Genomic DNA, 140,348 nt, shown 5'->3' with positions numbered 1-140,348 from the left:
CACTCTAAACTCACCCAAGACTAATAGATCCAAGTTCCAGGATCTATTAAATCTCATCCCTTATCTCAGTCAGCAGTTACCACAAATGGAAACCAATATTTATTCCACCTCTCACTACACATTCAATGAGACCCACTGTCATTATTTAAACATTTGTGATCATTAATTGCAATGACATATTGCATATAAAAATACATACAGTAACATGATGACATGACGTTCCTTTATTGACTAGGATAAATCAAAGCAAGTAATCCATTCCTTTCAAAAGTGAAGTCACACAGTGCTCTCCAAGACAGAAAGCACAGAATCAAGGCATATTATTCGTCACAAGAATAATACACATTCTCAAAGGTCTGTATATAAAACACCCTGCATGTCTGCACACTGGAATAAATGCAGGACAAATCCATACTTAACAAGTGAACAGACAAATGTCAGGCCTGTACACACACAGTACACAGAACAATAGGCCAAACGAATAGAAAATAACAAATTCCTCTGCTATTGCAGGCCATATTCAACTTAAATGTACAGAATGCACTTTAACTGAAATAATTTAAAACAAATTCAGAAACATATACCACTGTCGTCATCTGAGGGCACTCTAGGGGCCCTCTCCTTCCTCAGGCAGGCCACATTATGGAGGACAGCACAAGCCACAGTAATATTGCATGCTCTGTCTGGACCGACCCTCAGATGGTGCAGACATTGGAAGCGTTCCTTCAGGAGGCCAAAGGTCATCTCGATCCGAGCCCTTGTCCTGGCATGGGCATTGTTATATGCCTGCTGTGCTCCCTGAGGGTCTGCGTAAGGTGTGAGGCAAAAAGGCTCACAGGCATACCCTCAGTCCCCCAGCAGCACACCAGAGAATTCACCTGTGAATGCAAAATGTCATCAATAGAGGGGCATTCTTGACACAACCTTGATGTTAGAAGTGGCTATTAAGCGACGTCATATGGCTCACCTTGTGACAGGCGCCGATAGACTGCAGAGGACCGAAAGATTCGGGAGTCATGGACTGAGCCAGGCCACTTTGCCATAACATTTCTGATCAGGTAGTCAGCATTGCAGACCATCTGAAATTATATGATGTAGACTATTAAACCAATCAATGCACATCACAAGCAATGTACAGTGTTCATTAATGTCATAAAGTCATGTTCACCTGAACATTAATGCTGTGAAAGGATTTCCTGTTCACAAAATCTCCCTCATGGGCACCTGAGGGGGATTTTATTTATATTATTTATTTATATTATTTTGATATGGGTGCAGTCAAGTGCACCAATGACATTGGGGAAACCTGCAACACAAAGCAATGAGTATCCTACTATGACTGTTAACACCTGTCACACCACTTGTCCTGTAATTTGTAATTTCTCTTACCTGCAATGCTATAAAAATCCAAGTTTGTTTGGGCCCAGTCATGTTTAATCTGAAAATTAATAAATTAAATAAAAAAATTAACAAAGGACAAACACACACATAATGAATGTAACAACAGAGGAGCATGAGGAGCAAATGCACACATGCTCACATCTGCAGTCAGTTTCACTGGCAGTTCCAGCTGTTTCATAATCAGAATACAACTACGTTTTTGGAGATGTTAATAAATAGATTAAATAGATTGTAATTGTGAAAGTTTTCAGTGGAGCTGTGTGCTGCAACTTATCCAGGATTGGTTTCACCTGGCTTGATGAATACGTGTCTACTTATCCTGGCTTGGCGTTTGTGCAACCAATTAAGCCTGAACTCTGTTGTTTTGGATTGGTTGAGCCAGGCTCAATAACTTATCCAGGATGTCTGAATCCTACTTTTGTGCAACAGGCCCCAGGCATAGGAAAAAACAAAATAGAAAATAAACCACTAGCGCTCACTTATGGGCGGGGAAAAATTTTACTAATAAACAGAAAATACTACTAACTGAAAAACCAACACGGTCCTCTAACCTTTAAGGGCAACTGCCTAACAAATACTTAATCAAACCAGAACTGAGATACTTTGATAACTAACAGAAAAATCCCTTCCGTACGTTTATTGTAAGGACAAACAAAAATCTAAACGCAAGCATACATGGAGACTAGTAAGGAGAGCCGGAGATGACAGACTGGAGTGGAGGGCAGGAAAGCTTCTGGATGGCGGAGGTGGATGAAGGTGGACGGGAGCCAGTAGAGGTAGCGGAATAGGTTGTTGAATGGCAGGTGAGATGATACAGCGAGGTGGGTATAAATGAACTTTCACGATTCGACGTCGAGTCATGGTCAGCTGGCTTCTTATATAGTAGACTGCAGTGTGAATGATGAAAGGCCACTCCTCGCGGCAGCTGCAATCATCAGTTGAAATCAGGAACAGGTGTGCCTCCGGCCCGCCAGAATAAGCATGAACAAGGCAACGAATGCTCCACTAGACGGAGTCAGAGGTGGAGGGCATGACAAGGAGTGAGACTGGTGAGGCGAGAGCAGGGAGAATAACCTGGAACAGTAGTTAAATTGGTGATTAATTGGGCTAATGAACTGATAAGGAGCAGGTGAGTCTAGTGTGGCGTGCTCCTGAGCCCAGCCTCAATCTCACGCTCTACCTGATGTCAGAGAGGGAGGAAAGAAAAACACTGCTAGAGAAAACACAACAGCAGAATGATGACATGAACTTTTGAATCTTTTGTATGTCCTTTTTTCTTTTTCCTATGCAAGCACATTGAGTGCTGGCATATTGGTGCATTACAATAAGCATGGAAAACAAGAAGGAAGTAAAAAGTATTGCAATAGTCAAGAAATATAAATACACTCAAAAAATGTCATGTCTCGTCAGATTTGTTAAGTGTTTTTGTTCACGAGCGTCATGTCTTGACTTGCACTTCCTGTTTTATTGTGAAACCTAACTCTCCTCTCGTTTCAGGTCCCTTGACTTCCCAGTGTGTTTCCCGCCTGTCTGATCGTCTTCCCCGCCCTAATTGTATCCACCTGTTCATTGTTACCTCGTGTATATATAGTCCACGTCTCCCTTTGTTCTGTGCCAGATTGTCTCGTGCCATGTCTTTGTACCCAGCCGTGATTTATCCAGCATTCCTTGATCCTTGTCCTCCTGTTTTTGCCTTGTGCCTTTAGTAAGTAATCTTTGTTGAACAGTTTTTCTAGTCTAGATTTTGATTCATTTGTTACTTTGAATTCTTGCCATTTGAGCCCTTTTTGAGTTTTGAAATTTCCTTCTAAATTATCCTTAGCGTCTTTTGTTCATACTTTGTTGCTATATGTTGTATGTGCTGTGTTATTTATCCTGAGCGTCTTTTGTTAATAAATCTATCCTTTATTTTGTAACTTCGCTGATTGTGTCTGAGTCTTGCATTTGAGTCCTGAACCCACGTGCCTCCGGGCCTTGTCAGTACAATCTGGCCTAACATGGACTCAGCAGACTCTAGTCACTTCAGGACAGCCTTAACCGCTCAGGGCAGCCTCCTCCACCAACATGAGGATCAGCTGCGTAGCATACAACAGGGGGTTAAGGATCTCTCAGATAAACAAGGCGAGTTGCAGAGAACCGCCATGGCACAGATAAATTTACTCACCGAGCAATTCCACCGTATGAACATTCATCTCGCATCTCTCTCACTCCGCATCGCCCACCGGCGAGCCCTCCGTCGAACCAGTCGCCATTTCCTCAGTCAGAGACCCTGCCGCAGGAGCTCCACGCCTCGCCGCACCGGAAAAATTCTCTGGAGACTCTGGTGGCTGCAGATCGTTCCTGGTACAATGCGATCTGCACTTCAAGCATTATCCCGGTGCGTATTCCAATGAACAATCTAAAGTGGCGTTCATGATATCGCATCTGACGGGAAGGGCGTCGGCATGGGCCACGGCCGAATGGTCAAGAGATTCCCTGGTGTGTCAAGATGCCAAGACCTTTTCCAAAATGTTATCCAATATCTTTGACCATGAATCTCCAGCTCACGAAGCCTCTCGAGCGCTGCTGCGTCTGAGGCAGAGCGGACTGAGGGTTATTGACTATGCCATAGACTTCCGCAGGCTAGCAGTCGATAGCGGGTGGAACGGTCCCGCATTGAACGACGCTTTCATCAACGGGCTGTCAGAGCCGCTGAAGGACCCGCTGGCGCCTTTGGACCTGCCCCAGGACCTGGAAACCATCATCGCGACGGCCATCCGGATCGACTCCCGGCTATGCGAGCGAGAAAGGGACCGACGGACGGAGAGCGCGCGCCGAGGGGACAGCTGGAGACAGCCTCCGAGGAGCAGGAATCTGCAGCCGGCTCTCCTGCCACCCGTGCCCACAGCTCCACCTCCTGGAACGGAGGAGCCCATGCAACTTGGGCGCACCCGGCTGACGGCGGAGGAGAGGAGCCGGCGCCGCAGAGAGAACGCCTGCTTCTACTGTGGCGAGCAGGGGCACCTGCTAGCGAGCTGCCAGGTAAAAGAGCAGGCTCACCAGCTGAAAGGAGGGCGTTGGTGAGCCAAACGACTGAACAGAATCCTCCTCGAATTCTGACCAAGGTAACATTAAGACTCAATAAGAGACTATGTGAATTAGAGGCTTTGATTGACTCTGGGGCTGACGAGAACTTTTTGGACTGGCAATTAGCCAGGGACTTTCAGGTTGCAGTAAAGAAACTGTCACAACCTATAAATGCCAGCGCCTTAAACGGCACCTTCTTATTTCAGGTGTCACACTGTACCGAACCATGTGAGCTGACCATTGACAATGTCCATCGGGAAACTATCAGTTTCCACCTGTTCGAGTCGGCACAACATTCACTCATATTGGGCTTTCCATGGCTGCGCAAGCATAACCCCCACCTAGACTGGGAAACTGGGAAAATCCTGGGGTGGGGAAGGGGTTGTATGACGAACTATCCGTGTTTATCTGTTCACAGCGTCAACACCCAGAGAGCAGCTGCAGACTCGCTACCTAGTGAGGAGAGAGAGCGATATCCTGACCTGGCCCGGGTCCCGCGGTGCTATTGGGATCTGAAAGAGGTGTTTAATAAAGACAAAGCTACATCTCTACCTTCCCACAGACCCTCCGTCTGCGCCATCGAGCTGCTCGCGGGTGCACCTATTCCCAAGGGGCGACTCTACTCTCTCTCTCTTCCGGAGCGTAAAGCTATGGATGAGTATATCCAAGCCTCACTCAAATCTGGCATCATCCGACCCTCATCCTCTCCTGCGGGAGCTGGTTTCTTTTTTGTGGGCAAAAAAGACGGGTCTCTCAGGCCATGCATTGACTATAGCTCCTTGAACGAAATTACCATCAAGAACCGTTATCCTCTGCCTCTAATGTCATCTGCTTTCGAACTCTTGCAACAGGCCTAGTGGTTCACTAAACTGGACCTCCGCAACGCTTATCACCTGATCCGCATCAGAGAAGGAGACGAGTGGAAAACGGGGTTTAACACCCCCAGTGGACACTACGAATATCTGGTGATGCCCTTCGGACTTACTAATGCCCCGGCTGTCTTCCAAGGGTATGTAAATGACGTATTGAGAGAATACCTTAATGACTTTGTATTTGTATATCTGGATGACATCTTGATATTCTCCCCTGACCTGGATTCCCACCAGCGTCACGTACGCCTAATACTCACCCGATTGCTTGAGCATCACCTATACGTCAAAGCAGAAAAATGTGAATTCCACTCCAACCAAGTGTCATTTTTGGGCTACGTCATTAACAAAAACCAGATCCAGATGGACCCAGAGAAAGTAAGCGCTGTGGCAAACTGGCCGCGCCCTGCCAATAAGAAAAAGCTACGGCAATTTTTGGGGTTCGCGAACTTTTACAGAAAGTTTATTAGAAACTTTAGTTCAGTTGCTGCTCCACTCCATGCTCTCACTTCTGCTAAAACAGCCTTTCAGTGGTCTCCAGGTGCAGATACTGCCTTCCAGCGCCTGAAGACAGCCTTCACGTCCGCTCCAGTTCTCACAGTGCCCGACCCACAACGTCAATTTGTGGTGGAAGTAGACGCTTCCAATGAGGGGGTGGGGGCAGTATTGTCCCAAAGATCCGCCAAGGACAATAAGATCCACCCATGCGCCTACTTATCACGTAAGTTGAACCCTGCAGAAAAAAATTATGATGTGGGCAATAGAGAGCTGTTAGCAGTTAAAACCGCCCTGGAAGAATGGCGGCACTGGCTGGAAGGAGCAGAACAGCCATTCTTAGTATGGACAGATCATAAAAATCTGGAATACTTAAAGACTGCTAAAAGGCTTAACGCCAGACAGGCCCGATGGGCACTGTTTTTTAGTCGGTTTCGGTTCTCTCTGTCGTACAGACCCGGCACTCAGAACACCAAACCTGACGCTCTGTCACGGCTGTATGAACCGGAACCGGCCGCCAAGGAACCGGAAACCATCCTACCACTGAACTGTGTGGTAGGAGGAGTTTCTTGGCAAATAGAAAAGGATGTGCAACAAGCTAACAAGGGTGAGGAAATCCCTGCAGGCTGTCCCAGCGACCGGTTGTTCGTACCGCCTCGGCTGAAGTCGCAGGTTATTCATTGGGCACATACATCCTTGCTTACATGCCATCCGGGGGTTAAGAGAACCAAATTCGTCATCAGACAAAGATTCTGGTGGCCATCTCTCAAACATGATGTATTGGAATATGTCCAAGCTTGTCAGATTTGTTCTAGAAACAAGACCCCTCGTCAGAGCCCGACCGGATTGCTCCAACCTCTCGCCATTCCGCAGAGACCATGGACCCATCTCTCACTGGATTTCGTCACAGGAGTCCCTACCTCCAAAGGTAACGGTGGTGGACAGATTTTCCAAAATGGCACATTTCATTGCATTGCCTAAGTTGCCATCAGCTAAAGACACTGCCATAGTCATGATAAAAGAAATTTTCCGTATTCACGGCTTGCCCAAAGACATTGTCTCCGACCGGGGACCCCAATTCATTTCCAATTTTTGGAAGGAATTCTGTCAAATGCTTGGTGCTACTGTGAGTCTGACGTCCGGTTATCACCCTCAGTCTAATGGCCAGAGTGAGAGACTAAATCAGGAACTAGAGACCTGTCTTCGCTGTCTGGTTTCGCAAAACCAGACTACTTGGAGCGACCACCTAACATGGGTAGAATACACCCACAATACTCTCCCCACAGCAGCCACCGGCATGTCCCCATTTCACTGTGTTTACGGTTATCAACCTCCTCTCTTTGAAGCCAACGAGCAGGAAATAACCGTGCCTTCAGCCCACGCTCTGGTGAGACGTGTCGGCGCATCTGGGCAGCTGCACGCAGCATGCTGAGCAGGAACCAGACGCGGGTGAAGGCAGCTGCGGATCGTCACCGCAGGGTGTCGCCTCAATACACCCAGGGCCAGAAAGTCTGGCTGTCCACCAAGGATCTTCCCCTCCACGTTCACTCCCGGAAATTGGCACCCAGGTTTGTGGGACCATTCCCCATTACCAAAGTTATTAATCCAGTGTGTGTTCGTCTAAAACTCCCCAGGTCCATGAGAGTTCACCCCACCTTTCACGTATCCAAACTCAAACCCGTCCAAGAAAGCACCCTGCTACCTCCCACCGAGCCACCCCCACCTCCGCGCCTGGTAGACGGCGGCCCCGTCTACACGGTGAAGAAGCTCCTCGCCATGCGCCGCCGAGGACGGGGATTTCAATATCTGGTAGATTGGGAGGGTTATGGCCCAGAGGAGAGATCCTGGGTCCCTACAAGTTTTATCATGGACAAGACTCTGATCACTGATTTCAAGCGGCAACATCCTGATGTTCCTGGGCCGTCAGGTGCCGGCCCTAGAGGGGGGGGTACTGTCATGTCTCGTCAGATTTGTTAAGTGTTTTTGTTCACGAGCGTCATGTCTTGACTTGCACTTCCTGTTTTATTGTGAAACCTAACTCTCCTCTCGTTTCAGGTCCCTTGACTTCCCAGTGTGTTTCCCGCCTGTCTGATCGTCTTCCCCGCCCTAATTGTATCCACCTGTTCATTGTTACCTCGTGTATATATAGTCCGCGTCTCCCTTTGTTCTGTGCCAGATTGTCTCGTGCCATGTCTTTGTACCCAGCCGTGATTTATCCAGCATTCCTTGATCCTTGTCCTCCTGTTTTTGCCTTGTGCCTTTAGTAAGTAATCTTTGTTGAACAGTTTTTCTAGTCTAGATTTTGATTCATTTGTTACTTTGAATTCTTGCCATTTGAGCCCTTTTTGAGTTTTGAAATTTCCTTCTAAATTATCCTTAGCGTCTTTTGTTCATACTTTGTTGCCATACGTTGTATGTGCTGTGTTATTTATCCTGAGCGTCTTTTGTTAATAAATCTATCCTTTATTTTGTAACTTCGCTGATTGTGTCTGAGTCTTGCATTTGAGTCCTGAACCCACGTGCCTCCGGGCCTTGTCAAAAAATGTATTCTTTCAACCCCAGTGGATCAAGTTGGCCCAACAAAATTGCTTAATGCTGAAAGAGAGCTGTTTAATCATGTGGAAATTCTTTCCATGATTTAATTAAGGCAATTCTAAGTGTTACATTTGAGTTTGTACTCAAAAAGGTTATCTTTCAACAATGTCTACAGGCTACTTGGTCTAAAAGGTGTAAATATAACACAAGACAAAGAGATGCTGTCATAAACTGTATTTAAATAATATAATACAAACATTTTGAAACTATTTTACACTCAAAAACTGCAAATGAAATGTATCACTTCTTAAAACTGAAAATTCAGCGCTGTTCCCTCTAAATTTGTGGTACTCAACTGGTGGATCGGAAAGTGTGTGGTTAAAATATATATATATATTAAAGGATAACTTTTGTTTTTTACAACCTAGCCGACCGCCGCAGAGTCAGCCGTGTTGTGGCTGGCTGCTCGCAGTGCGCAGCGTTCGGAAATGACATCATCCACATCAGAGGTAGTTGTCTAGAGACACTGGATGTTGATAACATGCCACCACGGGCTCAGAGGGGAATAGCACCAGCATTACAAAATATTGGAATATGAACGAGTTTCGCCGCGGATTATGCGTTATATAGAGGCTGCGCATGGATGCCCCGAGTACTCACATTATAGGGATATACACGCCGCTCCTCTGGGGTTAATTTCTTCAAAACGGCTCCAAATGCCACCAAAGTTGTCTGGCTGTCTAAATGGTTGTATTTAATGCTAGAAATAAGGTCCAGTTTGTAAAAAACAAAAGTTATCCTTTAATTGCTTAAAATATGTAACAGGTTCACATTGTTTTTAATATATTTACAAACACTGATATAAGAAAAATGTCCTTTAATTTTGGTCTATTTTTATTCATATTTGTTTAAAATTTATTTTAATATTTATATTAATTATTTTAATTGTATTTTCCTTACTTTTTATTTAATTTTGGTCAGTTTATTTTTTTTTAACCACACACTGAAATTACCAAAACTGACCAAAATAAATCTGATCTTATCTTAAAAATACCAAAAAAAAAAGCAAATAGTTACTTAAAGAGTACAGAAAAATTTGGAACCTAGTTGAGAACCACTTTGTGTTTTAAATCACAATTACAAAGGATCTGAGTACTTGGTACAGAAGAAAAGCATTACAAAAGTCTTTGCTGATCTAAACTGAAGATGCTGCATGGGAAATTAGGTAATGTACTATTTGTATTCTCAACCCCCTTATAGAACTCAACATCAAATGATGGGAACTGCCCATTAAAATGTCAGATTTAGTGTTGATAAAAATCTACTTTGCAAGTGAACTTAGAACATCTTAACAAAGGAAAACAAAGGGGTTTTCCGCCAGTTGAGCAAACATTCTCAGAACTGTTTTAAGGGCATGAACTTTTGCAGACAGTCTGTTCCCATCAAGCTCTTGGATTATTTTCTGCAGAGCTTCAAACATATATTTTAGCTCTGGGGGGTAACTCAGGTTCAGATTATACACAAAGGCAAGTAAGATGGCCAGTGCAAATGGTACATTCCTCAACTCACTGAGTACCGTCACCCCCTCCAGAATGACTCCTACATCCTCTATGACCAGCATTACATTTCAAAGGTCTTTAAAAGCCTATCACTTACAAATTTTAAAGCTGATAACCCACAAGGAATCCCTATTGAACATTTCTTAAAAAAGGTAAATTAACATACCTTGTATTCTTTCACCAGCTTGTCTGGATCTTCGTTAAGGTAGACACACAGTCCCTTAAGAATGCATTCTCGTCTGGTATCGATCCCATTGTCCTGTAGATAAGAGAATGAAAACATACACATCTGAAACACAATGTAAACAAAGAAGGAGAATGGGTTTTACATGTCTAATGAATGAATTATAATATTTATTATACTGAAAAGTATACTGAAAGCCATTTTTGGCAGAAGTTTTGCTATTTTAAAGGATACCTTCAGGTAGCTTCTTTGTATTTTTGAACCTGGGCTGTATTTAGGGTCGGCCAGCAGTGCAACTTAATGATAGGAACCAAAAACAGAATAATCTGCGCTGTATTCACTAAGTTTTTGTTTTGCCTAAAAGTGAAAATCAGTTTGAACGAGCATGTGCAGGCAATTTCTGTTCGTGTCAAATGTATGCCAATAAAAGTGTTTTGCCACTAACAGGCCCGGATTGTTATAATAATTATTATGGTGACCAGTAGTAATCTGAGTAGTAAAAATATCATTAAATCGCAGCAGCACAGCTGATCAAGCTCCCTCTGTCGCTGAAGTTTACTATCTTCATCCATCTCTTTGTGGATTCTCTGAATATTGTTATCAAATACTTACAATAACAATCTGAGTAATAAAAACAACAAAATGGCGACAGCACCGCTAAGACGCTGAAGCAGCAATACAGAGAGAAAGAGCTGAAAATGGCAGAGAGCCTGATAAGCTGTGCTGCCACAATTTACTGATATTGTTACTACTAAGATTATTGTCACAAGTATTTAACATACAAAAATATATAGCCATGACTTCAGAAATAATCTACAAGTTCCTCTTGGTAGCAACTGCAGCTCCACACATTCACGCCTAACACAGACTCCTAACCCGATACAAACAATAAATAAAAAAGGAACAGATTTGTCTCCATAATGTTGTCAGATACTTATCATAACTATCTGAGCCTATTAGTAGCAAAACAAACACTTTTATTGGCATACATTTGACACAGGCAGAAATTGCCTGCACATCCCCATTCAAACTTGCTTTCGCTTTCAGACCAAAAATAAAAATTGGTGAATACAGTGCTGATCAGCTTGATTTTGGTTCCTATCATTCAGTTGCACTGCCGGCCAAACCTAAATACAACCCAGGTTCAAAAATCCCAAAATTATCCTTTAACCAGATAATGATTGTTATCATTTAAAAACCAACTGAAGATTTCTGGGGGGGAAAAAAAACACCTTAATGCTAAATTCTCCACACAGTTTACAACTCACAACTTTAATAATTAATATGTGTACGTACATGTTTATTGAAAGAAACTGGAACATATCTCTATTCCCTGGTTGAAAAGTTTCTGTTATGTTTACATGGTAATTATACCTGGGTCATGGTTGTCATGATGCCCTTCAGCCTTCTCCCGATTATGCCACCTTTCTTGCTATATGCCTTCATCAGGTCTGCAGACAGAAGATCCAGCTGGGAAAAAAACTTAGACTGCAGATGTAGGGTTGTAACTCTTTTGAATTCTGCACACACCTGTGAATACAAAAAAAAATAAAGAAAAGTTACACAAAACTCAAATTTCACGTAACAGTTCAGTCATGCAAATGCATAATCCATGTATTAGTCCATTAGTTTCCTATTTACAAATACAGAGTGCTGTTGTTGGTCTTCAGCAAATAATCTGTTCAAGGGTCATTTTATTTTGTGTGGTGCATACCGTGTAATCTGTAAGTATTCATTGTATACTAGATACTTGAAGAAAACAGTGGATGTAGCTTCACTTACCTCACACACATTGAAGAGTGCTGGCCACCTTGTTATGAACTCGGCTATCATGGGTGCATCTCTAACTACTTCTTTTCTTCTGTGGGCAAAGGTTTTGTCCATCATCATTGCCACCTTATCCTCATTGTTTGTTTTTTTTTTTTTGTCAGCTCTAGAAGTGCCACTCTTATCACTTCTAGGGTCTCTTCTGTTTCACCTGATGGATAAGCTGGGCAGTAATTCACTTCTGCTTTTTTTGGCTTCTTCACACCATAGGCAGGACTGCATCTGCCACCATGTTTGTTTGTTAGAGCATTCACTGAAACCTCTGGACATCCAAGCCGCCTCAGCTTTGTTCGGTAGTTACCTAGTTTATATTTCAAGCTTGTCTTCCAACCGCCATATCCAGTGACTGAACCTGGCTCTTTCAAACACGGCTGTTATAAGAGCTTCAGCTACTTCCTCAAACTCACAGTCAGATAGGTAGACTTTGTACTGAATGATGGTTTCAGTTAAGCCATCAAGAATGGAAGATTTCAGTTTAGGATCTGGGTTAAATAAAACTCCTGTTTCTTTGAAAGCAGCATTGGCCCTTTCCAGCTGTAGTTCAGCATCATAAGAGAACCGCGGCACCTGGAAGACAATTGGCCATGCAGAGGATCTTAAAGAGGTGGACTCGGGAGAAGACAATATGTCTGTATCACATGAGGTACAAGATGAAAGGGACAAGGAGTCATCTGAAGAGTGGGAGGTTGCAACTGATGAATTGGCCAGGGGGGCAGAGCCACAAGTCAAGGCTGGAGAAGGCATGGCAAATGAATCAAAGATGACCTTGATAGTGCTTTTGTCCTGGACATCAGACACTGAGGTCAAATTGGTGAATTCATTATCAAACTCAGCATCCATGAATTGAAGACGGAACTCCCCCTCTACACCACACTGCCTCTTTATGTGTTGTGCAAGTTCACTGACAGACTCTGGTATCCCATCTGGAAGGATCAATCTCTGGGAATTGTTTTCTCCCAGAATGATTCTGAGCTTCACTGCGGCAGGGACAGCCATTTCACAACTGTGAATGAGGAAAGAGGAGTAAATGTTTGTAAGTAGACCGAGCAGGAGACAAGAAACAATAAATATTCAATTTAAAATTTATACATTTAAAATTGAATCTGAAGATTATCACACCTTATATCCAGGGCTCTCAACATTTTTTAACTAAAAGTCCAGCTCTGGTTGTTCAAACATTCCCGCAGACCACTTTTACAACTTTTATGGGACTTCATTTGAAACATTTGCAAGTTTTTTTTCTGACATCATTTGCAAATCTTGTAACTTCATTTGCAAGTTTTTTTCTGAACATTTGCAAATATTTGTAACATTATTTGCAACATTTGCAGGTCTTTGTAACTTCATTTGCAACAACTGCAAATTTTTATGACTTCATTTGCAAGTTTGTGCAAGTTTTTTTTTGGCATTGTATGTATTTTGCAACTTTTTTTGTTTGACTTACAACATGGGCTTCTTTTCCATTACATTTTTAGCATTTGAAGCATCTGAGGTCCACTACTCGATGGCCTACTGGTGGGCTGCAGACCAGTGTTGAGAATAGCTGCCTTATATGATTATGTATCTTTTTAAAGTCACCTTCTCAGCGATCCAACAAAATAGTCTGCTAAAGGGTAGTCATCAGCCAGTTCATTAAGCTCAATCAAAACAGTTTCTCTGGCTGGACATGGACTCAGCTCAAAGGCTCTGAAGTGTTCCCTGTACCACCCAGAAAGCCTTCTCACCATGAAACACAGTCTCTCCTGTACAACACAAATCTGAAGAATCTCTCCAAAATCAGGCAGTCCACTTGTAGACCCATAAACCACAATCATGCCATTTCTGAACGTTACACCCTTGCTGGACACACACTTAGTAAGGTGAAAATTAGATGTGCCGGGGAACTTCTGGTCAACAGTCTGTGCTATTTTTATTTCAAAACATCCACAGGAACTGTTGAGGCATTTGTGACCTCAAGACCAGTTCTTTCAAACCTGGATGAACTGAGGTGATATGACATCATTAGCTGATGCTTCATGGCTAGCGAGAGGGGCACGTTTTTAAAGCAGTTGGTGTGTCGAATGACCTGCTTAAAAAAACTATGCCTCAAATCGCAGGGTCCAGTGTGCCACAAGGGGACCAAAAGTCCTGATCAGTTGGGGGTAGTGCTCCAAATAATGATGTTTTAGAAGCAGTGTTATATCAGGAAAGAGTTCTTGATATTTGTATCTGTGCTCTGAAATGTTGTCTTCAAGATAAGCAATGGACTCATCTGTGTGTCGGAGCAATCACAAGCTCAACAATGTCTTTTAAGTCCAACAATATTTGCCATGCCATTTCACCATCAGGCAACAAATGCCCAATTATGAATGGGAGTAGTCTTAGTAGGGCCCAATTTTCATAGGCATTCCCACCTATCATTTTTCTTGTTGAAAATGCACGTGGAATCACGTGAGGCTTGTTTGTCCTGTCTCCCCACTTGTAGGGGAAATGCAGGATCAATTTGTTCAGGATTTCAAGATCGAAATAATTCTTTGATATCAGCAGTGACAAACAATGTGCAAGCTCTACTGGCACTATGCCCTCAAACACATCATGCATGACATCCGGAGGAAATCCTGTATGAACACTGAAGTGGGCAAGCATCTTACTGATAACACAATGACTTTTCTCCCCAAAACAGCTTGTGCCATTCGTCTTTTGTCCTGAGACTGAACAACCCTGACTTGACCTCTTTTAATTGGATGTCTGTTTTCGTTCCTGTGCAAAATCGGCAGATATACCCACCAGAAAAGCTCTCCTTAAAACCAACTATGCCGTGAGCACCCAAGTTATCCGCCACAACAGCCTGATTCGTTCCTTTAAGACATCTGCCGAGAAATGGAATGAAAACACCATCTTGCTCCATTGTTTTAACATCTTGGAGAAGAGGATATAAGATCCTGTCATAACCGTACTTGTTCACATCATCAGTTTTACACAGGATTGCCAAATTAATTGACAACAGCGATGAATGTGAGCCTGGAGGCAAATTACCCAAAGTCCAGTAGATTCCGCAAAGTTTATGCTTCCTGCGAGAAGTACCCAGAGGATTGCAAACCTCAAAATCATCCACATACAAACTTACCAAAATTCTCAACTCATTCCCTGACAGAAAACTGTTCTCCTGAAAGTGTGAACCATCTTGAGAAAACTTAAGAAAGTATGTCGCTCATCAGTAGCCCTATTTCTCTGCTGCGTTCTATGGTTTTCAACCACTTTTTCTACAACATCTCTCCTATCTAAGAGCTGCTGCAGACTTCAGTATAGGCACATACTGAAAGCTTCTTTTTTCCTTGGAATCAAGAATGTACTCGATGGGTTCTACCACATTAAAGCTTTCTTTAAAACACTGGTTGCGGAGATGGCATGTGCTAAGGGGACCGCCCTTCCCTATGGCTGTGAGCAAGGGCTGAGATGTGTTGAGAGCACTGGCCAGCTCTGTTATCACAGACTTATCTAATGTGGTATTGTGTTTCTGAAATAGATCTTTTAGAATGTCAGTCGAGAGCGACAATGTAGCAAAACTTAATAAGAAGTGCAGTTCTTTTAAGAATTCTTCAATTTTTTTTTGCCTGGCACATGTGCAAAATTCTCCAACTTGAGCAATGCAGCAGCAAAATTTTGCTTAATTACTTCAGGCAAGTTCTTGTGTCCACTCACATCATGACTTGAACATCCACCGTCTGCTTCAGCAACTCTGTCATCTTGATTTTGTGCATCTTCCTCAGGATCATCATGTGAGTCTTGTGAAACTTGAGTGGTTGTAACTACTCCTGGCTTGAAATCTTTCAATGTGTGTGGGTTGTGTTTTCTGTTCTTGTGAGAGTGAAATGTTCCATAAATGTTTGTTTGAAAACAGCAACCCCCAAACATGCAAGTAACAGTTTCATTACTCTTCAGATGAGTGCCAATGTGTGTAAAATAATCCCTCTCTGTAGGAAGATCACAACAAGCACACAAATGACAACTGAATGTTGATAGTTCCAATAACTACTGAGTATTTTCTTTGGGATGGACTCTACTTAAATGAATGTACAAAGCATTCCATGTCTTAAAAGTACATGGACAGTCGGTGTGTAGGCATGGGTAGCTGTGCCTATGACGGTGCTGTAGTCTAATATGTTTTAGTAGCTTGTATCTACTAGATAAAGATACACTGCATTCCTTACACCTCCACATCCAGAGCAAACTATACTTGCTGCAGCAAGACACAAAAAAACTAGGGAACTAGGGAAATCTGGTTTAGCTGGAATCTTGGAACTGGAATCCCACAGTTAAAAAGTAATAAAAGGAAACATGTCAGAAGACGCCTTTAACCTGTAGTCACTGATGCAGTTGGACTTCAGACAGGTGCAGCTGGACAGAACACTTGCAGGCGGAGAGGGAACACCTTGGCAGTAACCAATAACGGTGATAAATAGAACAGACAGATGAATTAATATCAGTGAATGTAAAACATTATCATTATCAAATTAATCTGCTTGTTGTATATAATTGAGCCATTTTACCAAAACAACAATTATTTTTTGAGTCACCTCTTTTGGGCTCCCAAACGGCACTTCATTTTACTACTTGCTGCAGTGTTATGAGTAAAACAACAGAGTGCCTCAAAAGTTAAAACACACACGTGAAAGCTGAACAACACATAAATTAAACTAACCTCGTTAAGTAACGCAACTTGCTAGTAGCGACGTTACTGTCGGTAACGTCACAGCCATGCGGCGGCAATGGCGGCCGGTATTTTTGACGGAATTAAACATTACATTTGGTTGAACAACAAAACTATCGCAGGACAGTGTCACTTAAGATGATGGCACGTTTATGCATAGCATTCATTTATATTTTGATCCATTTTAACGGCAGATGATAAAGGATTCTTACCTGTCCATGAGCACGCTGACCAGATAAAATCTGCGTTACTTCCTGCAGGTACTCTGTTCCAGCGTGATGATCCCGCCACGTGTTCTCGCGATTTTAGCCATAATATTCCCGGAAACGCCGGAGTACTTGATAGTCTCCTGTTATTTTGACGTGGTTAAATAAAGTAAAAGCTAAGCAGTTCAGTTTCAAGTAAATACTGCAGGATTTATTCACGTTCAATTTTGTAAACATGAAATTGTATTGTATAAAATGTATTTTACACTTAAGTAAGTGTAACAGCCAGCCAATTTCCATTTTTTGAGTGTATGGAATAGAAACACTGACAACAAGAAATGGAAAAAGGGTCTTATAAACAATATCTCTAGGATACAACCCTGATTCCAAAAATGTTCTTATTGCATGAGGTTTTGGTTCTAATGGATTGCAGCCTCCTGCCAGAGTGGAGGGTTGGAAAAGATTTGTGTGAGGGGTGTGAGGGGTAAGAGACTTTTTTTTTTTTTTTTTTTTTGCATGTTTTTGCATGCATTAGGCTCCTCGAGGCATAGAGGTCCTGGGTGATGGTCGATCACAGTAAATAACCTTCTCTGATGGTGGTGTAGAAATGCACCATCATTGACTTTGGCAGGCTGAATTTTCTGCTGTCGAAAGTACATCCTCTGCATACCTTTCTTGTTGAGAGAGCTGATGTTCTTGTTGTAACACAGTAATTTGACAATGCAGGTCAAGATGGGAAATACTGCCACCTGGTGGTACTCTGTAAGTTCGTTTTTCAGTTCAATGAAAACCTTGTGAAACTTCAACAGTTCTAACTCGAAAAACTAGACTTTTATCCAGAGCACAAGTAAAGACTTCTCTTTACAATCTGTACTTTCAATCTGGATACTTGAACCCGTTTTACTAATAATAAATGGAGGACTTTCATTGTGACAAAGGTTTTATTGTGGTAATCATGCCTTTAATTTAAATTTAATTATAATTCCAACTTAACTTCTAACGCTATTTCTGACAGATTAGGAGGATTTCAGAACATTCATATTTTTCTTAGACTCTTTAATAATTCCCTTTTTATGGGGACACAAAATCCATAGAATAAGCAAAAAACATATCTGCAGGCAAGTGCGGCTCAAGTGTGGATTAGCCCTTCCAACCTTGTGTATGTAACTTGTATCATTGGCTTGATACCTTCATACTGGCCAAAAATGGAACTTGAGGACTGCAACCCATACTCCATCGGTGCAATTCTACTAGCCCCTGGTAAAACTATTAAGCTTTTAAATAATAACAACTGCTTTATACATAGCTACAGAATTTTTCATCCGATACAATTGATAGATAGATACTTTCTTCATATCCAAAGAGAAATTTGCAATACATCAAATGCATTCAATCACATCATCAGTGTTGTATCCCAGGGTTATTGTGTTGGTTTCTGCCATTTGGAATGGGTAATGGCGGAGCAGATGGTTTCAGCTATGGTCTTCAGCACCTGGTCATGCTGCCAATGATGGCAGCCATGACCCAGGGCTTTCATGCAGCAGCTGCAGCACAGAGTGCAAGCAGGAGTGCCAATTTTGCCCCAGCAGAAGAATTTTGATGGAGTTGGAAGCACAAAGTAGACTGTCTGGACAAGGAACTTCATACGGTGGGGTTGAGCTCACCATAGCTCGGACTAAGATGTCCAGTGCCTGGTCCCATCATGTCCAAGCTCCCTGTGAGCTTCTTCATCTGCCTGTACAGAGCTATGCCTCCTGGGAAGCCCCAGCCACCTGCAGAGGTAATGGCTGATCTTCCGCTGAAAGGCCTCCACTCCTGACATTGGGATGTTTCACTAGTACACACGTAGGGGCCACATGATCCGTGGGAGCATTGCATGCTGGCAGATCCACACCTTAAACTTGCCAGGAAGGCCAGACTTGTCAACTGTAGCCAGATGGTCTGCCACCTTCCCTTTCCTCAGTACTAAGGACTTTGTTGGTTTGAAGTTCACCCATGCCCCTGAGATGAGTTTCTCCAGACTTCTCAGCAGCCATGTACTGTTGTTGTAACTGCGAGATCGTCTATAAATGCCTGTATCGGTGGCTGGCAGACACAAGATCTGGACATGGGACCTCTGCACTCTGCCTCTGCTGATTTGGCCAGCATGTTCATTGCCAGGGTAAAAGGAAATCTGACCGAGGAAAAGAGGGAAGCGTGGAGGGGTTTGTACTAGGCTAAGGAAGCAGCCCTTTAAATCATCAATATACGGTCTCTCCAGAACAAAGTAGATATACTCCATGCAAAGTGCCTGGTGGAGAGAGCCAACAGGGAGGCCTGTGTCATCACTCTGACTGAGACCTGGCAGGACAACACTGTCCCAGATGACAAGGTAGACCTTGACAACTTCACCATTTTCCCGGGCAGACCGTACAAAGGAGCATTAAGATTCATAGCAAGACCTGTACAAATGTGGAGATCTTGACACTATCTCTTCACCCTTTCCATCTTCCAAGGGAATTTCCCACTGTTTACCCACATGTCTGCAGCTGTGTGTATATTCCACCAAGCCCTAATGTTAATGCTGCTGCTGAGCTAGTGGCCAATACCGGGGAAATGTCCTGAGACCCCGGTGTTTATGACTGGGGATTTCAACAGTTGCAGACTTGACAATGTCATGCCTTCATCCCAACAATATGTGGACATCCCCAACAAGGAGGGGAAAGACACTGGACTGCTTACATCTCCTGTGCCCAGCCACTGCTTGGTTTCTCTGACCGCAATGTTGTCTTCCTTCTTCCACACTACAAAATGGAACTGAAACATCACAAGCCCCAGACCTACAGCATCCACCAGTGGATGGAGGACAGTATTGTGCAGGGCTCACTCGCCTGCACAGACTGGGCAATTTTCTTGGGTGGAAGTCTGAATGACAAGGTCTTAGTCATCATGGACTATATTGATTTCTGCATTTCCAAGTCAATCCTGATTATGTCTTTCAAGAAATATTTAAACTCAAAGCCTTGGATTAACCAACATATCACGCACAGCCTTAGAGAAAATCAGAAAGCCTTTTAATGGCAGGACTGGGTTTCACTCAAAATCATAACACACCAAATCAAAAATGAAGTCCTTCAAGCCAAACTCAACTGCAAAGAACAACTGGAAGTGGAATTCAGCACCATGAGCACAAGACAAGCTTTTCAGAAAGTTAGAACACTCACTGGTCATGATTCACCCAACTAAGCTCCAATAACTGACCCCATCTCTTTTGCTGAGAACCTTAACACCTTTTACACTCGATTTGACTGGACTACTCAGACGAACGTAAGGCAATATTGGAGACCCTCCCCACCCCTGAGTCAACACACTCTGCACTGTGGATGATGTTTACCAGTAGGTGAACTGCTGCATAGCGGGCAAAGGTCCAGGGCCAGGTGGTATCCAGGCACAGGTGCTGAAGGAGTGTGCCACAGAGCTGTCACCTGTCATGCACTCCCTCTTCTGGGAGTCCTACCGGACTGCCTTAGTGCCCACCATTTTGAAAACATCCACTATCATACCAGTACCCAAGAAACTCCGCCCCTCAGAACCAAAACACTACCACCCAGTTGCACTCACCTCAATAATGAAATGCCTGGAGAAGCTAGTTCTCAACATCATCCTTCCAACTGTCAAACCACTCTTGGACCTAAATAGGTTCTCCTACAACGAACGCAGTGGCATGTCTCCTCCATTCCCTCCTTCAACACCTCGAATTACCTGGTAACTTCGCCACACTCCTCCTCATTGACTTCAGCTCAGCATTCAATACCATCCTGCACCACAAGATGATCAGGAAACTCCATCACCTGAATTTCCCAGCACTTCTCATCTACTGGGCACACAGCTTCCTCAGTGGCAGACCACAGTCCATGAGAGTGTGCACAACATCCTCATCCTCCCATCAGCATCAATACTGAGGTTGTTGAAATGGTTGAGAGCTTAAATATCTCAGACTCACCCTGGACAATAAACTGAGTTTTGATGAACACACCACTGACATCCATAAAGGCTGCCAACAAAGACTCTCCTTCATCCGCAAACTCAAAGCACTTTCTGTTGCCCCCACCTTCTGCTGCTACTTTATAAAAGCATAGCTTTAGGGCATTCAATCGTTCGCAACTGGACCTTGTCAGTTTGTCTTAGGAGACGTTTTGCCTCTCATCCGAGCAGGCTTCATCAGTTCGTACGCAACCAGACTAGATAGGACAGCTCTAGTCCAATGCAATGGTGTTAGGTTCAAGTATTTATCCCCTGAGTGAGGCCAACCCCCAAAACCAAGAATGGTATCACTCTATTGTGAGGCAAACGATACCCCCATTAAGGCGGGGTGGGGTGCAACCCTTGGATGTCAACGACAGTCGTTTGCCTCGTTAGTGTCCCATTGATGTCATTGGGAGGCTCCTGGAGCCATGTGTGAATGGCTTTGTTGTTTATCCTCAGGGGCTAAATCTTTGAATCTTTTTGGGAGAGATGAAAGGACAGCATTGTATGTGGGAGATAGGTGGTGTCTCAGACCTCCCCCTCTGTTCAGAGATGGTTTTTCAACCTTGACATAGATGGCTTCTCGTACTCCTCTTTCAAACCATCTGTCTTCTCTGTCCAGAATATGCACATTTTTATCCTCAAAGGAGTGTGCTTTCTCCTTGAGATGCAGGTAAACAGCTGAGTCCAGCCCTGAAGAGTTTGCCCTTCTGTGTTGTGCCATGCGTCTGCTCAGTGGCTGTTTGGTTTCCCCAATATACAAGCCTGTGCATTCCTCACTGCACTGGACTGCATACACCAGATTGTTCCTTTGAGTGTGAGGTGTCCAGTCTTTGGGGTGCACCAGCCTTTGTCTGAGAGTGTTCCCAGGTTTGAAATGTACCGGTATGTTGTGTTTGTTGAAGATTCGCCTGAGTTTCTCCGATACACCAGACACATATGGAAGGACGATGTTATACCGTCTGTCCCTCTTTTCCTCCTCTGTCACCCTGTTCTTTCTGGAAGCAGCTGAACTTTTCACAAAGGACCAGCTGGGGTAACCACAGGTTTTGAGGGCCCCCCTCAGGTGTTTGTGTTCCTTGATGTGATATGATGTGAGTCACACCAGTTAGCCTATGCCTACGATCCACCATGAAAGGCTACAGGACTGACAGGATCCTGGAAAAGGCTCAAAAACAACTGCTGAATGAGAGAGTAAGGCAGGTCAATTTCACCATTGACAGCCTAACAGTGAAATTTGACAACCTACAGCACAAACTTAGGTCATCACTACCTGAGGATGTCTGTAAGAAAGTCATAGAATTCACTTTGAAAGCCCAACTTGCCCAACACAACAAAACTAAAGACGGACAAGCAAAGATGCTGGTGGTGGCTGTATGTTGTTGGATGTATGTCGCTGTAGAGTTTGATGTGTTCTGTCTAGATTGATCTCTTGTTGTGTTCTTGAAGCTGTACAGAGGTGGAAACAATTTTCCTTGCAAAGGACAAATAAATCTAAATCTAATCTTATGGTGATTGCAAATACAACCTGTCTTCAATAAATGACCATTTCATTTCTCCGTCTTAGCTTTAATGTGAAAGAATCAAGGCTGTGTTTGTTTTTGCACTTTATTATTTCAGACATACAGTTTGATATAACAAAGACTGTAGAACATCATCAAACAAGCTGACTGGCAATAATGGGGCTGGACATTTAACTTCAACCTTTACCTAGGCAGTGAAAATCATCTTTAACAAGTGTATTAAAATAACAGCAGTATCATCATTCCAGGCAGCCAGACATGTTTTATCATACAAAATACTGTAATGAATTCAGAATACCAGCATCTAGAGTACACGTTATTGGTATACATTCGCTTTATTGCAAGATTCTGAAAGCAAGCGTATTATTCGTTTCTTTTTTTATCATTTGCATAGTTCAAGCAGTTTATCTATTTTCCCAAAAGTAGCAATGTTTACATGTGAGAGTAAGATATACTGTAACTGAAATCCTGAAATATTACATACACTGACCAATGTAAATAATGTATATATTCTTTTTTTATCATCCACAAATGCTACATCTAGTATCAAATATTGGACACCACCTTTAGGCTGTCATGTCTTAACACATCAGATTCAAATTAATGCAAAAATATCTGTGGTGCTCCTTCAAACAATCCTCAAGAGCAATAAGATAAAAAGAAAGTCTTCTTCATGAAAAATACGAAACATAATTGAGTGTAAAAATTGAATGTGTCAACTTGTCATCAAATATTGATGCACCTAAAAAAATATGTACTCCCTCTTTTGAATTTGTTCCCTTACTTAAAAAAACAATCTTAAAACAAGAAAAAATATAAGTAGTCTCTTAAATTGTTTTTATATATTGAGAGTCGTTTACTAGTTTCCACCTATCATTCCATTTTCTGCAAAATATTGTCTCTGAATCTGTGTATGGACATACAATATCCTTCTACAATGACATGCCACTTGATAATTGAAGTGTCTGTGCAAAAAAATAGAGCTAAAATAACATACATAAACATAACACAGGGGAGGTGTGTGTGTGTGGTCACAGCATTCGAATCTGGAGGAAGTTGTAATTATGGAAAGACATGGCCGGAAATAGAGAAATCCCAAAGATCTTGTGAGAACAAGATATTATTTTGGAAAAAGTTTGAATGCATCCAGAATTTTGATTTTTTTTTTCTTATGAAACACATGATGATGATTTTCAAAGGATGTGTAAAATTTGTAGATAGATGTTTTCAGTTTAGGTTTACAGACACAAATTAAATCCAGTCAAACTGCTGTAAAATACCAGATGATGTTGTCACAACTTCCCATTCAGTCACAGTGACTTAAAGTACAGTGTTTTAAAATTATATATATATATATATATATATATATATATATATATATATATATATATATATATATATATATATATATATATATATGTATGTATATATATACCATACCATAATAATGAGCTGTATTAGATTCATATACTGTATGATATTAATTTCACAATATTTGGTACATTTATGCATTTTGCTATTTTCAAAAAAAAAACTGACTCCACTCATTTAATACATCTATTTGTGACTGTATTGTTTATCTATTCAATATTGGCCATTTCCACTTAAAGCCAGTGTGTTTGGATTTTTTTTTTTTTTTTATTTACACTTTTGGCAGCATAAATCATTAAATTTCCTCCAGATTCAAAGTCCTTTGTAAGTCATGTCATTGATATGTCCATTCATCACAACATATAAAATACACAGACATGTTTCAGACTTATGGCACTGCATCACTGGATGAAATGTTGGTGGGCGTATGTTACATGACAGTATTTTCCAGTATATATAAATTCTCTGAAATGACTGCATCATTAGCTGACTTTTTTTTCTTCTTCTAAGGTCACTTCTATTTTCACTTTCCACATACAGTGTATCATTTCTAAAAGCATATCCAACAACTTTCCAACAGGGGTGGTGTTACCATAACGTAGGAGCTGCACATAGTGGCAGTCTCTATGAATTACATTCATATGCACCTGTTCTGGATTAGAGATTTATACTCACTAGTGGTGTGGAGGCCAGAGTGGTGGATGGCTGTATAGCTTTTTGCCTTCACCACAAGAATCCCAGCTACTCATCCAAGTTTTCCTACTAGCAGTCTGTGCTGACATTCTCATTGTCTAATCAGATGACCACCATCTTTGTCAAAAAAAATGAGAGAGGTTAGGTAGTCTTTGTCAAACGTAACCGCTCTTTAATCACAGTGTAGTTCCCATGAGCAAATGTTGATGATACCGAATTTAGAAATGTTAATTCTACAAGAAAAGCCTTCTGAACTCACATTCACCCTCATGTTTGAGTTATTTCCGTCTCTCCATTTAGGCTCTGTTGACAGATGCTACTGTACATCTGGGGCAGAAGACAGTGTGGCAGCCTGCTGTTTCTTTGAATCAATTATTCTTAAAAATGAAATAAACATCGTATACCTAAGTATGTTATCCACTGCTGGTGTTATGTTATTTATTAAAATTGGGGAAAAACATGTCACTTCTTATCTGACACCTGTGGTTTGAACACTTCAGATTGAAGAGAAGCAAACAGACAGGTAGTCACCACAATAAATGCATCTGTCGAAGTGCCTAACTATCCTCCACCATGCAGAAGACACAACAAATGACCATAATCCAACTAATCAACTTGGATTTCATTTTTCCACCAGATTTTATGACAAAAGTTGAACAAAAACAAATACTGACCCAAAAACATGATGACATTCCAGACCAATGACATTGCAGCATTGACAGTCCATGTAGGCTATGAAGATGCCTCTGTGGAAAAAAATACAGCCTGGGGTGACCCTCACAGACTGCCTTTGAAAACTTATGAACACACAGACTGTATGTGCCAATAAATATGCCAAATGGACCACGTCTGCGTACTCAAACACCCAATCTAGTATGTACATCCATGTTGGAGTAAATCCATGTTGGACTTTACTCTAAGGACTTACAACAACTTGAGTAAAAAACAAACAAACAAACAAAAAAAACCTCAAGTAAATATTTAAGAGAATCCTTTGGTGTTCTCATACCAGTGTTTTATATATGACATACTCTGACTCTGATGTATGACAAAGTGTGGTCCTTTGCAGCCTTTTATGAAGGGCCGTTGTTTCATCTCTTCATTTTTGGTTCTGTCTCACAACAAACTGCATATGAGTGTAACTGATAGTAGACAAAGTTGAAGGATGGGAGTGGTGTTGGGGGATGGAGGTGAAACTGGCATCACAGTGAGTCCATAAGGAGAGTCCTCAACTTTTATTTTTTAATAAAGGATGAGAGGCTTCAATCTTCTTAGTTGTCAAAGTGTCAGCATATGTCAGTGTGGGCAAATACCCTCAGCCTGCAGCTGAGCCCACTTCTGACTGTGCCAAGAGCCATTGGTGGTTTTCCAAGGTTGATATGGAGATCCGATGATAATAAACACTCTCCTTTGGCTTTTAGTGTCCAGAATTATGTTTGAAGGTTTTAGTGAAACTATTTGTCTACTAGTCATCCTCAGTGATGTCCATCTGGCCTCATCCCAAACTCTTTGTCTTGATTTATCTCTGCAGCTCCTGTACTTGTTCATGTTTAGCATGGGCGTCCCATGTGAACTGTGCAACACTGAACATCAGTTCATTGACATTTTGTCATTGTCAGTGTATGACATCTTTCTATCAACATATTTCATCAGTAATTTCTACTTTGCAAATGTGACCTGAGCTAATAATACAGAGATATTACACAATTTGAAGCTGGTAAGATGTCTGGGGCCATATCCACAAAACATTGCAAAGCTAAAAGTAACTCCGAGCTGGCAGAGTTATGGGAAACTTATAAAAAATAAGGTGTGGCAGTACTAACTTAAGGATTCCTAAGTTTTGGTCTCCTAAGTTTTGGTCTAAGAGTCATTCACAAAGCATTTCAACACTAAAAGTGGGTCCTACTACACAGTCAAGAGGACTCCTAAGTCACAAAAACCAACTTTCCGTCAGTAATGTGTGTTTTGTAATCAGGGCTTTGTAAAAACAGAATAATATGAACTTTGAACCCACATTCTGATGTTGTCCATTTAATAGGGATTAAGCTGGCTCACCAACAAATTAAAACAGTCAAGTAACACCAGAGATGTTTTTACAACTATATGTTATTTGGACAGCAGTGAAATACAGTTTGCAGCACTTATGATCAAAGCCTCAGCCATCTGACAGAATTATTCAGCAAACCAAAAATGCACTCTTCAGACCCAAATTTGTGTGACAACTCATTAAGTGTGTATTAAACAATCACCAACTGCAATAGGTAACTTCATGGCTCTTGATTGATTATCCAGGAAAGTCGGTGCAATATATTGTTGTGCTTTTGCTTTTGCTTGTGTGACACTGGGTTACAAAATATCTCTAAATATTTTTTAGGAAATGTATCCACCTATGTACCTATCCATCCATCTCAATTTAATTTGTTGCTAACACACCTGTGTATTAGGCTGATGAATGTCTATATGTCACCAGTCATATACCAATACCAATCACTGTGGATGTAACAAGGAAGTGCACTCATGAAATGTGATGTCATCCCTAGCAAAGGGGGCAACCCTACACCTTCTCCTGACATTCTCCTTGTTCCGTACCAACCGTTGCTCTCACGCAGCTTTGTGAATGGCTCTTCAGAGAAAACTCTTAGGAACTGTTTGTGCCTTTAGGCTCCTAAAAGCCACAAAATCCTTTGTGAATATGGCCCCTGTAGCCTTCCTTTGTCCTACAGGTACACATAGCAGGAGGCTGTTATGAGTCGAATGAATTGGAGTTTGGATGTGAGAGCTTGCAAGATTTTATACCATCCATCCACAACTTTGTGTTTTTCTTGTATCAGTTTTGGTGCTATAGAAAATTTGTCTGGGGCCATCTTCAATATTCTATTTGTCCAGTGATACCTCAGAAAGATGCTCCATCAAACTTTACAGCAGCTAGGGCTTGAGCTACAGAAAAAAAGAGACAAAGACAGTGTAAGAGAGATACAATGATAATTTTAGATTTCTTGCATATCACTGGGTACTGTACGCTGTTTACTATTATGGGAAATAAATGTTTCTAATGTCAGTATTGCTTCTTGAAAACCATAGAAAAAAGCATTGTTTTTTTTTGTTTTTTTTCCTGAAATCCGGCTGTCAGAAATTAACATTTGACAATTTGAAATCAATGTCAATTTCTTCCTGATCAAAGTTTGAGGGTGATATGGATCACTCTGACCAGAAATGGTTAAGAATCTTAAATTTCTAAACATGAGCAGTACTATTCAAAACCTATATCAGTCAAACATAATGTGTCACATTATACACCTTAGCAGATGAAAAGCAGTCCCAGACAGTGAAGTGAGCAGAGGGTCTAAACAGGATAGGTGACACGGGGGACTGGTGGATGTGGTGTGGTGTGGTAAATGGAGACTCACCTTGCATGACTCACACCTTCATGATGTGGGCAGAGTTGGGGAAGTCAGCAGAGGAATGGGGAGGTACCAGGCTAGTCGGGGAGGTGGGGCAACTGGGGACACACTGGGCTGGAATGAAATGGAAGGAAGGTGGGTGGGGTGTAAAAATGGAAAGAAAAACAAGGAGTGAACCATTCAAAGGCAGAAGTACAGTGACGTAAGTAAGTGAAGTGGAGGGACTCCTTTGCATTCAGACACTGTGAAAGGGGTTAGAGCAGTCATTCACTTATCAAGCAACAATCTGAAGGTCAGTGATTCAATCCCTGGTCTCGGCAGTCTACATGTCAAAGATAGATACAGGTTAGGTTGTTGTATTATGCTCAGATATGTATGTATATGTATGATTTTTGCAAAGAATCACAAATTCACTTGAACCTTTTGCTCAAAATTAAGCTGTAATGCTGTGAGTGAAACAAAGTCATTGTGACTTACATAGACTGCATGGTGAATTGATGCATTTATATAGTGCTTTTCTCATTCCATTTCTAGTTCTGACCATGCAAAGAGAGAGACAGATAGATAGATAGATAGATAGATAGATAGATAGATAGATAGATAGATAGAAAGATAGATAGAAAGATAGAAAGATAGATAGAGGACTTTATTGATCTCCAAAGGAAAATTGCAGTGTTGCAGCAGAAATTCACATGTCACAAAACACATCTTACGCTTGCCATGGGGTAGAGGTATTTTGAAAATATATACACGTGCATAAAAAGTACTGTGCTAGATAAAGATTCAAGATTCAAAATTGCCTTTATTGTCAAAATTGCCTTTATTGTCATTGAGCATAACATGTCAACGAAATTTGCATTGCAACCCCTGTGTTAGAAACAAGATAATAAGAAAGGTAATAAAATATAATGAAGATAATAGAATAAAATAAACTAACATCAAGTAAAATTATGCGTAAATGCAATAAAAATATACCAGAAATAAAAATATACTCAGACAATAAAAATATACTAAAACAATAAAAAAAAAATCAACAACAGCTAAAATATACTAAAAGGTATATACAAAAATTTAGGTAAGCATGTGTGTACTTAAATGTTAAATACACAGATGGTGCAGGTGGAGGTGGAGGTGGAGGTGCAAAAGTTCAGTATGCAGTGACTCATAGCCCTCATGGTCTCTCACTCCAGTGAGGGGCTGCTGGGGGTGATAGCTCTGACAGCTCTGGGGAAAAAGCTGTCCCTCAGTCTGTTGGTAGCGGTGCGGATGTTCCTGTACCGCTTTCCAGATGGAAGCAGTACAAACAGTCTGTGGACCGGATGGCTGAGGGCTGTGTGCAGGGTGATGGAGACAGCATCCTCTGTGGACCGATTCCCTCTGTAGGCGAACTGAAGGCTGTCTAGGTCCGAGGGGATGAAGCCTCTGATGTACCTGAGAATAATCCACTAAAAGCACTTCATGATTACCGGGGTCAGAGCAACAGGCCGGTAATCATTCAGGCAGGTGATGGATGCCTTCTTAGGTATCAGTATGATGGTGGAGGACTTAAGGCACTCAGGAACCATAGACAGCTCCAGGAACAGATAAAAAAAGGTCCAGGAACACTCCTGCTAACTGGTCAGCGCATGTCCTCAAAGTCTTGGCTGACACCTTATCCGGTCCTGTAGCTCTGCGGGTGTTGATCCTCCTCAGGGTGGATGTCACCTGGTGCTGCTGCAGGACGAGGGGCTGGTGCTGCTCCTCCAGCCGGGGTAGGTGTGTGACTTCTCTGCTGCCTGATGTGTCGAAGCGAGCAAAAAAGCTGTTTAAGGTGTCAGTCAGGGTGGAGTTGTGGCTGGCGAGCCGGGTGTTAGGCTTAGTCCATCATGGTTCTAATGCCTCTCTACATGTTCTGTGGGTTGTTGTTATTGAAGTGATCTTCAATTTTGTCTTTGTACCGGAGCTTGGCCTGCTTAATTCATTTCTTCAGCTCTGCTCAAGCCCTGCTATAAGCCAGCCTGTCACCAGCTCTGTAGGCAGTATCCAGGGCTTTCAGCAGGGACTGCACTGTGCTGTCCAGCCATGGTTTCTGGTTGGGAAACACAGTGATGGTCTTAACAGGGAGGACAGCATCAGTGCAGAACTCAACATAGGACAATACAGATGATGTATACTCCTCCAGGTCTGCCTCTTCTCTGAACACAGTCCAGTCTGTCAGCTCAAAGCAGTCCTGAAGTGCAGAGAAGGCCTCCTCAGTCCATATCTGTACTGTCCGGTGGTCGGCTTTGTTCTGCAGGCCAGAGGCTTGTAGGCAGGAATGAGTTTCACTGAGATGCGGTCTGACATGCCCAGGTGTGGAGCTGCTACCGCCTTGTAAGCAGCAGGGATGTTGCAGTAAACCTGATCCAAAATGCTACTGTCTCTGGTCAGAAAGTTTATGTATTTGCAAAAATTGGGAAACACCACCTTCAGTTCAACGTGATTAAAGTCCCCCACCACAATCACAGCTGCCTCCGGGTTGTCGTTCATCTGCCCACAGATTAGGCAGTACAGCTCCTCTAATGCTAAATTAGCATTAGCCCACGGTGGGATGATGGCCGCCACAATAACAACAAACGAGAGTTCTCTAACCAGCTTGAACGGTCAGCATTTCACTACCAGGTATTCCAAATCAGGAGAGCAGAACGTGCTGACGGAGCGTGTGGCTGTACACCAGGCATTGTGTACATACAGCGCCAAACCTCTGCCTCTTCTCTTACCTGAAGCTGCAGTCCTGTCCACCCGGAACAGAGAGCGCCCTCCGCTATCTCCACCGTTGCGTCCGGGATGTTGTCGTCCAGCCTGGTCTCTGTGACAACGGTAACACAGCTGTCCATCCGGCGAGAGACTATCCTTAGACGGACCTTGTCGATTTTGTTGGTAAGAGACCTGGCGTTAGTGAGGAAGAGACTGGGGAGAGCCGGTCTGTGAGGGTTAGCATGTAGCCAAGCCGGCTCTCTTGCCACGCTTTTGTTTACGGTGTTTCCTCCATCTCCTTGGCAGCAGTTGGAGGGATGGTGGTGGAATAAAGTCCAGTTTACGGGGTGTGTGGAGTCCGAACTGTAGTCTAGAGTTTAATAGTGTGGACCTGCTGTACTGTGTCAGAGCTTCCAGAAGAGTGGTGAACGTAGAAATGAGTAAAAACAAACAAAAACATATATATATATATATATATATATATATATATATATATATATATATATATATATATATAAAATTAGAATTAAGATCAGATAGAGCTGTCACATTCTAAATTAAAGTTGAATGTGCAGAGTCAGGCCTCATCTCAGAACCTCATCTCCTAGCACAGAGGGGAGTCATTGTAAAGCATTATTGCAGAAATGACTTTCTGTGGCTTTCCCTACTACAGTAGTGTTGAGAAGCCTCCACCTGAAAACACTGCTGTCTGATTAGTTGGTCATGCACGGGATGTGACGTGTTGTCCATTATGTTGAGCTTGTGTGCAACATCCCTCTCTCAACAACCAGCTCTTGGCGCTCCAAAACAGGCCCCAGTTCAGAGCCAGCCTTCTGAATCAGTTTATTCAACTTCTGTGCATCACTGGCCCTGATGCTGGTTCCCCAGCAAGTGGCTGCAAAGAAATTGTGCTTGGAACAACAGAATGGTAAAAGATCCTCAACATCTTGCTGCACCATCAAAGGACCTAAGCTTCCCCAGAAATAGAGGCTGCTTTGCACCTTCCTCTAGACAGCCTTATGGTTTCACTTCCATTCCAGTCTGTTGTGAAGGTGAACTCCCAGGTAATTTGTCGCTCTCCACTATCTCACCTCTTCTCCTTGGATGAGAATGGTGTTGAAATGACCCCTGGTCCCCTTAAGTCAGTCTCTCAAACTGAGGTCTGTCTGCCATGTCGTCAATAATCCAGGAGGTTGTCGAGGTGTCTTCTCATATTTCTCGCAGCAGCATGTTTAAGGCAGTGGAGAAAACATGTTTGACACAGGAGAAATCAAAGAACATCATCCTTGCAGTGCTGCCAGCTTTGTCCATGTGGGAATGGGCTGAAGCAGGTAGATGATGGCATCCTCAACACCAACCTTGGGGCAGTAGGCAAGCTGATGTGGGTCAAGGGAGGAGACCACCTCAGGTCTGAGGTCAAAGACACATACAGTGGAGCTGTATGCATTCGCAAATTGCTGAAAAGTTGTAAGTGTAGCCAAGAGGAAAGTGTAGTTCAAATCTCAAGAAATCGCCATGAAAAAAAAATGGATGTTGTGTTAATAGTCAGGCAGAAACAGAGTTGATATCACACGCCACATCTGCATCAGCTGATGGTGGGATGTAAACAGTAATAACAATGAAGCATGAGCAACTCTCTCTGCAGATAATATGGGTGGTTAACAGTTTGACAAAAATCAGTAGTCATACCCTGGTGGCAGAGGGTACTAGGCAAGGTGCCGCACACTCATCAGGATTGATATTTTATGTACACTCATGAGCAATTTGGGGTTTGGTATCTGCCCAAGGATACTTCGACATGTAGAGTGCAGGGGCCCAGGATTGAACCGACCGTCTAATTAGTGGACAACGGCTGTACCTCCAACGCTAGAGCCACCAATTCAAGTGATAATGTTTATAATCAGTAATGTGAGTGTGAAGCACAGTGATGCTTGTACCAAATGTTGTTAATATACTAATGTTTATCAGTTCTTGTTTACCATATTTATAATCCAAATTTTGTGTGTGCATGAACCATTTGTAAATTTGTACTAACTCACACTACTGCCCAGGGCGATGACAATTTGTGAATAGTTTTGCAGGTATTTGGTCATAAAGCAAAATATTAGAAAAAATGAAATTTAGACCTGATGATGACAATAGATAAAACCTAAGGGTTCCAAATTTTAAATAGCTATTGAGATATTTCACTGGTTATTGTTGTTGCTGAGTGTGAAGATAACATTCAGAAAAGTGTAATGAAGACACTGTATTATATTCAAAAGTGTACATATATCAAGAAAAATCGTTTTTTCAGTTTTCTATACTTTTCATTTCTTTTCTTTCCTTTTCTACACAACTTGGCTCTTATTTTTACACCTGCTTCCAGCGTCAGTCAGCCACCACAGCTGCAGCAAATTTACTAACATCTACCACAGGATAAAAACCCACCACCTCTTCACCAGTCGTCTCAAGATTGTTATACTTACGATCCCGGTAGTCTTAGCCACTTTGCTAATCCTTGTGCTCTATGTTGCTTCTGAGTTTGCTTTGTCTGCATGGCTAAAACTATTTTTTGTGCCTCTGGATCATCTCCTCCGGTCTCAGACCTGACCTGCCCAGCTCTAGTTCACCACCCGAAGAACCTGCTGACTCACTTCATCTACCTGCCCACTCCTCGCCTGCATCAACTTGGACCATCTCTCTTTTGACATTATCCAATTTTTTGTGAAATTATAAATTCCTGTTACCATTCACATATTCATTTGTTAGAGTTCAGCCATTAGTCTATAACAATCTATAACTTATGGCTGAAATCTAGGAACACAGCAAACAACTTTTTTTAGAAATTAGTGTGCTGTGTACATTTTACAAACTCATACCTGCCCTGCAACCACAAAGTTCAGTACCAGAGCTCACTGCTACTATTGTAAGGAGGCAAAACAATCCTCCATGTTTTCAGTGGATTATGTTCACTTTTCTGCTTGGTTAGACCAACTTCTTGGCAGAGGTGCATACACTGAGACCACTCCAAAATCATGCCTAAATGTGCCTCACACAGCTAGGCTACTGTCATTGATTATTTTAAACACCCTCCATTTGCACAAGCATCTAATGGATAATGACATTTTGTGTCTTTCACCATTGGTTACTGGCGGTAACAACAATTGCGGTTTAATAGTAGAGCAAACTCTCCCCAAGCAGCTACTTTGTCAGAAATACAACAGAGTAACTTGTATATCTGTTGGACTAAAGAGATGACACTGAATACCCTGATCTCAGCAAAGGAGTTGGTGAGAAACATGTTGTCATAAGTAACAAGAATACCTTCCAGCACCACACATTTTCTAAAAATAGCTCTATTAGAAATGAATGTGAATGTTTTTTGCCTGTAAAGATATCCTAGCATTACATTCCTTACATTACCTTACATTCTTCGTTTACCAGACCTTGGCAAAATTTTGATTTTAAACAGCACACAAAAACCAGCATTGGACATACGTGCAGAAATGTGAATGACATAGTGTTCCCGGTCAGTATTGTGCCTTCTCCTGTGTTATGTGATCAGAGAGTGCAGTCAGTGGGAGAGGGTAAATGACATGGTCTCGGTGGCATCCATGTGTACAGAGTCCTCACCAGAGAGAAGGCGGCTGCGGCGAGACGCTTCAGCTGCCAGAGCACAGGATATTTCAATCCGCTTTTCCTGCTCCTGCAACTGCTGCTGGGAACTGACTGGAGCACCACCCTCCACAGGGCCGTCCAGGAGAGGAACCATGTTCTGCAAACTAACAGTGGGCATGATGAAAGGCAAAGACATAAGGAAAGGAAAAAGGAAAGGACAGTTTTGTCATTTAGTCATAGTTAATGATTATGCAACATTTGCCAAATCTAAAATGATCTGCAAATAAAGAAATTTTGTATTCTATTTCATTAATGATCTAATTTGGCTAGCAAGTAGTTCTATTGCTAAAATGAGCAGTAATGAAGAAAGAGGATAACCCTTCTTGGTTCTTCTGCAATTTAAAAGTAATGGAACCATTCATTGGAATGGAGGCTTTTGGACTGGCGCAAATAGTTTGAATCAATTTGCAGAAAACTCTTAGCACTTGGTAATGGTATATCCATAATGTTAATAATAATGTTAAATTCCACTTATCATTTATCATCATTTTTTTCATTTTTAGCTGTTACTTACAATCTTAAATCAAAACTTTCAACTACAATTTTTTAAATATATTTTTTAATTACTACTGATATTTATGTTTTGTTTTGTTCTGATTATTTCTGCTATTCAATAGCTCAAAAAATTCAAATAGTCATGTCAATTAATACATATGGTCAAACCAAATTATACATTTTCTGAATCAACTTCAAAAACAAACACAGGGAAAAGAATCACATCACCCTCAACACTGTACACACAGTATACTTTAGAGAAGTCAGTACTTTTTGTTGTAAAGAATAGAGCATGGGCAGCATGGTTTAAAATAAGACCAATAAAGATATAGGTTTCTAATGTTTTGATGTAATGTTAGAAAACTGATGAGTAAAGCTATGTCTGAGTCAAAACCCACTTTGATTTGGCAATGAGGGTTTTGATCCGCTCCACTTTCTTCTGTTTCTCCTTCTGTTCCTCAGGGCTCAGAGGAGCATTATCCTCCACATCCAGGTAGCGCTCTGGGATCAGAACTTTGTCAGGAGCTATCAGCTACAAAAAACACAACGCACATAAATGAACATGGATCCACACACAAATACGGCCTATATGCATGCAAATACACTAATATACTGATATAATATCTTTTTCATAGCATCTAAACAGTGAGCCAGGAAGACTCAAAAAAACGCATTTACATTTGCCAAGTTGAATTTTTGTACACTTATATGTTTTTTGGAGGTTGTAAGTGGTAATATTATTTTTATGTACTTTTTATTACAAAGTATTAAAAAAAAATCAAGTATTGTAATTTACTGCATTTCAAAATGTATCAAAACAAAAGTATCAAAACAAAAGTCAAATGAAAACTGAGGGGATCTGTTGTCTCTTTCCTCTTCCCAGTGTGTTTTGGTGTTTACCCTTCCTTCTGTCTCCTGTCTGTCTCTCTCCTGTCCGTCTTGTCTGAGTGTGCCACACTGGAGGGTAGGCCGACAGGTTGGCCTGGCCTCCTCTCCTCCTGGGCAAAGCTATTTCCTATCAAGCAATCAAGACTCATCTGTGGTGACAGTAGTCAGCATTCATCGAATCGTCAGTTCATCTGTGTGGTAACGACTGAACTCTGAAAATTATCGGTTGGATTTGTTGGATCTGTGCTTGCCTGCTTTTGCTCCTACCTTCCTGACTCTTGTGTTTTTTGTGCCCAGGTGTCTAACTCCCACTCCCTCTGTTGGATTGAAGGATTGGATTGGACACTTCTCTGGCTGTCCTTCCCTGAGATCTCGGAGTGTGGCATTTTGGGTCTTTTAGCTATACCAGAATGTAGCAAAAATGCCCTGATAAACTGTGTCACAATGGAACAGAAGGAGCAAAATCAGCAGCTGTAGCAGAGAAGTTTGTATGGACAGTACCAGACAGCCAGGCAAAATGCACGATGGGTGTTGTGAGAAAATGCCTCAGAGCCATGACCAGAATGACTGAAAGAGGGAATAAGGGAATGATACATCAACTGAATGATCTCACCTCTTTGCTGATGTCCAGGTCATAGTGTTCTGGTTCAACCTGTAAACGTCTCAGGCGGGTGATTTCTTCCCAAGGTGACTCCTGCCCTTGGCCTCGAACTGCTGCCTCCAAGTCTTTGATGTCAATCTCGTGAGCTGTGAGCCGCCTACGAATCTGTCCACACACGCATGCACATACACACACACACACACACACACACACACACAGATATGCACATAAATACAGATACATCAAATCTAATCATCCACAACCACATGGATAAATAATCTGTTCAAAAAAATTGCTCCTTTTCCTACCACCAATTTAGACAGTTCAACCCCCCACTTGTCTCTGCTAACTTTGTCAACCTGCTACCTCTGTGTCACCAGTTTGCATTTTTTTGCAGCTTGTGAATTATTACATGTGGGAGGTTCATACAAGGAATGTAACACACACATATTATCTCTATTTGTATGTTAATAAAAAAAAAATATCTGTATCTATATTTCATATATATGTATGTATAATATTTTTTGAACAGAACATTTTTACTTCCAGGAAATCGCAAGGAAAAACACAAGTCTAACCTGAGTCTAAACAAAAGCTGTGGAACTGGAAAAATCGAAAAAACAAAATCTTAAAATCTCTCTTATCTACTCTGCATGTACTCTCCAAAGAAGAGGTTTCCAAACTTTGCATCAGATCATAAGGTTAATATAGTCCTGGTGTGTTGTCAATCAATCAAGTTTGGTTGGTTTCAAGCGGTTTTTATATTCAAAAATCATCATATATTACCCAGCTGGATGTACTAATGTGAAGATGTATACAGTGTGCACCTTTTTGAATGATATTGACCTGACCTTTGTCTTTAACTGAAAGCCAGAATATAGCCTGAAATGTAAGTAGGTTTTATCGAGGCTTATATTATTTATCAAGTGATTTTTATTATGGCAGTTGTACATACATATCAACTTTCCCTAAAAGTAACAAAATGAATGTTTCATGAACAGTAATTCTACCTTGCAAGTGTTAAATGTGCAAAAAGTTGATCAAAGCTTCCCAGTTCTGTCATCTGAAAGTGGCTGATATGGTATAAACACAGAGGTACATTTTAAACTCTGTGTTTAAATATTGACATTTGTTGACAAGGATCTTTACATGGTTGATCATACCACTTTGTAGGTGGCTGGAGACTGGCCACCTGAGAGGTTTAGACTCCGTCTCTTGTCCCTGACAGAGCTGCTCTGGTTACGGCGGATTCGCTCATTCTGCTCCTCCACGCTCATCTTTGACTTCACCTCTGCAGTAAACACAGCGCTCTTTGGACGTTCCTGTGAAAATATGTGGCATAGAAATACAAGCAAGATTTCAATCCTTAGTGCTACTGGAAATTAGAGGTGCCCTTGACATAGGTGACCATACATACTACTACCATACTACTAGATAGACACTAAATGCAGCTGGACTCTGAGACAAAAAGATTCAAGTCCTATTTCAAAGACAGAGGCTATTTTGTCTCACTTGGCAACAATGCATTTGGGCAAACCAACATGACTTTATTATGAACACTTTCTATACTTTTTCTCTATCATTTCTGTATTAATGTTTAATGCTGTATGTTTTCAGTGCATTATGTAAAGCCCATTGAATTGCAATTGTGTATAAAATGCTGTATGATGTTGGTTAATAGAGTTGCTTTCTTGTCGCTCTGGATCTTCTCTTGAGGTAGCGATTATGTTTAGTACTATTATGTGGTGCTCAAGTGTATCAATGTAATCAAATTATCTTGTAATATAAAGCAAACAAGAATGAATGTAATAGCAATTACCTGATAATTGATTGTTGATAACTGATAAAACACAAGGAGGCACTTCTCGACGTTTTCAAACCACAAATGTGAGAATTGGGACAGAGCTACGGTCCCTGCTCTATCGAAGGGTTCCTCTTTACACTGGGTCTGTGGATGGTTTACTTTCCACACAATGTTTTGTTTGAAGACTTGGGGCTACACATCTGTGTTTGGTGTGTTTTAGATAAAATTTGGATATTATCATTATTTTTTTATTTACATGGAGGTTGACATACCCTAGAGATTCCGTTAGGCACTCTGTCATTACACCGGGAAACTCCAGCAGAGCTGCTGTACAATTCATCTGTGGGGGACTTCGTTCTAGGAGGAACAATGCCAACTGGCAAGGGAGACGAAAATTTAAAATCATGGGAAAGAAAAGGAAGCTGAATTGGTATGGATATACTGTCAGTCTCAACTGATTTAATGATACAATCACATCTCAAAACACTGAATTCTGGACTGGATTATTGGTTTTCTTTCATCTGTAATTTACAAATACCAGTAGAAGAAATGTCATCAGTGTAATCTCATGCTCCATGAGGTTCTATGTACCAAACAAGTGTTATAACATAGAAACTTGGTTTTGGATTGTTGTACCTTTATTCATGGTGGATTGTCTGTCATGCACCTGGTCCTGCACATCATTGATATTGTTCTGTTCTCCAAACTTGGACTGAAAGATGGAGAACTCATTTAGTTTTTCATGTAATCAACATTAAACCTGAAGGTGGCAAAAAATCCCAATACACATCCAAAGATGGTGATTAATGCATTAAATAATGCATTACTATGTGTAGACATGGGGGCATCATGCTACTTTTAAACATGGTATACCTGTAATGACAGAAACAATACAATACTTGCAGACACAGTATCTGTATTGCATTATTGCAGACACACACTGATCACCCCAACATTTTTAACACTGCATTTCACATCAAAATATCTAATTTCAGTGGAAATGAAGTGATCAGTGGATTCACTGATGGAGCAATTGCAAAATTGATTGTAAAATTAGTAAGAGTTCTGAGCAGCACAAAGATAAGCTTTGTGCTGTTTACCAGTTGCCAACCAACTTGACAGTCCTGACTTGAGGAAAAAAGAGAGAACCTGACAATCCAAAATGGACTCTTATTTCTCCTGGTGCTATAAATGGTTTCACAAAAGAGATGCGACATAGTTTGAAACCAGTAATGAGATCGGAGTGTATGGTACAAATATGTTCCCTTGAAATAATTGTGTTCACTCATTGTCCAGTGAGACACTGAGAGGGTGAAAGGTCACTACAAAGCTTCAAGCACCACCTAATTTGGAAGAGTATGTGAATGACTTTCACTGAGGTGCTTCATGGTGTGACCATATATGAACTAGCATGACTATATCACTACCAAGATAGATGCACTGAGAGAGACTGACAGATGATCTGTGGCTGTACAGAACTATCAGAACTCTAGTGCTAACTGTTGCTCATGTTTAGTAAAAAAAAAAAAAAAACAATTAAACAATAAAAACAAAAAACCTCTCTTTGTTACAGCATGTAGCTAACATAAGATAAAATAAAACAAGATAAGATAAGATATGATAAGATAAAACTTTATTAATCGCCATACGGGGAAGTTTTAGTGTTACAGGCAGCAAGCAAAACTTGTCGTTAAGTGTCAGAGGCTTTAAAAAGAGCAAAGGGAAACCAGCCACTTGCAGTAGGAGGTGAAACAGATGGACAGATATGGTGACACAGAAGAATAATCCTTTTGGCAATGGGTGGAGCACTTGAGCAGATTGAGGTTTAGAAGAAAGAAAAAATTGTGGTATTTGGAGGAAGGTGGCTTACAAGGTTAAGAATTATGTTTTTGAAAGATGACATTGGACAACACTTGGGACTAGGTGAAGTGAGGGCAGGACAGGGGCTGAAACACCCAAATACCTTTCTGATGTGAGAATCTTCACCATCAAGGTAACCATCATCGATACCCAAGCTTCGTAGCCAGGCGGTGCTGTCAACGGGCAGGGGGTTGATGGAGGAAGGTAAGGTAGAGTAGGGCTCCAAAGGGTAATACGACTTGGGGAGGGGAGGCCTTGGGGGAACACTTTCCTAAATCACCGTAAGGGCAGTAGGGAGGGATTAAGGAAGGAGAGAAAGGATAGGAGGAAGAGAGAGTGCTGCACATCAGAAGGAGTGACAATAAGCCAGGCAAAGTGAAGCGCAGAAAGGACTCATGGGAATGATTCTGTAGAATGTGGTCTTGATACCATGCTAAGTTAGATGTGAAAATGCCCAGGTGGCCAATGAAATACCTGGCAACTTCTATGGATTCTTAATTCCACACAGTCCATGTCGGGCTCTGTGAAAAAGCCACAACATTTCAGCTATCCTTTCGTAAATCATTTAGTCACATGGAATAGACTTGTGAAGAAGAAAATGATCAGACTTTTAGACTAATTCGACTATGTAACATTTTAACAGCAGTGGAAGTTGGAAGTGGAACTGAAGGGGTAATCTTCATAAACATATCTGTGCATGAAAGCAGAAACTGCAAGCAATGAACAAAATTTTGGTATTGGAAGCATTCTGATGGGGTTTAGGTCGGATGCAGGTAAATAGTCAGTGTGGACCGCAAAAGAGGTGGAATGCATTGGCCGAAATGCACTCTCTGAACCCATCAGCTATTGTTTACGGTGATTATCTTTTAATTAGCTATTTTTAAAATCTGCATTCATGTGCAGAACTCTGATAATAGAGACTAACCGTAAAGTCTCTACTCATCTCAACTTGGTAGACAGACTGTAAACAATAAGATCATGCAAGAGGAGGTCTTGGCCTCGACATTCTTTATTCTTATCCAGATATCCGCTGGCCCCACTGGAAGCCCCAGAAGATCTTTCATAACATGCATGTTTTTGTTTTTGTTTTTTTTTCCATCAATCAACCATCTACTAAGTCATCCCTTAACTTACTGTAACTCTGGCCAAATGTTCTGGCTTCCATCTCTAGACTAATTACATTAAATCCCCAAAATCGTTTTGTGAATCAGAGAGAATGGTGCCAAAAATTGTTGAGTTGAGTTGAGAAAATAGATCAAGGATGCATGCAAATTCTTTTTGTTCCATGGGATCCCTGGAGTGCTGTTAAATAATAAGTCCTGACAACTGAAATGTTAGATAAGGATTAGACTGCAAAGGCAATTAGCAGCACCAATGGCTGAACAAAATGGGGGAAAAAATGTCATGTCATGACCTTTTGAAGGTAAAATATTTGATCTGGGGGAAAATACTGCCCCTGTATTTAGAATTTTACAAATCAGAATAGATGCAATTCAGAATTGTCAGAACCAACTATGGAGTGGTGGATATCCTTTTCTTCAAAGATGGGCCTGCAAGAACATGTGATGATTACTGGGCGAATAAGACTGTGTAACAGCACAGATCACTGGAGCAAAGCCAAGTCCTCCTTGATTGTTAGGGTAAGTAAGGGGCCTAGCACCTTCACCAACATGACATAATGGCAGAGAAGCTAGCTGGCGATGGTGATAAGATTCAGAGCTGGCACTTCTAAAACAAGGTACTGAAGGTGTATTAAGATCTGGGCTGTAGCATAATGATAAAACATCTGTCTGATAGGAGTCTTGGAGAAAAAGGATCTGGGATTCAGGCATAGAAAAGCATTTGTTGCAGGACAGGTATCTGAAGTCATCACTGGAGAAGTGATATGGGTGGGAGTCTGGACAGAGATCTTTTCTGATACCAACCTTGACTTCTTGGCTGCAAAGATTCGAGGTAAACTGACTAACTTCCTGAATGTCAGTGTTGGTTGAGACTGTATCTGAATGCTGATTGGTATATTTACTGTCCTGACGTTGTACTTGGAGAAAACTGATCTGGTCTCCTGCTATGGCTTTGGATGGATTTACAGCTTGGCCAAAGTTATAGTTGGTTCTGTAGTTAATGTCTTGGTCCGTTTCCTCTATCACAGGGTCTAATCTACCCAAGGACTGCCTAAACTCTTGGAAAGCTAGGGAGATCTGAGGAAAGGTGTGTTCATGAGTTTCACACCCATAGTAATTTATATTTTCTGCATGCAGGCTTGTGTCAGGGTCTGTGTAACTTTTGGGTCTATTCCTCGGCTTAGGGTCAGTTTTAAAATGAGGCACTTTATATGAGTTGAGACACGGTTTAGGACTTTTACACACATCAGGGTTGGTTGTAGAGTCTGAGCATGGATCTGTGCCAGGTTTTGGATTGGGGTTGGTCCCCAGCTTGGTGTGTCCGGTGCTTACCTCCGGACATAGCTGTTTGGTAGGGGAGGCCTGGGAGCCGGGCACTGGGGAGAAAGGGCTGAGTGGGCTGGTGAGGCTTACTGAGCTCAGGGGACTGGCTGGACTATTGGTGCTAAAGGAACCTGATGCACCGCTGGTCACTGTGCAAGAGAAAGAGAGGGAGGTGGAGACGATAGGGAAAGAGTCAGTAGAATATACATGATAGAGACAGGTATTTTGTGATTATTTTCCAACTCAAGTGTGTTACCTCTTTGCTTGGCTGTGTCAGTACCTCTGGATGAGTTATTCTTGTGCAGTCCCTCTAACACATCCTGTACTCTCCAAAACTCTTTCTGGATGTGTCTACGAACCAGTTCACTCTGTAAAAAGCCAGGTCAGACAAAATAATATGACAGAGGAAAGAATAACTAATTTCAATAATTTTGATAGGAATAGTCAATATGCAAATTGCTGTGAAGTCTGTGTAATATCTACACAATGAGGATTAACCAGAGATGACCCTATCCACCTAGCACTATAAATAGAAAACAATCTAATAATGTAAATAATATAACAAGCTAGAAACAGCTAGAAATTAAATATTCAAACACATGGCATGTGCCATTATAACAAATAACACATTTTTGATGTTTGTTCATTATTTTGTACATTTATAAGGTGAGGTAATGAGGTACATGCAGCAGAGTCATATTGTACAGTAGGATCTGCTTCTTTAGTATAATTGCTGTACAAACACCTACAGAACGATGACTGCACGACTGAGGTGCATCATCGATTTTGTCTACTGATTCTGCATACATTTCCCACGATATTTCTTCAAAATTTATCCTTGTGAAAGGAAATGTTGTATTTGTGAAAAAGATGTTCTCTTCTTGGCAGCATATGTTGCTCCAAAACCTGTATATATCGTTCACTGTTGGTACCTCCACAGGTATGCAGGTTACCCATGCCATGTGCACTAATGCACGCCCACACCATCACAGATGCTGGGTTTAGAATTGTACACTGAAAACAAGACATGGTCCCTCTCCTCTTTAGCTGGGAAGAGGTGGCGTCTATGACTCCAAAAAGAATTTAAAATTGTCACTCATCAGACCACAGGACAGTTTTCAACTTTGCCTCAGTGCATCTCTGGTCGAGCTTGGGACCAGAGAATATGACAGCGTTGCTGAATCTGGTTTATATATGGTTTCCTCTTTGCATGGAAGACTTTCAACTTGCATTCATGGATGCAGCGACAAACTGTGTTCATGGACAATGACTTTTAGAAGTGTTCCTGCCCATGCAGTGATGTCCACGACAGAATCATGTCTGTTCTCAAGGAAGTGCCATTTTAGGGCTTGAAGGCCACCAACATCCATTATTGGTTTTCGGCCTTGTCCCATGCATTCAGAGATTTCTTCTGAATCATTTAATGACATGATGTGCTGTAGACAATGACTTATAGTCTGTCATGGAGGGGTGAATCTCTCCCCATCAGAAAGATTCAGCCTTTCTAGGATAACCATTATGTTAAAAACCTGTTGTCACTCAACCAAATTAATTGTGAGATCTTCCTCCAGGCGTTTTTTTTAGCATTTTCAATTTTTTTGTTGACACTATCCCAACTTTTTTGAAAGGTGTTGCTGTCATCAAATTCTAAAAATAAATCATGCAAATATGCAAATAAAGGGAAAGGAATTTAACTATCAGTGGTTACTGATAAGTCTGATTATATGTCAGCCTGGGTGTTTTTGTAATTATTATTATTATTATTATTGTTATTTCTAATCATGACATTTTGAAAGCAAATAATAAAGAACTATGTCTTATTTGTAGTTCTTGTATAAATGACTGTCTGCTGGCTTAAAAGTTTCAGGAATAATAAAGGATAAATGGACTGCATTTATATAGCACTTTTCTATTCCCACTGACCATTCAAGTGGTTTACAACACAAGTCAACTATACTAATGTATGCATGTACATACACTAGTAGCAGAGGCTACAATGCAAGATCACACCTGCTCACAAGGAGCAAGAACCATTCATGCACTCTCACACACCAAAAGCACCAACATCGGGAATCTGCAATTTGGATTTCAGAATGTTGCCCAAGGACACTTTGACATGTAGACCCAAAGGGCCAGGGATCAAACCACTGACCACCACACCACTGCAAGGCGCAGTGACAACGTGACCTTTTACCTGCCCTCCTGCATTAAGCTGCTCCCATAGGTCTCCATGAATGGCGCTGGCCTCATCCTCCAATGCCTCAAACTCCATACGAGTGGTGGTTAAAGCCTGAGAGAGGTAAAAATAATGATTAAAAATCTTATTTTGTATTTTTTTTCCATTGCCTTTCTATTGCTATTTTTATTTATGCTACCAAATTACCCGAGCTGGGGATTAATAAAGTTGATCTTATCTTATCTTATTTCATAAAGGTAATCACACTATGAGAATGTTTGTAACATCTGTGGCTTACATACATCATACCTTTCTATTGCCTTTCACTGTGAAAATGAATTGATTAAAAACAGACTAAAAGAAAGAATGAAAGGCTATTTCTATTTCTTTCCAAATCTGACGGGGAAAAATGTCGGACTTTTGCAGGGAATGCTGGATAAAATGACAGAAATGAACCCCTTGCAGAAACTGACACTTTTGCATTGTAATATACATCAGGAAGTGTTGTGTAAGTCAGTGTTAAAAATGAGCCATGTTGCTGATGCTGTAGCTAAAAAAGTTAAGTTCATCAGAGCGAGAACATTAAATCACAGACAGTTTGTTGCACTTTTGGAGAAAAATGGGTAGTATGTAGTACTCCGAGTACTCTGAGTATTTTCTTACTTAACCTATACACCACAGTTTCACATAACCTATTTATATAAATATTCACAGATTATTTTTATTCTACCGATTACCAGTACCAGCTATACAAAAAAATAAAATTTAGTGCATTTTACAATGGGAGAAAGTTGAGCAGAATTAAGTTCTTGTTGGTGCGGCCCTCTGACACAGTTCAGGTTTCTCATGTGGCCCCTTGCAAAAATTAATTGCGCACCCCTGTGTTTAACAAAGATGCTCTACTGCATCTAATGGATGTTTGCTAATAGCAGTTTGGGTAACAACTTTAATTTTCACTCTCATTTTTAATTCCAAAATGGTTTGGATGACATGGTTCAACTTGAGACTTTGAAACTTGTCCAGGCAATTGCGTGGTTGCCCCATTCCGTTGTTGTATTAAATGACACAACAGTACTGTGTGTGTATGTATACACTCTGAAAAAAATTAAAAGACCACTACAAAACTATTAATTTTTATGAATTTACTATTTATAAGTATGTGTTTGAATAAAAAGAACATTTTTTTTTGTTTTATTCTATAACCTACTGACAGTGTTTCTCCCAAATTCCAAATAAAAATCAGAGCATTTATTTTCAGAAAATGACAAATGGCAATAATAACAAAAAAGATGCAGTTTTTTCAGACCTCAAATACTGCAAAGAAAATAAGTTCATTTTCATTTTTCAACACCACAATACTAATATTTAAACTTTAAACTTTATTCTGAAATCAATATTAGGTGGAATAACCCTGATTTTCAATCACAGCCTTCATGTGTCTCGACATGCTTTCCACCAGTCTTTCACATTGCTGTTGGGTGACTTTATGCAACTCCTGGCACAAAAATTCAAGCCGCTCAGCTTTGTTTGATGGCTTATAACAATTCATCTTCCTCTTGATCACATCCCAGAGGTTTTCAATGGGGTTTAGGTCTGGGGATTGGGCTGGCCATAACAGGGTCCTGATCTGGTCGTCTTTCATCCACACCTTGATTGATCTAGCTGTGTGGCATGGAGCATTGTCCTGCTGTTAAAAAACAATTCTCAGAGTTGGGGAACATTTTCAGAGCAGAAGGAAGCAAGTTCGCAAAGACGAATCTCCTCGATTCCAGCCTTGCTTAAGTACCCCCAGATCATCAGCAATCCTACAATAAATTTCACAGTGGGTGCGAGACACTGTGGCTTGTAGGTCTCTCCAGGTCCCCATCTAACCGTTAGATGTCCAGGTGTTGGGCAAAGCTGAAAATTGGACTCACCAGTAGTATGGTTGACTTGTGTTGTAAACCGATTGAATGGTCAGTGGGAATAGAAAAGTGCTATATAAATGCAGTCCATTGATCATTTATTATTCCTGTTTGACTTTAGACCTCAGCTGTAATTTGTATTGGGAAAGTGAAAGGTTGTTTCCAAACAAATATGTGGAAACTTTTTTGGCATGGTCAGTAGTTATTTTTGGATTCCAGTTACTTTTGAGGTACAGCACTGTTTTTGCCATCCAGCTGGTCCTACTGCAAGAGGATCGTGATGACCACAGCAGTGTTTTTTATACTTTTTATACTTTGTATTTATACTTCCTTGTTAAATAAGCTTGAGATGATCACCTAATCAGTACCTTATCAAATAGAATGAGGTTTGCTTGTTTTGGAATTCAACAGACACTAGAATGAAATGGCTGTCATACATGTAAAGATTCTGATTTCAGAAAATTTGCAGTTGTCTCTTAATTTTTTCCAGAGCAGTATGTATGTATCCATTTATATTTATATACCGTTGTCCTGAATATGTTATGTAGTCTCTTACACTAGAGGCCTGGGAGAGTTCCCCTCTGATGTTGATGAGTTGGTTCTGCAGAGTTTCTTTTTTGAACCGCAGCTTTTCCATGGCCAAAGGCTGGTTATGGTACAGTTCCACCTCCTGATGAGTTGCCACCAGTGCTTCCTCTAGGCTGTCCTGGAAACAAGGAACAGTAGGCATGGCAAGCAAGAAAGGAATCATTTATTGCAGGTGAGCATTCCTGCAATTAATCCTAATCTTAAACAACAGGTGAATAATTGCAAATTACCACTTTGTGTCTCAGAACAGCCAAACAAACAAAATAACTTCAAAAAGACAACATAAAAGACAACAACAAAAATATTATACTTCATAACAGCACACGTGTGAAAGAAAATAAATCACCTTGTCCATTCTCAGTCTGTGGACAACAGCCTCGTGGTCTTTCAAAATTTGGCTCTGCTCGCATAGTCGACCCAAGAGTTTCTGTGTCAGACAAGACAATGTATATTCACCACATATGGTTTGTAGAAACCAGGGGAAAACAACTAAAATAAAGAGAGTACAAGAATGTATCTCTGTGAATACATGTCTATAGTACAGGGTACTGGAACTGAACATACTTACATAGTACAGTACCGAAAGCATTATGCAGATGATATTTATCAGTGAAGCCAGAAGAAACCAATCAGTTGAATAAACTCCAAGTGTGTCTTAAGGACATAAAGACCTGGATGACCTGCAACTTTTTGCTACTAAATTCAGAAAAAAACTTACTATAGTACTACTATAGTATTACTTGGCCCTAAACACCTTAGAAACTCAAATGTAGAAACTATTTGATGATATAGCAACTATGAATGACATTGCGCTGGCCTCCAGCACCATTGTAATAAATTTGGGAGTTATCTGCTTTAGATGCTTTTTTACACCTATGTAACATTTTAAAACCAGGGACATTCTGTCTCAAGATGATGCAGAAAAAGTAATTCACACATTTGTTCCTTCCAGGCTGGATAATTGCAGTTCCTTACTGTCAGACTGCCCCAATTCATTGCTAAATACTCTTCAGTTGATGCACAATGCTGTGGCACATGTTCTGACAAAAACGAGGAAAAGAGATCATTATCAATATTTGGCATTCTGCACTGGCTCCTCATGAAGTCCAGAATAGAATGTAAAATCCTTCTACTCACCAACAAAGCATTAAATGGTAAGGCACCATCTTAGAGCTCATTGTACCCTATTACCCCAGCAATAGAACACTGCACTCCCAGTATGCAGTGTTCTATTGCAGTAGAGTGCCGTAAGTCTCTAAAAGCAGAATGGGAGCCAGAGCCTGTAAGAGCTACCAAGCCCCTCTCCTGTGTAACTATCTTCCAGTCATTGTCCGGGAGGGAGACACCCTCTCTACATTTGAGAGTAGGCTTAAAGGCTTTTTGATGAAGTTTACAGTTTGGGCTGGCTCAGGCTTGCCTTAGACCAGCATCTAGTTATGCTCCTATAGGATTAGACTGTTGAGGGACTTCCAGTGACACACAAAGCTTTGCTGTTTTTCTCTCCCTCTCTATCTGTATGCATTCATGTCGTACCAAGGCATGTTACTAAGGTCGCTTCTTCCCAAGAGTCCAGCAGGTCCACATGGAGAGTGACTGAATCTGTGAATGTGGGTTATAGCCGCATCTCCTGCCATGGCCCTGCCTGACATCCACTGCAACTGCAATTACTATTAGTTATACTTGCGTTTTTTATTTTATATATTGTGCTGTATTTTGTACATATACAGTTACTAATGCACATACATGGATATATCATATATATATGATGATGATTGCATCTCTGTCCACACCCCCATCCCTCCCTCTCTTGCATTTTCTCTCTTTCTCTCCCTCTCTCTCTCTCTAACCCAGCTGTTCAAGGCACATGGCCATCCCAGAGACTGGTTCTGCTTGAGGTTTCTGCTTGTTAAAAGGAAGTTTTTCCTCACCACTCTTGCCAAGTGCTTCCTTATGATGGAATTGTTGGGTCTCTGTAGATAAAGAGTATCAGCTCTAAATGGAAAGTGTCCTAAGTTCGTCCACAAACTGGGAAAATCATTCTTTATAGAGCTGGCATTGTGCACAGGGCCATTGTTATGTTCAAACAAGAAGCAGCCAAGCACATGCTGACACAAAGTTTGAGGAACACTGCTGTCAAATGTAATCCTGTAGCATTCTGGTTGGAAACCTAGACAACAGATCTAATTATGTAGGTAGTGGTGTTCACATACTCTCGCAATGTAGGGCATTTGAAGTGTAAATCATCTTGATGTAAGAGTGTATTTGATGTGTGTACGGTGTTAAGTGTCTTACGCTGGTTTCAATCTCATTGAGTTTCAGTGTGGGATGTAACTCTCTGCTGTAGACATCATGGAAAGGAGGCACCTGTGAAACCAATGATTGAACAAATGATCTAAATGACCAACATTAGACACATAGTATAGGCACTAACTGATGAGAAGAGCAAAACGTTTAACTCCGTTAATTATTCTGAGGAATGCAACGCTTCACACATTACACATCCACCATGCAATTTGTCCTCCAAAGACCTGGAATTGAATAGGGACATGATGATGATGATGATGATGAATCATTACAATAGCACCAAGTATTGTGAAATGACAATTGAGCTTAATTACCCCTGAAGAGGGTTCCCAACACAGGTAAACATGACTGTTCACGAAAGAGTAAGAGTTTGGTTTTAGTGGAATGTACTTATATCTGACAGAAAAAGAAATGGTACAATATCTTCTTCATTCTTAACACAACTACTTCTGTCAATTTACATGTACAACAGAGTGCAACACAACAATTACTGTGAGGAGAGACTGTTAAAACTATCCCAATGTGTTAGGTCTGTTAAGCCGTTTGTTTCACGAGTGTCAGGTTTTGTCTCACACCTCCTGTTTTATTGTGAAACCCTGACTCTCCTCTCGTTTCAGAACCCTGGCTTCCTGGTGTGTTTCCCGCCTGTCTGATTGTCTGCCCTGCCCTGATTGTCCCCACCTTTTCCTTGTTACCTCATGTATATATAGTCTGTGGGTGCATCTCATTTCTCAAAATTTCCATGTCCTCGCTCCTCGATCCTCGCTCGAACCGGAAGTACTTCTGGTCTGCCATCTTGCCAGCCGTCCCAAAGCACTCTGAGGAGCGAGGAGAGAGGAACGAGGAGCGAGGAGGGATCTCGGACGAGCCATAAGCGAGGATACATGAGTGCATCCTTCCTGGAAGTCTTTCAACTGAACGGTATGAAGACCCCGCCCCCATAGCTGTCACGTTTGAACGAGGTGGTGGAGATCCTGCAGTGAATGGCTGTAATTAAGATGAGCCTAACTGAATGCTACGTTCTCCAAAGAGCAATAATACAAGAACATGAGGATCCGTCATGTTTCAATCAAGTAAGGGATAATGTATAGTGAGCAGGGACGATAGGAACCTGCTCACTATAATCCCGCTTAGAACTCTGCTCACTACGAAAGCATTCAATATAAAGTGACACAAAATAGTGATTAAAACATATTTTATTGATTTAAAATGCTACTCTTGTCTGTCATCGCTCTCACAGCGCAGCGGCTCTGAAAGTAAACATGTTCGTTGCATAGCAACCGCCTCTCACTGTGCGCAGGCCGGCAGGCAGGATAACTTATTTATTTACAGATAGAGCAGAGAAATCATGTCAAATGTGGAGAAGTGATGGGACATCCCAGACCTGAGAGACGTAGCTGGAGACAGAGTTTGGTTTACCGCTGTTATTTTGTACTGATGCAGCAGCTGATTTCGGCGTTCAGCGTCAGACATTAAAACATCTGGCTCCAGTTTCGTCTCCACTAAGCAGTCTTTTATCTACAACCTGTTCTAACACTAACACATCGGCCTGTCATCACTTGTTCTGCGTGTTATCTGAGTGAAATAATGTGTTTCATAGCTCATAGGTTTCTCTTCACTGATAGCTCTGAAGTCTGTCTCATTAAACAGGGATAGAAGACACAGCGAGGCTGATAAAGTTCAGGTCAGTAAATGACCACCTGTTCACCGGGAAGAGGCGTCCAGCCAAGAATGAACTCATTAATTCTCATGTGCGTTAATAAAAGTGTTTCTTATGTATTTGCTAGTGCTGGAGACTTTTTTTAATAATGTAAATATAAGTATAAAATATAAATATATTGGGTGGTGGGGGCGTGAATATGAAATGCAGCAGATTCAGCTGTGTCGCGTCATCAGAAACAGACGTCGCTTCACGTGACGCTTCAGAGAAAAGGATGTCTCAATTCTCTTAAAACATGTTTCCCTGTTCCTTCTATCCTTGTGTGGTTTCCTTGCATCCTTCCATGCATCCCCGGTGGGAGGGATGAAGACGCAAGGAAAACATGCAAGTGAGGGAAACGTGGATGCAATTGGAATGGGATGTACCCTGTGTCTCACCTTGTCCTGTGCCAGATTGTCTTGTTACCTTGGTGTTTCATGTCAGTCTAGAGTTTCTACCTTGTCAGCCTAGTATTCCTTGAGAGCCAATTTGATTTCCTAGTTTTTGAGAATATCCTAACCTGAGCGTCTTTTGTTTGTTTTGTGAACCGTGTGCCTTTTTGTTCTCTTCTAATGTTTTTGTTATTATGAAACCAGCCTTGAGCCTTTTTTCACCTTGCCTGTTCTGAGTCGTGCATTTGAGTCCAGTATCTCGTGCCTGAGCGCTTGTGTCGGCATGTGTTTGATTCATCATGCCAAGACTACAGAGACATACAGAGAAGAGTGGGATGCAACCAGGAGGAAGCTACAATGGCATGTTATTCACTCTCCTTTCCTTTCCTATGACACCCTCTACGACATAATATGAAGTGTACTAAGGCCCTTAGCTCAAAGAATATGAAATATAGTTTTCACAGCCATTAATTCTGTAGCTTTCTTGTTCAGTTTCTGTGTTGTGTTGTTTCTCTTGTGATATTTAATTATTTGTATTGTATTTATTTACTGCAGAAGAGCAACTTTGTTTTGCCCAGACCAGCACCTGGCTCCAGAGGTCTCTGCAAAGCTCTGTATGGCCTCCAACAAACTCATCCAATCAAATGTTTTAAAATTAAGTTTAGAGATTATTGAGGTTAGGTTTTAGGGTCCATCAATCCCAGGAATGATTTGTATGCAGCCAAGAAGAAAATACTGCCTGAGAAGCTAAGGTCAAGGTAAAGCATTATCCAGTCACTGCTGTACCTCAAGCTTTTAGCATGGATTCACAGTGAGAGTGGATGTGGACCAATGCTGTAATTGTCATGTAGGGTCATGCAAACTTCTTCATCTGCCATAAATATCAAAATATATCACTGCACCAGTGTACACATGGTCTGTATAAGGATATCATGGCCTTTGAGGCCTTTTAAAGGGCACTGACATACCCTAAAATGGACACATTAGTGAACATGTCAGATGTGCAAACAGTTCTGTTAAGTAACACACATTTTCAAATGGACTCTCAAAGACATTAGCAGATGATGAAACTTAAGTCATACAGACCTTCGTGGGTCGTTAAAGCTCAGCAGAAGCAGAAACTTAAGAAGGAATGCTGGAGAAGAATACAACCACAAATTGCTTGACTGTAAGTGACAGTAGGGACCAGGCAGTTGTTAAGTGGTAGGTTTGGTTAGGTACTGAAAATCTGGTCTATTAATGGTCTATACAAGCCTTTGTCCAGGCCTAAGGATGACTAGACCAGTGGTTCTCACATTGGGGTGCTGGCTCCCCCAGGGGAAAAAAGAGTGACTGCAGGTGGGTGTGGAGGAGCAGGGGGAAACTATGGTTTGAAAGTAAGTTGAATGAATATAATTTATTGAGGGAAATTAAACAAGAATTTACTGATGCTGTCATGCTGACCTTTATCTAACTGAAATTCAATTTGGATCGTTTTTTGTTAGTTGCTTCCCCAATCATATCAGCCCCTATTATATTAATAAAAATTGTGGGGTGGGCATGTGAACATTTTTCAGTTTCTGAAGGGGGCATGCCAGAAAAAGCTTAGGACAGCGCTAGACTAGACCAACACTGGCTCAGAACTTGTTGACTAGAACAACATTGGAACTGTTTTAGGATAAGATGAAAATATTTTTTAAAGATAATTTACAGGCAAGCACTTTTTGGAAGTAAGAAACAAAGGAAAGGAAAGGACTGATATTGTAAACACTGGGTGGGAAACACAGTGTATGCAATATGCATTGGCAAATAATACTGCATGTGTGACCTCTTACCTGTTGGTCTAAATAATCCAGGTTGCGCTGGAGCTGAAGATCTAATATGTCCTCCTGAGTCAAGCAACCGCGACACACATGGAAATCACACAAATACACACAGTATAGATCGAGGGCTTTCAGATAAGACAGAAGCAAAGCAAAGCACATCAACTGGTCTCCAAGACAATGATCAACTCAAACACTTTAAAGAGAATTAAATAGACATTTATGTCTCTGCAGTTTTTTAATAAAAGCTGATAATTTCGTTGCTGTTGGGTCTTGTGTGTTTGTGTTGCTAGCTTGTTCCGGGACATCCATGCTTTATTTATTTCTCCCCATATTCTGTTGTATGTAAGGAGATGGTAAACTGTATTTATAAGCGCTTTTCTAGTCCGTCTTCTGACAACCACTCAACAAACTTTTACAACACAAGTCTGCTTTCAGAAGGCCCAGGATCGAACCATTGACCCTCCGATAAGGGGACGACTGCTACACCTCATGAGCCATAGCCGCTGAAGATGTCATAACATCACTTGAATCTTGCTCTCAAGGGAATCCTGTCTTTAGGGTGTACCACCTGAGATCTTATGGTATTTAATGGTTTATTGGTAAATATGGACTCCATATGACTTGACTTAGACTCAGTTTACTACTTCTGAGAATCCCGTTAAGGAGTCCCACTGGGATGCTCCTTGTGGTCCCTATTGATTTAGCAGTGTCCATTCTGGCCTTAAGTTAAAGTTGATTCTCATCCGAATTCCCATCCGTTTTACAGTATCCCAGTCTGTCTATCCTCCTCCCAACTGACAAGGTGCTGTTCTCTTTATAGGCGGCTCCTTGTCACTGATCTTAGTTAGTTAGGTTTTCTGTATACTGTGGTCTTTATGCTCCTGTCAGCCTTTACACGATGTATTGGATGAAGGCGGAGACTTAAGTCATGTCTTGACTACTAAGCAAATTCCGTCCACTGATGAAGACCAGTTAGCAGCTATCGTCTTCCCTACTTTTCGCTGAAGCATTGCAATATTTCTTAGCACATTACTGCCACCAGCTTTCAATCAGTGGATTGTGTATTACAGCACAACGCTCTCATCACTCATCACTTCACGCTAGAGTGAGCAAGGCTATCCTCATGCTGGCCTGAATACTGGTCAGAAACTCCACTGGGTAATGACATTAGGCCACATAATAAATTTGAAAAAATGGAAAGATGCAAAGGTATTTTGTTGCTGTTGTTGTTTTTGGCAAAATTGAACATGCAACATTTTACCATATGCTGTTACATTTCCCTTTTTCATCAATGGCTTCTGCTTCCCTATATTATGGAACTTTATAGGACTGCCTTATATTCCAATGATCATGAGCAAAACCGGTCAAGGCTATGGAAGTTAGTTCTCTTCATCATTAGGCTATGTTTCTCTCATGTGTAATCTCACATACATACATTCATACACATATGTATACAAAAGTGGTTCCAGTGGCGTGATGGGGACAGGTCAGCAGTGAGGAGCAGTGGGAAGAAACGTGGGAGAAAAGGTCCCAGCACTCCAAACAAGAGTGATGTGTACAAGGTTAGGACAGACAGACAGAGACAGATGTGTGGAAGAAACCCCACAGCTGGTTACAGTTGCAAAGCAAAGCTACACAACTGCATTAAGTGCCATAACTGCTGTTGACTGCACCAGAGAACTGTGTGTTTGAGACCATATGTCTTTTCAAGTAGATTGATATGTATTACAGCGTATTAGTGCCACATACCATTTTACTGTGAATGGAAGGGGATACAGGGTAGTTGTAGTGGTATAATCCTTGGTTTAAGGACCTCCTATTGCCAGGGTAGTCATACTGAAAGTAGGAGGGAAGGTAATAAGGAAAGACGAAAGGGAAAAATGGGGGCAAGAATCAAAGAAAGTTGTTAGAGTGGAGTACAGTGGATGGTTATTGTTACAGCATATGAAAACAAAACATCACTCTCTCAATTTTTCTTTCATTCCCACTGACTTTTTGAGAATCTTGGACTACTAAAGGTCAATTACACTCTTCTATATTTATTTTCTGGACATGGTGTGGGAATTAAAAATATATAAAAATATATGTGAAACTGATTTATAGATTAATAAGAAAAGAAAATACACTATATAATGCTACAAACACACACAGTCACACAGACACACACACACAAGTCAATTTACCTTTGGTGAGCTGAGTGATCTCCTCAGGCTGTAGACAGACGGATCAGCATAGATCACATCATCCCTCACCCTCCCTGGAAACCGGTCAAATCGTGCAGATGGTGATCGAGCCGGGGAGGCAAAGTTGGGTGGTACCGGTGAGTAGGGCCCCCCAGATGACGAGGATGGAGACCTGGGAACAGACCTGGAGCGTGGCTGGATGGACAGACGCCTTAAGGATGCTTCCATTCCACCATAGTATTGTTGCCCCCATTGGTCCCTGGGCACTGGGGGTCCATACAGCTGATCTCTCAGTGAGCGACGCTTCTCCTCAACAGTCCACCGTCGGTCATATCCCCCAACAGCAGAGACAGAGCAAATGCTGTCAGGTCGGACCCCTGGCAGGTACAGAGGGTAGTCCTCCACATAATGTGGGCCACCAGGGTAGACATAGTAGTCAGCTGAGACCCCTTGGCTTACCGGGTAGTAATGAGATGGGCTGGAAGGACATGAAAAGATTGACATTATGGCCTTATCAAATGTCATGTCAAGTTAATATATAGGTAGCAATTGAGCACTTTTTTATCAAGTGCAATCTCTTAATGTTGTTAAATAAAGGGCAGGTTAAAATAAAGAATAAAATTACATTTTTGTCCCACTGTATTATAACACATGTCTAATGCTACTGGACCTTGATAAGCTAGTTATTCCACACATGAAAAGGAAATTCATTACATGAACCACTTGATGAGCCAAATATTCCAGTCACATTTTGAAGGTGCTTGAAATAATTTCCTTATTCATATGATGATGTCAGTTATTCCCTTAAATTACTGGTCATGAACTGTGCTGTGCTGCATGTTCAGGTAAATCCTATAATTTTCTTTCAGGAGGCTCTGAATGTCAGCTACGATAAGATGAACTGAAACTATTTGAAATACCAATTATTTAAGCTGTGTTCAGCTTCATAACATCAATGAATCAGTATTTTCGGTGAGCAGACACAACATTCATCTTGTGATTTTTAAGTAGCTCCAGTTTTAAGTCCAGTGTTACTGCACTATTTCCATCCAGCTGGTAATGAGCTGAAATCCAACTGATGACTCTATGTTGTCTGACCTGTAGTGGTTAATATTCCAAAAAATACAGTTTCAGGGATCCCCAACATGCTATTTCCACAATTTACTGTTTGTGCACTTGTCTCATTTTCAACTCAGTATTAGGGGCTTTGCCAATATATTATATAAGTTCTGTACCATAAGGTTCCATTCCAAAAGCAGATTGGTAGTAGTTGTAATCAGTAGTAGTATGGCGTCTTGAAAACTATTATTATTGATGCAGCATAGGTTCTTTTAAATGCATGAAAATGCATTACAGTGAAAACGTATGATACTGCATGGACTATTAGAGCATACTGAGTCCTTACTACAGTTGTTTGCTGTGGTGTGTATAGATGAATATAGGTTATCATAATGTTTATAAGCCCCATCAGTCAACCTTTAGTAGTGAAGAGCATCCATAAGACACTTGAAGTTATACATCATTATAAGTCACATCTATAATGTTTCATGACTGCTGATATAGTGCATCAGAAAGTATTATGTGTGTTTATGAATGCATTAAGTGCGTCATTACAATTCCAGTGAAAACTAAAGTAGAGGCCTGAGTCTGAGGCAGTGGAGGTGCAACATTTTGACAACAACATTTTTTACATGTTGTAGCATTCCTTGAAAATAATGAACAATAATGAATAATAAGGTGGATTTGGGGCATCACCTGCACACACCTCGTGGAATGATCAGTTTTTAAGTTTAAGTTTTTAAGTTTATTTACTTTATTAAGTAGACTGGGACTGGGAAATTGCTTCTCTGCATTTAACCCATCGCTGTAGGAACACACACGCAACATGCAGTGAAACACACACAGGAGCAGTAGGCTGCAATCAAGCGCCCGGGGAGCATATTGGGGGGTTAAGAGCCTTGCTCAAGGGCACATCAGCCGGCTGATGGAGGAGGAGGGAATACTCCACCACACCCAAAATTTTCTGCCGGTCTGGTGGGGGAATTGAGCTGCTTCTCCAACCTCTGGGCCACGGCTGCCCTCGTCACTGTGGCAGTGTAAGGTTATTGTAAATTACTTGTAGTTCAGTAGAACCATCATTGTCTTCACAGTATCCCCAGGACCACTGAAGCATCATCTGATGCTAAGTGCAAAGAGCAACACAGAAGAAGACCTGTAGAGGAAGATGGGTGTTATATTTCTCCAGTGATCTACCTGTTGATGTCCTCCTGGGAAGCCATGCCCCGCCGCTGGTTGACCCACTGCTGCAGCTGGGCCATGGAACTCTTCCTCTGGGCCACCCTCTCTGGGGGTGTCCTGGGCACAAAGCCCCTCCTCAACACCACATTCTCTTGCTGCTCTCTGGGGTTATGCGATGGGCCAGCAACCCCCTCTGGGGGTTCCTGAGGGACACGATGGCCACTGTGACACCTAGATGGAAGGGGTTTGCTATTGCTGTTGTGTGGCATGGTTTTGCAAGGCCCGTAGTTGCCACAACCATTTGGATGGTGATTTGGGTGAGGGATGTAGTCAGGACCAGGTCCCCCCCCTTCATCATTGCCTTCTCCTCGCCTTCCATCATTCTTTGTTCCCTCCTGATCTGAGAGGGGGGTAGAGAGTGGGGGTGTCTCAAGGCTGTTGACCCTGTTGATCTTAGGGGAGGCAGGCAGGTCACTCTTATTTTCATTGTGTGTTTGTGTGTGTGGATGATGTTGTGTGTCATGTGCCTTGGTCACCATGGTGTGGGTGACATCAACTAAGGTGTCCAAGGTTGTTCTGTGAAGGAAAGAGAACAAGTTTTGTTTCAAGAAAGATTACAGAGGCAGAACAATTCCAAGAATCCAAGATAGTAAGTCAATCATCAACACCTAACAATTACTTAAATTGTCATTTTGTGTTACGAAACTAATAAATAAAGAGCTTGTACAGTTTTCTTTTTAACGTTGGAGGTGGATGGCTCTCATGGATGGATCTTTTCCGAACATTAACCAAGTGCTGTCAGTACCTAAACATAACCATAAAAAGTGGAATAATGCTGTAGTCACTATGAGTTGATGACACATTGCAAGACTGCCTGTTTTGCCAGAAAGCAAGAGAATTGTGATGCAAAAAAAATAGTCCACACATTTGTTACTTCCAGGCTTTCTGCCCCCAATACGTTGCTAAAGACTTAGCAATTAACAGCATTTCCTCATTATGTTAATAAATGAAATGTTATTCGGTCATCATTACATTACCCTCAAAAAGTATTTGCTGTTGCTAATTAGGTCTATAGAAATGCCATTTCTAGGAGACAGACTCTCATATTGGACAGGCCCAATCAAATTCAAGACTCAGTTGAATATGATTACCTATGTGTGTGTGTGTACTGGTTGTGCAGTATGGCTGTGTGCATGTGTGTGAACAGCACCTGTGTGTTGGCTGAACATTGACCTCTGAAGCGTCACTCATGGCTCTAATCCACTCTTCCTGCTCCTCATGGCTGTCTGCGCTGAAGTAGTATGTCCTGGTCCCAGCGTGCCCTGCCTGCATGCAAAACACAACAGGACCCTTCAACTCCCTGTCCTCACCCTCACCTTCCTCCTCCTCCTCCAACCACACCTGCAGAAAGAGACAAAACACAGAGAGGCACCACATAAATAATACAGTCTTAGAGAGGTCAATGTTATTATCATATTAACATCCCCATCATGTCCATCAGCAGCAAGTTGATCTCTTTAATAAAGAAGCATGTTATTAAAGATGTCCTGGTAAAATGTAATTATGGTTTATTCCAACTTTTTACATCAGACAGGCTGCAAACAAACCACAGACTGAGACAAACTGAAAGTGAGTAAAAATCTTCACTGTATAAGGAAACTGTGAGGGCTCAAGTGCTGTAAACTGGAAATGGGCCTCTAAACTGTGATGAATGGTGGGGTGTCATGTGCTGTACAGATTGCAGTGTGTCTCAGTGTTTGGTACAGAAATACTGTGGCACAATGGTGTCAAATTGACTTGACTTGAATTTAGGTAATAATTTCACATTTTGCTTCAATTCTCTCTTCCAAATAAGTTTATCTCACCTAGGGGTTCGTTTCTAACGTGTCTGACTGCTCACACTTCCTGACTTCATTGTAGCAATCCCACTGTGTTCCAAGAGCTCAGGAATTAACTTGCTGAGTACAGTTTTTCTGTTACTAATACAACCCCTAATCCCCCAATTTTGGGACACTGTATGAAAATGAAAACGTTTTGTTTTATTTGTTTTACACAATGTCCCAACTTACTTGGAAGACTGGTTGTACAATTAATGGACATAACTAGGAAAACCAGATAAACCATTATTATCCTGCAATAATGTCCATGCACAATCCTCTGGCTGACTGGCTCTTGAGATAAAGTTACATTCTGTTACACTCCCAAATAGCTGGCCTAAATCTTTGAATGTTGTCATGTTTTGAAACTCAAACCAGTTCACAGATGAGTTTTAAAACGTCACAGAGTTGGCATGCAGTCAATAACAGAACAACTTATATATGAATCCTTCAGGTATCCAACTGGCATGCAGACATACAGTGATACAAGACACGCAAAGATGTCATGCATCCTTTATAGATAGGACAGTTAAAATAAAACAAAGGGTATTAAAATATCAACACTCTACCTACTGTGCTTTCTACCACAACAGGAGACAGCAAGGGCCAGCAGACCTCACAGGAATGGACAACGGTGGGAGGGAGAGGAGACAGTTAGGGGGGAAAAGGTTAAGATTTGTGGTGTCAAAGGTCACTGCTCACTGCTGGTTAGTCTGAATATGTATTCCTCAAGGCTGTGATTCACTAAGGAAGAGGAAAGATGGTTGAGAACACCTGGAACCTTTAAACAACAACAACAACAACAACAACAATAATAATAATGAAATAAATGCATCAATTATGTCATCTAATTATGCACTATGTAAGCCAAAAAAAGAAAAAAAAAACTCAAGAGGGCAGCACAAGCAAAGAAGTTGGGCAAAAATGGCACATCACTGACATTTAGTCAGCAATAGCTATGGCTTTTTCTTTAACTGATTCACCAGTCACTTCAGAGTCTTAATGGAACCAAGTGAGGAAAAGCTTTAACAAAGTCTTCACAAAAAGCTTTTACAAAGCCTTAACAAAGCCTTTGATCAAAATGCAAAGTTCAAAAGTAACTATCTAGAACACAGGCTCTCAAAGGACTGCATCTATCAAAATAATATTTATTCAACTAATTAATATTACATCTCTTATGTTTGGGGTGGCACTAAACTGAAGCAGACAAGGCTCAGACAGCTACGTTAGTCCATTTATTTCTGACTCAGACATAATCTACAACTACATTTACACTAAATGTAGAAATTGTTTCCTACAGAAAACCACACACATTCTGTTTCTGCGATTAAGCACCCAATAGCAAATTTTCCAGTGTAATGTTAATGTATGGACTCAGGTGAACTATAAATTACAGACTCTTGCCAGGAGTTGGCAAAGCTGATCGACCGTCAATCTCGGGTTGCACTGGACTGCACCACTGGTGAGTAACATTAGATGCACACATTTTTTAAATTCATTAATTATTTGTAGGCCAGATGGGAGGCTGTGATGAGCTGGATGTGGCCTGCCAGTTGATGATTAGAACTGGGTCTGGAATGACTTGCTGTTTGGCCCAGATGCAGACAGAGGGCCAGACTTTGAGAAGGCTTGATCTAGAACACTACTGCACATGAGCTACAACCTGCTTTATAACATGTTTCCTGAAAACTTGCTTAATGTATGTTTTGTCTGTAAAACCTCTCTCTCCAACTCCGAACATCAGACAAATTTAGTTGGGGAAAAAGCAGGAAGTATCTCAGAATGAAAATACCACGACCTCAAAATAGTACTTCGGTACTTGAGTAAGCGTACATAATCAGGGATGCAGATAACTGGTACACAAGTATGTATGTGCAACAAAAATCAGAAATACATTATGTCAGCTGTTTCAGAGCGTGAGCTTGTTTACATTGTTACAACAAACAGTAAACCTCAGGCTGAGTAAACTGCGTGCTGGCTGAACTGCACAGGCCACGGACTTGTGAAGCTGTGACCAGAATGACTGGACAACAAAGCCCCAGCTGGAGCGGCTGTCGATGTCGGTATGTACAATGGCATTTATTTTATTTTATTTTATTTGCTCCATTGTCAAGCTACAACAGTTTTATTTCTAAACAGGAGCTGCAAAAATTCTGAAGAAGTTGTGTGAAGAGAATTAATTCTCCTTTTTGAAACTTCAACATCAAGTTCAACATCAGATGGTCTGTGTGGAGGCATGAAACACTGTTGAAAATATGAAGACTATTTCCAACCAGTGATCTGCAACATATCTGCACAGAACCTTTTCTCTTTGTGTCAACTTGCTTGACACTGGCAACACATGGAAGACCATATCCAATAGGTTTCAGAACGAAAAGCTGACCACTGGAAAATGCAAAGATGAACTCATGGTAACCATTGGACAGTTCATAAAATGATGCTGAGGGCCACAGGACACACACTACTTCTAATGCTGATCGGGACAAAACAAATAAACTGAGGGGTTTAATTAAGGAGAGTTTAAAATAAGATTTGACTCCCTTAAGTCATTTCATATTTTTTGTGTTTTTGATCCTTGGAATTGATCACAGGAAATGCAAGACCTGTACCATTTGGGCAACACAATGATGTGCATCATTCTTCAGAAATATGAGGCCGCCTTACAATGCAATAGAGACTCCACTGTGAGAGAATGGATGCACTTAAAACACACAGGAAAACACTTGCAGCATCCTCTGTGTATGACATGGTCCAAATAGCAAATATAAGCAACCCAGAGTGTTACTCCAACATCAACAAGGTGGTTAGATTGTATCCTACACTGCCTTTAAGAAGTGCAGCATTAGAAAAACAGATCACATTTCTCAAATATTCATCTGTCAGCCCTGATGCACATTTACCTGTCAGAGATGACCACAGAGGCATCTGACACAAAACCAGCTGTTCAGTTGCAGATGGAGACAGCTATTTAGTGGTTCATTCATTTTCACAAGTGGAACATTAATATTTCATCTCTTGCAGGCCATTTGGAGTCCTAAAACCGCAAAGTATATGATTCATCCTAAAAATTCAAATGCTGTTTCATCCCAGGATATTTATGCAGAAAATAATGAAACAAATATTAATTGTTGTTGTGGTTTGTCGTCTTTTGCAACATAGGTTCTTGCCAATTGTAACACTGTTTATATTTAAAACTGCCATGGGTAGCCTGAGCAAATGCCCTTGCTGCTCTACATGAATACTTTATCACTGTACTGCTCTCTGCTCATGAGAGATCTAATACAATTTGATATGATCTCATTTTATCTAATGTGAATGATTTTAATCTGGAACCAGTCCTGCTCCTGCCTCTACCAGTTCTGCACCGACAACACACTCTTCCCTCCTGTGTATAAAATATGCATCTAATTTTAATCAGATTTTTAACCATATACCCTGATTTCCGTCAAAACAATATAGTGTCAATGGTTTAATAAAACTGATTTGTTTGTAGAATGATGTATTTTGGTGTGTGTCTACATGTGTGTCAGTGGTGAACAATGCTGTCAGTGCAGTGTGTTGACAAATTGATTGTCTATTCAACCTTGGCTGCTGAGCACAGCAGTAGTGACTGAAGACATCTTGTGTTTGTGTATATATATGTGTGTGAGGCTCCACCTCCAGCAATGACGCTAAAATGGCTGAAATGGCTGTATAATAAGAGGCAGCAGTAACCTAGCAACAGAGGCGGGGCTGTGGGAAGAGAGAGAGAGCGAGAGAGAGAGAGGGAGAGAGATAGTATTTGTATAGCTATTTTTGTGAGGACCAATTATGTCAATGATTGTCCTTACAAGGATTGTGTGTGTGTGTATGTGTGTGTGTGTGTGTGTGTGTGCGTGTGTGTGTGTGTGTATGTGTGTGTGTGTGTGTGTGTGTGTGTGTGTGTGTGTGTGTGCAGCCTTCTCCTTCATTGTCCTTCCTTTGTTTATTTTTCAGTTAGTGAGAGGGAAGGATGGATAAGGGAGAAAAGAAACGTGACAGATATCCACTTTACACCTCACACTTCACTTCTTCTGAATCACAAAAATGAACCTGTAATGATCATTTATTATTAGTTAATATCCTTAGGTGAAAAACAAAAACAAAGGAAAGAAGGTCACTGAGAAGGAAGCAGAAAGGAGGTAGGAGGGAAGGTTAGAAACGTTAAACTTAATAGTTCATGATGTGGAGAACTGTCTTTGGCTTCACCACAATCAACATTGGTTACATATAAGGCATATAGTAGCAAATTAGAAGACCTTGGAGTTTAGTAATAGGCAAATAACTGCAGTTCAATAGGCCTATTACAATAAGTGCCAAATTCCACAAACACATTACAGTCATACACTCCACACCACTCCTCAACTCACCCCTCATTGAATTTGTATGACAAAATGTGTTTAATAATTTAATAATTAAAAAAGACAGAAGGAAGAAAAAAAGAAAAACGGGGAGACCAATAGAGCAAGCACAGAAGGATGGAAGGAAGGAGGAAAGGAAAGAAGAGAAAAATTATTGGATACAGAATTAAAGATAGGCAAGTGTAATAAAAATGTCCAGTGAATTAAGTCATCCACCTTTTGCACTGTCCTATCAAATCTTTCCACTGGTTTAAGATCAATTCTCCACTGTCTGATGTCCAGCCCCAGTAACCTGCAAAGATAATGTGAGAATACAAGAATACTTGAGATGAGGAATTAAATGACTGTCACCACTAAAATCTTAAAATCTTGTCACATAGTATTTTTAAATCATGGTGCCACTCAGGCCTCCCTAAATCATAAATCATAATTCATTCAATTCATAATCTCACAATCATTTCTTGTCTGTACCCACTGAGCAGGCAACGTTTATGGGCATCCAAGACAAGCTGATATCACATCAGTCCGTCCAGGCTGTAATCTGGATGTCCACGTGACATCCAGAACTAGTTGAAAATAGACTTTCCAACAGGCCACAATCTGGATGTTGATGTCCAGACATCCAGAATTAGTCAATAAATGACATTGAGAAAATAGTTTGGCCTGGCAAAATTCTGGATGTCTACAGACAACCAGAACTAGACATTCCAACAGGCCACAATCTGTGGAAAACACAGTTGGTATAGAATTCTGACAAGATATCATTTAGACCTCCACTGACAACCAGAATCAGTTGGCAAATAATTAAATAACACTGAGAATTCAGTCAGGCCAACAAAGGGTCCTGGGTCAATTAAACTGTTAGCTGGACAAAAAAACCCCACCTTTTTTATCTTGACATGTTCCATAAAAAAGTGTGAATCAGTTAATGTACTGTCACATTTAGATTTTGCTATTTAAAGCATTTTAGGCTATATTTGTATGAAAAGTACTACACAGTATCAATAAAGTTGAGCTGAATTAACCAATCCTGTTCATGTCACCAGGCTGATAGCCATCCGCTGTGAAAAATAGCTCCAACTTTATGGTGATTGTAACAACGCATTTTGGACTCATGGTAGGTATCACTGCTTTTAATGATATTTTTCCAACCTTTTATAACATGTTAGCAAGCTTTTTAGTCGACCCAACATCCCAGGAGTGTATCAGTTTTTCTCTAGTTCAGTTGCGGATGGATATGACGTCTGCATGAAACAAGGCAGTTTGCAAAGGAGGAAGTCTTGCCACAGAACGACTTGCCCGAGGACTATTTTAAGGCAAAAAGTTAATTTCACATAACTTTTAACACTCGTAGCTGTTTGTAAAACACATGCGAGCTAGATAGACATTTTATGAAGTCTTATTCACTCCAAGCGACTTGGAAAAATAATGGTCGCTTGTATTTTAGGCGCGTACCCCTAATACACACAGACACATAAATAAACACATGCAGCCTACCTGTTAAAAACAACAAAAGACTCAGTCTACCACCAACTTGACGTCACTTTGTGAGACTGAATTTGCACATAACAGACGGGAGCAGTGTGTCCTACGGGGCGCAGTGGTGGCGACCAGTGCTCTCTCAGATTTGTCGTAGCTTTTTATTCTTTTTAGCTCTCTTGAAACAGGTTCTAGTCGTGCCGCACACAAAATGGTTCTTTGTGTTTTGCTATGTGTTTGTGCCTTAAGTCTAAACAGCAGCATTTGTATTTATTTATCTTACATGATTTTTGTGTTTGTTTTTTAGCTGCTGTCATGCAGAGGGACAGTTCAGCAGCAGAGGCCCGGATGAGGACTGCAGCAGCTGACCACCTCAAACATGCTCTGGGGAGGGTGGGAGGTGGTGGATATAAGCAGTAAAGATTTTGTTTGCAGCTGTAAGAGATACAAATATTATATGTGGACAAGACTTTTGGAGTCTATATATATATATATATATATATATATATATATATATATATATATATAAATATATATACCTCTATATAATGTCCAGAAAAGACATCTGTACAATGTTGAGAAAAGACGTATAAAAAACTTTCATTTTGACCCCCCTGAGCACGTCTTCTGGCTGTTCAGAGATCATGTCCTTTTGACGTGTTTTGACAAAAAAAAAAAAAAAAAAAGGTTTTCTGTAACATTGACAGGAGACATAACTGCCAATTTGATGTGTTTGCTACATTGCTACATTCCCCTCTGGTAAAGCAGGTGGCAGTATTTAGAACATTAGCTGTAACATCTAGAGATGAGAAGTCATTCACTCAAATGGCACCTCCAACGAGAAGAAATCTGAGGAGATGGAGTACCTATCAAAAAGGCTGAAACCTCATGTAAGTTTCCACTTTCCACTTTCTGTGGTATGGCCCATTGCTTCTATTCCATACTGGTTGCAGATGTTCCCGTATACTATCCCAGCCACTTGGTTGTGCCTCTCCATGTATGCTGATCCAGCTAGCATCTTACATCCTGTTACTATGTGCTGGACTGTCTAAGGGGCTTCTTTGCACAGTCTGCATCTTGGTTCTGATCTACTCTGGTAGATCCTGGCCTCTATGGCTTGTTCTTGTGCTGCCATGATTAGTGCCTCTGTGCTGTCTGTCAGTCCTGCATTTTCCAGCCACTGGTTGGATTTCTTGATATCAGCTACTTCCTCTATCTGACGGTGGTACATGCCATGTAGGGGCTTGTTCCTCCAGGTTTGCTGCTGCCTGAGATATTCACTTAGCACTATATCCTTCGGGGCTATTTTTTCGATGTATTCTCGGATTTTTGATGTTTCATCCTGCACTGTGGCCTTGATGCTCACTAGCCCTAGGCCTCCCTCTTTCCACTTAGTGTATAGCCTCAGGGTGCTGGACTTGCGGTGGAACCCTCCATGCATGGTGAGGAGCTTTTCTTGTCTTGACTTCTATCTCCTCCTTAGCTTATGATGCCAGCGGGGTATGATACCAGCGGGGTATCTGATGACTGGTATTGCGTACATGTTGATGGCTCGGACCTTATTTTTACCATTCTGCTGACTTTTATGGGCTTGCCTTACTCTCTGGAGGTATTTGGCTGTGGTTGACTTCCTTGTGGCCGCTTCATGATTTCCATTTCCTGTGGGATACCAAGGTACTTGTAGATGTCTTGGATATCACCTATGTTGCCCTCTGGTAGGTCAATCCCCTCAGTCCTGATCATCTTGCCTCTCTTTGAGACCATTTGGCCACACTTGTCCAATCCAAATGACATCCCTATGTCAACACTGTAGATCCTGGTGGTGTGGATCAGTGAGTCTGTTTCTCGCTCGCTTCTGGCGTACAGCTTGATGTCATCCATGTAGAGCAGGTGGCTGATTGTTGCCCCACTACGGAAAGGCCACTCTTCTTGATGATCTGACTGAGGGGGTTCAGGCCAATGCAGAACAGCAGTGGTGATAGCGCATCTCCTTGGTATATGCCGCATTTGATGTTGACTTGGGCAATCAAGTTTGAATTGGCCTCTAGGGTTGTCTTCCACATTTCCATCGAGTTCTGGATGAAGGCCCTTAGGTTCCTGTTGATCTTATACAGCTCCAGACATTCCATTATCCATGTGTGCGGCATTGAGTCGTAGGCTTTCTTATAGTCAATCCAGGCAGTGCACAGGTTGGTCTGGCTAGTCTTACAGTCTCAGGTGACTGTTCTATCAATCAGTAGCTGGTGCTTGGCTCCTCTGGTGTTACTGCCAATTCCTTTCTGTGCATTGCTCATGTATTAAGCCACATGCTTACTCGTTTCTGCCGCAATGATGCCTGACAGGGCCTTCCATGCAGAGACAGGTAATTGGCCGATAGCTGGATGGGATGGGTCCCTTCTGCGGGTCCTTCATGATAAGGACTGTCCTGCCCTGGGTTAGCCACTCTGGGTGGGTCCCGTCCCTCAGCAGCTGGTTCATCTGTGCTGCTAGGCGTTCATGGAGTGCAGTTAGCTTCTTCAGCCAGTACATATGGGTCATATCGGGGCCTGGTGCTGCCCAGCTCTTCGTCTTCGACACTCTTTCTTGGCCATAGAGATGGTTACTGGTCCTTGTTCTGGGAGGTTGCTGTGGTCAGCTCTTAGCTCTACTAACCATTGGGCATTGATGTTGTGTGATGCCTCTCTTCCCCATATGTCTTTCCAGTATTTTTCCACCTTAGCTCTTGGTGGGTCTGACCGGTTGTTGTTTCCCTGCCACTTAGGATACACCTTGGCTGGTTCAGTGGAGAACAGCTTGTGTATTCTCCTGGCCTCTCCCTCCTTGGTGTGTCTCTTCAACCGGGTGGCCAGAGCTGTTAGTCGCTGTTTGGCAGTTTCGAGTGCCTCTGGTATGGAGAATGATTTGTACTTCCTGGATGGCCCTTTATTCACCATGTTGCCTTTCTGCAGTTCTGCTAGCTGGCTAACTTCTCTCCGTGCTGCCTTTATCTTGGCCTGTTTGTTATGTCCTGAGCCCACCTGTACCCAAGCATCTCCATGATTACTGTTGCTATACTGTGTATGAGCTTGTTGGTCTCAGTGATGGTTCCTGTGGGGATTGTCTTCAGAGCAGCATTCACATCCACTAGCAGATCTTCTGAAGGTACTTGGCAACTCAGTATTCGTCGGGGGCTCCAGGTTCCTAGTTGGATAACGATCTTCCTTCTCAGGTCAGCAGCTCTTGTGTTGAGGCTGTTGGTATCTGTTTAGGCTTGGTACCCAATCTCTGGCTGTGGGGGTGATGGTGACATCCCCCTGCTGACCTGTCGTCCTGGCTCATCTCTAGTTGTGATAGTAGATTTCGATTACAAATGTTGGAACACTGGGCTAATAGTTGTTTCTTTGTTGCTTTGATTGTGGGTTTCGAAGTATCCAATGCTCCCACATTCGCTGCATGTATCCCCTCTCTCTGGGATTGCTTGTATAGTATCATTCCAGCAACTCTGTATTTTCTGCCCCCGTCCATTTGTGTTTCATTCCAGTAGCCCATTTCTCATCAGTTTGCCCTGGTTCACTTGCAACTGACGCAGACCTTGTTGACTCTATTATTAGGCAGGTATATCACATGGGGTCTTGCCTAAGGACCCTTACTGGATGATGTTTCCCCGACCGGGATTTGAATCCCCGATCTCCCGTGTCCAAATATATATATATATATATATATATATATATATATATATATATATATATATATATATATATATATATATGAATGCACTGATGATGATGATGCACAGAGTGTCATCTTGAAGTTCTTGCTCCAAATATACAGTGTGAACTAGAGCCCTGCGCGGGACTGTTTTCTTAATCCCACTCCTGCCCGCTCCCGCTGAATTTCTGACCATTACCGCCCGCACCCGCAACATGTGTGTTACACTCCCGCCCGCTCCCGCAACGTGTATATCCACTCCCGCCCGCACCAGCAAAACTCTGAGAATCAATGCCCGCACAATAATAGAAATGAATTGAAATGAATTTCGTTTTCCTGGGCTGCGTGTCTTTGACGCACTGGTAGAGACCTTGTTTTAGCTTTTTTTCGATTTCAGTTTTTGACTCCATCATCTTGTCACAGTGTTTTTTTTTTAGCTGCCCTTTCCCGCCTGCAGCAAAATTCAAACCGCCCGCTCCCACGAGATTTGTGTTGGGTCTCACGGGACCCAATCCCAATGCAGCCCTCTAGAACTTGTGTCAGTGTGTGTGTTTGCATGTGTATGTGTGTGTGTTCATCCAGCCTCCAGGAAATGCTGTCAATACAGCCATTCAGAATGCAGCAGCAGTCACAGTGAAAGCTTCTTTGGCTGTCCTCACACACAGTTTTCACTGTGCAGGCACACCATATGACTCCTACCACAACAACTTCACTGACTGATACATACATGTTGCATATTCAATTTTGCTTTTGGTTGGTCTGTGTTGTTAATCATTTCCTCATTGATAAAAGTGTCATTAGTTAACCTTGAGCTATTGACTTTATATACAATTGCGCAATATCTATAATTTACTCTGAGTGCACCTCTGGACAGGATAACCATTCGGACAGGCAGCAGCAATAGCAAGGCAATAGAAAATAAAAAATACAAACATTCCTGCAGTCTATCACCATCCCCTTGGTCTTGCTGGAGTTAATGTGCAGGTGGTTCAGTCCACACCATTAAAGCTTCTTTAATGACAAAATTCTAATTACTAGAGATAAAATTAATCATCCCCTTCCCTCAACTGATGCCAATATATCTTCAGGAATATTAGAAACAGCTGTTAAACCTGACATCTATTTGTACTACTTTTCTCCCATGGACCATGTACCATTGTCCTTTCAGTCAGGATTTGGAGTGCATCATAGCACAGACAGCACTGGCCAAAATTACAAATGACTTTCTATTATTTCTATCAGACAAAGGCCTTGTCTTGTTAGATCAAAGTTCTGCTTTCAACTCCAATGATCATCACATCCTATTAGAGAGATTGGAACATTAAAGAAACTGTACTAAGATGGTGTAAATCCTACTTATCAGATCATTTCCAGTTTGTACAGGTTAATGATAATCCCTCCATGCATGCCAAAGGCACGGAGCAAACACATGGTTCTGTGCTGCGAGTGATACGAGTCACCCTATATATCCATCCTTTAGGCAGTACTGTCAGGAAACACTCTATAATTTGCTTTGTTATGTAGATGTTGCCCGGTTGAATTCATCAGTGGAGCCAGATCAGTTTACTAATCTTCAAGCAAAGGACATAAATACCTGCATGACCTGCAACTCTCTGCTACAAAATTCGTACATTGTTGAAAGCTGAAGTTGATGTACTTTGCCCCAAAACCTGATCATACACACTCCCTCCCCGAGCAAATAAACATTGCAAATGAAAATGCATTCAGAACTTCCAGGCTGGATTAATGCAATTCCTTACTATCAGGTTGCACTAGTAAGTCGCTAAAGAGACTTACTAAAAACGTTGTAAACATGTTCTGACAAAAATATGAAAAGAGATCATATTTCTCCCATATTAGCCTAACTTCATTGGCTTGTCTGGGACAAGCCAGTAGTTATGCTGCTATCAGCCTAGACTGCCAGGTGACTTCCCATGATACATTGAGCTCATCTCTCCCTCTCCATCTGAACTCATTAATGTCCCATTAATGTATGTTACTAAGTTGGCTTCTTCCGAGGAGTCTTTGTGTTTTTTTAGTCACGAATGTTACCTCTTATTATTGTCATTGCATTTCTCTCTCTTTCTCTCTCTAACCTTAAATCTCTGCCTTGATGGGTTAGAGAGAGAAAGAGAGAGAAATGCACCCAAAGCCTAGTTCTGTTCAAGCTTTTTGCCTGTTTAACACCAAGTGCATGGGAGAATTGTTAGGGTTCTGTACATTAAAGAGTATGGTCTTTGTTTTTGTTGCCATAGAAATAAAACTGAAAATTGAACTGAAATTGAAATAACAAAAACATTGACAGGCTATTTTGTTTTGGTTCATGACAAGTTGTCATAAGAAAGACACCTCAAATAATGTGAACTTTGCATGAAAAATGACATAACTGACTGAATAACACTTAAGGACAACAGTCATAAACATTTTGTCACAACTCCTTCATGATGGTGTCATGTCATTTTTATGCACTCCGCTTCAAGTAAAGTGTTGTTTCTCCTGTTTCGAGTGGAATCATTCAATCAGTGTTGATGCTGAAGGAGAGACTCACATAAAAGATGGAAAAAAGTACCATGCATATGCGTGATGTCGAGCATGTCGCATGAGAAAACAAACAAACAAACGAAAAAAGAGTTTGAATGTTCTCCATGTCTGCATGTTTTCCCCCACAGTCCAAAAATGTAATGTACCTGTGTGGGTTGCCCCTTTGATAGACTGGTAATCAGGCTGGGGTATTTGTCCTGCCTGTCACACAAAACAGGATAACTGGATATAGACTGAATGTTGCATCAGTCAGTGACATTAACATAAGAACGGACAGAAAGCAGCACAAAAGGCCCAAAGGAATAAACACTCTTCTTTTCTTCAGGTGACTACCTGATAGTTCTGTCAAACTGCTTTTAGAAAGGGTGAGGCTAAGCATCACTGCCCATACAGATCACACCCATTAGTGTAACCCTATGATTGTGGCTGTTGAGTCACACATACAAACATGTGCTCCCACCACTACACACACACACACACACACACACACACACACACACACACACACACACACCTAGTGTGCAGTCAATGTCTCCTTTATACAGCCACACCTCTATGGAGTCAGGTACTGAGGCCAAAGGTACAACAGGTTTCAACAGCTCTCTGAGTGAGCTGCTGATTGAAAACAACACTCCTGAAGAGCAAGATCTCTTCCATGCAGGCAAACAACTAAGGTAGCTGGATGACACTGTTTAAATTTTAGCATACATTTTCTATTTGTAAAACAAATCAAGTCAGTGCCACGAATCCTCCAAAGATACAGATCCAGTCAGACTGAGCTAGTTGAAATCATTATGAACTTATATTTATATCTGACTATTCCTTTATATGATGATAGAGTTTGTTGTGTTGGTAGGATTCTTTGCTAGTGGCATGTCAGTTGGTTGATCTCTTGGTCCATACTGACATGTCTGAACAACTACTGGATAGATTGAAATTTGTTGTCGATATGCATTGGTTCCCAGAGGATGAATCACGCCCTGACTTTCTCTGTAGGCCACCAACAGGTCAATTTTTTTGCTTATCTTATGATATGTTTACATCTGCTATATCGGTTGGCACCAAACTGTATTCAGACATATATGATTCATAGATACACAAATACGGCTCAAAGTGCTTTAAAACAAAGAAATCACACACACCAAATATGTTGCAGAAAAAATACAATGAGCATCACAACAGGGACAGATATTAATGGAGAATAATCTGGAGACTAAAAGCCACTTGATAATAATACTTAAAATAAGATATCAATAATAACAATTAAAAAATAAGAATAGGGATGACATGAGATGAAAAAATAAAACCACTCAATAATAGTGATAAAATAAAGTTAAAAATGGAGTATAAAGAATGCATAAAATCAAGTAAATTCTAAAAGAAGTGCAGCAATGCACCAGTGTGAGGCAAAGCACAAACATATCAGGCCTGTATCAGGAAAGTCATAACTCGTTAAAGGCTAAAAAAAAGACCCTTTTTAGTTTTCTTTTAAAAATCTTTCGCGAGCTATCTTCTCACCAAGTGGGAGCATGTATAGTGAGCATAGTAATAGACCAAGGAGGCTACTTTGTGCAACCCCAAAAGACATGTCATGTTTCTCAGACACATGATTTCCAAGACTGATGTGAAACTTTCTCCCTTTGATGTATGTTTTAAACTACTTTAACACACAGTCAGAAAGACCAACCAACTTTTAGGGACAACTGATTAAGATATCAGTCGTATCAAACGCTGCAATATGGTCTAAGAGGACAAGAATTGAGACCTTGTTTTCATTTTTTTTAGCAGTTTAAATACTGTGGTTCTTCTGCCCTCGGTTATTGTAACTACGAAACCTAGACAACGAGCTAAACATCTGAATGGTTCCAGCATTAAAATGACATGTTGTTGTCGTCTTTGTCTTTGTGAAACTGTAACATACAGAACAAGGAAAAATACATAAGTGCTCTTGCGTACGTAACTCATAACTGTGATAAACATCACGCATCACTTATATAGCACACTTTTAGGCTAACGTCTGCTTTAACTTATCAGCTAATGGCTAACAATATTAGCTCACTTTCATACAGCACAAAAACATAGAAAATACGCCACTATAAATGCAAAATAATGCAAAACACAATATAACACTGGCTCGACATGTTTACACATCCCGTGCTGGATTCAGTGTAGCGTCTGGTGTCATTTAGCTGCTATTTACGACCATTGGCCATTAGGAGGCACTGTTATTATACACGATCATAAATACAACCAAAAACAAAAGTAACCCCACAATATTGGCAAAAAGGAAGAATAGAATGTCTTATAAAAGATGTACTGTTTTACTTCTGAACAAGGGGCAGAACAGTGGTATGTTTTAAAATCCGAGTGAAATTCCTCCAGGATGTTATTTTCCTTAAGAAATTTTGTACTGAAACTACTCTTTCCAGTACCTTACTGACGAATGATAGGTTGGATATCGGCCTATAGCTGGTGAGTGCATGACCATCTCGGTTGGTTTTCTTTAGTAAGGGTTTCATAACAGCTGTTTTTTGGGCATCTGAGAAGATGCATGTATGCGGAGATGTATTTAGAATTTTAAGGATGTGACTTGAAACACTGATGAATTTTAAGACTCAGTGACAGTCTTGCAGTAATGTAATACAGTTGAATTTACTCTTGAGGTGATCTGTGTTCACATCAGCAGCAATGCCGGCTCTCATAGACGTTATTTTGTTATTGAAGAACGATGAAGTTCTTCACAGATTGACGCCTATAACTGTGGTCAAGTGGGGGCAGTTTTGAGTAACTGGTCAATCGTGAAGTATAATATTCTGAGGTTCCCAGCATTCTCTATAATAATCTTGGAAAAAGTAATCCTTTCTTGCCAGATGTATTGGTTTGGTATACACAGTGATGGCATCTTTGTATTTATTAGAGTGAACTGTGGGCCTTGTTTTCCTCCATTTTCTTTCAGCTGCTCAACAGATTCTCTGATTCTCATTAACACTGTTATTGTTCAAGTGTCAACTAAATTTCCAAGCTCCCTAGCTTTAGATTCATTTTTTTTGTTGATATAAATATTCAGAGCTCCATTCAGAACTAATGTTACGTATCTAGTGACGTCAAGTGTGATCAGCTATAAGAATTCCTGCATGAACAGCAATGTGTATCTTGATGCTGATAGTTCTGCTTTAGGCTCAAAAGCAAGACAAACACACAAACTATGTAGAAAAACTGGCAGTAATCCCTCCTCCTTTCCTGTTTTGTCTGGCTGATTGATAACAATTATAATTTGGAGTCCAAGCATTGATCAGTGTTGCCACACAAGTGTTGTTGTTTAGGTCAGTGTCAACTAAAGACATTTAATGCTAATTATTTGAAGTTATTAGATTATTAACCAAAAAGGATTTGTTCGTCAATGATCTGGCATTAAAAATAGGTAATTACTGTGGGGATTTTGTGAGAGTAAAGGAAAATGGCTGTGCCTCTACATTAACAAATTTAAGACTGACTTTGACTTTGACTTTGAGAGGTACCAGATTGTTTGGGATTGTGTTTGGCCATGCCACTGGCTGTTAAGGCCTCTTGACCTGATAGACACCTCAGTGATGATGTCTGTGGTTATTGTCATTTAAAAGTTCACCAATTATGTGTGGCAGCTTTCAGTAATTCCTTGATCAGTGATTGTGGTGGAGGCGGGGAGGGGGATGCTGGGTCCTAGGAAAATGTGATGAACAGAGCAAAGAGATGCATTGGATCCCTGACTGGGACAGAGACATTGTCTGAGAATGCCTTTGGTGATATGACGCATGCTTGGTTAGAGTCCCCAATCAGAATGGTGTCTTGCTTATCAGGTGTGGACTAGCATATTTCTTCTGGCCTTCAGTCTAGCAGTGTTTTGGGGGCTTTTTCTTGGGTTTTGGTGAGCCATAATGCTTGTGATGTGATTAGTTTCTTTGGCCTCAACATTGTTCTTATTATCACACCTTTCATTGTTAAGACTCAGTGAGTCAGTACAGGTGGTGGAGTGAGTGCTGGTTCCCTCAATTTCTTGCTGGTTGTACTGGATGCTCATGGCCCTGGTTTTGTGCCAGTAAGAAGTGTGACTAGAGAGGGCTGGTTTGGGAGGCTCAACAGCTGATCCAGTTGTGTCAGAGCACATGCAGGGCAGCATGTCAGCCAAATCTATGCCAGAATGTTCTACAGATGAAGTAATTATAAAAATCTGTCCATTTTTACTACCTTGTGCATAGGCTATTACAGAGTCAGTGAATTGCTCATTCAAGGTGTGCAACTCTCTCAGTCAGTCAGTCACACTCTGTGCAGCTTGCAGATTTTGCCATATTGTCTCCGTCCTGATCCAGTCACAGACACCACTGTTTGGAGGTCAGGCTTGCACAGTACGGAGAAATAATAAAAGTGTCTGCTCTAGAAGAGAGCAGAAAGTACACACATTCATGCACCCCTGACAGTGAATATAATCATATGGCGATGTTCTCATTTTTCTTGTAGTGCCATCATCTGGCCAAAATTGCCATTTATCCAATTTGGTTTATGACCAAATATTTGAAAATTTGATGACTTCTCAAGTCCAAGATGGAACCATGAAAGTGAATACATGAAAGGACATGCTTTAATCAGAGGAGCCAGCTGCCCGGTGAGAAAATAGAAGCATTCATAATCTGTACAAGCGAGAAGAGAACTGTGAGTTTGATGACAAAAGGGATAAACACATCCACGATAGACTGGGCATAGGCATCAAAGACTTGTCTCAAAGTTCCAGCTCACCACAGACTTGACACTAGACACAAGACATCTAACAATCTAAGGAGGTTCCAAAACATGCTAGCCTTCAGTCCAACTCATCGAATGGACTCACAGCACAAGAGGCAATGAGCGCACACGGCTGCACATATAGACATATAGTCTTGAGCCAAGTTCGAGCAATACCACAGAGGATGCAAGAAACCAGAGATCACACAGCCACAGACTGCCAGCTCCAGGTAGCGATGTGGTTTATCCAGTCAGACCGGTTAAAAGAAAGCTGTCAGAGAGAGAAGGCTTGGTGGTCAGGGGTAACCACATTGTGATTCCCACATCTATAAGAACAGATAGTACAACCCAGAGATGAACCCCTGTGTAAAACAGAGAATTTGCTAATTTGCTAATTTTTGGAATCTGGGTTGCAGAAATGATTTATGTTCACCAAGGGTTAGTGAAATGCATAGAGAGAGCCAACTGGTCAGGGTGATGGCTAGGAATTTCACCGGACATAGTAACAAAGGTAATTATTGCAAGGTTTGCAGAGAGAACAGATGCAGACAAACGATAGAGCCACTAATGCCATCTCTCTACCTTCTAGACCATCGCAAAGAGTAGGGATACATCTGTGTGAGTACAAGAAGCAGTCCTCTGTGGTAGTCTCAGACTACTACTGCAGGTACTTAAGAGATTCTACCCCTACCATGCCAAGCAGTTGCCAGATCATGGAAAAGCTAACAGCCACCTTTGCATGGTATGGTGTTTCAGAGGTGCTAGTAAGTGATAACAGGCCTCCGCTAGTTTCAGTGCAGTGAGAAATATGATTTCATTCATGTAACATCTAGCCCTCATTTTGTCAAACAGGAATGGACAGGCTGAGAGGGCCTAGTTGGAGGTAGCAAAACAAATTCTTAGGCTCTGATGATATACAGGGCCATGCCTTCTTCCTCAACCACAGTCAGTCCTACAGAGCTACTGATGGATTGGAAAATTCACAACAACAACTTTACCCACCCTGTCTGAGAACTTTCACCCATTTTAAGACCCAATTTAAGACCTAAACTTTGCAGACAAGGAAGAAATAAGATAAAGCAGATGCAGCCGCCAATCAGATACAAGTGTACCTCTATAACCACAATAATGGAGTGAGGTGTCGACCTTGACTAACCTCACAAGACAGTGTTCTTATGAAACTGTGGGTGATACCAGGTATTGTCCAAGAAGCCAGTTACACTTCTAGATCTTATGTGGTGGACATGGCTCAAAGGGGCTAGTACAGGTAAAACCAACCACATCTCTTGAATGCTCCCACAGTATCAACACACACACCTGTGAAAGGTAAAATGTCACTGCGATGGGAGAGAAAAAGACAAAGAAGAATGGGAGTGTTTTGTTTTGACAATGGTAAAGCAGTTGATTAAATGTCACTGTGACTTTTGGTTTCACGCCACCAAGTCCTGGGTGGAAGTCCTGTGTTTGACACTGCCATGTGTCCTGGCCTCCTCTCTTGACAGACTTTGTCACTCTTTCTACTATGTCACCTGACTTCCTCCTTTGCTGACCACTAGAAGCTAAGCAACCGATAAGGGTGTATTGTTAGGGTGGACTTTCTGCTTGTTTTCTTTTCACTCTTTTGGTCATATTTTGTTTTTCTTTCAGCCAGGACACCACAGCCGATGCTCAGAAATGCTACTGTATGTTATCCAAGCTATGAACACAACTCCTGTTGATTAAAATTTGTAAATGGAGTTACATTACAATTTAGAAAGGAGTACATCTATAAAGAATCAATCTTTTAAAAAGAACAATTTCTGCTGTATGCTATATCAGCAGGTTAAGAGGCTGTGGACTATGCCCCTGCCTCTTTGTTAACAGTGAGACATTTTGAATTGACACATGTAGTAAACAGAAGTAGTTGGACAGGAATAACCAGACAGCTTTGACGGAGGCACGCCGGGACAGGACAACAGAGAGTCATAGTCCCACCTCTATGATGCCTTGAGTTCATCCAGTGAGACAGAACATGAGGAGCCCACCTTGGAAAAAACACACATTCTGCTTCAAATAGCCAGCATACACAGTACGTCTAAATCATTCATGTCAATGCCACTTATCTGTCATTATGTAATGCATGGTTCTAGTATGTGATCTGTCTGTACATTCTGAACCACATACCTAAGTCATGACCAAAAGAATTAAGGCTTGACAAAATACTGAGAGCTGAATACAAGGAGCTTTTTCACTGTCAATTCTTTAGAAAGGACACAAGTGCTCTGTCAAAAAACTGCACTGGCTGTGTCTACAATAGAAACTCTCAGCTACCACCAACATGTGACGCGTTTCCCCTCCAACTCTTGGCTAAGATGACATGGCATGCATCTGATGGCAGCTGAACCTTATCTATCTATCTTATCTTTAACATCTTTAAGCTCACTATTGCAGCACAAACACCTGACATGTTTACATTTAGGGGAGAGTTAAGCCACATACGGATCACAGAGTTTATTGCCTTTGCAGTGGTCTGAATAGAGGTGCAATTCATTATGGGGTGCTGTTTAGAAAACAATACAGAGAGCTCTTTTGCAGCATTGCAATGTGATGTCTAGCAAAGCGCTGCATTGGCCAATCATAGTGTTTTATAATTGTCATCTGTATTTTATACCGGCTTCTATTTTTATTTTTCTCCAATATATTTATAGCTTTACTCCTTATGATGCAGTTACCCTTTTAACTCAGCTGGATTTGGACAAAGCACCTTGGCAACATGTGGAAATGTGTGCAAATATGTTTGATCATCACTAATATGGCAGGATGACTCTGAGTGTTCAGTCAGAAAGTTGTCTCACAGCGAATTTATTTGCTCGGTCTGTCTCTGCAGTTTTCTGTGGAGATCCTTTGTGTGTGTGTGCGTGTGTGTGTGTGTGTGTGTGTGTGTGTGTGTGCATGTGTGTGTGTGTGTGTCTACACATTTGGTACATGCGCTGGACTTTGCACTAGAGCTTGTTCTGGACATGCAGTGAAAGAGTACAACAGAAAGGACTAAATGTTCTGTAAAGTGAAGAAAACTGACAATGACAGTGATCACAGTGAGACAAGGGGCTCAGACAGAGGACAAGATCAAAGAGAGCGATAGACAAAGAGAGCAGGAGAGAGAGTTGTCAGTCTGTGTGTGTGTGTTTCATGCTGATGCTAAAGGAGAAACAACCACTTTATATAAAGCTATACTCAGCAGATCCAGACTCAGCTAACCCACATTACATCCTCATCTATCGTCTTTATTCAGCTCTGTCAGGTGGGTGTGCGTACACTGCTGCTCGAGCTCTGTTTGTCCCCAACTGTCAGCGCTGTTAATGTTGATCTGAGAAAACAGCCTTGATCTTTTTGCAGGAACCGCAATAATACAATTCATACATTTTTTTTCATGTATTCAGTCCTGCCAAAACATGTTTTACGAGTACACTAGTAATAAACTAGTACTAGTACACTAGTAATACTACTGCTTGATGAAGTAGCAGTCCAACTGTGTCTTCAGACTACAAGCATGATGCTCTTTTTTAAGGATATTGCTGCATCAGGATGCACATAAGACAAGATAAAACTTAATTCTGAGATAAACTGTTGAAAAGGTTGGTTAGAAATGCAAATATATAGAGGGAAAATTGCAATTGCAATTGATATTAAAAAAAATATCAATTGTTAAAAAATCTAAATATACACAAAAACAAAATATAAAGGGGCAAGGAGTAACAGTAAGGATCATAAGTTACTCATATCTCACATGACTTCTTGGTCACTTGTATATAAATACGTATGACAAGTAGCATATAGTTATGTACGTACAATATCACACTCAAACAGTGTATATGGTTAATTCAGAATGTTCATTGAGTATGTCCATAATCTCGCATGAAATGTCCCATTGTGAAACATTATGTAACATTTTGTCCTGAAAGGTTGTAATGCTTGCAGTCCATGGAGAGACAGTAATTCAGAGAGATGTCTGGAGTCAGTGCTGCCTTGAACATCACAGATGTGATGCTACTAATTTGATTGTCTGTGAAAGGCAATGAGCAACTGTCAAATTATTGTTGATGCTTGTTTGACCAATTATCTTCCAAAAAAACTGACTTCATTAGAGTTAAAACAATAAGCAAAGCAATCCATGATGTAACTTAAAAACAGCTCATGGTCTGTAATTTCGAAATATTTGGTTTTGAAATAATTGCAAGTGAGGGTGGTTCTGCTTTATGGTTTGGATAAATTAATACAATTATGACATAACTCAATATGAGCAACATAATACAGATCATAATAACATAAAGCAATATCTAATCCAAAAAAAAAGAAACAGTACTATGAATCTGGCTAAATATCAAAACCCGTAATGGTGTCATCCCTAATTCGAGGTTGCCTCCTCAACTAAAAAAAAAAAAAAAAAAATCAATCCTCCATTCTGATGAGACAAGAGACTCCAGGCCCCATGGGTCTCTTTAACAGTCATAAATAACATCATGTGACTCGGCCATAAAGCCAGTCAGCTTCTTTCGACCAACCAGAACCAAACCAACACCCTGATAAGCTGCAGCAATGCAACTAAGGCACAAGTTCAAACATCAGTATATCCTACTTTTGCAGTAAGAAGTCACATTGCACATGGATGGACCTCAAGGGTAAGAGCAATGGTTCCATCAAGCTTCTTTAACACATAGTTCCTTTCCTTTACTGGGATCACCTTTCAAGCACTGCTAGTGAGCTGTTCTTGTCTGGTACTTTTGAAAGGTATTTAATACTGAACAAGTTTGGACAAGACAAGTAATGTAAGAAATCAAATCAAATCATCTATATATATCCGTAACCCTGTATGTGCCTGTCCCCGCATGTTACTGCTTTCACTACCAACACAGCCTTTCCAGCATTTTCCCTGAAATGTCACTAGGTCTAGTGGTGGAAAATTGGTGAGACAGTACCTGAACATCAATACCATTCACACATAACCTGATGCAGAAAATGTCCCTGAATATTTCAGGGATAGACTGCATGTGTTAAATGGGCTTTATAAGAAAGTGCTATCACCCAGGAAACCTGAGGCAAACTGCCTTTCAATACTTCCCATGTGTTCATTTATGTTTTCCTTTGCATGAAATACAATTATGGACAGACCTCTCAGCATGTTCTGTCCCTCCACTAGGATATTACTGACCTTAAAGGCAAACTTGCGAGTGATGTTATCCAAAGGTTCCACTCCTCCAATTTGGAAACTGAGCAGCGGCAAACTGCCTAATACTGTGTCCTCCTTCTCATCTGTGAAGAGGGAAAATTAAAGTATGAATACATCCCAGGAAAATTCAGAAAAACAGAATCACAAACAAATACTGTGTGAGAGAAATCACAGTTTGAGCCACTTCATTCAGCCTGCAGGATAAGGCAGAAAAACAGAAGAGTATTTAGAGTCCAAAGATGAGAATAAGAGCTTCTTGCAGCATATTCTCTGCTCTCACGGTGACAGCTTCCCAGAATAGAAATCCATTATGGTCCGAGGGTCCCTGTGATAAGCAGCTGTGATGGCTCACAGACTCACACCAGGATCAAGCGGTGATAAATAAGAGTACTGCAGAAGGGGAGGCATGAAAATTTCAGGAGTTTAAAAATGGATACACTCTCTCTCTGTGACCTCCTACCTCTTATTTCCTGAACATGGCTCTGCACCAACACTGTCTCTAACACTGACTGAGAGTGTGTTTGTGTTACGTATGGGTGAGTGTGACATAGCAATAAAAAGAGAGAGCGAGAAAGAGAGAGAGAGAGAGAGAGAGAGAGACAGACAGAGAGAGAGAGAGAGAGAGAGCAAATGAGGGCAAAGGAGCAAGGAGCGAGAGGAAGAGTGAGAGAGAGCTGAGGGAGGGGGAAGGGCTTGTGCAATCATACAATACGCTGATCTCTGCTTTGTGTGCGTGATTGCGCGAGATGATAATCAGCCCATGTGACTCAGTGTTGCAGGAATCTCGGCCCACAGCCAACTGTACCTGCTGCTTGTCTGCACCAAGGAGACACACACACACAACACACACACATGCGCGTGCATGCACAAAGGGACAGCAGGTAAATAGACACACTTAAACACTGCCTCTCTCCCATGGATTATTGATGTCTGTATTTATACACAGAAAATGATGATGACACATACCGACAAGAGGGAAGAAAATCAGTTTACAGATGGTTTTGGTGTTATTTCATTATATTCACCCCAATATAATGGAGGTGATTGGCATTTAATTTCTTGTGTATAAGACATGACGGTACCAATTTATTTTAACTGTATAAAGCCTTTATAAGCCGTATATAAACAATTAATAAATGGTTTATAATATGCTATTTTGTTGTTGTAGGTAGATATGAGTGCCTATTTAAGTGTTTATTGATGAATGTCAACTACTACAACTCCCACTGTGAAGCATTTTTAAATGCTGTACCAATAGATAATGACAAAATTACAAAGGTGTGTCAACCATATATATATATATATATACACACACACTGACGAAATCATAGTTGTGAATATTACTTTCCATTTCTGCTAATATCTCTGACTAAATCTTACACTGCGGACCTTTAATGTTCTTAACATATTAAGCCGATAGTGAAGGGACCATGCCCCCTGCTGAAGTTCTTAAAAGAAAACATGGTGAGTCATAGTCAGTTATTTTCATACCTCAGTTGCACTGGAACTTCTAAAACTGGGCTCCACACAGAGAAATTCATATGTTTTCTCCTCAAACAATTCATCATTAAGAGCCTGTTGTGTTATAACAATTTTCGTGCGACACTGAACAACATAAAAGAGCCTCAATAGCTGAAGTCACCTGACAACTTAGACTCAGACTTTACCTCGGTGTTTTAGAATCATCATTAAAAGTGTTGTGTGACAGTGGAATTGGTGAGGCCATTTTATGACTCCTTTGATATGAAAAAATTGATTTATAGGGGCACCTGCATCATATGTGTATATTATTCATACTATAGTGACAAGAACTATCATTTGGTAGAAGAAATTTCTGCGCATCAGCTGACTTGAAGATCAAACAGGTTCTGGAGGGATGACAAGTAGGCACGATCATAGTTAAAAGCTTTGTCTGTCTGTCGGTCCACCACTTTCATTCTCACAGAAATACATCAACACCTATGGGTTGGATTGCTGAGAAATTTGGTATACACATTTATTATTTATTATTGTCCCCATATGATGAATCCTATTTACTTTGATGATCCCCCTTATTCCAAGGTCTGATCAGTGTTTTAGAGGTAGTACATTTGTCATAATAAACCAGTCAAAACAACTGGATGGAAGGGAGGAAGAGTGAGTGAGAGAGATATACAAGACCAGCGGTGTGCTCTAATATTACCATATTTTATAATATATTCACCACTTAAAAATTTAGGTGAATTTATTTCTTTTACCCTTCAAAGATTTTTCTGTCAAACTAGATGTGTACAGGTGTAAGGTAAATGAAATGAGGGGGCTCGAGTGGTCCAGATAAGTTATTGCTAATTTGTGATCTCCAATTATTGCTTTTACCCTTGCATTTTCCTCATCCATCTCTGAGTTTTTAATTGGGCAGAATGGTAATAATCCCTAAGAATAGGGAGAGACATACCACCTCCCACTTCACTGATAATTACATACAGTGTACCGTATTTAATCCTTGACTTCCTTTCATTCTAAATGAATCTGGAAATCTAACTGGGCGGGACTGTTAGAAAATGCAAGTTTATTTTTCCTCATTTCCACAAGGAGACACCAAGTCCTGGTTCATCATACTTGTGGTGGCACCTCCCACTTTATAAACACAGGTCTGGATTAGGGGCAGCTTTGGTTCAAGAGGTAGAGAGGTCCTTTACATATCAGAAGGTCAGTGGCCTCAGCAGTCTACATGTCGAAGTATCCTTGGGCAAGACACTGAAATTTTGAATAACCTTAAACGTAAGTAGCAGTTTATTTCTTATGAAATGGCATTTGGTTAATGGCTAATCTGTGAAATGATATTTTGATGAAACACATGTTTGGTTTGACTCATTATATGTAGAGTATTTATAATACTTTGTTCAATATTTAAGATGATTTAAAGATAAGATATTATGATTTGTTTCTGTGAACTGGACAATTGATTGCAACCCTTGTCCGGTGGTTTATGGCTCCAGTAGAACCTTAAATCATGAACAGGAACTTTAACTGGTAGTGACATAAATAGATACAAAAGAACAGCCTGGGTAAAATGCACATTTTATAGTGTCAACTCAAAATTCAGTAGGCATGCTGAACAACATTCTCTTTAATTTTCTTGTTTACGATTTCATTGTTATTTTATACGAGTCACTCAGACAATTGCAATTTTTTATACTGAGTTTATATCCTGAATGTGGGCATCTGGATTACAGATATATAACAAAACATCATCAGAATACAACAGGATCAGTAAGATGTCCATTTATCTTGATTCTTGCTGTAGGGACAGAATCTAAGGCTTGGTGGTTGTCAGAAAAGTGGTTTTGGTCACGGTCAGTTATATATATATATATATATATATATATATATATATATAACACTGTCATATATATAACAAAACATCATCAGAAGGATATATATATATATATTTTTTTTTTTTTATTTTATTTTATTTATTTTGTTTTTCGAAAAGATTATCAGTTTGTTTTCTTGGCAGATTTGCTGGTGGCACATAGGCGGCGAAAGGAAGCAGACAAAGTGTCTTTATCCTCTAGAGACAAGCAATCATTTAGTCTTTTCTCAGTCAGTATTGTTCTTTTGTCTATACATCACTTTAGCTACCGCTTACTGAAGATCTTGTAATTTAGTAATTGAAGTTGTTGAATTCTACTGCTGATAAATAGCTAATGTAAATAAAAAGACAAATAAAATCAAGTAAAATGTTTATTTGCATATTATTGCATAACTTCATACTGTTTATCATTTATCATTTAGATCAGATTTTAGTCTAGTCAAAGTGAAAAGATATCTGAAATATTAGATTGTACTGAAACAAAGTCATATGAATTAGTATATATTAGATCTGACTCGCAAGGGAGTTTTTAGATAAAAAAAAGCCACTCCAAAATTGAAAAAAAAAAACCCTCTACACAACAGTTCCTTTTTTCTGCAATTAAAGAAAATAACATAAAACAGTAGATCAATACATCCTTCTTGTAGTCCCTAAATTGATAGCGGTAACGTCATATGGATGACATACATCATGGCAACCGTCAAGAAAAGAAAAAGTTATTCTTTCATAATAAATTTTCATTCATAAATCAAGCCAGCAAAAAGGCCTGGATAAGTACAAATTATCGGATGAAGTTAATGCTATTCGGCAGAGTTGAGTGCAGAACAAGCAGCTTTCACAAGACCACATTCTGACAAAGACATGTTATGCAGTCAAGTTCTGTGCTGAGAGAACTAATAGCTAGTAGCTAAAACCTCTTTCAGAAGGCACATTTGTGAAGGAGTGCCTTGTTGCAGAAGCAAAGCTGCTAGCACCAGACAGTAAAATTGTTCCAAAGTGCCAGTTTGTCTCCAAGAACTGTTACAGAGCGGATCGCTGATATAGAACAAGTTATTCCACCAAAGTCTCAACCAGCTTTACAGCTCTCTGCTGCAACCTGAAAGGAATAACATTTTGTATTTTCCCACTGCAAGAACAAACGCCTGCTATGACATCTGAATATGCTGGTGAGTGTGTAAAACTCCCTCAGGTGTTTGGTGAGAGGTTTCAGGACATGGAAAGTAAACAAAGGGATCTGTGAGTAGTCTTTTTAAACTTGAAAAGACTTGGTTCTGCTCAAGACTGACTGACCCAAATTTGGAAACCAGCTGCAAATAGCCTCATCATCACCACCCCCTGACATCAGACACCTTGCCGAAGACAAGCAGTTCCAGCCATTGCACTAGAGGTTAGTGTGATACAATAATTTAGTGTGGCTCTTGAAGGATGTAAGAAAAATTTAAATGGCCCTTGGTAGGTAAAACATTCCCCATCCCTGGTCTAAAACCTAAACTGGGCTTATATGTTTGTCTTACCAGACACCAGTGTGTAAGCACAAGTTGTGCCTTGGAGGTGCAGATACAACCCTGTAAAACACAACTCAAATGTTTGTTTTTTTTTCCTCCCTTTTTGTCAATTTTTTGGCCCTAGGTCCTCGCTGGCATAGCAGTGGCAGTGGTAAATTGCACTGTCACATTGCTCCCTCTCTCTAAGCCTTCTTTTCCTAAAACACAGCTGGGCTGGGCAGAGATGGAGGGGAAGCTGGAACAAAACAACGTGTTCAGAATAAAGAGCGAAACCTCCAGCACAGAAAGGAATTAACCCGAAAAAAAGTAAGAAAAGCATGGGCATTTTAAGTCCAAGTTTTCAATTAGAAATATATCAAGTGATCACAACCTTAACTTGGATTATTTTATGACATGGTTTCAGAGATAGGAGGTCAAAAGAAACAAAGAATAGCCACAGCAACAAAGAAAGGGAAAGAATGCAGCAGTTAATCCAGAAGTGACTGTTTTGTCGGGTGTTCTACTCTTGTCACAACATGTAGATTTATTGCTGGAATCCTGTACAAGGTTATTCAAGGCTGCAATTAGCTCTGAGATAGAGGACTAACAGGACGAACAACAGGTTATTGAGACATGAGCCACACTGGACAGTTAAAAAAAAGTTCCCTGTTGACATTATACCATTGAAATACCTCTGTATTTTCAAAGCCAAGCACATGTATTTTGATACTGAGTTGATGAAATAATTCAATTGATACATTTTCTCTTAGGTTGTGAATTATGTTGATAAAGACACAAGTGATTTAAGATAAAGATGTGACTTTAAAAACCTTTCCATCATTAATCACAACTCTGGTGATGATGTTATTGTTTAAATACATTGCCTAGTGAGCTGGTCATGGAAATGCAATGCAAAATTGCATTTAAACCAATACTATGTCACAATTACAGAAAGTAAAGATCTCATAGTTCTAAACTAGAAATAACATGTTTCACCATAACAATGATATCTGTAAGATTTTAGAATTACAATATACAACATAACATTGTGATTATGACAACATGAAAAAAATAATTTAATAGTAGATAAATCCATAATTATGGCATTGGAATCAAGGGTTTTTTGATAAAATCTCATAATTAGTACATATATGTATCATAACGTTCAAATGTTTGTAATCACTTGCAACAATATTTTCTGTATTTCCCTAACCTTAACCAAGCACTGTCAGTGCCCAAACATAGCCATAAAAAACTTTTTTGTTTGCCTTTGTGGACTACTTGTGTTTGCCTTTTTTTTGGATCATAGTCAAGACAGTGGTTTTTGTTTGAACCTCACTCTGCCTCCTGTGTCTTTCTCTGCACCTGAATCTGAGCTCACCAGGGCTGTTACAGTACAATCTGGCCATGTCAGACTCAGCAGAGAATGATGCCCTCCGTTCTGCTCTCCAGTCTCAAGGGCAGCAGCTGAAGGACCATGAACAAGTTGGGCAGAGATGTTCAAGAGCTTGTTTGTGTTTAACGCTACTTGGCAAGCAAGCTCCGGCTGCCTCTACCCCTTCTGCCCTCCCCTGGCCCCACAGCCACGCCTGATCCCCAGCCTGTCCTTTGCCATGAACCATGTGCACCACCCATTGAAAGGTATGACTGGGATCCTGAAACCTGCCGCTCCTTCCTGACTCTCTGCTCCCTAACATTTGGCCTCCAGCCATCATCATTTCCCACTGATCATTCAAGTCTTGCCTTTATGATCACCAATCTCAGTGGAAGAACACAAGAGTGGGCTACTGCTGAATGGGACAGACAGTCACCAGTATGCCAGTCTGAGGAGACTTTTTCTGCCGCCCTAAGAAGGGTTTTTGGACATTACACCCCTGGTCATGAGGCAGCTCTCTAACCAGGGCAACAGCTGCGTCGCAGAACACGCCATTCATTTTCGGACTCGGCTGACAGCAAAATGGAACACTCAGTCTCTGTCTGACACTTTCCTGCATAACCTTTCTGATGATATTAAGGATCACCTAGCGCTGCTTTAGGGAGGGAAGATGCATCTACTGTGGTCTCAAAGGACATTTCCTGGCAGCATGCCCAGTAAAAGGCCGTGCTCATCAATGAATGGAGGGTTACTGGTGAGCAGAACTTTTTCTACAAGACCCTCCCGTGCACTCACCCAGGCCCATATTTCGCCTCCTGTGGTTTCCTTGGAATTAGCTGCTTTCATGGACTCCGGAGCTGATGAAAACTTCATGGACCAAGGCCTCGCTCACCACCTCCAGCTGCAACTCAAGCCTCTCCCCTCCCCCCCTTGATGGTCGTCTCCTCTGTCATGTGTCTCTCCAAACTCCAGCTCTTGCCCTCCTCATGTCAGGTAATCATTCAGAGACTATTTCTTTTTACATTATTGACTCTCCTGAACTCCCTCTCACTCGTGGTTTTCCATGGCTAACCAAGCACAATCCACATATAGACTGGACTACTGGCACTATCCTGGGCTGGAGTAACCATTGTCATTCATCCCGTCTCCTATCTGCTGATCTCCCCAAGCCTGTTGACCCTTCCTCAGAGTTCTCTGAGCTGTCTGGCGTTCCCTCTGCTTACATGGATTTGAAAGAGGTTTTCAATAGGCTCATGCAACTTCTGTGCCTCCTCACAGACCATATGACTGTGCCATCGACCTTCTCCCTGGGACCTTCCCCCCTAAGGGCTGTCTCTACGTTACTAAGCTCGATCTCAGAAATGCTTACCATCTTGTTCGTATTAGGGAGGGGGATGAGCGGGAGACTGCTTTCAACACCCCTAGTGGCCATTATTAATATCTGGTGATGCCTTTTGACTTACTAACTCCCCAACAGTTTTTCAGTCCCTGGTCAATGATGTTCTTCGTGATATGCTTAACCGCTTTGTCTTTGTCTACTTGGATGATATTCCGATTTTTTTCTAAGAATGAGAATGAGCATGTCCAGCATGTCCAGCAGGTTCTTCAGCGGATGTTGGAGAGCCAGCTTTTTGTCAAGCCGGAATAATGTGAGTTTCACCAGCAGTCAGTCTCTCTCCTGGGGTTCATCGTGTCACCTGGAAGCATCCAAATAGATCCTGCCAAGGTAAGTGCAGTGGTTGCCTGGGCAACACTGCCTGACCGCAAGCAGGTGCAGAGATTCTTGGGGTTTGCTAACTTTTATAGACGCTTTATCAGGAACTACAGCTTCATAGCAGCCCCTTTACATGCCCTCACTTCTCATGGTTCTAAGTTTCAGTGGAACACTTAAGCAGAAGAGGCCTTCAATTCCCTGAAGCACCGGTTCACCTCCTCACCCATCCTCTCCATGCCTGACCCCAAGCTTCAATTCATCATTGAGGTTGATGCCTCAGATGTGGGGGTGGGGGCACTGCTTTCTCAACACTATTTCAACGACAATAAGGTTCACCCATGTGCTTTCTTTTCCAGAAAACTGTCCAAAGTGGAGACACTGGCTAGAAGGGACTGAACAGCCATTCCTAGTATGGACGGACCATAAGAACCTGGAATACATCAGAACAGCCAGGAGGTTGAACTCACGTCAAGCCAGGTGGGCCCTGTTTTTTACCCGATTCAACTTCACCCTGTCTTATCGCCCTGGCTCCAGGAACACCAAACCAGATGCCTTCTCCGCCAGTTTGAAACCGATGACTTTCCTAGGGCCCCCTCTACCATCCTGTCCGCTGCCCTTGTGATTGGAGCACTAACTTGGGACATTGAGAGTGGGGTGGGACGAACACAGGAGGGGGCTAAAGTTCTGGACGGATGTCCTCAGAACCTCCTCTTCATCCCGATTCCGCTTCGTCCACAGGTGCTGTAATGGGCTCATGCCTTCAGGCTGAGCTGCCATCTAGGGGTGAGTCGGACAGTCAGTCTGCTGAAGCAGCGGTTTTGGTGGCCTTCTTTAGTGGGGGATGTGGGGGAATTTGTCTCAGCCTGCACTCTTTGTGCCCAGAATAAGACCTCACGACAGCGATCGCATGAGCTGCTTCATCCTCCCAGTACCCCGACCACCCTAGTCCCACATATCATTGGACTTTGTCACTGGCTTGCCCCCTTCTGAAGGTATGACCGTTATAATCACCATTATTGATCGCTTTTCCAAGATGGCACACTTTGTCCCTTTGGCCAAACTCCCCTCTGCTAAGGAGATGGCAGAGGCCATGTTGTCTCATGTTTTTCGTCTGCATGGCCTGCCACAAGATGTTGTTTAAGATAGAGGGCCTCAGTTTGCCTGGTGGGAGTTCTGCCGACTGATTGGTGCCACAGCCTGCCTCTCCTCTGGTTTTCATCCCCAATCCAATGGTCAGGCAGAACGTTACAATCAGGAACTGGAAACGGCCCTCAGATGCATAGTCTCCCAGAATCTGTCCCAGTGGAGTGAACAGTTGGTCTGGATTGAGTATGCACATAACTCACTTCCCATTTTTGCCACTGGTCTGTCCCCCTTTTACTGTGTTTATGGGTACCAGTCACCACTGTTTCGAAACCAAGAGGGTGAGGTTGCTGTGTGGTCTGCTCAGGCCCTGGTTTGTCGTTGTCATCTCACCTGGAAGAGGGCTCAGGCAGCTCTTCTTCGGGCCTCAGGACGCTACAAGAGGGAAGCTGACAAACAACGTACTCCGGCTCCTTGTTACCGTGTGGGACAGAGTGTTTGGCTTTCCACTCAAGACCTGCCTCTCTGTGTGGAAAGTCGGAAGTTGGCTCCCAGGTTTACTGGCCCCTTCCCCATCTCCAAAATCATTAATCTTGTGGCTGTGCAATTACGTCTTCCCAGAAACATGAAAGTGCATCCAAAGTCAAACCTGTGAAGAAAAGGTCTGCCTTTACTGTGAAGCACCTGCTGGCTGTCCGACGCAGGGGTAGAGGTCACCAATACCTGGCTGATTGGGAGGGATATGGTCCTGAGGAGAGGTCCTTGGTCCCATCTAGGGATATCCTGGATAAGGATCCTGGGGGGGGGGGGGGGTGGTCCAGTCGTGTTTAATTTTTGTAACTCTACCTCTTGTGTCATTTCAGTTTGCTGTGTTTTCCCACCTCTCATCAACCCAACCCCACTTACTCACCTGCCTCTGATTACCCTCCTCCCTTCCCTGTGTGTAAAAACCCCCACCATCTCCACATGTCTCTGCCAGATTGTCTTCGTTCCCAGTGACTTCACCTTGTGGTTTTGCTGCGTTTGGCTCACGGGGTTGGTTGAACTTTCCTTGTTAATGATTTTGAAGAGTTCTGCCTTTTTCCTGTCTGTTTTGTTTGGATGTTTGCCTTTTTTTGGATCATAGTAAAGACAGTGATTTTTGTTTGAACCTCACTCTGCCTCCTGTGTCTTTCTCTGCACCTGAGTCTGAGCTCACCAGGGCCGTTACAGATATCCAGGCTGGAGAACAGAATGAAGTACAAACCTTTGTAGTAGAAGAGACATCTGTCAGTGAGGACGAACCACCTCTTGTTCCACTGCTTCACACCACTGCTGGCCTGTAGGAGAACATGTCGAACACTTTAATCATCACATCATTATCATGAATGTCAGGATCTTTGTCTTGATTATTGTTAGTAGAGCTTAAAAAGCAGGAACAAAACAGAGCTAGAGACAAGAAATATAGCAGCTGCCTGACTAATGGTTAAAATTATAACCCAGCAAAAAAGTGGCAATTACCAATATGAACCACCATATTGTGAACATTTACATTACAAACACTAGCAAAATGTAATATTTGCATTTTGCGACATAAAACAGCAAACTTAACAAACTACTCAGTCCAACACTATGCATGATGGGAAATGTGGGCTATCATTGCAATAATTTTATTTGGATAAGAATTTACATTATTCAGCAAGGCATGGATGCAGGCAGAAACTCTGCATGAAGGAAAGAGCTTTGTTTTTCTCTTCTTCGTCGTCTCTATCTTCTCCCTTTTGCCTCCAACTCTAGGAAAGCCATTTGCTTCCTCCAAGATTAGTTTAGTTGGTGGGTCTCTTGAGGTGGGCATTGGTCTCTTGGGTTTCACCAGCACATTGCTGGTGCTTTCCTGTTGTTTGTATTTATTGTAGTTATTTGTTTAAGGTGCTGTTGCTCTAAAGTCATTGTTGCCATTAAAAAAAGATGAGGCTGGGTATGTGGTTGCTATAGCTTTGTTGAGGTGTATGGTTACGCTGGGGGTTGTGGGAGAGTGAGTGACACAGAATCAGGTAATTACGAACAAGAGGACTCCGACCAGCCAAGAAACCACAAATAAACTGCTCACATTGATCGCTGTCTACCGATGTGCTTTTGGGTTCTACAAGCTCACCCATTATAACGCCACAACAGGCTGAAAAACCACTAGCATCTTTTACTACAGCTACAAGAATCATGAACAGAGAGAATCTGCGGATAATAGCCACTAAAGCACAGTCGAGTACTCAAAACAAAACACGGACTCAGACAATGGGCTTATTTGGTTGCAACTACAGTGAAAAGTGTTTTCTATTCAGCCTTTTATATTTGATACATTAATATTTTGCATTTTGTTACATGTTTAATTGAAAACTTGCACAAGGATTCTAAATAAAAGGAGAAAAATAATCAAATATTAGTAAGGACCTTTTAATTGTTGAGTATGTAATTGAAAATGTAATAGAAATTTGAAAGTTCCATGGCAAACTACTGATTCCTTGAATTTTCTGAAAATGTGCTATATTGTGACATGTAGTCAAATTGCACAGCCCTACTAAGAATTACTATCATGCAACAATTTTTTTTCAGTCTCGGCCTGTGTATCCCCATTGCTACATCAAGTAATTTAGTATTGCACTTCTGTAAAATTGGGGGACTCACAAGAGACAGATACAGAAGAATGTTCAAAATCAAAGCAACAGGGGCCAAGATATCCTCAATTGTAGTCCCTAATTTGGGTCAAGCTTGAAAAACACAGGATCCTTCAATTCCCATAATACAACTTGATAGTATATTTTGTTGCACGTCACAGTGACATCATTAAGCTTCGTTTCTCAGACCTGACAAAGCTTCTCCAGAGCCACAGAAGGCATTATAAGACTCCTAGCTGTGTCCTGTCCAATATGATGAGCGGACTGCTGTAAAACCAATGGAGTTCTTCTTTAATACTAAGAGTAGAGAGAAAAGTTTTACCTGCTTGTACAGCCATCCTTGTTTGGTCACCTCTGCTTTGGGATTCCTTCGCATAGAGTTGGAGCGCTTCCCAAACATTGCTACCTTTCTTGGAGTCCGAGATGTCTGCAAGTCAGAAGAGATATGGAAGAAGAAGAGGAAGAGGGTTAATACATTGGTTGTGGTTGTTAATACAATGTATCAAGTACCAAGCAATTTACACTATAATAGCAAGGTATAGAGGATTGACAGGATCAGTGAATGAGGGTATGTATGTCTCCATCCACAGTGCATGCATAGGTTATAAGTGAACTTTTAGACCAAAACTTTTTTTTTTCTTCAGTTTTCTGAAATTAATGTTTGACAGATGCACAATTTGAAATTTTGTCTAGTATGGGCTAGTTAGTTTGTATATATGTGTTTGTAATTTTATGCAAAACAACTTTTTCCCCAAAAGTTATGGAAACACGTGTGTGTGTGTACGTGCATTTGTGTGCATGCATGTGTGCATGTGTGTGCTCACCCTGGTGTAAGGCTGGGCTTCTGAAGAAAGCTCTGACACCATACTGGCACTTTTAGAGTGAGGAATCTTCTCTGTCGTATTCACCTTCCCATTCATATCCAAATAACAGTAACTAGACAAAACAACAAAAGCATGAACTCGTTAGTTAATTGCACTCCAATCATTTATAGCCTGACAAGAGAAGTGTGTGATTGCCAGAAAATGACTGTTAACTTGTCTGTAGAGACATTCTTCAAAGAAAATGTTTTTCCAACAGTTTGCCCCATTGTGCCCCCATGTTAGAAAAATGCAGTAAAAGTCCTCTCGTGGATGATGTGTGTGTGTGTGTGTGTATATATATATATATATATATATATATATATATATATATATATATATATATATATGGGCATATGTGTGTGTGTGTGTGTGTGTTTATATATATATACACACACAGTGTTTATTATAACACTAGCTATATTTAAGAGATTTCAGTTGTATTTGTTGAATTGGCCACTAAAATACCCATAAAATATCTACAAAGTTAATTTTGCTCTATAAGGAGATTTAGGTCATTGTCCTTACAAAAAACAAGCTTGGCCTAATTCACTGTCAATATCACACCATCATGTTCAATCACAGAAGAAGCCAAATTACTGGTGCAATCATTGTCAGGGGTTGAGTGGTTAAATTGATGGTGATGCAAGAGCCTCAGGACACAGCTCATGAAGAAGGAGCTAACAAGTGAGCAATGGATTGAATAAAGGCCCTTACTGATGCTGGCTGGAGTTACGGCTGCATAAATAAGAACTTGAGATTCAGTCCAAGCACTGTGAAGTATACTTTAGACTGCCCTGATGCCACCAGCTCACACCAGAACCAAAAGGGGAGGCATAGAAAAAAGAAACTTTCTGACAGACAAGTGAAGCATCTCAAAATTCTCAGTCTTAAGAACTGGAGAAAGATCTCACGAGAAGTGTGTGACGAGATCAACACCACAATTCCAAATGTTGCAACAGTATCTTCAAGTACTGTGCGTCGGAAACTGGGAGAAGAAGGACTTGTTGGCAGAATAGCAGCAAAGAAGCCATTACTGAAAGCAAAAATACAGCAAAACGCCTGAAATTTGACACAAGAAAAGGAAAAAGGAAGATGAAGTGTTGTGGACTGATGAGTCCAAGTTTGAACAGCAAGCGAAGCGTGTATGTTTGATGGTGGGAGGGGGAGAGATAAAAAAGTGAGTGTCTCTTAGCAACAGTTAAACAACAAGGGGGTAGCATTATGGTGTGGTGTGCCATTTCAGGCTCAGGAACACGTGACTAAATGAAAATTGATGGCATCATGGTTAAGAAACTATACCAGAACATTCTGGTGAGAATACCATCTGAGAATGGTCTTTAGTGACCCTAAACATTCTTCTAAGTATTGCTAGAAGTGCCTGCAACAAAAGCAATCTGCTGGAACATTGAAAATGATGGAATGCCCCCCTCAAAGCCTGGACCTCAACCCCTTAGAGGTGATAAAAGGAAAGGAGAAGGAAAAGAGGTGCATTTTAAGAAGAGATTTAAAAGTGGTCATGGATGAGGACTGCCTGATGTGCAGTGGCAGTTCATTCCAAATATATATATATATATATATATATATATATATATATATATATATATATATATGTGTGTGTGTGTGTGTGTGTGTGTGTGTGACACGGGAGATTGGGGGTTCGAATCCCTGTCAGGGGAAACATCATCACAGTTGCTAAGGAACCAGGGCAAACTGATGACAAATGGGCTACTGGAACGAAACACAGATGGACGAGGGCAGAAAATTGTGCAGAAAGAGTTGCTGGAATGCTACTGTACAAGAGGGGATACATGCAGCGAAAGTGGGAGCATTGGATACTTCAAAACCCACAATCAAAGCTAACAACAGCTATTAGCACAACTCGAGATTGATGAGATACAACAACAATGCTACGGCAAGGGACGACAGGTCAGCAGGGGGATGTCATCATCACCCCCACAGCCAGAGACTGGGATCCAAGCCCCAGAGATTGGGTACCAAGCCCCAACAGATACCAACAGCCTGAGAACGAAGATCGTGATCCAACTGGAAACCTGGAGCCCCCGACGAATACCGAAGCTGAGTTGCCAAGTACCTTCAGAAGATCAACTAGTGGATGTGAATGCTGCTCTGAAACAAGCCCCACAGGAACCATCACTGAGACCAACAAGTCATGAAGAGGCCACAAGGAAGTCAACATGCCATCAACATGTACGCAATACCAGTCATCAGATACCTTGCTGATATCATAACATGGCCAAAGGAGGAGAGAGAAGCGACAGATATCAAGACTAGAAAGCTCCTCACCATCATCACCCCAAGTCCAGTACCCTGAGGCTATACACTAAGTGGAAAGAGGGAGGCAGAGGGCTAAATTAGATTAGATTAGATTAGATTTTATTGATCTCACAATGGAGAAATTCACTCATACAGGAGCTCTTCAGAAGACACGGGGGGGATTAATGAATGACCTGCGGTATCGCTACAATAGGAAGAACAAGAACAATAGAGGTGCAAATAAAGGTGCAAATAGAAACAAACGGAGCAAGAAATTACAACTGTGAAGGTTTAAGTAGGATGGGATTTGGATGTTTGTAATCAGAGAATAACAGAGGTTGTTGCACATAATAAGTATACATTGGAGTTGTACAGTCTGACAGTGGTGGAAATGAACAACCTGCGGTAGCACTCCTTCCTGCACTGAGGGTGTCTCAATTGGCCACTGAAAGAGCTGCTCAGCTCCTCTACAGTCCAGTGCAGAGGGTGAGAGTTGTGTCCATGATGGCTGTGAGCTTGGCCAACAGCCTCCTCTCACCCACCTCCTCCACACAGTCCAGTGGGCAGCCCAGGACAGAGCTGGCCCTCCTGACCAGCTTGTTCAGTCTCTTCCTGTCCCGCTCTGTGCTGTCCAGGGCCCAGCAGACGACAGCGTATAGGATTACAGAGGCTACCACAGAGTCATAAAAAGTCCTGAGCACACTCTGAAGGACCTCAGTCTCCTCAGGAGGTGGAGGCGACTCTGGCCCCTCTTGTACAGGGCATCAGTGTTGTGGGACCAGTCCAGTTTTTTGTTAAGGTGAACACCCAGGCACTTGAAACTATCCACTGTCTCAATGTCCTCCCCCTGGATGTTGACTGGTGAGTATGGTAGTGTCCTCCTTCTGAAGTCAACCACCATCTCCTTTGTTTTACTGGTGTTCAAACACAGGTGGTTGCGCTCACACCAGTCCACAAAGTCCATAATGACTGACCGGTACTCCAGCTTGTTACCCTCTGACACACAGCCCACAATGGTGGAGTCATCAGAGAACTTCTGAAGATGGCAGCTGTCGGTGTTGTAGGTGAAGTCCAAGGTGTAGATGGTGAAGACGAAAGGTGAGAGGACAATGCCCTGGGGTGCACCCATGCTGCAGACGACCACTTGACTCACAGCTGCACAGTCGCACGTACTGTGGATGGTCAGTGAGGTAGTCGATGGTCCAGGCAGTAAGATGTCCATCCACTCCAGCATCCTCCAGCTTCCCCCTCAGCAGCGCTGGTCTTATGGTGTTGAAAGCTCTGGAGAAGTCAAAGAACATAACCCTCACAGTCCAGCCAGCGGTCTCCAGATGGGTGAGCGCCCGTTGCAGCAGGTAGATGACGCCATCGTCTACCCCGATGTTGGGCCTGTAGGCAAACTGCAGGGTCCAGGGTGGAGGTCACCACGGAGCGGAGGTGGCTGAGGAGGAGCCTCTCCATGGTCTTCATGAGGTGGGAGGTCAGAGCGTGTGCTGTTTTAGGAACAGGGATCAAAGAGGAGGTCTTCCACAGGACGGGGACCTTCTCCAGGCTCAGGTTAAAGAAGTGGCAGAGGAACTCACAGAGCTGGTCCCCACAGCCTGGGGGTGCAGGTGAAGGTGGTCTGGGGAGGGGGGGAATGGCCTCTGGGCTGGAGACGTGTGAAGAGGGGGGAGCAGGAAGGGGAGCAGAGGGGGTGGGGAGAGAATCAAATCGGTTGAAGTAGTTTAATTCATCCACCCAGTGCTGGTCTCCATCATCTGTCCCTCTGGCACTCTGTCCAAATCCAGAGATGTTCTTCAGTCCTCTCCACACGTCTCGCGCATTGTTCTGGGCCAGCTTCTCCTCCAGCTTCTTCCCATAATAATAATAGAAGTCTTCCCCTATTTCGTACACCTCCACGTACAGCAAAGAAGGGTTCTTGAGTTCTTCACATGTGTACGTGGGATGCTTAGAGCTGTGGCTGAATCCAAAAGGGGTCCCCCATTCGGATCCAAAAAATGAACAGCGCCAAAAAAAAAAAAAAGTGAGTTTCCCATGTGCAGAGTTGCATAATGCTTCACCCACTTTAAAGAAAGATAAAGAGAAGTGTCTATTTACAACCAGTGCAACCAGTATGGAATAGAAGTACCCAAATCCCAATGGGGCATACCACAGAAAGTGGCTGAGAACAACAGGGCCAAGATTCTGTGGGACTTCAGCTTCCAGACTGACAAACAGCTCCTGGCTAACCAACCGGACATAGTGGTGGTGGACAAAGAACAGAAGAGGGTGGTAGTAATAGATGTGGTGATTCCAGCTGATGCCGACATCAGGAAGAAGGAACACGAGAAAATTGAGAAGTACCAAGGGTTGAAAAAGCAGCTGGAACGGATGTGGAAGGTCAAGGCGAGCGTGGTCCCTGTGGTAGTGGGGGCACTCGGGGCAGAAACACCCAAACTGGGAGAGTGGCTTCAACAGATCCAAGGAACAACTTCTGAAGCCTCACTCCAGAAGAGCGCAGTCTTAGGACAGCCAGGACCCGAGCTTGAGGATGACACAGATACCACCCCATCAGTGGTGGTGTATATATATATATATATATATATATATATATATATATATATATATATATAGAGAGAGAGAGAGAGCGTATGCTGGTAAGCTCTGTTTATAGTACTTACTGCAGATAGGAGTGTATTGGCATAGGCTCTTCCAGCTGGATCTGGCTCACTTCTGGTCCAGCTGGTCCACTGGCATCATGACTGAAAACAAACACATCAAGGACAAAGAGGACATATATAAAAAAATGTTAAACATAGACAAGTCAGTCAAGTTGTGGTACAGTTAGATTTTTCTCGGCATAAACCCGTCGTCCAGCTGATGGCCATATCTGCGTTGGATTCCTGGGATTCTTCTGGGTGCTCCTGCTTCAAAGATGTGCAGGTTAATTTAATTGACTCTAAATTGGCCATGGATGTGAATATGAGTCTGAATGGTTGTTGGTCTTTATGTGCCAGACCTGTGAATAACTGGCAACCTGTTCAGCCCTGCCTCTCGCCCAGTGCCAGCTGGGTTCAGCTCAAGCCCCCTGCTTCAGCCCCCTGCTTTCAGCCCCCTGCAACTGTCCAAAACATATAGATAATGGATGGATGTTAAAGATGACATCACAGGAAGTCAGTCTTATGTCCTTAAGTTCAGGATTATCAACAAGGATAAAGATAATTACAGTTTATTACAACTTGGGTTTTAAGTTCATAGTTTTGCAGGCCTACATCATTTCCTACAGCACTGAGTGTTTTTCTTTCGTTGATGTTTTGTGTTGTGTTTTTGCACAGGAAAATGCGGTTCATAATGTGATTCATTTTGTAATAACTAATAAATATAAACAGCAAACCATTGAGAAAAGTAATCAGAATTTGGCCATCTGACAGTATAGAAGTTTTGTGTCCAGTCAGTGACACCAACCAAGGAAATCTACCCAAACTAAGTGCACATAACAACAGCCTGTTATGAACGTGGAAGTTCATCAGAAGACATTTAATACAAGATGATGTACAGCTTTAAGACTCTTTAACTCGTATAATTAATGTATGACAATTACTGACCCTTAGTGGAATGTTAAGAAAGTATGAATATGGAACTGACTTGAAAACCTGAAACTCAGCTGAAGAAAGTTGAACATATTAGTCTAGGAACTGAACATTATCATGCCTAAGGAGTGCATTCTTCAAAGGGACTTTGAGGACATTGAAAGTTGTTTATTAAGAAGCTGAAGTGGTAAGTGTTTCAATTAGTCATATGGCAGATAAAGTACAGTGAAGGAAATAAGTATTTCATCCCCGACTGATTTTGAAAGTTTTCATACTAAGAAATAAATGAACAGTCTCTGACTTTTATGGCAGCTTTATTTTAACAGTGAAAGAAATAATATGAAAAAAAAAATCGAGAAAATTTGTGGACATCATAGCATGGGCTCAGGAACACTTCCAGAAACCACCGTCTGTGAACACAGTTTGTCACTGCATTCACAAATGCAAGTTGAAACTCTACCATGCAAAGACGAAACCATATATAAACCAGATCTTGAGATGCCACCGCCTTCTCTGGTCCTGAGCTCATTTAAGACTGAGGTGAAGTGGTAAAATGGTCTGTTGAGTCCTCTGGGCTGAAGAGGAAAGGAAACATCTGGCTCGTTATCAGTGCAAAGTTCAAAAGCCATCATCCGGTGAAACAACTTTCTACCACGAGCTAATATCAGAAATTGCTCTTGATCCCCAGTAAATACCTAAAACGTGCAAAGAGTGCAACTTGTCAGTAGCACAATAGAGTTGAAGGGACTCTTCTGAACAGAAGAATATACATTGTATGCAATACAGTACAAAATGGTTTTGCCAGCATAAAAGATGTACATTACCCTCATTTACAAAAAAAACAATATCATCGGTTTAAAGACTGAACAGAACAGGCCCTGGGATTGAGCAATTTGCACAAATTCATTAGCAGTTAACTTTTTTAATAGCCACACACTGATTTCTGTCCATGAGGTAACTCTGAAACCATTTACAAGCAATTTCATCAAATCTGATACTGTGAAGCCTTTATAAAAGCAAAGCATGATCGACTGTATCAAATGCCTTTGAAAGATCAATAAAAAAGCTGCTTCTATCCAAAGCCAAAATAATGTACATTTGTGGTGGATGAAGTGAAAGTGCTTTTCTCTAAAACCTGATTTCTGTGTGCTTAGAATAGAATGGGCTGAGAAGAATGATTTCAGTTGATCATTGACTAGATATTCTTGAATTTTTGCTAGGCATGATTATGTGGCTGCCGTTATGTTAAGAAGAAACACCTCTGTGCCAGTTAAAACTAAAAAGGTGAAAACTATAATTATGCAGCTGTCTGTAAATAGTATAGCAAGCTTTAAAAAGTATGGAACAAGTTTATCCTCGTGAGCCAGTTTATATTAATCTATAGCCAGTATTGCATTGTCAGCAAGATGGCACCGCACAAGTGACAGCCTGTTGAAGCAGCTCCGACCATTCTCCTCTGTTTAAGTGTTTTCTGGTGTGTTTCTCCTTATTACCTGCCGGGGAGTTCTTGCATGTCATCGCGATAACTGTGAAACCCCCTTGGCCAACGCGGGAGCAGCATGCAAGCTCTTACACAACATGGTCTCACAGCTGCAGACATCGCACCCCCAGGCCTTCCTCCTCATCTCTGGAGACTTTAACCACGCCTCCCTGTCCTCAACTCTCCCTACCTTCACCCAGTATGTCAAATGCCACACCAGAGACAATAAAACACTGGACTGACTGTATGCAAACACCAAGGATGCTTACTGGGCAGATCTGATCACAACCTGGTTCACCTGCAACCTACATACATAACTTTGGTGAGTAAACAATGGTCAACCATTAGGTATGTGAAGACATGGTCAGATGAGTCCAGTATGGAACTGAGGGACTGTTTTGACACCACCGACTGGGAAACATCCACCAGAGCCCAGACCAGACGGCGTTACCTGCCAGCATCCCCTCCCTTCCCCCCAGTGCATCCTTGAAACAAGCAGCTCCATCTTTACACCACTTCACCCCCCCCCCCAATCCACATCACAGACTTTGGACCCAGCCCCCCTCCTCACCCGACAGGAGTCAACCCCCTGCCCCCCACCTGGCCTCTACATAACAACCATCAGGTGAGGAAGGAGCTCAAGTGGAGGAAGATGAGGAAGACCACTGGCCCTGATGGCATCAGCTCCAGACTGCTCAGGGATTGTGCAGATCAGCTCTGTGGGGTTGTTCAGCACATCTTCAACATAAGCCTCAGCCTGGAGAGAGTTCCTGCCCTGTGGAAAACTTCCTGTGTGGTTCCAGTGTCAAAGAATATGGATCCCAGGGAGCCCAACCACTTCAGGCCTGTAGCCTTAACTTCACACCTGATGAAGACACTGGAGAGGATTATACTCAACCATCTTCGTCACCTGATGGGCAGCGAGCTGGACCCCCTACAGTTTGCATACCGACCAGGCATTGGTGGAAGACGCTATCATCTACCTGCTCCATCGCTCTCTTTCCCACCTGGAGAGTGCTGGGATCACAGTGAGGATTGTGTTTTTTGACTTCTCCAGTGCTTTCAAGACGATCCAGCCATCACTGCTGAGGGGGAAGCTTTAAAGTGCCGCGGTAGACTGTCACCTGGCTGCATGGACCATTGACTACCTCACCAACAGATCACAGTATGTGAGGCTTCGCGACTGTGTGTCTGATGTGGCAGTGTGCAGCACCGGGGCTCCGCAGGGTACTGTGCTCTCTCCTTTCCTTTTCACCCTCTACACATTGGACTTCAGACACAACACAACCGGCTGCCACCTCCAGAAGTTCTCCGACGTGTGGACGAAACCACCTGCACATCAATGCCGGCAAGACTCAGGAGATGGTGATAGACTTCCGCAGGAAAGCACCACAAACTATAGCAATGTGCATCCAGGGATCTGACATTGAAATCGTGGAGGGGTACTAATACCTGGGTGTACACTTAAACAATAAACTGGACTGGTACACAAACACTGATGCCCTGTATAGAAAGGGCCAAAGTCGTCTTCATCTCCTGAGAAGACTGAGGTCCTTTGGAGTATGTCGGACATTACTGAGGACTTTCTATGACTGTGGTCTGCTGGGGCTGTGGAAGCTCTGAGAGGGACAGAAAGAGACCTAGTCAACTGGTCAGGAGACCTGGCTCTGTCCTGGACTGCCCTCTGGACACCACTAAGGGTGTAGGTGAGAGGAGGGTGTTAGCCAAGATGACATTGATCATGGACAACCCCTCCCACCCCCTGCATGACACAGTGGGGGACCTTAGCAGCTCCTTTAGTAACAGACTGCTGCATCCAGTGCATAAGAAAGGCTACCGCAGGTCCTTCATTCCATCAGCTGCCAGATTATTCAACTCTAACACCACTTAACATAAGACTGTGTTCATGTTGTTGACAAATTATGCTTATATCCATACATTTTGTATGTGGATATATATAATATTATATATTTCCTTTTATATTTTGTGCAATATTACATGTTATTTACTGTTTTGTATTTTGTATTATTATTATTTTTAATCTGAAGGCAGTTTACATTGTTTGTTTTCCACAGTTATTGGGGCACAAAATACTTTTTACATATTTTTTATATTTTTTTTTCTACACACCTTATTTTTCTTTTATATAGTCAAATTTCATTTTGCTTGTATAATACAGTTGTGCTCATAAGTTTACATACCCTGGCAGAATTTATGATTTCTTGGTCATTTTGCATAGAATATGAATGATAACACAAAAACTTTTCTTTCACGCATGGTAAGATAGATAGATAGATAGATAGATAGATAGATAGATAGACTTTATTTATCCCAAGCTGGGAAATTGCAGTGCAGCAGCAGCATTACACACAGTGAAATAAGTGAAAATAAGACTATAAAGAACAAACTATACATAATCAAAATATAAAAATAGCGAGCAGTAAAAAGATTATATACATAACAATAATAATAAAATAGCCAAATAGTAAACAGTAGTAAAAAATATAGCACAAAAAGAATATCAAATGCAAATGAATATCAAAATAAGAATATCAAAAGCAAATGGCAGTGAAAATAAAGTGTACCGTGACTGTAGGAACAAACGATATAAAATAAAATATCGAAATAGCAAGCAGTAAAAAATTATATACATAATAATAAAATATCAAAAGCAAACAGTAGTGGTAGGAAGTATTGTATTATTATTATTATTATTATTATTATTATTTTCAGCTGTTATTGTACAGTGTAATGGCATGTGGCAGGAAAGATTTCCTGTATCTGTCCCTTCGACAGCGGAGCTGTAGCAGCCTGTGGGAGAAGGTGCTTCGCTGTCTGTCCACTGTGTGGTGTAGAGGGTGCTGATCATTGTCCATGATGGATAGCAGTTTATTCAGCATCCTCCACTCCACCACAGTCTCAAAAGACTCAAGTCTGAGTCCAAGTACAGAGCCAGCCTTCTTGATGATCTTATCAAGTTTGTTGGTGTCGCTGGCTCTGATGCTGCTGCCCCAACAAACGACAGCAAAGAAGATGGCGCTGGCAACAACAGACTGATAGAAGATCTCCAACATTTTGCTGCACACATTGAAGGATCTAAGTTTCCTCAGGAAGTAGAGTCTGCTTCCCTTCCCTTCTTGTACACAGTCTCTGTGTTGGATTTCCAGTCCAGTCTGTTGTCGATCACCACTCCAAGGTATTTGTAGTCCTCGACCTCTCCCACCACCTCCCCTTTGATCTGTAGTGGCTGTGAAGGCGTCTTCTTCCTCCTGAAGTCGATCAACATCTCTCTGGTCTTGCTGATGTTCAGCCTCAGGTGGTTCTGTTCGGACCACTCAACAAAGTTGTCTATCAGTGTCCTGTACTCCCCCTCCTCTCCCTCTCTTATACACCCGACAACAGCTGAGTCATCAGAGAACTTCTGCAGGTGACATGACTCAGAGTTGTACTTAAAGTCAGTGGTGTATAAGGTGAAGAGGAAGGGAGAAAGCACAGTCCCCTGTGGAGCTCCTGTATCACTGACCACCACATCAGACAGCCCACTGCCCAGACGGACAAACTGTGGCCGGCCTGTCAAGTAGTCAGTAATCCAGGAGATCACTGTGTCGTTAACACCCATCCCCCGCAGCTTCTCACCCAATAGCAGAGGTTGAATGGTGTTGAAGGCACTGGAGAAATCAAAGAATGTGATTCTTACAGTGCCTCCTCCACCATCAAGATGCATATGGGCTCGTTGCAGCAGGTAAATGACAGCGTCATCGACTCCTAAATGGGGCTGATAGGCAAACTGCAGGGGGTCAAGGAATGTCTTCAACTGTGGACTCAGCTGGGCTAGGACCAATCTCTCCAGGACTTTCATCACATGGGATGTGAGGGTGACTGGTCTGTAGTCAGCTGGGTCAGATGGCCTCGGCTTCTTGGGGACTGGAACCAAGCAGGACGTCTTCCACAGCCTCGAGACTTTCTCCTGACTCAGGCTCAGGTTGAACAGATGTTCAAGTACAGGAGACAGCTGGCTAGCACAGGTCTTCAGGATCCTGGGTGTGATGCCATCAGGGCCTGCTGCCTTTCGCTGATTGAGTCTTTCCAGCTGCCTCTTTACCTGGCCTGAAGTCACCATTGGGTGGTTAATGCTGGTGTCCTCAGTGGGGGAAGGGGAGGAGGAGGAGGAGGAGGGGGGGCAGATGGAGAGGTGTTGTGCAGGAGAATGCTGGGGGGTGGTGCAAGCCATTTGGGACAGTGTGGGTGTGTGGGAGGCAGGGGGCGTCTGAGAGGTAGCAGGAGGTGAGCTAAACCTGTTAAAAAACTGGTTGAACTGGTTTGCTCTGTCCAGGCTCCCTGATGTCTGCCTGTCCTTCCCCTTCATCCCTGTGATGTGCTTCATTCCCGTCCACACATCTCTCACACTGTTCTGTTGGAGTTCGGCTTCCAGCTTCCTCCTGTAGTCGTCCTTGCACTTCCTCAGCATGTTTTGGAGTCTGTGCTGCACTCTCCTCTGCTCCTCTCTGTCTCCAGACCTGAAAGCCCTCTTTTTCTCATTCAGCAGTGCCTTCAGGTCGCTGGTAATCCAGGGCTTGTTGTTGGAGAAGCAGCATACAGTCCGGGCTGGCATGGTGGTGTCCTCACAGAATCTGATGTACTCTCTAATGCAGTCGGTCATGTTGTCAATGTCCTCCCCATGTGGCTCACAGAGTACATCCTAGTCTGTCGACTCAAAGCAGTCCTGCAGTGCTTCAGTGGCATCATGTGTCCATCTCCTTACTGTCCTGGTGTGCTTGGGTTGTCTTTTCACCAGGGGGACATACCTTGGAGTCATCCTGACCAGGTTGTGGTCTGACCTGCCAAGGGGGGGAGGGCAGTGGCGTCATATGCGTCAATGGCATTGGCATAAAGAAGATCCAGGGTTTTATTGTCTCTGGTGGGGCAGTCGATGTACTGATGAAAGTTATTTAAGGTGTTGTTCAGTGAAGCATGATTAAAATCACCTGTAATAACCATGAATGAGTCCGGGTGTTCAGTCAGTAGTTTAGCTGCGGTGGAGCTGATGACGTCACAGGCTACCGCTGCATCAGCTGACAGGGGGATGTAAACAGCGATAGCAATGGTGGACGTGAACTCCCTCGGTAAATAATACGGGCGCATTCCCACAGCCAGCAGTTCAATGTCGAGGGTACAGAGACGTTCCTTCACGCTAACATGTCCGGGGTTGCACCACCTCTCACTGACATAAAGTGCAAGTCCGCCGCCCTTCTTCTTCAAACTTTTGGAAAAGTCTCTGTCTCCCCGTACCAAACTGTATCCTGGGACCTCAACGCTGCTGTCCGGGATGTGCGAGTGCAGCCATGTTTCACTGAAGCAAAATAAACTACACTCACGGTATTCCCTCGGGGTCTTCACCAGCGCTGCCAGCTCGTCCGTTTTATTCCCCAACGCCTCACGTTCCCCGTTATAATCGCTGGGACCGCTGGTTTGTGTCTTCTCCTTTTTTCCCTCCTTTTTACTTCAGACCTGCAGCCCCGGCTTCTCCTCCGTAACTCCTGCAGGACCACAGGTCTGTCTCCGGGCAGCAGCACGGGTTTACACAGCGCAATCAGCTGTTCGCGCCTGTAAACAATGCTGCCACCGCTGCCGTCGGCATAGTTCCCAGTTACAAAAAGTAGGGAAAGTAGAAGAAAAACACGGAGAAGGGTAGCAAACTTAAGTCCAGACATTGTCGCAACTCTAACGAACAGGTTGTGATTGATCAGAAAACAGAAAAAAAAGAACGAACGGACAAATAAACGAAAACTTAAAAAACACGACGGGAGCTGCTGCTACAGGCTGCCAACTGGGACGGCGCCAAAAACCGATAGCGGATAAGTGGTTGGGTGAAGCCATCAAACAACTGTATTTACTCTTCTTAAATCATATTACCAACAGAAACTACTCAAATGACCCTGATCAAAAGTTTACATACCCCAGTTCTTAATACTGTGTATTCCCCCCTTTAACATCAGTGACAGCTTGAAGTCTTTTGTGGTAGTTGCAGATGAGGGTCTTTATTTTGTCAGATGGTAAAGCTGCCCATTCTTCCACTTCTATCTCTCATCCCTTTCCTGTTTTATACAGTTCAATTACCTTTTCCCACAGATCCTCTGACAATTCTTTTGCTTTCCCCATGATTTAGAAGCCAGAAATGTCAGTGCAGCACTGGATGAAAGATGAAGGGTCTGTCAAGAGCCCAGAAACTCACTGACCTTTTATACACACACCGATTACAAGCAAATAGATCACAGGTGAGGATGGTTACCTTTAGTAGCCATTCAAACCCGTTTGTGTCAACTTGTGTGCCTGTTATCAAGCCAAACCTCCAGGTTTTGTAAACTTCTCATCAGGGCCATTTGGGTATTTTCTGTTGTCATTATAATTCAGAAGAAGAAGAATAAACACAGTTGTTTGATAATAAATAACTATGGCACAACACTAACCATGAGTGAAAGAAAGGTTTTTGTGTGATCATTCATATTGTCTGAAAAATGGCCAAGAAATCATAAATTCTGCCAGGGTATGTAAACTTATGAGCACAACTGTATGTACATATATAGTCTTCTTTTTATTTTGTATTTTATTTTTTCTAATCTATCTCTGCTTCTATTTTTCTTCCTGCTGCTACACATACTGCTGTAATGCCCAATTTCCGCGGCTGGGGATAAATAAAGTTTTATCTTATCTTATCTTTTCATATAACAACTATGGATGGCATTGCCCTGGCCTCCAGTACCACCTAAAGGAACTAGCCGACACATTTGTCACTTCTAGGTTGGATTATTGCAATTCCTTCCTATCAGGTTGCCCCAAGTCATTGCTAAGTACTCTCCAGCTGATCCAGAACGCTGTGGCACATGTTCTGACAAAAACGAGGAAAAGATATGTCTCCAATATTAGCCATGTGGAACCATCTTCCAGTCGTTGTCCGGGAGGGGGACACCCTATCTCCATGTAAGAGCAGGCTTAAAACTTTCCTTTTTGATAAAGCTTACACTTAGGGCTGGCGCAGGTTCCGTTGGACCAGCCCCTAGTTATGCTGCCATAGGATTAGGCTGATGAGGGACTTCCAATGACAAACAAATGTCCTCTGTTCTTCTCTCCCTCTCCATCTGTATGTATTCCTGTCCTACCAAGGCATGTTACTAACTTACTTTCTCGCCTCGCAGATCCACATGGAGAGCGGCTGAACCTGCACTACTGATTACAGCTGTGCTCCTGCAATGGCCTAGCTGGACATCCGGTGCAGCTTTTCACTATTAGCTATACTACCATTGTTATGAGATCAATAGTGCTTTATTATGTTCAGCCATTAACATGTAAATACATCACATACATAAATATATCACATATGCATATACTATACCGTATGTACTATATATAGTTATAAATCTATTAGAGCTGTCAATACTGTGATTTCTGATTTCTTGCTCTCTGTCTCTCTCTCTCTCTGAGACAACTTTGGTTGTGATCTGGCACTATATTAATAAAATTGAATTGAATTGAATTAATTGTCTGTACACCATGCTGCCAACTGTGACACAGTTGTTCCTATCAGCTAACTCATCATTGTACTTGATGAGGCCTGGAACCATGGTGTTGTCAGCAAGGTGCAGTGCAGATGCTGTCACCATCCTGTACAATTGTTGTATAAGTAAAGACCATGCCAAGAAAAGGTCTAGTTTCTTGTTGGTTAGTAGTGTAATATTGCATATTTATATTTTTTTTTTTTTCAAATTTTTATCTTAAAGGTGTTGGTGATTATGATTATGCAATGAGTGCTATTCAAACTGTTTATTATTTATGATTTAGTTATTATTATTATTATTATTGTTATTATTGTTCTTCTTAATACTAGGGGCCCATTGATAGTCGTATTGTTACTATAAAATGTACTCTGATTGCTAGGTTCATATTGGGTGATTTAAACCCTCCTGACCATTACTAATGTTAATATTATGAGCACAGTTATTCTTAAATATATATATAGTGCCTCAATAAATTGGAGCTACATTGGTCAATTGTTCTATCAAATCACTAATAAGACCTTTATCTGACTGACTGGTTAGGAAATAAAAATAAAAGGACCTCAACAGGAGGATTATTTTATGAAAAAAATACATTTGCAGTCATTCTTGGTCCACTAAGATTTGATGTTATAGAGACCACAATTACAGGACTGGAGTTTTATGGAAAACAATTTTATTTTGACCAAAAATAATTGAAACCTTATGTCCAGTTTTTCTGGAGCCTTCAATCACATTTCTTGGGTTTCCTTAGCAGCTAGAACTTAAGTAACAGTATCAGTCAGTAACTGAGCAAGTTCCATCTGCTGAGGAAGGTCATTAGATATGGATGAAAGCCCTTAGACGCTGAGTTCCTTATTGTTAACGACTTTCAAGGTCAACGATGGATGTTCATGCTGAACTGCAATTTATTTGGAATATATCAGACGAATCTCAGTTAGATATTTTCCTAAAATTGTTTAGCCCTACATGTGAGTATTGTGCTTAAGATGTACTCAACTTTGGCAGAACAGATAAATGTGATAACTACAGAAAATAATACTGAATCAACATATTGTGAAAGGAAACAGCCATTGACTGACAACTGATGTGTAGTAAAGTAAAAAAAATAAATCACCACAGCGAGGGACACTTACCACCAACAACATGCAAATAAAATTTAACCAACATTAAATTCCTGCTCCTCATTTAGCATTGCACCAACAAACCAGCCAGACACACAACCCCACTGTGTCACATGGTTCTCTCTCTCTCTCTCTCTCTCTCACACACACACACACACACAGACAAACCAACACACTGTACTCTATACATCACTGTACATGAAGCACACACAGCAGCCATACATACACAGCAGGGCTTATGGTTTCCCTGTGTTTCATGACGGCACTGCATTGCAGTCATCTCTGACCTCCAAGCTCCTGGCCGTCCACTCCTCCATCAACCTCCCGTCCTCCCCTCCTCTCCTCTTCTTCCTTGTCTTGTCCAAACTCCAGCCCTGCATGTCACTTCCTCTTTTTTCCCTCCACCTACCTGACTCTCCTGTCCACACGGAACTTCAACATCCTCCTCTGGATAAGTCATGTACCAACAGCACAGGAGATGGGATGGACGGAGGGACAGATGGAGGAGCGATAGGGAAGAACAGAAAGGTGGCAAGCAGCTCGACAAATGGATGAGAGGAGAGAGATGCACACCGCTGTCCTTTTCTCTCTCCTTCAGACTGCATGCCTTTCTCTCTGCCTGTTTCCCTACCTGTCTCTCCCTCTCCTCTCTCTCTGCTTATCCCCTTCTCTCTCTCTCTGTATCTCACTCTCTCTCTCTCTCTGTTACACACGCACACACACACACACACACACACACACACAATTGCTGTCTTCTTGCAGAGAATTGCAACACTTGGCTTTTTCAGTCTCCTCAGTCTGGGTGATAAATGGTGTATCGTTATGTGTGTCTCTATTTCTATTTCTTTCATTGTCTGTGCATCAGTGTCTCTCATACTTCTCCTGGTTTTCTCAGAAAGGACAGTGTTTCAACAAAAAAAACAAAAAGCGAAACGAAACATGTGGTCCCAGCTGCTGTCAGACTGTGTGTATCTATACAGAACTCCTGTCCAGTTCTCGACAGGTACAAACATCTACTCCTTTTGCTGTTGGGGTGGGGGTGTCTTTTTATTTTTTGCTCTATCGTGGGAATCCGTCTGAAAAAAATAACTTAAATTGCAGACCTGTAGATGAGGAGAGGAAAGACAGGGAAGAAAAAAGGATGGAGGGAAGGAAACCAATTTGCTAGTATGGCAGGGTCTGACTCTGACACCACAGACCATGGTTTGCATCCTGTTTCCTCTTCAGCCATTGTTTCTTTTAACCATGCCCACAAACTTTTTGTAACCTCAACCAAGTAATTCTCCTTAAATCAGAAAACCCTAAAATGAATCATTTAATATCAGTCATTTTTTATACAGTTTTGGAACTTACTGGTAACCAACATATCTTGGCTTTTGAGGTAGAGAACTACGCTAAAAAATGAAGTGAAAAGTATTTGGTAGAAACCTCAGAAATAGTTGTTGTCAAGATAAAACCTTTTATTACGTGACACCCAGTGATAGAACACTGGTTGTCCCATAATAAATTACTTTTTTATTTATTATTTAGGTCATGTTATGGCAACTGAGCATCTCCATGAAGGTGAGCGAACTCCATCTGCTGAGGAAGAACATGGAATGAAACTGAACACTTTGACGGCAACAAGAATTGCAAAACATATCATTTGCACAAATTACACTACAGTGTGACACAGAAAGAACCTGTGTGACAAGTCTGTGTTTTCACTTTACCCATCCAGATAAAGCATAGCTTTGTATATGTTTGCTAGTTAACTATTCTCTTATATATATAACTAAATCTTATTCTGTTGGTACATTTCACTGGCATATTTTATTGTTTATTTTTTAGTATATTTTATTGCCATAGTATATTTTCATTCTGGTATATTTTTAATTGCATTTACGAATATTTTTATTGCATGTTGGTTTATTTTATTGTAGTTATCTTAATTTTATTCTTTCTAATGTTTATCTTTCTTATTATCTTGTTTCTAACATGGGGGTTGCAATGCAAATTTCATTGTAATGTCATGCTCAAAGACAATAAAGAATCTTGAATCTTGAATCTACTTTCTTCTCTTCTGAAATATTTATAAATGGAATATTGAATTTGTGCACTATACTTGAACCAAACATATTGTAATTCTGTTTTTGTTTTCAAATATGTGGCCTTTATTGACAGATAATAGAGCAGAAAAATATATTTTGCATATTCACTTAACAGTTTATAGAAATGTGTTTTATCCTGTGTTCTACATTCTTTCCCTTGTTTTTGGTGTTCAATGATCTTCTCATACATCTTTCCCTCAGTTGTTTTTTGTCATCCCTTCCTCCCTTCCTTCCCTCCCTCCTTGTAGATTCTGTGCTATTCTGATGAGGGATGCAAATGCTAAAATGATGCAAACCGAACCTGTCTATTTTCATCCACCTTTTCATTCCTAACAGCATCCCCCGGGTTTACCATGGAAAGATTTTAATGCAAAGAAGTTTTAGGAAATGGAATATTTAGGAATTTTACCTCGCTGTCCATTGCAGACAAAAAACACTTGCATTATGCCAGCCAACTAAGCTCAACGTCACTGGAATTGTTTCTGGTACTTCCTCACTGGTATAGCTTTTCAGTCCTGGTGGTTGCCATTTGGTTTGACAGCAAAATTTTAAACTCCTGAACTATGCAAAACAAGACTGGACAATTATTTGTTTGTTGTGTGTTTAAAATGAAGATTATTATCAAAAGAGACACCAAAATTAGAACAAGCAGCTAGAGGTAATACTGATGTAACTGAATAAATCAAGCTGTGGTGAGATGTGATTACGAGTGGTCTGGGCCTACGATAATGACACTGAATTTGTCTGTATTCAGTAGAAGGAGATTATTCCACAGCCAGATTTGAACTTCATTTAGGCATAGACAGGAGTAGGACAAATGACTAGGAGGTCAGGGGTCACCAAGGATGTGGGGTCATTTAATATTATTACAATGACTGTTTCCACTCTGCTTTTTTCTCTTTTTTTGGACAAAAAAAGACATCAGAATGCTGCTCATAGACTTCAGCTCAGCTGACCCACGACTGCACTCCATCGCACAGCTCCAACTTCCTCGTCAACTTTGCCGATGACATAACTGTGGTGGGTCTCATCAGCAATGACGACAAGACGGACTACAGGAGCGAGGTGAGCCGCCTGGCCTTGTGGTGTGAACACAACAATCTCTCTCTGAATGTGGAGAAGACGAAGGAGATTGTTGTGGACTTAAGGAGAAGGGTGGAGAGGGTGAGCAGCACCAAATTCCTGGGTGTGCACATCACCGAGGTACTCTCCTGGACCACAAACACCACATCACTGGCCAAGAAAGCGAACCAGCGCCTCTACTTCCTCCGTTTGCGGAGGAAGTAGAGCCCCGGTCCCCATCATGCACACCTTCTACAGGGGCACCATCGACAGCGTTCTGACCAGCAGCATCACTGTGTGGTATGGCGCCTGCTCCACGTCCTGCAGGAAGAACCTCCAGCGCATCGTGAGAGCAGCTGAGAAGATCGTCTGTGCCTCTTGCCTCACCTGCAAAGCCCTTTACATTGCGAGAGACCCCACCCACCCGTCACACAGCCTCTTCAGCCTGCTGCCATCAGGGAGGAGACTGCAGAGCCTGCGGGCCAAGACCAGCAGACTGCAGGACAGCTTCGTCCACCAGGCTGTCAGGATGCTGAACTCTCTCCCTGCTCTGCCCCCCCCCCGATGCTGAACTCTCTCCCTGCTCTGCCCCCCCCGATGCTGAACTCTCCCTAACCCCCCCCCGCACAAACATACAACCTGGACTATAACTCCCTGTTGCCCCCCCCCCCCGTTACTCTCACACGCAAGCTAAGAGCTTCACAATTAGAGAAAGACCTAAAGGTAATGTTGCAACATTTTTAAATATATTTAAAAAAAAAACAGCCAAGCCTCTCAACCGGTTACTCTGAGATGGTTCTGGTAGGAACAAAGAGGGGGAGCTATATGGTCAGGTGGTCCTGGCACCAACAACTCATTAAAATTCTAAATCATAAGGTCCCCTTGTAATACTCGTCCTGTCGAATAGGACATAAGCCTTTTGTTGAGAAAGCTACACTTATCAATATTCCCCGTATTACATACCTGTCCAGGACCAAGACAACAATTCAGGATAGTTTTGAATCCTTTCAAATTGCACAGCTTTATCCATCTCTTATCCAAGCCCCTACATGGCATGTACCACATCAGATAGAGGAAGTAGCTGATATCAAGAAATTCTACCAGTGGCTGGAAAATGCAGGACTGACAGACATCACAGAGGCACTAATCATGGCAGCACAAGAACAAGCCATAGAGGCCAGGATCTACCAGAGAAGATCAGACCCAAGATGCAGACTGTGCAAATAAGCCCCTGAAACTGTCCAGCACATAGTAGCAGGATGTAAGATGCTAGCTGGATCAGCATACATGGAGAGGCACAACCAAGTGGCTGGGATAGTACACAGAAACATCTGCAACCAGTATGGAATAGAAGTACCCAAATCCCAATGGGCCATACTACAGATAGTGGCTGAGAACAACAGGGCCAAGATTCCGTGGGACTTCAGTATCCAGACTGACAAACAGCTCCTGGCTAACCAACCGGACATAGTGATGGTGGACAAAGAGCAGAAGAGGGTGGTGGTAATAGATGTGGCGATCCTAGCTGACTTCAACATCAGGAAGAAGGAACACGCGAAAACTGAGAAGTACCGAGGGTTGAAAGAGCAGCTAGAACGGATGTGGAAGGTCAAGGCTGGTGTGTGGTAGTGGGGGGGAACTCGGGGCAGTAACCCCCAAACTGGGAGAGTGGCTCTAACAGATCCCAGGAACAACATTTGAAGCCTCACTCCAGATAAGTAGCCTCCAGAAGAGCAACAGCCAAGACACTGCCATTTAACTGAACTTAATTCACCTTTGGTGGAAATTAATATTCTAAGGACTAGACTCTGAATCCTTCCTCAAAGGTGTTGAACTTAAGGTTAAAATTTGATTCATTTTATAGTGGCTACACAAAAGATTATAAGATAAAAGATTACACTAACCAACTGAACACTGGTGGACATTAATCTGTCAAAGGCTAGGCTATCCCATCCTTTGTGACAGGTTTTGTAGTTAAGGTTAAAATGACAGAAGTTAATGAATATAATTCCTTTAAATATTTGTATTTGCTTTTTATTTTCTTTGCATTCAAATGCCAAATAAATTCCAATTAAACCCTTCTGCATATACAACAACAATAAGCCATGCTTTTGGCTAAAACTCAGGCAGCTTCACCAGGCTAAGGATGAGCCCTACAGAAGCAAGGACAGAGTCCTGTATAACCAAGCCAGAAACACACTGGCAAAGGAAATAAAAGTAGCAAAAAGGTACTACACCAAAAGGCTTGAGGACAGCTTTTCAGCTAACAACCCTTCATCAGTTTGGAGAAAACTGCAGGACATTACCAACTACAGGAGCCTATCCACTGACATGAATACATTCTACTGCAGGTTTAATAGACCCCATCAACACCCATCACCCACCTCGGCTCGGACATCAAAAACGATTCTGCATCACTCTCACCTCTTCCCACTCACCCTCCACCAGCGTTCAGGATCTGTGAACAGGATGTATCAGCTCTTCAAGAGACAGAATATCAGGAAGGCCTCAGGCCCCCTCCTATCTGAAAATCTGTGTTGACCAGCTGACATCCATCTTCACACAGATTTTCAACCGGAGCAGTTTGAAGTCCCCTCATTCTTCAAATGCTCCATAATAAACCAAAAAAACCTCCATCTCAGAATTAAATGACTGCAGGCCCATCGCCTTGACATCTGTGATCATGAAATCCTTTTCAAGATGAGTGTTGACTCGCCTTAAAGACATCACAGGGCTCCTGCTGGACCACTTGCAATTTGCCTACCAGGCAAACTGGCCGGTGGAGGATGCATTCAACATGACTGCACTACATCCTGCAACACCTTAACTACCCAGGGACATATACAAGGATCCAATTTGTGGACATCAGCTCTGCATTCAACATCCCAGAAATCATCCACTCAAAATTCACCCAGCTCACTGTGCCAGCCTCCACCTGTCAGTGGATCACAAACTTCTTCACAGACAGGAAGCAGCAAGTTACGCTGGGGGAAATCACATCTCGTACCTAGAGCATCAGACTGCACAAGGGATGTGGGCTTTCCCCCTTGCTCTTTTCCCTCTACACCTGCAACTGCACCTCAGGAGACGAGTCTGTATACAGACAGGAGGTCGAACAGCTGGTCCTCTGGTGCAGTCAGGACAACCTGGACCTGAACATGCTCAAAACCGTGGAGATGATAGTGGACTTGAGTGCCCCTCAACACTGCCTCCTATACCATCCTCAAAAACAAGCTTCCACTGTGGAAAACCTCTGGTTTCTGTGATTCACTATCTCCCAGGACCTAAGGTGTAATTCAAACATAGCCTCAACCATCAAGAGGGTGCAATGAGGGATGTCCTTCATATGTCAGGTCAGGAAGTTCAACCTGAGAGCAGACAGGTGAACAACGGAGTGCTGTAAGAGGAAGGGAGGGGGCATAGCGATGTTTGTGAACAAGATATTGTGTCATCCAGCACATATCAGTGCAAAGGAGCAGCGCTGCACAGGAGACATTGAGCCGCTAGCTGTTAGCATTTGGCCGGATTACGTCCCGAGGGAGTTCTTGCATGTCATCGGGATAACTGTGTACATCCCCCCCTTGGCTGACACGGCAGCAGCATGCGAGCTCCTACACACTGTGGTCTCACAGCTGCAGACATCGCACCCCCAGGCCTTCCTCCTCATCTCTGGAGACTTCAGTCATGCTTCCCTGTCTTCAACTCTCCCCACCTTCAACCAGTATGTGAAATGCCACCCCAGAGACAATAAAACACTGGGTTTACTGTATGCAAACACCAAGGATGCTTACAGCTCTTCACCCCTCCCTTACTGGGCAGATCTGATCACAACCTGGTTCATCTGCAACCTACTTACACAGCTTTGGTTAGTAAACAATGGCCAACCATTAGGTATGTGAAGACATGTTCAGAGGAGTCCATTATGGCACTGAGGGACTGTTTTGACACCACCGACTGGGAAGTGTTGTGCAGTCCTCATGGGGAGGACATTGACAGTTTGACATCATGCATCACGGACAACATAAACTTTTGTGTGGACAACACTGAGCCAACCAGGAAGGTGCAGTGTTTCCCAGATAACAAACCCTGGGTGTCCCCTGAACTAATAGAGATCTGAACCCACATGGACATTTCACTCCACCTCAACCAATCCAGGTGATTCTTTATGTGTGTTGTTTTGATGTATGATTGTTTTATTTAACAATTTAATGATCAGAAAGGCTGCTTTCAGTAATTTTAAACATCTCCATGCACACAGTATTACTGCAGTTCACCGCATAAACCTGGACATCACAGACTGACTAATTTCTAGCTTATGGGCCAGAAAATGGAGGAGCAAGGAAGGGAGTAACCATACTTAAAAAAAATGGAAAGTGGGAGAGAAAAGAAGTATGGATTTCAGTTTTTGGACTTTTTTTTTTTAGTTTTTTCTTTTGTTTGTTCTTTGTGAAATACTGGATAATTTGAACAGTTTTAGTTTAGAGGGGGAATATCTCTTAGGTGAAAAGGCTAACAACACAAAGACATCTAAAACTCAAATGTTAAAAACCAGTAGTTTAATCATTAACAATGTGTTGTATTAGTGTAAAGGCTTCTCTGAGAGCTTATCTTTTATCTGAAAAGTACAAAAAATTCCCTCAGAAATGTGGTGGAGTACCAGTAAATGGAGGAAATAATGGAAATACATGCATGCAAGCACCTCAATACTATTACAATACTCAATACTACTATATTTGAGTAAATGTACTAACTTACCTTTCACTGCTGGTGTGCTTCAGTATCTAATATTTTATATTCATCCATTTTGTTTAACAAAAATTCAAGTCATGAGTCATATAAATAAACGAATCTTACTGTAATTATAGGCTGTGCTTTTGTTTTAATCTCAGTATATTCATCTGTATTATTACTATTTCTGAAATATATACATATGTCATGTATTTCCTAAAGGTTCCTCTCCTGACATCAATTAACCCCCTAGAAAACTTGTCTTTATTCATCAAAATTACATATTTATACATTTTTCCTGTAGTAAAAAAAGAGAAATAACTGCATAGATGATAGATGGTACTCTACACTGTTGCTTTTATTTAGTATGCACAAAACCTGCCTCTGATTACAGCTAGCCCACAGCCATTTTCCTCCTGATATATCTAGTGGCATTTGAAAACATCCCATGGACATGGGTAAACAAGGTTAAAAACTTGATTTTCATTGGAACAGGTGTTTGAGAATCCTTAATATACAATTCAGTTCAATATCTAAAAGGATTTGCATCAGCTGTGATAGTCTCACAAAGTATTATGAAGTAAAGACTGGAATATTTATTGGATGCCATCTCTTGCTTAAAACATCATTGTCATACCCTCCACCTCTGGCTCCGCCTAGTGGAGCATTCATCACCCTATTCCTGCCTACTCTGACTGGCTGGAGACACACCTGTTCCTGACGTGGAGTAAGTGATTGCAGCTGCAGCAAGGCATGACCTGTTCATCATTCTCTCCGCTATTTAAGAAGCCTGCTGACCACGACTCGACGCCGGATCGTAAAAGCTCATCAGTTAGTCTGTCTGTTGGTTGTTTGATCATAGATTATCTTGCTGAAGAAGAATATGCTCTAACTCTGTTTTTTTGTGCTCTAGATACCGTCCTCGCTGCCTGGTCTCATCTGCCATACCGCAACCTGCTCCGCTGTATCTCCTGGCTCCATTTCCACTTCATCCACCCCCACCCTCTGCCATCCAGGAACCCTCATGTCCTGCGTCCAGCCTGTACTCTCCGGCCCCACCTATTAGTCCTTGGTATTGCGTTTAATTCTGGGCTCGTCCTGCCAATAAACCTCGGTTAGGTACTTTCTGTTAGTGATTATAGTGTTTTAGTTATTGTTGGACAAAGTAGTTTTCATTAGTTATCCCTCCATGTAGTTTTCTCCACTATACCGTTAGAAGTCTGTGTTGGTTTTTCAGTTGGTGTGATTTTCGGTTTCTTTTCCCATCCGTTAGAGGGCGCTAGTAGTTCATGTCTATTTGGTTTTTCCTATGCCCTGTCTGCATAGCGTTTTCTGTTATTAATGAAACTCCTTATTTTGCCAAACCTGAGTCTGCACCTGAGCCTCTGAACCCTGAAACGTGACAATCATTGCTCTTTTTTTTACATTTTGGATAATTTTACATACACATTATTCCTGAACACAGGCATTGTCCATCTAAAATGTGTATCTTCCTCCAGATTCATTGTCAGGCATGATGTCCCTCTAGTCTGTCACTCTGGCTCTCTCAGACAGTTTTTCATTAACAAACTGATCTGACAAAGAGCAAGAAGGTGATTTAGATTAGAAACTTTTAGGGGAATGCTCTGTGCAGGTTTATAGTAAAGCAACATGTCTGACTTCAACTTAATTTGTTGTTGCTGGCACGCAGTAAGCACTGATAACATGCAGGACATTACACTCCTTTGTAACAAACAACTGAGACTAAGTTTTGATGGCTGGTCCTTCCCTATTTGTTGACAAAGAAAGCACTTGAGCTCTGATAAGTTTTGTTTTTGTGGGAAATTTTCTGTACCAATTTTCTCTGGATTGGGTCTCACGAAACTCTTTTCAAAGATGTAACCAAGGAAGTGAATCTGCCGTGGTTTGAACTTGCATTTAGCTCTGTTAAATTTGAAAGAAGCTATCTCAATCACTTTCAGTATCTGCTCCAGATATGTTACAGATCTCCTCGGTTTCTTCATGAATGGGAATGACATCCATATAGAGTGATCATTGCAGAAGGCGTCCCTTCCAAAAGGAGTCCCTTCCAAAAGGAGTCATGAAAGTGGTTATGTCCTCTGTGGTGGGGAGCACATACTTTACCCATCTCACTGCATGATTTATTTTCCTTAGGTGTGCACTGAGTACTTTTTTGTTCGGCTTTGGGACCTGGACCATAGCTGCACACAACTTTGTGGGCTGTGTCACCATCTCAGTGTTGCTCTCCTCCTTCTCCAACAGTGCAGCTCCTTCTTTGCTAGTGGCATACTTTTATTTGAAGAGTCTGCATACTTCTTCCACCACTGGTTATAAGTCCGAGAGCAACACGTATTTTTGGCAGGTTTATCGGTATGACAATAAAGTTGGTCTTTATGGTACAAATGGTGCAAGTTTTGACTTCTTGAGGCAATAATGTGTTGCAGAAGTAATGTATTTAGCTATGTTATACAGGCATTATGAGTATTTGGGATATACTGGACATAAAGATAAATGCTGCTGAAGTGGTTAAATAAAGGTAATAACTTCCACAGCATTATTTTGGTGTAAGTTAAATGATCATGCTAGCACAGCATTTAAGCACAACGTAAAAACTGTGCATTTTATGTTTAAGGTTTTCTGACAAGCAACCTCTTGTTGTCGTGTGAATAATTACTGTTGTCTGTCAGGAGAAATGGAGGAAGGAGTGTGGCATTATAGTGCCACAAAATCTAAAGGAGGAGGTCGGGGTGGATGGATGGGCCAGCAAATAGGGTGACACTATAGACTGCACATGTCTTACCAACATTTATATAGTTTGCACATATCTTACCAACATTTTTTTCTTTTAATTGCCTTAACCAAGTAATTTAAGTTGCCTAAACTTAACCAGTTTGGAGGACAAAATAAAATATGAATCAGGTGGGCACTCTTCTTTCATTGTTTCAAATTCTGTCTCTCCTATTACTCATGGTTCAAGAAGCTCAAGGCCAGTGTTCTGTCTAGCCAATTCCAGTCCAAGCATTCCCCTACTCTACCCAAGGAAATGTCATCAGTGCTGTCTTCTGGGTTATTTAGGACAGGTAAAACTGTGGTAGCAAAGTCTGTCATAAAGAACTCCATACCTCTGGCTCTTCTGTGACAGTGCTTCTGGTGGGTATCCATGGAAAGGGACAGAAGGAGTTTGTTGCTGCCTGTCAAGTCTGGTCAAAATTCAAGACTTGCCCTCAACCTCCCAGCCTCCAACCAATTCCAAAAAAGTTGTGATGCTGTCTAAAATATAAATAAAAACAGAATGCAATCATTTGCAAACAAACCATTTTCACCAACAAAGGGTTTTAGTGTTGCCGAGCTCATGTATAATATCCTTTATAAAATCATGTGTTTTAATGTGGTGAACCTTGCATCATCTTTGATGGTGAATGATGTAAGAGGATGCCCCTTCCATAACTAATCATGATAGCATCACCTGGTACAAATTGTTTTTTGAGCATTTCACAACTTTCCAAGTCTTTTGTGGCCCCTGTCCCAACTTGTTTGAAACGTGTTGCTGACATCAAATTCAGAGTAAGCATATAGTTACAAAACTCAATGAAGCTGATGAGGTAAAACTTGAAATAGAATGTTTTTATATTTTAATGTTTTTCAATTAATTGAGTATATGCTGAAAACAATTAGTAAATTATCACATTCTGATCTATGTTTTACACAGTACCCCATTTGGAATCAGGGTTGTACTTCAACCTCTGCAGTCCCAGTTGCATATGACCCAAGACTTTGTAACTTGACATCACCTGTTTGATGGTATCACAGTCACTCTCAAAACTGTTGACCGGTTTTCAAAATCTGCTCACTTCCTTGCCAAAATGACCCTCTGCCAAGGAAGCTGCTGAATTCATGTTGCTGTGTCTTTTTTGCTTGCATGGCCTTTTCAAACATCTGGCTGGGGGTCTTAATTCACTTCTCATTTTTGGAATATGTTTTACAGCCTCCTGGAAGCTACCACAAACCTGACCAGCAGACAGACTGAATGCATGAATCAGGAAATGGAGACAGCATTGACAGCACTGTGCTGCATCTCCTCCTGCAGTCAAGGTTCATCATGGTCTGGTACACAATACCCTTCCCTGCTCTGCCACGGGCCTCTCCCCCTTCCAATGTTCCTGGGGTTACCAACCTCCCCTCTTTACAAATTTCCAAACGAGAGGTATTCCTGCCCCCTGCTACCCTATGGTCAAAAGGTCTCGCTTTCCAGGCAGGACATCCATGAAATTGGCACCTTGGTTCGTGGGTCTGTTCCCAGTCTCCAAGGTAATTAACTCAGCGGCTGTCCACCTCTGCCTTCCCCAGTGTAAGTGACACCCCACCTTCCATGTCTCCCATCTCAACCCCACAAGGAGAGCTTCCCATTTCGAGTACCATGTACTGTTTATCAGTCTATTTATACTAGTACAGATCTTTGGACCTTAGATTCCATGCCTGACCCTTTTTGATAAGTTTGCCTGCCTAATATCCTGGGTTTTGCCCTTGCCTGTTTCTTGACTAAAGCAAACTGAATTTTGATTTTACAACCACATGCCTGTCTTTAGTGGTGCTTTGTATCTGTCTCACTCTGAGCCAATATTATGGAATAATATATGGAATCATCCTGCCTTCCATCACTTTCAGATTTTACTCTCGCCTTCCCACTGCTTTCTCTCCTCCATCCGTTCTGCAGACAGTTGACTTGTGGCCAGCGTCCGTGAGGCCAGAATGAAAGGAATTTAAACAAGTGGGAGAGGTAGAAACATTGTTGTCTTTGCGGAAAGGATATGCTGTTTTTCCTCTGGGGCAGCACTGACTGACCACACATATGGATTACATTCCCCACAAAGCAGATGCCGGCATTCAGACACTAACTCCTTCTCACTCTCTTTCTCATAACATTTTCTTCCTGTCTTTCCTACTTTCTTTTTCTCTCACTTCTGTCAGAAATTCCAACTCTCTCCCAACCTCTTCAGCTAGAGAATCAAACACATATAACAAAACAGTACATCTCAGCAGAGTACACATGTATGTGATCAGTTGGGCTACTGAATGTTAACATTGTGAAAGAGCCCACTTGTGTAAGATGGCCATGATTTTAAACTGAGGTGCATCCTTATGTTTATCACCATTGTTCATGTTGCATTTACCAAAAACAGCTGAATTTCATTAACACCATTGCACTGATCCAAATATACCTAACCATGCCAGTAGCCCCACCCACCACAAAATTCTAATTGCAGGATTGAAAGCTTCAATTTACAGACATACAGATATGTTACTACTGAGACTAACACAAGACAAAAACTAAATCTATGTTGTGAAAACGTGTCTTAATTATACTGTATAGGCTAATATATCTGTTATATATTAACATATACAGTATAATCAAGGAATTTTCCACTCTAATTCTCCAAAGAGAGAAAAGAAAACAATGTTCTGTGTTCTGCTTCTCTGTATCCCCTGTTATCCTTTGGGTCTCTGTCTCTCTGATTGTCCAACATGCACTGCCAGCTACCACTAGAACACAACTCAGTGTCACCCCACATGGGTGGCTAAAAACCAGACCCACGCCCTCATACTGCTCTTTATAATCAAATACATGTTTAGTGTGTGTGTGTGTGTGTGTGTGTGTGTGTGTGTGTGTGTGTACACAACAGAGACTCAACCAAAGGAGTGTGGTATTCAAGTCAAAGTCCAGAGAAGGGGCAGCTTTAGCCAAACTACAAAAACTCTCTTTGACTGAAATTATAGATAAATTTGTGTTATCAGATGAGATTGTTTAAATTTCTCCCCCATCACCCCACAGTGTGGCTTTAATGTAGTTTATAGTCATGAAATAACTGAAACTAATATTTAAAGAACCAATCCCTAAAACCTCTCCAAAAATTTTAATCTTATCAACAATATAAACTAGTAGCAAATGCATATGAGACAACATTGTGCAAGACATTAAGGGAAAACTAGATGAAATAAAGTAAAACAAAACGCCAAAGCAGCTTCATGCAGCCATTCATGCAAACTAAGGCAGAGAAAGGATTTTGCACTGAAGAAGACATGTTCAAGTGGTCATTTAAAAAGTGCTGAACTATTCTGGTAATAGTTTAGCTGTAAAAGTCTCAAAAAGAAGCTTCAAAAAATGATTTAGCGCTAACATTTCTAACAATCGATGAATGGAGAACTACAGACCATTGAAAGGCCCGAAGGATGGTAGATTTTTTTAAATTTTATGAGCAAAGTAGCCTTAGTGCTTTTGGGACTCCATAGATTAACACTATGGTTACCTGAAATCCCTGTAGTTTTAGGTTGTCAATCGAACTGGAGCTTCTCCACGAAGCCATTGTTCTAAAATCTGTTGTAAACATTGTAATCAAACAGTAACCGTTTTGAATATCACAGGAAGTAATAAATTGCAAATATACTCTAAAATAATTATCTCTCTGCATAGAGTGGGACACACAATTTAGTCCATCACATTAGTGTCAAGTTTGGCTTCAGCTGCAGGTTTCTCACACACACATACACACAAATGTGTCAGCATGTACACTCAACTGTATCCCCCTTGTAAGAAACTGAACACAAAGAGTGCAGGAACTGGAGATTCCCCCATCTTTTCTGCCCCCTAATTCTCTTCATTCAAAATTTCAAATAAAGAACACATGCATCCTCTTTGTGCTTACCTTCTTTCACCATGCTTTCTTTCACTTTCTTCTCTTCTTTATTACTTTCTCCACGACAGTCTTCCTGTTGGTAGCAGCCACCTACAACATGCTGGGGCTTGGCTGGAATGGGCTGATCTGCAGAAAGCCCAACTGGTTTGGAGAAAAGAGAGAGCAAAAAGAAAGCGAGTCAATCTCCACGTGAGCAGAGAATCGAAAGAAAAGAGAAATTTGAAACCTCCAAAGCTCCAGCCCCCCCGGCTGTCTACCTCCATCTGCCTTTCTGCTTCCCTCTTTCCTTTCTTCTGATTCGTCTCCCACTCCTTCATTTTGCAAGGAAAAGCACTTACTCCTCCTTTTTCTGTCGCTTTCTTCCACTATTTTATTTCCCTCACCTCTATTTATTGTTCCTCAGACCTAAATGTGTATCTGGCTCTCCCTTGCTTTATTTCCTTCCACATTATTCTGTGAGTCCAGGTTGAAGGCAGAATGGGTGGAGTGGGGAAATAGAGAAGCTAGTCTTTTTCCTATATTGTCACCATAGCCAATTTAGAGGATTTTATTGACTTTGCCATTGCAACCAGGGGGCACAGAGAAATATAAGCAGCACTGAGTGTAAGCCTGAAGCTGCACTTCAGATAGAGCAACCTCAGAGTCCAAAATACAAATCACTCAAACATGGTCCACATTCTTCAGATTATTATGTTAAGCTGATATTTTCCATATTCACCGTTCTGAAAAAAATTAAAGGAGTTCATTCAAACGGAGGAGCGTTTCATTAAAAAATAGGGTTACTGTGAAAGGTCTGGTTTGAGTGAACTAAGCCTGGTTTAAAGGACTATGGCTGGAGTTATTCTATATTTTTCTCAAACCAACAATGTATTAGAAATTTACAGAGAAAACTGAAGCGTCTACAGCCACACACCAACACATATCAGGCGTATAGTTTGAAAAAATATGCTTAGCAGAAACAGCAAAGAGAAGTCATCATTAAAGACTTTGAACCTTTTTGCTCTCCTGTCCTCTCTGTCCTTTTGTGTCCTGTAATCTGCTAAACTTAACAGGTTGATTGCAACACTGGATAAACCTGAGATGAAGCAAAGCTTGTAATTCCTGGAGACAGAATAAACTAGTCTAGAGGGACTGTATCAATGAGTTATGATCAACCTGATTTATAAAACAGAACATCCCCAAAAGAAATTTAATTTGAAAAGTTGATTTAAGTAAAGTAGGCCATGCTGTTGTATTTATGACACAGCAGCTGCTCCAGGAATATTTGCTGGTGTATTAAATCATACTTGCTGTTACCACCAGTAACATAGGTTGGTGGCACATGTAGTATTGAAATCTGGTTCGTGGCACATCAAGTAGTGTTGGAATCTTAGGAGAAACAACTTCACCTGATAAATGAAACAGAACACCCCCACAATATTTTAGGACCTTAACCAATACTTAATCCCCCACCCAGAAATATTTATTATCAAAAGTACATAGAAACAGATTTACTTCCCAGATTTTATAGCGTCCCCAAATCCTAGACCTTGTCCTGCCTCCTGAATTAACTATGATAAAAATAAACCGAGTTTGGTTTGTTTGAGACCCCATGTTGGCTCAAGAGCCCTGAGCTGCCATGCATCAGCTGCAAATCAAGTATACATCTCCAGTCTCCTTTGTGTCTGAGTGAGTATGTGCTAGTCGCTATGATTATGGGTGTTATTGTGATGCAGCATTAGTCACAGAAGGTTTCTTGGTAAAACACAGCCCCTGGATGAAGAGACAGAGAAGCTTGAGGTGGCTTGAAGGTGGTTTAGAGGACTGGAGACAGACATCTGAAGCAGCAAACACTGCTCTGGGGAAACCTGAAAAGACCATCTTGTGCATGTATATATGTTTTATACCATTAACTTAAACAACTAGAATACACTCAGAGAGCACATACTGTACATTTCACAAGGCAGCAAAATCCTAATTTCTTATTTGAAGAATTAAATTTGTGTCAGAATGCACATATGCAAAAGATATCAGTGACAGCTGACCTCCAGCCCTCTGTTTTGTGCCAATTATCAGGGTCCAGGTCTAAAAACTCTCTAAGAACTTGCCAACCAATTGTTCAAAGACAATAAAAATCATGTAATTTGTTGTTTTCTTGCTAATACATACACTACAAGTTATGTGGTTAACTTGTCAGAGAAAAATGTGGAAAAAAATGACAAAATGTTGGTAAATCTGTTTAGTCTGATCTTAATTGAATGCTGATCACCCGTGTGTTATGTGAAATGTTCTTTGTTACGACATAAGACCTTTTCTTAAAGATGGTTGAACTTTTTTTCACTGAGGGGCAACAGAAAAACCTCAAATATTATTACCTTTCAAGCTTGCATGCAGACACAAAGCAATATTAGCATTCATTTGGAGTTGTGTTTGTGTCCACCTGATGAATGTCCACTAAACACTCCTAGTGGCTCTGGTATGGTCTTCATGAACTCCTGAGAAAGTTATGTGTCTCTTTAGCTGTTAATGCTTCACTACATTCATTTTCTGTGGGTTCATCTCTACAAGCAACACCTTTAACATTAGTCCACTGATCTATTAATGATCTGTTAATGGTACAGTATGTAAGAACTGGCTGAAGGTTGCTCCTGCAACATATAGCCAGAGTAGCCACTAACGAATGCTCATAATACTCTTTGCTGGAGCTATCTTTGGCTGAAGCTATTAGCTGACAGGAGTCTGACCTGACTGAGAGCTCAGAGCACCAGGAGATTGTTGGTGTTAACACCGTAGGAAACGGAGCCAGGCTCAGCAATCTCAAAGTGTACATGCCCAGACTGGGACTGAACACAGCCTCAAAGACCGAAGGAGGCTAGTTTGATGACGGGGGAAATGGTGCCAAGGTGATTTGCAGCAGCTCCGATCAGGACTGTGACTCACGGGATGATAAAGACATGGCTTGCTGGGAAAGGAGAGCATGCATAAAGTTGAAAACCAAGAGAGCAACAAGAGGATGCTCAGTCACCAATGTGGAAAAGCAGTGTTAGAGTGGAATATTTTCACACCTAACTCTAACTCTCCCTAAGAGAACCAAACTACAATTGGTGATTGTTGTAACACTGGAAATCTAAGACAGTTTTGTTGAGTAGCATTTTGTTTCCGTTGAGTTTGAATGAAGTGTGTTTTATGATGAGTTAACCTATTAAGCTTGTCTTAGTTCAGTGAAAGAGAGAAACTTGAATTCAGAAGGTGTACAGTTGTATTTTTCTGTTTAATTAGAAAACTAGGTGTAGGAATAGTTCCTGTCTCAACATTTTATTAGTATATTTTGTTTATGTTTTTTGAGTAAAAAAATCTGAGTGCTCTTGCATACATCTCTCAGCTGAAACTACAGTGGGCTATACTATTGGACAATCATCTCTTGAATTACAGTGCTGGCTGGGGGCAAGCTTGATAGCATGCTAATGTCAGTAGATATCTCTGCAGCACAGAATTGTTACTTCTTCACATTCTGTTGATACTGCTAGTTAATTTTTTGAATGTTTTATCCAAAAATCTTCCACATTGCACCTTTCACACAAAAAATGATCTGTACAGCTTGAAAGATTACCCCATATAATAATACTCACACACGCACACTACACACACTACACACACACACACACACTTACCATAGAAACATAGAAGTTATTATTATGAGTAATGAGATTATTTGCTAGAGTTGCAGTTACATACAGTAACCATCTTCCTTGTGTGTGTGTGTGTGTGTGTGTGTGAGAGAGAGAGAGAGAGAGAGAGAGAGAGAGAGAGAGAGAGAGAGAGAGAGAGAGAGAGAGAGAGAATCGCAGTGCAGTCCCAGAAATAGCTCCTGCATACATCCACTCTATAATCAATGTGTTCCCATCATAATTTGCTGTTTGACTGGCTACTCCCTTGTCTCTCTGTATGGCTCCATGGAGGGCTGGAGGGCATAATCATTCAGTCAAAATAAATTTGACCAAAAACCTCTCACACTGTAGAAATAGTTGTATTGTGAGACATTCATATAAACACTACATGTTCAGGATCCTCATGGGGGATGTTGGAATTGTTTTTGTATGTGAAAATATTTACTTTATTTAAGTGTCTATTCTGCCTTTTGCTTCAGTTTCAGCTTTTCAAACAATGTACATGATTTTGACATGATTATAAAGTAGACAGTGAGGATGTTAAGTTTCTTTTTTTTTCAGTTTGTTATGCAGTCCTCCAGCACAGGTATACTGTTGCCTGTAAAGAATTACAAGTTTTAGAATTGGTTGCATTCAGTTCAATAAAAAAGACGATTCCTGAAAGTGCTTTGCATTCCATGCAATACAATATCTCTCAGCAGATCTTGAAACTGTGAAGACATTTCTTGTCAGCCAGTCCATGCTGATGCTTAAAAGCAAACATTTAACGTTTAATTAATGACACATGCAACAGTCACAGTCACAGCGGCCTGCTGGGGCTGTGGAAGCTCTGAGGGGGACACAAAGAGACTGAACAGACTGGTCAGGAGAGCTGGTTCTGTCCTGGACTGCAATCTGGACACCATTGAGAATATGGGCAAGAGAAGGATTTTAGCCAAGCTGACATCTATCATTGGTAACCCCTCTCACCCCGTGCATGACACAGTGGGGGCCCTCAGCAGCTCCTTTAGCAACAGACTGCTGCATCCACTCTGCAAGAAGGATCGCTACCGCAGGTCCTTCATTCCAACAGCCGTCAGGTTATTCAACTTCAGCATTGCTTAATGTAGCACTGTGTTCGCATACATACTGTTTTTTCTTTGCACTCCTGTAAAATATAACCTGTGCAAAATAAACAATAAACACATACTGTACTTAATTTATCCACAACTACATGCAATGTTTGTTTCACTCCCTGTGCAATTCTTTTTCAGTATTTCTTAAGTACTTTCCTGGTGAGGTTTGTATCGTCTTGGGTTTTCTGTCTTGTCATTTCCTGTTTTTATTTTGAAAGTCTAATTCTCCTCTCATTTCAGAGCACTTGCCCTTCCTCATGTGTCACCATTGTGTCTGCCCTGATTACCTATTGTCTCCACCTGTTCTCCATTACCCTCCATGTGTTCAAATAGTCTGCATCTCCCTTGTCTTGGGCCAGAGTGTCTTTGTCCCTTGGTCGAGTCCTCCAAGCCTGTCTTTGTCCATAGTCACATCATTTATCCACAAAAGCCTTTTTCCTCTTTGAGAGTGATTTTGTGTTTGTAAGTTTCATAGTTTAGTTCTTGCCTTCTTGTTCTTTGTTTTGTTCATTTTGTGCCAAAGTTCTCCGAAAGAGAGTTTTTTTTCTTCGCCATTGTTCTTTAATCTGTTGTAACCTTTTGAGTTTCGTCCTCCCTCTGGAGCAATTTTGTTTTATTTTGTAGCTCTAGTAATCTTTTCCTTATCCTCCGTTTGGGGCATTTTTTGTTATTTTGTTTAATTCTTTGCTTTAAAGTGAGTGTATTCTGCCACTCACTTCCCTAGATAAAATAATCTCAGATTAATTTCATAGCCTGTTTGTCACTCATCTCAGATGCAGAGATTTCACAGAACACAAGTTTATTATCACGAAACCCAGACCTCTGAGTCCTGTTTTGAGTCCTGGCCTGACACCGTTGGCAATATATTTTCTATCTTTCAGTCTGGAGACAGGAGTAGGACAAGGGACACTCTCTCTACATTGAAGAGTAGGCTTAACAACTTTCCTTTTGATTAAGCTTACACTTAGGGCTGGCTCGGGCTTGCCTTGAACCAGCCCTAGCTATGCTGCCATCGGATGCCCTGAGGTCCGTTTCACAAAGCAGGTTTACTGAAAACTCCGAGTATGTTAACCCTGAAATGAGGGAAACTCTGAGTTTTCCGTTTCACATAGGAAGGTAAGTCAAACCAGAGAAAGAGGGGTAACTCAAGCCTGTTTCACAGACAGGGGTAAGTTAAACTCTGAGTCAGTTACCGCAGTAACTGACTCTATGAACCTAACCTGGTCGGGACCAGGTTTTACTCAAGGAACCTCGAGTTTCTCTGTGTCTCCGCCCTCTTTCAACCACACACCGCATTCATTTCCTCATTCATTCATTCAGTCGGCAGACGAGTTTTGGCATAGTTCTGCCGTCTGTTATTAAAAAAAATCATTAAAAATATCAGTCAGTGAGAAGTCCATTAGGCACAGTAGGTGGTGACTTTTTTCGTTAACATGGCATGTTAACGTCTTTTGATCATGATCCCGTGGATGAAGGTGCAGCGATACTGCGCAGAGAATTAAATATTCGTCGGTAGATAGTTATCAGACCACGATGTTCTTGCTTTTCCAGACAGTTATCGGTTCTAGGCCACCACCCGTTCTTCGTGCATCTGCCTTCTTTCTGTTGGCTGAGTAAAAGTCTGTGTTAGTTTAAATATAGGCTTAATTATTTAACATAACATGATATAGATGAGAACACTTTTTTCATTTTTAAATTTTATTTCATTCGTTAACAAAAAACAAAACATTATATGAACACAATATAACCAATTTTACAATGAAAGGGAGCCACTTAATATTTACTTTACAATGTAAAACATGATCAAAATGAGGTAGCTACCTCCATGAGATCATGCCGAGGTCTTACCTGTTTCAACCATGTTTTTATATTTCATTTTAAGCTGCTGCCAAGTGCGCTTCTCCCCCGCGGGATTGCACCTAAATGGAATAAATTAATAGGCAACCATTCAAGCAGTTTTGCCCTGTAATATTATTGTGATTTCAAAGGACTACATTTATACTCACGCATTGACCCGAGCAGCAATGTTCTCCCACGCCGTCTCCCTCTGCTTCGCAGCTGCAGCGGTGTTGGACTTCCGTCTAAAAACGTGTTCATATTCGCTGTATGAGCGCATTAAAATGTCTAATTTCCAGTGGCGTGAAGTACGCAGCCTTCCGCTTCCCCGTTGCCATGGTGAATCCTTAAATCGGGGTTCCATTGATGCTGTCTTTTTAAAGTTGCGGTGCACGCGCTTAACTCGAGGTGAACCTACTCTGAGTTAATCAAACTAACTCAAATCTGCTGTTGTGGAAACGAAAACTCAGAGTTTCCTATCTCAGAGTAGATCAACTCAGAGTTCAGGGTTACACTCAGAGTTTGTTGAACCTGCTTTGTGAAACGGACCCCTGGAGTCTTTGTGCTTTCTCGTCTCGCAGGTCTGAATGGAGAGCGGCTGAACCCGACCTATTGATTACAACTGCATCTCCTGCCATGGCCCTGCCAGACATCCACTGCAACTTCTATTACTATTACCTACGCTACCATTACTCCTAAACCAAATGTGCTTTGTCCATATGCTATTTGCTTTTTATATGTAAATACATCACATACATAGATATCAAATATGCATATACAATGCAATATACACTTCAGATGGCTATAAAATCTATTAGAGCTGTCAATACTGTGATTTCTGTCCATCCCCGAACCTCTCTCTCTCTCTTTGATAAAGACAAGAAATTTGGGTCTTTTAAAACAGACTGCAGCCTCCTCAGAGTTTAAATGCTTGTTGTAGAGTGCGTTCACCAAAGAAAACCCCCCAAAACAAAAAAAAACTGTTTAGTTGAGTAACCAGTGGAATAAGAACATGCAAACTGACAGGTTGTCTAAAGCTCAGCACACACTAGATTGTTTTCATTAAACCTCCAGCAAATAAAGCCTGTGGCTTGGCTGCAGAGTACATGCTCTGGGATTTAAAATTAGATAACCTTTGACCTTGTCTGAGTTGAACAGTCACAAGGACTGTCTGACTGTGATTTACAGTCAGTGTGGATATTCTGGCAGGAGTACAAGTCACTCTGTATCCAAGTCAAAATTTAACTGTGCTTGAGACAGACCTCATTTATATATAGGCTCATATTAGAGACAATAATATACGCCTAAAGTAATTTAGAATTGACAGTAAAACAACAACAAAATCACTGGACAAATTAAAACGGGCAAAAATTCTGACTGTATTGACTGCTTATTCTACCCATTTTAGGAGTTTATTGCTGTGAGGCCTGTTTCTTCAAGATGTTCTGGTATACAGCAGGAATGGGTAATAGCTGCTGCAGTGGATTAGAACTCTCCCATTTGATGAGAGAGTAGCATCTGTATTCTTAGACTAAGTAGACTAAGGGATGAAACCTGACCAAGGGTGGTGTTTCTGATTGTTTGCTTAGGCCAGAATCTAAACATTCCCAAAAGTTATATTATGATAATATTTAGTGAAGGACATATGGAACATTTATTCAAACAAAAAGAGAAAGATAATCTCATTTCATTTCTGGAGACAAGACCAAAGTAATTGTTTATTTATTTGTATTTATTTAACATGGGTGGTAGTAAACAAAACAAACAAAGCAAAGTGTGTACGTACAAGACAAAAACAAACAAAAGACAGAAACACAAAGACATTAATACATAAGAAAGGGGGTTTGTGTCTGGTGGTACCAGTCATGTTGGGCAGTGTCCTGCAAGCATATTGTTGCTTATTTTGAGCTGTCATATTGGGGTTAGGAAAAACTAAGCATGCGAGGCAGTGTAGAGAGGAGTCAGCTCTGAACAAAATGCAGGAAAAAAGACCAGAGGTCCGTTTCACAAAGCAGGTTTACTGAAAACTCTGAGTATGTCAACCCTGAAATGAGGGAAACTCTGAGTTTTCTGTTTCACATAGGAAGGTCAGTCAAACCAGAGAAAGAGGGGTAACTCAAGCCTGTTTCACAGACAGGGGTAAGTTAAACTCTGAGTCAGTTACCGCAGTAACTGATTCTATGAACCTAACCTGGTCGGGACCAGGTTTTACTCAAGGAACCTTGAGTTTCTCTGTGTCTCCGCCCTCTTTCAACCACACACCGTATTTCATTTCCTCATTCATTCATTCAGTCGGCAGACGGGTTTTGGCATAGTACTGCCGTCTGTTATTTAAAAAAATCATTAAAAATATCTGTCAGTGGAAGTCCATTAGGCACAGTAGGTGGTGACTTTTTTCGTTAACATGACATGTTAACGTCTTTTGATCATGATCCCGTGGATGAAGCGATACTGCGCAGAGAATTAAATATTCGTTGGGAGATATTTATCAGACCACGATGTTCTTGCTTTTCCAGACAGTTAGGTTTTAGGCCACCACCCGTTCTTCGTGCATCTGCCTTCTTTCTGTTAGCTGAGTAAAAGTCTGTGTTAGTTTAAATATAGGCTTAATTATTTAACATAACATGATATAGATGAGAACACTTTTTTTTTCATTTTTAAATTTTATTTCATTCGTTAACAAAAAACAAAACATTATATGAACACAATATAACCAATTTTACAATGAAAGGGAGCCACTTAATATTTACTTTACAATGTAAAACATGATCAAAATGAGGTTGCTACCTCCATGAGATCATGCCGAGGTCTTACCTGTTTGAACCATGTTTTTATATTTCATTTTAAGCTGCTGCCAAGTGCGCTTCTCCCACGCGGGATTGCAACTAAATGAAATAAATTAATAGGCAACCATTCAAGCAGTTTTGCCCTGTAATGTTATTGTGATTTCAAAGGACTACATTTATACTCACGCATTGACCCGAGCAGCAATGTTCTCCCACGCCGTCTCCCTCTCCTTCGCAGCTGCAGCGGTGTTGTACTTCCGTCTAAAAACGTGTTCATATTCGCAGTATGAGCGCATTAAAATGTCTAATTTCCAGTGGCGTGAAGTAGGCAGCCTTCCGCTTCCCCGTTGCCATGGTGACTCCTCAAATCGGGGTTCCATTGATGCTGTCTTTTTAAAGTTGCGGTGCACGCGCTTAACTCGAGGTGAACCTACTCTGAGTTAATCAAACTAACTCAAATCTGCTGTTGTGGAATCGAAAACTCAGAGTTTCCTATCTCAGAGTAGATCAACTCAGAGTTCAGGGTTACACTCAGAGTTTGTTGAACCTGCTTTGTGAAACGGACCCCAGGTGTCACTGAATGGGATCAGATTGCCCTTTATGTTTGATGTTTTTCTAGGATTGCATGGTCTGTTAACAGATTGATTCAATCGTTTATTTATCATTTTGTTCTGTCTTTCTAGTTGAGTCATATGGTTTTCTTGTTAATACACTTAATACTCTTAAAAAGAAAGTCTGGAGATGTCGGATTTTGAGTGAGGAGAGATCGCCTAAAAGGGAGATGGCAGGGAAGAGCGGGATGCTGGGGTTGAGGATCTCCCTATTACTGCTTTCCAAAATCACCCATCTGGTGTCCTGGAATCAATGAATGTAGTTGGCTATTTCTCTAGGACAGTGTTTGCAAGAGTTGCTGTATGTGAAGCTCATATGGTACATTTTGTGAGTGATGATGTGTACTCTGTGTAGGACCTTGTACTGAATTAGTAAAGTTTTTAGTTGTTTGACCTTCTACAATGTATATTTTGCCAACTGATGCCTGATTGATGTACAGTATGTCTGTACTATATCTGTGATAGTATTTTTTTTGGGTTGACATGAAAATAGTTTTAATGGTTAGGGAGCAGTGAAGTAGCGGAAGTTGTAGATATCATGTCTTCTTTTTTATGGTCTCTTTCTTCTATATGTACTGGTCGTGACTATGGTGGAGTATGTTGTATGTTTGTTTGAGAAGGTCATAGATCATGAGAAAGCAGTCACTGAAGAGGTGTCCCAGCCTTGTTACACCTCTCTGTTTCCATGCTGGGAAGTTAATGGGTAGGAACCCACTGATTGATTTTAATTATGTGGTTATGTCAGACTGGGTTTGGAGTTGAAGGACATAGTTTGCAGTTAAGTATGTCATTTGCTCTCCACTAGACAGTGTGAGTAGTATAGTTGGTATTTAATTTGAAACACCTGTGTATCTTGGACTGCTTTGCAAAGTTAGGCAAGCTGCTTGGAAAGTGTACTGAGCTAAACTGCCAGTTATTCTACATTAAATGTAGCAACCTAAGCTACGGTACATGGCAAAAGTAGTTTACGACATCAAAACTGCTGGTTTTTACATTGAACCAGCTTCATTCCATGTCACTGCTATCTCTGTGATCAATAAAATTATCAATCCAACAGATAGGCAGGCAAAAACTGAGAAAGTTCAATTCTTTATTAAACATAAGCTATGCTCTCTGTTCCACTGCTCGAAACCCAGTTTAGCAGGAAATCAAACACATTTCATTTTCTGATTAGAGAGTGAAGAAAATTGCAGCTAGCTAGTGGTTAGCTGTTGACAAGCTGCTAACTGCTGTTTGCACACTGCACTGAATGTGATGGCGTTGCAAACACCTGAATGTCTGCTTTAGGGCATTCAGTCGTTCGCAACTGGACCTCCTCAGTTTGTCTTAGAAGCCTTTTCGCCTCTCATCCGAGCAGGCTTCATCAGTTCATGCGCACCAGACTAGATAGGACAGCTCTTGTCCAATGCAATGGTGTTAGGTTCAACAAAGCCATTCACGCATGGCTCAAGGAGGCTCCCAATGACAAGAATGGGACACTAACAAGGCAGACGACTGTCGTTGACACCCAAGGGTTGCACCCTACCCCGCCTTAATGGGGGGATCGTTTGCCTCACAATAGAGTGATACCATCCTTGGTTTTGGGGGTTGGCCTCACTCAGAGGATAAATACTTGAACCTAACACCACTGCATTGGACAAGAGCTGTCCTATCTAGTCTGGTGCGCATGAACTGATGAAGCCTGCTCGGATGAGAGACGAAACGTCTTCTAAGACAAACTGATGAGGTCCAGGTGCGAACGATTCAATGCCCTAAAGCTTACAAAGACCTGGACCTGAATGTCTGTTTTATATTTGTGTTAGATGTCTTGGAAACTCACAGAACCTCCTTTTGGAGTTGCACAGTAAACACACATACTTTTTTCTTTGTTGTTTCACTTCAACATATGCATTTCTCAAGGTATGGTCATGCGCAACTCCTTCGTGATCAATTTCTTTCTATCCTTACCCACTGCCATCTTTCCATCAAGTAAATCAAGCCTGCATGTTTGTATTCCCCTGAAGCAGAAATGTTGTAGGCATCAGCCCAAGGATTGGCATGTGACATCACTATCATTGGGAAGTTCTTCTGTCAGCAACACATTGATATATGGCATTGGTGTCACTTATGCCTAGATTAGACTACACAAATCTAGCTGGATTTTGAGCCGATTTTGTCATGGCCCACCAATAACCAGTGTCATGGCTGATCATGAATGACAATCAGGCATCTATACCTGTGTAGTGTGACATGCTAAATTTCGTGCAGTGCCTGGGACACCCCACGACATCCCAACTATAAGAAAAGCAAATCAGAATTATTTTGTCTTGATGCACCTCGTGTGACATCTAACATAACATGTTCCTGAGCACTGACCAATCAGGTAAGCACAGTCAGTAACCATGGTGAGTAGGAATGCTAAGGTTGCTGTCAGGTGGGAAAACAAAAGAGGAGAAAAGTTCATTGAGCTGTGGCAACAGAACCCCTGCCAATTTGATGTTTCCTTGAGGGAGTACCATGAGTCAGAAAAGACAAATGTTGGCGAGAAATAGCAGAAGCACTTCATCATCCTGGCGAGTAGCTGGCTATGCTGTCATAATATTATCCCTGGTCCTAATTGAGGGAATATGCTTACCATTACTAATTCCAGATTTAATATTAAAGTAGCCTTTTTGATGCGGCCAACACAGCCAAGCCTGCTCCTTGTAGAAAAAAATAACTATGGAAATAAAATCACTATATGTGAAACTTGTTGTGCCTGTCGAAATTGTTATCTGGATGCTACTCAGTAGATTTATAAATAATGACTCAATGGCCTGAAGGTAACACCGTCTCTTGCATTTGCTTTTAATGTTAAAGTGCATTCACAGCATTTGTTTCTTTTGCTTTTTTTCTGTACACAATACTGCCAGCATCACATACAATGCTTCTGTCGGTTTGACTGACAGTTGCTTCACCCACCTCTGCAGTGACATCTGAGCTTGTGCGTGATTGTGTAATAAGACATGCTATGATTAGACGTGTTGTCTTGCCAGTCACCCGACCAAGATATGGCAAGTTTATGGCACTGTGATCATTCGATCTGCCATGGTCACCATCGTCAAAGAAAAAAAAATTGTGTGGTCTGAACCTGGCACTATTGATCCTTTGCAGTTTTTTCTTAAGACTATAACACAAAGCTCACAAATGCATGGTAAAATATAGCTTGTGTGGACACTATCGCACTAATGAACAATAAAAGCTAAGCTGCTGAAAAGTTGTTTGATTCAGAAAACAGATGCTGCCACCATGCAACATTGCCACTTATAGTGCTGCAACTGCTCAACACTGCTGGTCTGTCCATGAATGCAGCTTGCTGAATGGAAAGATCCTTACAAATCATCTTGTCCTAGGAATTTATTTTTGCAAAATGTGTCAAAGAAGTTAATTACATACTGTAATTCTGTTTTAATTTTGAATCAGCTAAAGTTTAGATGTAGACTGCCTTTTAGATGATGATTTACTTAATATTGTTTCACTGCATTGTTTGAAGTTATAATCAGCTGAAATCCCTGTCTAAAACCCTCCCCCTCCCCTCTGCCTCTCTCTCTCTCTCTCTCTCTATCTCTCTCTCTCAACCAACCGGTTGAAACAGATGGCCGCCAACTCAGAGCCTCCTTCTGCCTGCTAAAGGGTAGTTTTTCCTCACCACTGTCATCAAGTGCTTGCTCATGAGGGAATAGTTGGAATCCTGTAGATAAAGACTTTGGTCTGCTCTATATGGAAAGCATCCCGAGACAAGTTTGCTTGTGATTTAGCGCTTTACAAAAAAAATTAAATGAATTGAAATAGGGGAGTGCTTGTAGGGCTTGTAGCGGGTTGGAATAGAGGAGTGATCAAGATCTGGGATTAATAGAGAGTTAAAATTGGCTCCTCAAATAATATGGGAAGTTCTGAAAGGAGGGAGTAAAAGAAAACGGGGGAGTATGTGTTGGGGCTGTATATAGAAACTATTGGCATACCATTCCTCTTAATATTGCCATTGATGATATAGAAACACCCTTGAATGTGAGCGCCACGTTCTTTGGAAGCAATCACAAGAGCAACTACAGAAGCAAGAGACTTCTCTAAATTTGATCCTCCCTGGCTCTGTTGCAAAAACATAGAAAAGGATGGCCCTTTCTTATACTTTAATTTGTGCTCAAGTAAAAAAGGTCAAAAATGAAAAAAAGAGCTAGATGACTGCAAATTTTCTTGTGTGCACCTGCAGGAGCAGGGTGCTTACAGATTTAAGGGATGAAGCAACCAGTTCCCCACATTTTGCATGTTCTCCTCTGTCACTTCAAAAAGCCTCACGAATGATTGCTTTGACAAATTTTCCAGAAATGCATCAGCATTTGGGATGTCTCTACCATAGGCTGCCAAATGATCTGCCAGTTTTTTCAGCGCACCTCTAACACTGTCAGGGGCTTCTTTCCCATCGGAGACCTCAGTGAAGTTCAATGTTACTGTCTTAAAGCCTGTCATAAAAGGCTAAAAGAAGCTAGGTAGAATGCTACCTAATTCTTGTCCTGTGACATTGCACCATCTGACAGGTAGTGGGTGTTTTTTGCCAGGTGGCATCTGACTTAAGTGTGATACAGGACTGGATCCAAATGTGCTCATGTGGTGACAGCATCGTGTTGTAGACTGCCAAATGCAGTTGCAAATGATTCAGCTTGTCTGCCACTGAAATGCATCACCCTTGCTGGTGGGATCCACCAAAGTGAGTGTCCATCATTTCTTTATTCTATTTGCAGTGTTGTGTTGTTTCTGTTGTAGCTGACATGTACTATAACATTATTCTCAGTCAAGCTTCAGGTTTTTAACTCATGAACTGGTATCCATTTTACCTATTGACCCATTCACTTCAAGACAAGGTGTTACTTTTTTGTGATGGCATGCAGGCATCACATTTGCTGCACACACACTAAATGTTTTCTCTTTCACAAACAGACAAAGTCACCAGATCAGTTGTGAATGTCAGAGTGAGACCTCCTGTCGATTTTGTATGCTTTGCCTGAGTTGCTGTTTTATTCTAAATGCATGTTTTCAATTGTTTATATTTCTGGATTTATGTGACTGTTAACTGTGTTTATATATTTATCAATTCCTACTATTGCATGGTTTGGTGGTTTTACTTTTGTTTTGCATGCATACAGAAAATGTTGATGGGCATGCTGTTTGGACTGAGGAGGAATAGAACTTATTAACTGACCACACCCCCCAAGACTCACGATTGGCCAGTACAGGTCAGCGTGTTCTTTTTAAGGTGCTCGGACACGGGTATCGGGAGCGCGGAAGAGGGAAGCAAGGCGGCACACGCAAACACTGGAGGACGAGAGGAGGACAACGCACACACACGCAGCTCGTGCTCGTGTACGCGGAGCAACAGAGACTTGATCAACGCCTTCATAGAGATAAGTAAAGGAAAGTCGATCAAGCAAAGCGTGTTGGCGTGTGTGTGTGTGTGTCCATGGTATCCCCTGTTTGGTGACTATGTGACTGAGAACGCGCTCTTCTTCCCACAGCACTGCCGCAGTCGGACGGAGGAGAAGCAGCGGAAGCACGAGGAGAGGAGACACCAGGGGACTGCGAGGAACTGAGAGAATACTTTAAGACCTATCCCTTACTACTATCCCCTCTAAACGAATAAGTAGAAACTTTTCCTTCCTGAACTGATTTTAACTGCCCCATAGATTTGTTGAGCTGTCTCTTTTTGGACTCTATTGGGCAAATTGGTTGAACTGAAGG

The 140,348-nt window shown here is 41.6% G+C and overlaps 1 protein-coding gene across 9 annotated transcripts; it reads right to left on the bottom strand.

Moving 5' to 3' along the window:
• Nucleotides 1-23,789: 23,789 nt before the first annotated feature.
• Nucleotides 23,790-124,692, bottom strand: plekha6 (pleckstrin homology domain containing, family A member 6). 9 transcript variants are annotated; one of them, XR_006007195.1, is made up of 27 exons: nt 124,612-124,692; nt 121,033-121,180; nt 98,968-99,048; nt 93,992-94,103; nt 93,490-93,594; nt 91,763-91,835; nt 81,488-81,588; nt 58,792-58,982; nt 57,597-58,157; nt 55,344-55,821; nt 54,910-54,996; nt 53,170-53,223; nt 49,253-49,324; nt 47,307-47,387; nt 46,929-47,078; nt 44,487-44,582; nt 42,549-42,660; nt 42,302-42,441; nt 38,625-38,700; nt 38,261-38,364; nt 37,348-37,506; nt 36,197-36,349; nt 35,094-35,227; nt 34,156-34,304; nt 27,832-27,939; nt 27,317-27,361; nt 23,790-25,170 (listed from the first exon to the last, which is right to left on the bottom strand). XR_006007195.1 is itself a non-coding variant. In XM_041946887.1 (26 exons), exons 3-25 carry the CDS (start codon nt 98,988-98,990, stop codon nt 27,842-27,844), a joined length of 3,309 nt encoding a protein of 1,102 aa, XP_041802821.1. In that variant the 5' UTR covers nt 98,991-99,048; nt 121,033-121,180; nt 124,612-124,692; the 3' UTR covers nt 23,790-27,361; nt 27,832-27,841. The 9 variants fall into 9 exon arrangements, 8 of the variants coding, with proteins under 8 accessions (XP_041802821.1, XP_041802844.1, XP_041802852.1 ...); XM_041946887.1 differs by having other exon boundaries at nt 23,790-27,361; XM_041946910.1 differs by having other exon boundaries at nt 23,790-27,361; nt 58,792-58,907; nt 124,612-124,691.
• Between the last annotated feature and the right edge of the window lie 15,656 nt (nt 124,693-140,348).

This window comes from Chelmon rostratus, chromosome 2 (genome assembly GCF_017976325.1).
Source record: "Chelmon rostratus isolate fCheRos1 chromosome 2, fCheRos1.pri, whole genome shotgun sequence".
In the NCBI taxonomy this organism is placed as follows: Eukaryota; Metazoa; Chordata; class Actinopteri; order Chaetodontiformes; family Chaetodontidae; genus Chelmon; species Chelmon rostratus.
This window is presented reverse-complemented; position numbering and strand designations above follow the sequence as displayed.

Bases quoted from the DNA above. Each gene is read 5' to 3' on its own strand.
- plekha6 (XM_041946887.1), bottom strand. From the start codon at position 98,990: ATGCCAATACACTCCTATCTGCA. The intron at 58,158-58,791 runs GTGCTGTTCACA...TTTCCTTCACAG, and splicing joins AATGTTCAGCCAACACACAG to AACAACCTTGGACACCTTAG. The intron at 34,305-35,093 runs GTGGGTTTTGAC...GCCCACTGTTAG, and splicing joins ACCCTCATTGCCAAATCAAA to TTTGCAGAACATGGTTCCTC.